At 33.0% G+C, this 144,179-nt stretch overlaps 2 protein-coding genes across 2 annotated transcripts; one reads left to right on the top strand and one right to left on the bottom strand.

The window, feature by feature from the left end:
* Nucleotides 1–67,813: 67,813 nt before the first annotated feature.
* Nucleotides 67,814–72,801, bottom strand: LOC118183045 (soma ferritin-like). Its single transcript, XM_035352454.2, has 4 exons — nt 72,589–72,801; nt 71,731–71,877; nt 69,613–69,738; nt 67,814–68,139 (listed from the first exon to the last, which is right to left on the bottom strand). The coding sequence occupies exons 1-4, from the start codon at nt 72,691–72,693 to the stop codon at nt 67,993–67,995; spliced, it is 525 nt and encodes a 174-aa protein (XP_035208345.1). The 5' UTR covers nt 72,694–72,801; the 3' UTR covers nt 67,814–67,992.
* A 155-nt stretch (nt 72,802–72,956) lies between these two features.
* LOC118183044 (tetratricopeptide repeat protein 17) lies at nt 72,957–136,726 on the top strand. Its single transcript, XM_035352453.2, has 8 exons — nt 72,957–73,451; nt 93,243–93,502; nt 99,744–99,858; nt 105,022–105,138; nt 106,144–106,253; nt 115,494–115,641; nt 128,994–129,133; nt 131,107–136,726. The coding sequence occupies exons 1-8, from the start codon at nt 73,344–73,346 to the stop codon at nt 131,348–131,350; spliced, it is 1,242 nt and encodes a 413-aa protein (XP_035208344.1). The 5' UTR covers nt 72,957–73,343; the 3' UTR covers nt 131,351–136,726.
* Nucleotides 136,727–144,179: the final 7,453 nt, after the last annotated feature.

Below are 144,179 nucleotides of genomic sequence, written 5' to 3'. Positions count from 1 at the left end.
AATAATTTTGAACTCACACGCAAACTTTTGTCCAAATTTTAGAAGCGGAAAAAATTCGTTGAAAATTGTTGGCTGATGCACGAAAATATGCTTTATTTCCTCTTTTATAAACGTCTTTGAGTAGGAGGGGAGAGAAGGGAGAAAACTGGAACATAACGCACAATTTTCACCGAGGACTTTTTTTGTAAGGTATTTACATAAATTTATCTTCATGTTCCAAAAGACCCATACATATATTTCACCCACAGAAAGCTATTACGCAAAATTATTACTTTTAATTTATTTGGGAAGGAGGGCGGGTTGCGACTGGTTACGATTTTCAAGAATATTACAATGTAGTTTTTTAACATAATGTTACGAGCATTGGTATAAAAGTTTTTTTATTATTCCGCCTATGGGAAGGGATGACTTAATGAAGAATTTTTTTAAGGAAGACTAGCTCGTATTATGTAACTTTCCATGCAGCAAGCCTATTCACTGGGATCTGAACGCGGTTACATTTGTTTACTATAAGAGATAACCACGTTTAATTTAACGGTGGCAACTATGACACTGTCTAATAGGTAGTATTGATGCATATAACTTTCATGAAAAAATTGTTTGGAGCGTGTTGTCCTGTTACGAAAAAGATAAAAAAAATTTATAGCTCGTCGTGAGAATGCTGGTATTGTTAAAACTATCAAATTCGCGAGCACAAAAGAGGAAAGGAACGCTTTTAAAAAAATCTGATGACTTCCTTGTACGGAAAATTAAATTATACGCATTTTTTCTTGCATTTCATTTAAACTTATTGTATTGAATTAAATCTACTTCGCCGACAGCGTATAAACCACAACAGAATAAATGCATTCTTTAAAATTCACTTTGTTTACCATAGCGACACTCTGGCGCTAGGTTTACTTAACAGTATTATATTTCGTTTATATTATAACTCAGAATGCACAAAATTGATATCATTCGAAGAATTATCTAATCATTGCCACATATTCTATTCAAATACTATAATAAATAATATAAGTATAAAAGAAATTAAGCAAATAACAACAACAACAAAAAGACACACACACACACACACACACACACACACACACACAAAAAAAAAAAAAAAAGACAAAAGACGTTTTTCACAGACATTTCAGTATTTCTGAGTCAATTAATTCAGTTCTCACTTCGCGACAAGGCAAAAATACATTAAAACTCATGATGTCTGTATTGAAAATTATGAAGTAAATCTTAAAAACTTATTTCCTCGAATAAATTCCAGAATGGATTAAGCATGATTTAATTCGCAATAATAAAAGAAGGCGTTATCATTGTTATTGGAAGCTTACTTTCTCTAGATTGGCAACAAATCTACTAGTCTGCTGTTTCAAATATAAACAAGCAATGGCCGCCATGAAAAAAAAATATTAGGCTTAGCGGCACTTAACAAACTTTTAAATTGTTGATAATTCTAAAAATATTGCATACAGATTTACTACAGGCATAAAACCCTTAACCGGAAGAACAACATAATGCAAATCATTTTTAAAGCAAAAATTATTATTTTTAAGCATTTTTAAAACAATTTACAAACATATAAGAATAAAGAAACTGAAATCACTGAGCCAAGTAACAGAGTGGCCTTTTGGTGCGGCCGATTGCAAGTAAAATAAGAGGTGCACATCTACATTTTATAGCAGTCCTATACACAACATTTCAACGTTCTGAGGCTACTCGTTTTTGAGTTATGCGAGATATATACGTACGTACGTAGGTACACACAGACGCCACGAAAAAGTCTCTACAGAATTCATTTCAAATTAGTCTTACAATTTTTTTGGGGTGAAAAGGGTCTTTTATCCTGTCCTTACGTAAAGATGTCACGCAAAAACAACGTTAAATTGCATTAGATAGCGGTCAAAATGGATATTTTCGTTAAAATATGCTGCCTGAAACTTTTCGCGATTACAATACTTTCTTTTTACTTCGTACAAGGAAGTAAAAATGAAGCAGTGTTTTTAGTTTACCTCACTAGTTTGCCGAGAGGAACTGGATTGAAAATCACGGACCACTGAGTGCTGTGAGTTTTAACCGCGTTCGATTGCAGTCAAACGGGCTGCATAGTAGGTCTTCGAAGTTTGTCCCGTGAGAAACGTGAATACGAGATAGTTCCCTTAGAAAATCTTCAAAGACATACCTTCTGTTAGGCAGTGTGCTGTGCCACCTGCTTTTTTTTCGGGGTGGGGGCATATTTAAAATAACCTAACTTTACCTATTTGCGTATAGTTGAAAATTACTGTTGCTATATGGAAATACCCATTCAGAAAAAAAAAAAAAAAAAAAAAAAAAAAAAATATATATATATAAATAAAAATAATAATAAAAAAAAAGGTTTCAGATTTTAAATTACGTCCAATGGGGCGTTTTTTTTTAACGTTTTGTGTGTTACCTTTATTTATTAAATATCATGCTCTTTGCACTTAAACCATAAAATTCAGTTCAATAGCAATGTCGCAATGGTCTTCCATATGCCCATATTCGTAGAAGGATTACGTCATTCAAAATTCGATGGCTCTAGGTACCGTTGTTGTATCACAATGCGAGAAATAAACATACATTTATGCAGATTTTTCATTCTTTAATTTCTTCAAACATAATGCAGGATTCTAACATTGGGTGGCAACAGTTTGAAAAGTGAAACGGACATTTATAGTGAACCAACGCAAAATCGCAAAACGAAAACAGTAGTCTTTCAGAGAGAAAGCCCCATTTGGACTAAAAAGGAAAAAATTCAATAATTTGAAAGAAAAATTCAGAGAAAATGTGATAAAGTATGGACTAAGAGAAAAATGGAATAATTTCTGTTTTTAATAGTATCTTTTTGGCTTTCATGATTGAATTTTATACCAATTTCTCTTACCTTCAGACTGCTTTAGTATTAAAGTGCAGCTACATGAAAGGAATGCACTCGATTCAAAAGAGCATGTGCGAAGTTCGTCGACCTATTGATTTGAAGAACGCAGTCTTGCAGTGGTCCATACGTCAGACTTGTAGAGTTGACTGCTCGTTAGACTGTCAACAACTGCCAACAACGATTTACTCTGTAGCACGTCATTTACTTTTGTAACATGGTTACACGCAGTTTTTCAAATGCAGCATAATTAGTTAAATCGGGATGCAGCATTAAAACAGGAACTAAATTATTAAAATAAGTTTAGTTGTTAACAGGAATATAATGTATTAGAATGTACTGGATTATCTGAGTTTAGGAAAAGCACATGAGAATTATTTACCTAAAGGAAGGGAAGCCTTCGTGGAGAACTTATAAGGTATTTCTCCCACTTCTCTAGCGTGCTTTCGTGGTGTAACGGTAGCACGCTGGGCCGGTATTCCAGAGGTCCGTGGTTCGATTCCCGGCGAAGGCGGTTGCATATTTTTCATCTTGTCTGCTTCCAATTAACCTAATGACTCTAGAAACTTTCTAGGAGGAACTGTATTGTGTCCACGTTACACATGGGGAAAATCACGGAAATGTCCATGAAGACAACCCGGTTGTCTTGGAATTTGAATCCGAGTCGAACTACCAGTGTTCGGTGACTTTACAACTCGGCCGCCGATGGGCTTGAAATGTTTCAACTACTATGCAGTTTGAAATATGCTTTTTTTTGGCCTTGCTGGTATGTGCATGTAAGAAAAGGTATAGATAAAATAAAATTCTACTAATTTTAATTTGCAGAAACCCCTTAGGTCCCTTTTTTAATTTGGTTACTTCCTATTCTAACTTAAAATAAATCTTTCTGAACGGGGTCATTAAAAAATCAATCACTGGGTTACCAGATGTCCGGGATTTAAAAAATGTGCTGGATTTTTAAAAGATATTGACTGTTCATCTAATCCAGGGGCTTTCGTCGGGCTCCGTACAGAAGCCTTGGGGGTTGACTATATTATAAAGGGGGTCTTTGGAACTGTACTTTGAAATACTGGTGAATAAATTGAAATACTGGTGAATAATTTTCATCAACCACTCCAAATCCACGAACCCGTTGTACGTATCTTATGACTTGCTTCCGCAGTATGATGTCACCCTATTTCGCATTTGTTTCTTTCGGAAACTTATTACTTTAACTAGATTTGATCTGATATCTAAATTTACTTGAAATAAGAAAATGATCAGTTTAACAAAGATCTTCAATATCTTGACTGAAATATTGACGACGAGCATTTTAGCCTGTTTCCAATCAATGTTACTCAGAATAGCGACAAAACATCCGTTCTTATCATTGCGATACTGATTAAAATATTATGAAAATTTGACTATCATACCGAGAGTCCTGCGTTCGAGTCCCGCAAAAGGCATGGATGTAATTTGTTGCAACAGATAGAATCACCATTGCCTCTTCATAGGAGGGTGTATTGTGAATACGGCAAAGCACACTAGGGATATCTGCCTAAGGGGAGGGGTGCATTCGTGGAGGACTTTCTAAGGGAAACTGGCTCTTATACACGTTACACATGGGGAAAACCACAAAAAATGCCCATGCAGTCAGCCCGTTCGCGGGATTCGAACCTCAGACCGAACTACCAGTGATCAGCGATTTTACCACTCGGCCCTGGTGGGCGCTCTTCATAGGAGGAAATGGAAGCAATTGTGATATACCTAGATGCCTCCATAATAAAGAGACCACTGCTTCGGGCATTAGTAATACCTGTAAGTGGCTGCAGCCCGCCATTGGTAAAAATAAATAAATAAATAAATAAAACTTTGCGCATTCATGCGTTCATAATTTTATTAATAAAACGCCTCGCATAATGCAGTTTTAATAACATATCGAAACAACAATGAAGATAAAAAATATTTGCCATAAATACACCATTTACTGTAAAAATGGCAACACAATCAAAATGTATCTGATGGAATTGAATTTTACATATCGAGGTCACGGCGAAAGGAGGAAACAGTTACAAGTGCAGTGGATTTCTTATTTTCTTGTTCGGTTCATGGTCATTCAGCGGCAATTTCACTAAAGCGTTTCGAAGAACCGTTAGCAATCGCTTTTTGTGCTGGGCTGTTTAATCCAACAAACGATATTAATTAATTATTATTCTCTGTAAATGAAGGTTTTGATTTTAAGAGGGGGAGGAAGCTTAAAAAAATAAGAACGAATAACTGAGTGAAGCGAGAGTTCATTTTCCTTTTGCGAAATCAGTGCTTTTAAACTGGAAGCCCGCAGACCGCGTCTGATTTGCACAACTTGCGAATACATTTCCCATAAATTAATTAGCATTATTGATAAGAATTTGAAGAAAAGTTTCAAGATTTTCATTATATGGAGTCCAATTTTACAGTATTACTTCCTCGTACGAAGTAAAAAGGAAGTATATTGTAATCGCGAAAAGTTTCAGGCAGCATATTTCAACGAAAATATCCATTTTGACCGCTAACGAATGCCATTTAACGATGCTTTTACACGAACGGGCTGGCTGCATGGGTCGTTTCGTGGTTTTCCCCATGTGTAACGTGTATACGAGTCAGTTTCCCTTAGAAAGTCCTCCACGAAGGTATCCCTCCCCTTAGGCAGATAGCCCTAGTGTGCTTTGCCATAATTAAATACACCTTGAAAATAGATAAAAGATAAGACAATACGGACAAATTTAAAAAAAAGGAAACGTTTCGACGCATTCTTTTTATAATATAAACTTTCACTTTCTTTGCTTTGGACGTGACGCTGTCATTTCGTCTGTAACTTATTTAAAATTTTCACACTGGTCTATGCCTTAAAATTAGAAATTAAAGTTAATGATCTAAAATTACAATAGTATATTCCAGTACAAATGAAAAAATTGACAGTTTCACACGCGTTTGGCGGGTTTGCGCAATACTTATGTGATCCCACAAAATTTTGTAAATATTATGGGGTCCTGGGGGGGGGGGTTGCGAAAAAATCTCAATTACAAAAGGGGGTCGCGACTGAAAAAAAGTTTAAGAAACTCTGAGCTAAAAGATCTGAGCCGTCAGCTGCATTTAGATCGTGCATACAGGCAATTTGAGCTTGAGACCATTGAGTTAAAAATGCTTACAGAAAGCATGCGAGACAATGATTTTGATCTTTATTGCCGTGAGAGTGGACCAAAATTTCGCTACGGAAGGGAAAAATGGGTATTGGTGTCGCTTACAGATTTCCTAAGCATAATGTTAGTTACTCTAGCGATGCTTCACGCGTGGGTGGTTCGCAAAATATCACCTCCATGTTGCGGAAGTATGAAATAAAGTTCAGGAGCTAATGGTCAAGGACTTTCACTCTTCAAGCGGCACGCGTTACTTCGTCTCGTTCGTGCGTTCAGTGACATAAATAATGAAGAGATTAATGTGATCGCTTGATGTTCGAGGTGATGAATACAGCTTCACTTGCCGTTTAACGGTTGGTTGCAGTTTTTCGGGCCATGACGGATGCAGTTATTCAAAGCGTTTATGATCCTTAGGTTGCAGAGGAACGTAACATAATGTTACAAAGTGGGATATGATTGACTTAAATTCTTGTTTCCACATTAGATAGCCAACAGCTTATCGAGATGGCTTTCGAACGCCTATTTCCTTCACATAAAACCTTGGGATTACTTTGTATCAAGATACTTCAGGATTTAAAGCAGAGATAAATGCGTTGAATTTCCGAATACCCAATAAGTACTTCTTTGTTTGATCAACAGAAGTTATTTATAAAGAACTTATAATGTTCCTCGCTACTTAGTCTATCTAGAATGTTGAGAACCTGTTGAAATGTGTAGCGACTTATCGCTGAGTTCACGGATGTAACGACAAAGTCCAGACAAGGGTTAAAATACCCTTTCATTCACCCCAAGAAATAATATAGTCGGCAGCTTCTTGGGCTTCAAACTAAGATAAGAAAAATAAGAAACTAATTTGTTACCAAACTAAGCCGAAGCTAAACACAATTTCCTAACGTAGTTGGCCCTTATCTTATCACTAGAGGAATTATGGATTGCGATAATTCCCCTAGTGATAAGGAGGATTATTAATTATCACTAGGAGCGTACAATAGGGCCAAGTGGTAGTAGGTTTAAGAACGAAGTGACCTGACGGTAAACATGCACCACTAAGGACGCCTAGCTCTCCCATTGATACTTTGATCCTTGGTAGGTATACTGGCTGCAGCAAGTGATAGTGTTCCTACTCTTGCCAGTTATTGAGAGAGTCCCATTAGGGCCTGACCTGTAATGCAACCAACCGTATAAAGAGTATTTATTCTCCATAAGAGATAAGTACCTGACGGGGAGAAAACAGATTGAAGCGCTTTGCTTCTAAATTAAAGACCGGGGAGGTCTGGAGCCTGGTCGGTAGCCTCCCGACCAGTCTCGAGTTATGTATCCAGTTTAAGTAATCTGAACCTTTAAGTAATCTGAACCAGTTAAGTAACTCTCCAGTTCCAGTAACTCTTCCAGTAAGTCTCCAATAACCCTCCAGTTGAAGTAAGCTGAACCTTCCTTAAGTACACTTCACTTACATTCAAAGCGATTATAAAACTCATTCTGGTAAAGAGCTGTAAGTAGGAAACAAGAAATTAAAAGAAAGGGTTTCAAAATTAAAAATAACTGTTATAAAATTAAAATACACATTGCAAACTGTCAGGCCACAAGAGACAGTTCGTGTCACATTCTAACCATACGAAGAAAGTTTTAAAACAACAATAGCAGATAATCTCGAACCTCTTTTTTTTCTTTCTATGCCATGTCGTGTAAACTGGCTACTGATGCTAGTACTCTGATTTAATCGATTAAACCTTGAGCTCAGGCGTAGAATAGCTCATTTTGAATGAAAAGTAGTTGGTGTAGAATCACCACGATCATCTTCATTCGTTAAAACCGACTCGGCTGAGTTATGTTTTATGGCAAGAAAAAATATTCTTCATAAGAGTAACAAAAACATAAATTTATTTACAGAAAATGCAAGTTTGTTACTAGTTACGGTTTCACATACTTTACAAGAGAAGAAGACAGAATGCTGCTATTCCTCTGCAGCTAAGTATTATCATCAAAGGGTGTGGCTCTTCAATAACCAACAGTAGTAACTGCATCCATTTCTTACAAGAAATGTAGCTGACAGTTATATTTAAAATCGATATCAAGCTGAGCTTGACTTTTACCTAATTTTAAAATTCAAAACGTGCACTCTTAATTTTGTTACAGTTTCAGTACCTTTATCAGGACTTGTATTCCTTTTAATTTGTTTTGGAAACATGACGTGTCCTGACTGGACAGGGAGTTTTACTACAAACTATGTCTTAAGGAGTATTGAAGAGATAACAAGACGAGAAGGGTTTAGTTATCCTTTATTTTCCATAGTAATACGGCGCTCCCACACTTCGGGATACAAAGACCAACCATTTGTGGTTTGAACGTAAAAATATAAAAACTACTAATTAACTAAAACTAAGACCTAACTTTGAACTAGTTTAACACAATGGCCTAACGCTAAGACTGGCCTTTTAAATTATTACGTATGTAGTACGCAAACTGCCGAAACTACAATACGTTTTAAATAACGAGAGGGCTAAACCTCTGGCCTTAAAGACAGACAGCAGCTGATTGAAAACTCGTGCGGAATGCAGTGGCAAAGGTGGCTGGCCCACTTTCCCTCTCTGACTCTTGGCAAAAAGCCACAACTTAAATACTTGGGGCGTTAGCAAGTACAATTTGCTTAAACAAGTTAACGCTTTTAATTCTGGCCGGAAGTGGAAAATAGAGAGGATAGTAAAGTTTTAAAATAAAATAAACGTTAGTACAAAACTACAAATATCTCAAAATTAGTTCAAGAGTATACCGTCATGCCCTAAATGGATTTCTTTGTTATGCAACCATGGCACGATGGGAATAAAGGGAAGAAATATAAAGAACGCAAAACATATTGTAGCCCCTAAGGATGAAAAGTACAATTTTGATTTGATTTTATTAGATTATGGCAAAGCAGACTAGAGCTATTTGCCTTAAAGGGAGCATACCTTCGAGAAAAACCTTTTAAAGGAAACTACCTCATATTCACGTTACAAATGGGCAAATCATGCAAAGCCTATGCAGCCAAACCATTCATTGAGATTTGAACCAGAGCCAAAACAACAATATTCAGCAGTGTTTTCCTCTTGGTCGCTGGTGGTCTCAAACCCAGGTTGATAATTCAATTTTGTTATAACAAGATCTGAAAGAAATTATGTACGCATGTACTTGGTTTTATGTTACTATTTTCTGGCTGGTTTCTTAATTAAAGTTTATTCTCTGTTTTAAAAAAATGAAAGAAAGATAAGTTACAGTTTCCTTCAACAAACAGTTAGGCCTATCAAACACTCAGCCTGTAAGTTTGGTTGTGTCCCATTTCAGGCTTTCCCAGGTGAGGCCGTTTTTAAAAATCGTCTAATTTCAGGCTTTCTGTTCGAGGTTAATGCTACATGCAAAAAAATGTGACCAATAGTCGTATGACTGTGAAATATGTATGAAATGACTACTCAGTGACGTTCTGCCTTTTAAAATTTTACATTAATGTTTTATTTAAGAATTTATACAATGTTTAGATAAAATACACTGGTGTGCAAAAATTAAGGACGAAGTAGAAAAATTAGCATATCAGCTGAACGAAGAGGCAGAGCGGACAGAAAGACCAATCAGGAGATTAAATAAGGTGATGTATGGTAGCACATGTGCAGATATGCAGGTAGACGTAATGGGGGAGTGTCTGAGTAGTATAAAGCATGTTGTCGGTGTAAGATCAGTATTTCTGGCAAAGAGATTGCACGCCGTATAGCAGTTAAAATCCCACCGAGTTGCTGCCTCAGCGAGAAATGGCGAATAATCAATCTGTTAGACGACATCTGGATGCTTTTACCCGAGGTCGAATCGTTGGGAAGTTGGAGGAAGGCCGCAGTGTGACAAGTGTGGCTGCAGAGTTCGGAATTGCTCACAGCATCGTTTCACGACTTTGGAGACAATTTCAAACTACAGGAACAGCTATCCGGGGGTTTAGTAGTGGTCGTCCACGAGGAACCACACCCGCAGATGGCCAGTATATTGCCTTACAGGCCAGAAGAAACAGGCGGCAGACAGCGGGAGAATCGCTAGACACACGACACAGACGACTGGACGACCGATATCGCGTTTTACCGTGGCCAGAAGACTGCACGGTGGTGGTCTGTTTGCACGACGCCCTGTACGGTGTGTACCTCTAACGCCTGCCCATCGGAGAAGGCGTTCTCTGTGGTGCCGGGAACACCGGAATTGGAGAGACAATGAATGGGGACGAGTACTCTTTACAGATAAGAGCAGATTCACTCTGAGTAGCGATTCTCATCGCATACTCATCTGGAGAGAGCGGGGAAGCCCTAATCTTCCCTCGAACATCATTGAAAGGGACAGGTATGGAGGTGGCGGTGTTCTCGTTTGGGGAGGCATCATGCTTGGTAGTCGTACAGACCTTCACATCTTCGACGCAGGTTCAGTCAACGGGACCCGTTATTGTAACCTTTGGCCTTTTCCCTTTTGGTACCCCTCTCGCTTTTCCTTTCTCCGTTTTCTCATCTGAGATGTTTTCCATTTCCTGAATTCATTATGTCATGTGGCCTTGGGCTTAATTTAAGGAACCGGCAACGTTGCACCTGCAATAGCTTGGTAATATAGAACTGTCTAAGTCTAAAGTTCCATCGCATGTACATGAAAAACAGTTTCATTTTTGCATTTAGTGCCGAAAAGAATTGAGCTACCATGAGCAAATTCATCTTGAATTATTGTATGCATGTAAACGTTTTAACCGTTTCAGGATTCCATTTAATTATGTGCATAATAACATGTGTGTTTGCATGTTTTATGATATTTTAGACTTGTCACGTTGAAAACCAGTAAATATTTAAGCAATTTTTTTTATAATAAAAGAAATTATAATACGTCCTTAAATTTGTGTGAAAGGTATGATACACCCGATAAACAGAAAATCATATATTCCTCTAACTATATGATTTTATCTAAATATATGCATCTAAATATATGTTTCTCTAAATGTCTGAACTATTCTAGGCAACCCGCTGCCTAGAAATTAGAAGATCATATAATTGACATAATTAAATTATAAATGGTTCACTATAATCAAATCTGAAAAATGAGTGACAAAATATAAAGCAATATTGTTCAACATTCTTTCCTAGGCAGATACCTGCAGTTAAACAACAACAAAAAAATATGGTTTACATTCTACAGAAAATAAAAAATAGTTTATAAATTGATGCCTTAAAAATAATTTCTTTAAGTTATAATTTCTCCTTCCCTTCTGCATGCCTTCGTTGTGTAAGCGGTAGCAAACTCGGACGTATTCGAGAGGTCCAGGTTCGAGTTCCGGCGGGGACATTGGTCATTTTTTTATGTACACTTGCTTCAAAATAATCTAATGACTCAAAATAATCTTAGTAAAATACTCAAAATACTCTAAGTAAATAATAAGATATACTCGGATCACGCGGGTTATGTATAGCTATTGTAAACAAAAAAGGTAGATGAAATCAGAGATCACGTGATTTATATATAGCTAATGTAAACAAAGAAGGCCATTCTTCCTCTTCTCTTGGGAAGTGTTAGTTCATTGCTTACTACATTTCATAATACTATTTTATTTGAAAAAAAAAAAAAAAAAAAAAACATGTCTGATACAATTTTCTGTTTTTTAATTTCAATGAAAGCAATTTGAAAAATGAAGAAAATATTACAGAAGATGAAATAACCATCGTTTGTCCGCGGGGGGGGGGAGGGAATTGATCGCCAGGTAAACTGTCATACTTCGTGAAAATTTCATGGTACTTATCCTAATAATTCGCGAATTTTTGTGGCTTGAAATTTTATATTAATAATTTAAAAAAAATTCACGCCTTATGTTTTATATTGATAAATTTGTGATTCGCTTCTTGACCCTTACAATTTTACAAAAATTTTGTGACCTGCGTTTTATACTTCGAAATTTTGCAATTGAAGTGTCACCTTAATTAATTAATATTGCAGACTTGTATTTTGCACATGAAAGCCTTTTGATCACCTGAATATCTTCATGTAATGAAATTCATGATTTACTTTAAGATAATAGCTAACAAAATTCGTGATATTACAGACTTTTGTTCGTTTGAAACGTTTTGATGTTGAACTGCCTTGATCTATTTCATAAACTCTTTTTATTCACGGGATTCACTTTTAAAGATCAATAATATATCTAGAAGCTCTTTTCCATAAGAATTTTTATTTCACTAAGTTTGATAATTTAACTAAAAATTACTCCTAACAGCCCGCTTGTTAACAGCCTTCAATAAATATGGAACGGAAATAATAATAAGTCGGACATAAATTTTTCGGCTAAACGAAATAGGCCTAGAATTTTGAGAAATACGAACTAATTGAAAATTTTGATTTGTATTTTGGAATAGAAATAGTCTACACTACCTTTCTCACCTAAATATTTACGAAAGTGTTCTCACATTGGTGAAAAATAATCAGAGGTTACAATAGCAGTAATTAAAAAGCAATAAAAAATTTGAAATTCATTAATTTATTTAATTACACGAAAGAAAATTTGGTATTCGCAGAATTACAAAAATTTCCTTAAAATTTGAGTCGCGATAAAATTATTACCCTGGTCGTATATTACGTGATAATAAATTCATAATAATACACATTACGTATAAAGAAAGTTACTGTATAAAAGAATTTCAGGTGATAATTTATCTATTGATGAAAGCATTGGAACCACGGCTAAAGTACTAGCACCTTTGTGCAAGATTAAGATCTTCACGTAGGTGTCCCGGCACCCTTGACAAGAGTTGCTTTCTTCACGATAATGAGCTTCAAAGGTGACGGTAAGTTTGTTTCATTATGTTCAGGTGCCTTTGTGTCTTAGCGAGCGATGGTCAACTTGAAAAGGTGCCGGAACTTTTGAATACGCTGGCTTCTGTTCACCAAGTTTAAGACTTAATGTAAATAAAACGTGTAACAAATAAAACAGTATTATGAAATGTAAGTAAGTAATCAGATAACCGGATTATTTACACGAGCGACCTTTACGTGTGTGTCCCAGCACCTTTGACGAGAGTTGCTTTCTTCACTATAACGAAATTTAAGGGTGACGGCAAGTTTGTTTCTTTGAGTTAAGGAACCCTTGTATCTTGGAGGGCGATGTTTAACTTGAAAAGGTGTCGAAATGTTTGCGCACGTTGGCGACTGTTCAAGTTTAAAACTTTTTTTACAGCAGAGATTTCCACGTGGGTGTCCCGGCACACCTGAGAAGCGCTACTTTCCTCACGAAACAAACTTGCTATAACATTTGTCACTTTTCTGGGCCTCTGAGCTGTGGTGAAAGACGAGTAACTTGGAAAAGCTGCTGGCACCTTTTTTTCAAGTTGCCCGTGCCCATTACCCCATCCATCCCTGATGGAACCAGAATTGTGATTAATGATGCTATCTGACAAATTACTTAAATATAAAATATAATTCCAAAAAATTCTCAAATTTCCTTTCACATTCAACCTGTTTCACGTTGCATTGCTGTCGTTTCATTTCAAAATGCAGGGCTGTTTCCTATTTTTATACGCTGCATGCGGAATTTCCAGCTTTTCCTCACTTCCGTATATTAAACTCTCAGTTTCATTTATGATACTTCTTACAACAGATAATGGATCATTCTGTTAATTGATAACACGTGCCTTCATATCGCGCAAAAGACTGATTAAACACTGGCATGGAGTTTTATCACTTTCCATACACCACGCAGCGGATTAGCATTTCCGCCAGCTGAATCACTTCCTAACAGGGAAGAAGTTTCGTCTTGATATAAATGTTTAATTCGTGTGGCTGTCTTTTTAAGCAATATTATATACAAAATAATTCACCGTTAAGATGCATTGCCTACTTTCGTTTAAATCGGAAGGAAGCTTGATAGCTGAAGCGCGTGGCTACGAAAATAAACCACTTGGATTAGATAAGTTTCCGTGCAGACATGACTATAATTTTCGAAGCCAGGAAACGGTGAAAACAAACTGTGTCTTTGTAGGGTTTGTTGTTACTGCTAATACTCACTTGTCTGACCTATAGTCAGCCCAAGCTTATGTTACTCCTGGTGGCAAGGAGCGCAAGTTTACGCCTATCGTTGGCATCTATCTGCCTTGAGCTCCGTACAAGTGACAGTGCGATATAGCTCAGTTCCGCCCACAATTTTAATGCAGAGCACACCGGGGTGGACAGGTCCAAGGGTCTCCCACCCCCTTTCCCTTACCATTAACCTTCCGAGAGGACTTTCGGCTCGCCGCATAGTTAGAGTGCCGCAAGGACACTATACATTTAGAAACATCTATGCCTTCTCCGGGATTTAAACCCGAGCCCTTTGGCATGGCAGTCAGCAACGCTAACCGAACTATACCGGTTGGGCGGCCCTTGTAGGGTTTAGTAGTCGTTAACAATTATTTTATTATTTCTCTGTACTTTCACTTCCACTTTCGTCGGCTTCCACCAGAATGCAAATTAGTTAATATACGTAAGGCGCAGAACTCTTGAGTTCAGAAGAGAGCCTTTGGTAGCTGTCACTGACCATTGCTCTATTGCTACTGCTTGCAATTGAATACCTGTAATTACAGACAGATTGAGGACAGTGCCGTGCTGGGACAGATTGAGGCAAGTGCCGTACCTAGGGTTTTAGCCACCAGGTGACGTATAAGTTTGAAGCCTCTATCGATACACAATCAAAAAGCTAAAAAATGTCAAAATGACGTTTAAAAGGTAAGTTATTTAAATCTCCACGCTAATTTTTGAAGTAAAACATAAATTCCAATATATGTTTTTAAATTTAGTGGCGGGCCTTTGCCTATTCGACGATCGCCACTCCTAAGACCAGAAGTGATGGCTATTTTATTGTGGAGGCACCTAACAAGCGGCCTTAATTCCAATACAGTAAGACCCCGCTTAACGCGGGGATACGTTCCATCAAAGTAGAGCGTAATGCGAAACAGCGCTAAACGAGGCTATCTTTACATGTAAATATTGGGGTTAGGGGAAGATGGCTAGGAAATTGGTTAGGTATTAAATTTAAAAAGTATGTTTTTTTAATAAAAATAAAACCAAACATTTATTTCTTAAAGCCCAAATTAATACCACATTATTATTTCTTGCAAAAATAAAAACAAAATATAAATAACAAAACGAATATTCTTAAAAAAACAAATAAAATTCTCAGTCATATTTAGTTAGCCTTCCGCGTTTTCAGTGTTCTGCCTTTTTGTGACAAAAGCATCTAATGTTGTTTGCCTTTTTCTTTTGCGTTGTTCTCTTAAAAGTTCTTCATAAACGGATAGAGCATCTCTAACACCACGCCTTACTTTTGAGCTCCTGTCAAAATTCGGATCATTTTCAATGAATTGATCCATTATTTCAGTTATGTTAGACAAACTCCTTTTTACAAACGCCATCGAAAGTTCTTTTTGCTCTTCTTCTGAATCACTGCTGTCAACATTTTTGTTTTCTTCTTGTTCAGTTAATTCCTTGAGCTCATCATTAGAAAGACTAGCCGCTGCTTCTTGAATTATTTCTTCGACATCTTCCACATTTACCCCTTCAAAATATGTCTGTACAATACCGCACCAAACAAGAAATACAAGTACACTCTTTCGGATATGTATTTGAAACCTATCGCTGCATAATATTTCGGGGAATCCCCGTATGCTGCGAGCGATTTCGTGGAATCCCCGGGTTGAAATAAAAGAGCGCTAAACCGAAACAGCGCTAAACGAAACAGCGTTAAGCGGGATCTTACTGTATTTTAAAACTGTATTTTGCTTGTTTTTATGTTTTCAAAACCGTCAATGACACTGTATACTTCATTAATCCATCTGCTGTTCTGTCGAAACAAGAGACATTTCTTAAATGCTTAAATGCATTAATTTCTTAAATGCTTTAATCTTAAATGCTTAAATGCATTTCTTTCTGTAGGTCTATTAAGTACTCATTAAATAATTTTTCGCAGCAGTGTTAACATGTTTTAAACTTTGTTCCGAAAACTGGATTTTAAAATAACTTCAAAAGTTCACAAAAAACGCCGTTCCACTTCATTTCGGCTTCCCTGGCATTAACGGAATAAAAAAAAAATTATGAAATATTTGTCTCTAAAGTAAAGAAGATTAAACAAGAATATGTAACTGTGTAAACCTCGTAAAGATTTCTTTGAATACTCTACATAGTGTAAAAACCATTTCCCTTTAATTCTATATGCCAATTCAAAGTCTCGTTATTCAACTTCCTTAAAAATCCACATAACTATCTAAATGCAATGTCTGTAATCAGCCTGACTTTGAATTATGCTCTTTTGCTTATAATTCAAAGACTTTTTGAATCTCATCATCCTACCAGTCATAGCCAATTCTACCTGCATCTTCCTGTCATTTTGCTCGGACATTTACCATCTTTTAGTCGATTATTTTTCATTAGAATAATCTCTTCTAACTTCCTTGTACTGCGCATACTTTCATTTACCACCACTGGCCCTAGAACCCATGTGAAGTGCAGATTAAATCTCTAGGAGATTACAATGCCTGAAGCATTATCACCCTCTATGGTCTATGAGAGGTTAGTAGTTTGATAATGAATTTGTCATATTTCAAAAAAGATTTGACATCTTTACCTTAAAATATATATACTTTATTAGAAGAGCTAACGCAACAAGAATCAGCGTGATATTCATAAATTTGTAGGACTAGTTTTTAAATATAGAAACTTTGACATTCACAAAATCTTTCAGGTCTAGTTAATGATCCCAATTCCAGCTCGTCTTTACCCTCAGCTTCTATGGAAATTATTTCATAATCGGTTTCATTTTCCACCAACAGATGGCGCTAGTAGCTTGACTTCCTTTTTCTCATTGTTATCGCCTGAGCATAGGCTTCACCTTCGTCATTTGCACTTTTGTAGCTGAAGAAGAGAGTCTAAATTTAAACCTTCGAAATTAGTCCTGCAAGTTTATAAATATCATGCTGATTCTTGTTGCTTTAGCATCACCGACGTGTTGCTTTAACTCAGACATAAATACTTCTATGTCTTTTCACGTTAACCCCCTTCTTGGTCGGGGTCGCATCTCACACGTTCGGCGTTTTTGTGCCCGTAAGATCGGCATCGCATGCCATGCGACGAAGTGAAAAATTCCATTGTTGAAACTGAATTCCTCGCTACCCATACGTTGGTTTAAATTCCGCGATTACTGAATATTGCTAAGAGATAGCGCGATTAGTCCTAGTTTCTTCACAATTTTCGCAGTGAGATTTGCCTTCTTTAATGTCTGTTATTGAATATCCGAGTGATATCTGTTAGAATTTCAACTAAAAAAAAAAAAAAAAAAATCTTTTTTTGAATAAATAAATGATTTTGGTTTTTTGATAAATGTGATTTTTATGCTCTGATGTCCAAGGCAGATTGTAAAGCTGTTTTAACAGTAAGGTTGGAAAACCATGTTCTAAAGAGCCCACCAGCGGCCGAGCGGTAAAGTCGCTGAACACTGGTAGTTAGGTTCGAATCCCGCAAACGGGCTGGCTGTATGGGTGTTTTCGTGGTTTTCCCCATGTGTAACGTGTATACAAGCCAGTTTTCCTGGTCAGAAATTCAGTAAAAAAATTCCGACCAAGAAGGGGTTAAAGAATATTTCACAAATGACTTTCCTGTTTTACGACCAATATGATTGTTGAAAATTCTACCGAAAACTAAACGTTTGCAGAGAGTCCAGAATATTTTTCGAAAGATTTCATTTTTATTAACAGGAATTGAAATGAATATATGCACTCAAATTGTAAGTTATTTATCATGAAAGTAAAGATTTGTGAATATAAATATTCGGCATGGTCATCATGTAAAAAGAATATTGACCAGTATAAAACACCATGTCGGAAGAAATTACCAATGCCATGGTAGCGCCCTTTTTGGCAGAACACCTTGACCCAAAAACTGTGACGTCGGGAGAAATCGTTTCACTCCAGTGACCCTCTGTAGCAACAGCTGTCAAAGTGGGATGAGCGCATCCATTAGGGTCGAGATATTAAATTTCTAAGCACAAGGAATAGCTTACATCATTGAATGGAGAGTACTAAGTCATCATACATCTAGATGAAAGAGAGGAAATTCAGCAGGGCTGCGAACACTAATCATATAGTGTAGTTTAAACGCTGTGGGGCATCGAAAAGTTAAGTATTACTAGTCTCCAGTCTAGTACACTGTAGAAACACTAGACTATTTGGAAGAAGAAGAGATAAAAAATGAGCAATGCCCTCACCGGGACTCGAATTACAGACCTCTCAAATACGCGCCGAGCGTGCTGACCACCTCACCACGAAGGCATGCTAAGAAGGCGAGAGAAATACCCTATAAGGTTTAGGTTTAATTCGTTATGGCAAAGCATACTGGGGCTATCTGCCTAAGGGAAGGGATGCCTTCGTAGAGGAAGTTCTTAGGGAAATTGGCTTGTATACATGTTACGATGGGGAAAACCTCGACTCGAACCCAGGTCTGAACTACCAGTGTTAGCGATTTTACCGCTTGGCCGCTGTTGAGCCTCATTTCCATGAAAAGCGAACATGAATGGAGCACAAGAAAATATGTAAACGAAGCTAATTAATTTACAGTTTGATACAAATCACATTCAGAGATTTGAAGAAAGAGATAACTTTTATTACATTTATCAAAAAAAAAAAAAAAAAAAAAAAAAAAGTAAAATAAAATAAAATAAGCTCAGTTTACGAATTTTTTCACTAAAATTAGTTGTTTTGTTTGGGAATACATTTATAGGTAAAATAAGAAAAGAACCTAATTGACCAATGAGCATCTCTAATCCACGATGAAGATAATTTCTAGTAATTTCTCTCCAACGCCACAAAGCTGATGAGAATCCAAACGCCATCAAGTGTCGATCTATAGTAAGAAATAAAGAAATATTATTTACATGCCATATATATGTATTTTTCAAATAAGCGTCATTATTTATTCTCAAGCTTTCCCCACTTGTGAAATTTTCTGTGAAAGCTTAAAAAGTTTTCATGATTCATTTAAATTAAAGTATTCATTTAATGATTACTTATACATGTTAGAAATATTTTAAATAAATATCAGTCGAAAAATTTAATATTTAGTTGTCAATGTATTTAAATAAAGTTTTCATGATTCATTTAAATTAAAGTATTCATTCACTTATACATGTTAGAAATATTTTAAATAAATATCAATCTAAAAATTTAATATTTAGTTGTCAATGTATTTAAATTACAAAGTGTAAGCAACAAAATGCCATGCAGGTACGATACTTTACATTTGAGATAGAAAATAAACATAAATTTGAATTTTTACTTCCTTGTACAAAAAGGAAGTATTATAATCACGAAAAATTTAGGGTTTCATATTTCAACAAAAATATCCATTTTGACCGCTATCGAATGCAATTTAACGATATTTTTGCGTGACACCTATACCTAAGGACAGAATAAATAATTCTTTTTCTTTAAACGAATTATTAAACTGATTAAGAATAGATTCAGAAGAGACTTTTTAGTCGCGTCTGTACGTACGTATTTATGTATGCATCTCGCATAACTCAGAAACGAGTAGCCTCAAAACGTTGAAATTTGATATATAAGAATGCTATAACATGCATTTGTGGACCTCCCTTTTTGGATGCAATCGACCGCACCAAACGTATACATATATATATATATATCCAGTGATCCCTCGTTTTGCGTGGTTAATGGGGTCCAGAACCTTCCGCAAAAGCTGAAAAACCGCAAAGTAGGATTTGCCCCTAGGAAGTTTCGTGTATGCGGGTACAAGAATGTTTTAAATATGTAAACAATATTTATACTTTACACATTTAAGACAAAAATTACAGCGGTATACGTATTTACTTAAACGTGTCAGTGCTAATTAATAAGGTTAATTACAAAACCTTATACAGTAATAAACATCAATCAACATTGCTTTCTGAGAGAGGCGAAGAGCCTTGTTTGTGGCTGGTTAGCGGAGGAGAAGCTCCCACTTGACTCGTAGAAGCTTTAGGCTCACTCTGAGACTCTTCTGCTGGAGGCGCTGACGGTAGAGCCGGGGGCTTTACCTTGGAGAGCAATATGGTGATAAGTAGTAGTTGTCTTTGTTTTTTCTTTTTCTTCAAAATTCCCCTGTATACAAGGGGACCCGTCAACACGATTGCTGAACTCGACAGCTCGAACCATATTGTCTTCAATGTCTTGTGCAAATTATTGCATCGCTCTTGCCATGTTGCACAATTGTTGCATATTCTCCAGGGTAAGGCCACGCTTTTCAGTTTCCTCTTCGTTTTCTTCCTCATTTGCAGACTTTGTCATCTCAAGGAGGTCTTCATCTGCCACTGGGTCGAGTGGCAATCGATAAGGGCTCTGATGTCTTCTTTTGTCATGTCGACAAATCCTTCATCCCTTATGATGTGAGCCAGCCTCACCGCCTTCTCCACCGCTTAGTGATGAACTTCTTCAGGAGTGAAGCCTGAATAGTCGTGCACCACGTTCGGCCATAATTTCTTCCAGCTAGAATTTATGGTCCCACTCTTCATGTCCTTTAATGCTTGCTGAATATTAGACAAACATGAGGCAATGTCGTAACTGCGCCAGTATGCTTTCAAGGTGAATTCTTCATTGGCAACGTCAACTATGCGAGACAGTACAGCACGAATGACACCTTGATACATCGGTTGAATTAGAGACGTAATGTTCGGGGACAGAAACTCTATCTGCACACCATCATATTGCAGGTCCGTTACATGGCTTCCTGCACAGCCCATCAGGAGGACCTTAAAGGGGAGGCCCTTTTCAACCAACTACAGCTTCACCTGGGGAATGAAGCAATGGAGGAAACATTCAAGGGTCAGAGCTTTCGTTATCCAGGCCTTGGAGTTATGCATCCAGAACACGGGCAACAGAGCCGTATTTTTGTTTTTTAATGCCCGTGGACTTTTGGCTTTATAAATAGCCTGGTTTAAGCATAAAACCTGCAGCATTGCCAGCCATGATGACAGTCACACGGTCTTTGTGAGACTTGAAGCCTGGCCTCTTCACTTCGTCCTTGAAGAGGAATGTACGCGAAGGCATCCTCTTCCAAAAAAGGCATGTTTCATTCATGTTGAAAACTTGTTTAGGGAGGTAGCCTCCTTTACTGATGAGGTTAGGAAACTCTTCCTCCACGTAACAACAAGCGGCATCGTTGCCAGCAGAGGAAGCCTCACCATACAGAAGCAAGTTTCTGAGGCCGTATCTTTTTTGAAATTTTTCGAACCAGCCTTTGCTGGCTGAAAACCCTCGTCCTCGAGGAGCCGAATCACTCCTGGCAGCGCTAGTACTGGCTTGAAGTTCTTCAGCATCTTCTTCAGCCTATTCATTGTCGTCATCGGGCAAGATTTGGTCGTAGAGAGCTTTGGCCTGACCATATTAGTGTTCAAGCTCACTGCTTTTTTCCTGCAATCAGCAATCCACAATGCCAATGCAGCTTCTATTTTTACAATTCTGTTATTACGTGGAGTTACCACAACGTTTCGCTTCTTTATTGAAGCAGTTTTGCGGATGTTTGCTTCTTCTTTCTTGATGTACCGCACTGTAGAATAATTCACCCCGTAATGGCGTGCCACAGATGCATAACTTCTGCCCTCTTTGAACATATCTAAACGTTTTACTTTTGCGCTGATGGTCATTATCTTCTTCCTCTTGGACGCCCTGGAGGAAGCTTTCGCAGGGGCACAGTGTTTAGGCGGCATTTTATTTAATAAAATAAGTTAACGCCAACACAACACTAAAATACAGTATGCGAGACAATCAACAACATGGACAAAACTGGCGAGATACAACAAGAGAATATGCTGGGTGAGGCTGTGATGATACGCAGACAATCAACTCACAGGGATAAATCCACTTGTACTCTCATTGGTCGATGTCGCACCGGAAACCAATCACGCACCTTTATGAGAACCCGTGGTATGTACTCTGAGCTAATTCATCTCTCTGTTTGGTTGTATTTTTTCATTTTTATTTTTTGATGAATATTTTGGAAAATATGAAGCGCAAATATGAAGCGCGAAGTGGAGAGAGAACACTGTATATATATATATATTGAATGATCTGAAATTTACTGAGTTCGAAAATAAGTTTTTCTAATACTTGCGCGATAGCTGCAAAGTAAGATAATAATAATTTATTTGCTAAAGATATATTACCTCCTAATATAAATTTAGTAGAATGTATCAAAAAGCTCAGTTTTTTTATTCTTATATGTTGGTAAATTGTGCCTTTTTTGCTTTAAAAATGATTGAATTATGTTATTCTTATCTTCCGGTTAAAGTTTTTATGCCTTTAGTTCATCTGCATGCAATAGTGTAGTTTAAAAGTTCAACAGTTTAAAAGCTGTTTAAGTGCGGCTAAGCCTAATTTTTGTTTACCATAGCAGCCATATTTGTTTACATTTGAAACTTAGCAGAATAGTGAATTCAGTTTTTGCACCTTTAATGTCTTTTTGCCGAATGGTACCAAAAGAAAATTTTCAGTTTTGTGCACCGAAAAATCTACCTTCTTGCCCGCTGGCCGAATTGCTTGTTTTTGCGTAGAAACTGTAATGTTAATTGTAATTCATTTTAACTGTATTTGCTGTTTTATATTTTTCTACATCTTTCAATTTTAGAGAAGATATTTTGAGTTTTTATGCATTTTTGCCTTGTCGCAAAGTGAGAACAGAATTAATTGAATGAGAAATGTATCTCTAATGAAATTCGAAGAAATAAGTTGAAATGATATGGAGGAAAATATGCGTATAATTTAATATTGCTTACAAGGAAATCATGCGGTGTACATATCAGATTTTTACCTTTGCGATACTGCTTTTATACCGAAAATAAATGCAGAGAGAACGGTTGTTAAGGTCTTCAGTGCAACTCCTGTTTGTGGAAGATCAAGACCTAAGAAAAGATGGAGGGATTGGCTAGATGAGGATTTTGCCATTCTTAAAATTTAAGAAGTGGAGGTCAATTGCTGAAAGGAGGATGGAATGGGAAAGGCTTCTGAAGAAGGCCAGGACTCACGAAGAGCTTCATGCCAATGTAACTGAATGGTGAATATTGTTTTATTTTTAACACATATTTTAATAAAATTTAGTAAGCGAAATTTGAAATTTATTTAAAAAACTTTTTATTTCGTCTATAAAAGATTTCCCTTTTGTTAAAAAAGATGAAGGGGGAAAAAAAAAAAAAAGAGAGAAACTGGCCCGCCAGTTGTTTTCAGATTGCGCATTCGTCCAACATGCAATCTGAGTTTGAGACTACTATCTTTGTAATTCAGTTTTTGTCTACGGGAGATAGTTGCACCAAGAGGATTCAGTGTAATCTATTCATTTAATTCTACAGATCATTTATTTTTTTAAAAGCAACGAGTGTTTTCATTTGAAGTTAATGAAAATAAAGTGAAAAGCTGAATTTTGCCTTGTAGTTCAAAAAGGCTCTCTTATGGATGAAATGTGATTTCACCTTAAAGTCTTGTTTATAGTGTCTTTTGAAGAAAAGGATTTTCCTTCAGCTTTCTCTTGAAATATCTTCATTCTTCTATCTAACGTTTAAACTTCCATTTCCATTTTTTTTCTTTTCTTGGCGGGAAAACAATACCTCTTACATATAGACGATAAATGGTGGCTAGAGCGCGAAGGGGAGAAATCTCGCCATCTGGATTTATTTTTAACTTTCCTACTGGGAGAAATAGAAGAAAGCACCCCAGAAAAGTTCTTAAAAATCAGCATCTGTTTCTACTTTATTCTCATCCTAAGCAATATCTCATATGTACACTGGTGTGCAAAAATTAAGGACGAGACGGTTTTTTCAATATAACTTTGTACAAAAGCTTTCCAAATGAACATATTTAATACCGTAAAATCCCCAATACGTAAGGACATGAGTAATATAAGCAACACTTACTAAAAGAGAAATCAGAGGGATAAAAAGAAGCTTTATTGAAAAAGTAGCATGGAGCGCAATGCGACTTAAGACCGAAACATCCCTGTGATGGGTGTCCAGCAAGAAACATCGGGTCTTTAATAGGGGATATGATCTCCCCTGACTGCTAGGCAGGTTTCACAGCGTCTGCCCATGCTGAGAATGAGGGTGTCAATGAGTTGTTGAGGCATTGCTGCCCATTCGTCTTGCAGCGCCAATCGAAGCTCCGGAATCGGTACTGGTGGTAAGGTACGAGCTGCCAAGCGTCTGCCTAGAAAATCCCATACATGCTCGATGGGATTGAGATCCGGAGATCGTGCCGGCCAATCCATACGTTCAATATCCTCACTCTCTAAGAGCTGTTCGGCAGCTACTGTGCGATGACATGGTGCATTGTCGTCCATGAAAAGGAACTGCGGACCCATAGCGCCTCTAAAAAGATGCACATATGGAAGAAGAATCTCGTTACAATAACGGGTCCCGTTGACTGAACCTGCGTCGAAGATGTGAAGGTCTGTACGACTACCAAGCATGATGCCTCCCCAAACGAGAACACCGCCACCTCCATACCTGTCCCTTTCAATAATGTTCGAGGGATGATTGCGGCTTCCCCGCTCTCTCCAGATGAGTATGCGATGAGAATCGCTACTCAGAGTGAATCTGCTCTTATCTGCAAAGTGTACTCGTCCCCATTCATTGTCTCTCCAATTCCGGTGTTCCCGGCACCACAGAGAACGCCTTCTCCGATGGGCAGGCTTTAGAGGTACACACCGTACAGGGCGTCGTGCAAACAGACCACCACCGTGCAGTCTTCTGGCCACGGTAAAACGCGATATCGGTCGTCCAGTCGTCTGTGTCGTGTGTCTAGCGATTCTCCCGCTGTCTGCCGCCTGTTTCTTCTGGCCTGTAAGGCAATATACTGGCCATCTGCGGGTGTGGTTCCTCGTGGACGACCACTACTAAACCCCCGGATAGCTGTTCCTGTAGTTTGAAATTGTCTCCAAAGTCGTGAAACGATGCTGTGAGCAATTCCGAACTCTGCAGCCACACTTGTCACACTGCGGCCTTCCTCCAACTTCCCAACGATTCGACCTCGGGTAAAAGCATCCAGATGTCGTCTAACAGATTGATTATTCGCCATTTCTCGCTGAGGCAGCAACTCGGTGGGATTTTAACTGCTATATGGCGTGCAATCTCTTTGCCAGAAATACTGATCTTACACCGACAACATGCTTTATACTACTCAGACACTCCCTCATTACGTCTACCTGCATATCTGCGCATGTGCTACCGTACATCACCTTACTTAATCTCCTGATTGGTCTTTCTGTCCGCTCTGCCTCTTTGTTCAGCTGATATGCTAATTTTTCGACTTCGTCCTTAATTTTTGCACACCAGTGTATATTAGCATGTAAATATTTTTCATAGTTCATTTGTTCTTCAGTTTCATATATGTTTTAATTAATTATACGTAATGATAATATTAAATTTACGTAAAAATAAACTTTACATAATTTTATGTAGTAAAAAGTATAATGCTTACGAAATGAGCATTTATAAATATTTACGTCTGCCAGTCCGTATGTGGTTCTTTCCATCGGATTTTTAGTACAAAAAATCTTCTCTGAGACGAATATTTACAATTCTAAAATATACTGGTCTTCTGTAGAAGTTGTCGCATTAGACCGATGACTTTCAGCATTAGTGTTTGTTAATATGTCCATAAGTATGTCATAACGTAAGTTCGTTATATTTCTAATTTAAGACAACGTATTAATATGCAGAAATACAATAAAGTACTCAGTTTCGTTTCCTGCTGCTCGTATTTTTTTACTGGATATTGCTAGAAAGGAATGCTAATGCAGTAATCCTTGTCTAAGATTATCATGTACGGTTCCTGACAGCTTTGCTTTTCTGTAGAGATGGTCACATAACAGAAATCATGTTTAGTACCAGTGTTTTTTTTTTTCCCAATGGCGGGCACTTGTCTATAACGGCACTAGCCACTACTAAGGCCAGAAGTGGTGGTCATTTTATAGTGGAGGCACCTAACCAAAGAATATGTATTGTTAAGAAGGAAAACTTCGCAGTAGCAGGAGTGGCTTCTTTCGAATGCAAAGGGAAAGAGCTGCGCATGCGTGAAATATCTGTCGCCAAGAAAGCGCCAAAGCTCGAAGCTGATGTCGAAGTTCGAACAGGTTTGACGGTCACGTTTATCAAGAATTTAAAGCTGTGTGACTCCATTTTTTTCCTTACCATATTGACGGATATAAAATCAGACATCAGACTGCGATACGGATAATGCAAGTTCAACAGCTAGTGAAAGTGAAACTCCACCTAATTTCTTTATTCATCTTAACCCATATTCCTCAATTCACGTCGCGGTGGAAGAAAATCTCGGCCAGGTCCGGTACACCACAAAGGGAAAATTTCTCGCCAACAGGTTTCGTCGCCAAATCCGTTGGCAAATTTTCCCTCTGTTTTTCTAGCGGCGTAGAAGACAAACTGGTTTACATTATGTCTATGGAGCCTTTCCTTCTTTACACAGACATTCTTTGACCTAACCTCCTATGAAAGGACAGACAATTTTACATCCATGCCCTCTCCGGGATTCGAACCCGGGCTCTTCGATATCGCAGTCAGGCTCCCCTAAGCACTATACTGTCTGGGTGGCCTACCAGTTGTTTGAAATATTCAGAGGTAGTTGCCACGAGAGAGTTTACTCTACTTTTTCTCCTAAACCTAATTATCGGTGTCTGTTCGCAAATTGTATCTCCCTTTTCTTTTTAAAAGTTTGAATTATGAATATTGTTACGAATCTTGTACATAGGCAGATGATTTTTGCTCAGTTATATGAGATATTGTTGCATTTTTCTGTTAATGCAACATGAAAATCTAGAGAGACGAGTTATGCCGGAGAAGTAAAAATACAGGGGCAAGTCTATTAAACATTGAGTAAAAGGGTATCTCGGTAATTTGGCGAGGTATCGTCAAGTTAGCGACGGTTCTGGCTTTTAATTTTGGTCGCCAAATTTGGCGAGAAACCGCTAAACTTGGTGAGCGTTTGGCGACACGCCAAATGTTCGGGCTCACAAAAGCGTTCGGGCACTTACGAGTTTCAGTAAAATACTGCTTTATTCATTAAAAATTAATATTTTAGAATGAAATTTTTTTAATAACATCTATAAATTTCTCTTAGCAAAACTACATTAATTATTTTATGAACATATTAAAACAAAATCAATAATAAAAAAGTAACAGAATATTTACTTCACAAAAGTCTTCGTACGCTTTAAAGAAACCTGCATATATTTAGTAAATATCCTAGTACGAGGGCATTTCGAAAAGTAAAGATAACCGTACGAAAACCGTACGAACCGTAACGAAACCGTACGAACCGTAATGAAAAGATATACCGTACGCCAGAGGAAAAGAAAAGTTTTGGTGAGCAAGTTGGCAACACGGGTGTTAACCTTGAACCGTTAGCTTTCTCCTCGCTGTCGTTCGGCATTTCAACGTTGATTCTGGTTGGAGTACGTCGTGTTTAAAATGGCTGCGCCGATTCAGAATCCCGCCAAATGCGAAGTGCGCTCCGGCATACGTTTTCTTCATGCAAAAGGTCAGCGACCAGCGGATATTCGCAAAGAAATTGTTTCTGTTTATAAACATTATGAATCGACAAAATGTAACGAAATGGTGTCGTCATTTCTCTGAAGGTAGGACCGATGTTCATGACGAACAAAGAACAGGTCGGCCATCTGTGATCTCTGATGCCCTTCTTCAGAGAACAGAGGAAGCAATTCGTGCGAATAGACGTCTCAAATTGAAAGAATTGCATCAGATCATACCGAAAATGTCAATGACAACCCTTTATGAAGTTACGACTGTCAAGTTAGGGTACAGGAAATTGTGTGCGCGCTGGGTTCCAACAGGCGGCAACCTTCTATGATTGTGGGATACAAAAGCTTGTGCACCGACTTAACAAATGTTTGGATAACGGGGGTGATTATGTCGAAAAATAATAAATAATCCAGTTAATAAGATGTAACTAACGTTTTCTAAATAAATGTTTTTTTTTTTTAAGGAATGCGAGCCATTGTATCTTTACTTTTCGAAATTCCCTCGTATTTCTGTCAGCTAGTATTTTGTAGTGTATCCTGAGGCTGAGATATTTATGACATCTTTCAAACGTCTGGGAATAGAGTTAACCATTTTTTTTGTAATATCTGCATCAATATTCTTCCATTCTTTCAACATTACTGTTTTTAGTTCGGTTTTTGTTCTAATGTTGTGTCTTCGTACTCTAATTCTGTCCTGTTGGATTTAAATCTGGTTACTGAGGCGGTGGTTTCAGAACTTACGAACAATTATAGACACCCAAAAGGCGAACATTGAGGGGCGTGTGCTGAGGACTGTTACCCAGACAAAAAATAAAATTATTTCCAATATCCAAATTTTGGGCGAATAATTTTAAATTATCTTTTAAAATATTTAAATAAAGAGGATAGTTCATTATACCATCAGTATATACTAAATTATTTAATCCTGATGCTGACATGAACCTTCACCGCCATGCTTTTACAGTTCCAACCAAGCTCCTGGGATTAAGCTCCTCATTTATTTCTCCATACAATTACGCACCCATAGGAATAAAAAATGTTGAATTTGCTTTAATCTGGAAATAAAACATGTTTCGAGCTTATTTACCATTGATTTTGAGCAGAAAAACCTAAGCTTTCTATTTTTGGCTTTTCCAAAAAGCTTCTTTTGAGTAGAGCTTCCACGTAATCCAGCTGACCTGAGCGCTCATTGAACAGTTTTAAGTGAAATTGAAATAGAAAAATTTTCAGTAAATTCTGTAGAAATCTTCACAACTCTCAAACGTGAATTTTTCACAGATTTTCTAATTATGTAAATATGTTGAATCCTCTTTGCCAGACAACCTTTTCTTACTTTATTTTGGATCCGTTTTTTTTTCTTTAGAGCAGGGATGTCAAACTCATAGGTACACTTGGGCCAAACAAACAAGGTTTAACTTTAGGCGGGCCGAAAAAAAAAAAAAAAAAAAAAAAAAAAAAAAACTATATTCATAGAAACGTAGATTTATTTCGAATAATACAATAATAAACATATATATATATATATATATATATATATATATATATATATATTTATATAGAAAAGAACAAGACAAATTTAATGTTTACTTCCTGATACTTGACATCTCTTCTCTGCTATTATCTTTCCTATTTCGGGAGAAATTTTGTTTGCAGTAATAACTTTCAACGCTGACCCAAGGTGAGCATCATTAATACGGTTTCTAATAGGAGACTTATTACCTTTCATGACTGAAAATAACTGCTCGCACCGATAAGTGCTACCGAATATGGAAATAATTTCATATGCGAATTTTCGAGTATTTTCAAACCTGGCTGGTAAATATTTGTAAAATTCAGGCACGCCCACTTCAATGAATTTTGCTTTCAAATTTGAGTTGCATTGAATCTCGATCACCTCCATTTGCATATGGCTAGGTACTGAGTCAATATTTATTGAGAAAATCGAAGAAAACAAAAAAAAAATTTGTCTTCGAGGGAACTAAAATCATTAAACCTCGTTTCAAATTCAGTTGTTAAATTTGCAATTTTTTCTGCGTATTTTTGATACGAACAAGTATCATCTAAACTTGATTTGTTCATGCTGCACGTCGGGAAGTGCGTCAAATCTTCATTTTTAAGTTGTTTTTCCCAAAGAACTAGTTGACATTTGAATGCTTTAATTATGTCAAACATGTTCGTAATGATAGTTCGGCCACATTCGGCTATCGGGAGATGCGTACAAGTTCTGAGTGTACGTGTCCCCCAAAAGCCGAAGGTAGCTGAACGCAAGCTACTCACACGCATTTGTAATTTAAGTAGTGTGTGTGTCAGCTGGCTGTGAGTAATCTAACAACACTGAATAAATTATCGTTAATTACTTAGCAGTAAACATTTCATTTTTTTCTTCGTCGATATGTTATTTTATTATTATAAATTATTATTTGCCGATATATTGACCGGGACGCAAAAATATTTGTTGTGGGTTGCATGCGGCCCGCAGCCCGCGAGTTTGACGTCCTTGCTTTAGAGCATATTATCACATACTGCACCGTAGAATGGATTAAAGTTACTAATTTATCGATATCCCGAATCGAATTTCCATCTTTATGATAAAAAAACAATCCATTTTTGAAAGCTGTTCGTTACTTCCTACGAGCCGATTTTAATCATTAATATAACGAAGTAAGCAACCAAAAAATAAAGCCAAACATTTTTTTAAACCTCACCAAAATGCAAAAAAATAAAAAAAAAAAAAGTGTTTGACGCTAATTTTATTCATGAAATTTTACGAAACCTTTTTGTGTACGATCACTTTTGTGGCGTGTTTTATCTATGCTTCCTCAGATTTTCAATTTTAGAACAAGAAAATAAGTCTATTAAAAATAAAAAGTTTGGTTTCATTCAAAGTAACTTGGAGATGAGATGAAAAATATATCGGGTTTTATATTCGAATTAAATTTCGGGTAGCGCTTTTTCTGCAAATTCTTAAAGTGACCCAACACTTTTGTGAGACACTGTATTTCTTTTCTACATATCGAAATACTGTTATTATCTTTTGACCTCTTTTAACAGATAAAGAACAAAGCTTTACTGTCAGATTTACAACCAGATAAAGAACAAAATTTAAAAATTTTACTGTAGCATGAGCGATAACAGTTTTACTGCCTTCCTCACAATAAAAAAGTCGTTTACAAGAGAAAGACATAATTCTGTAATTCTTAACGTAGAAAAGAATTTCGCCATTTTGTGCCAAAAAAGCAAAGTCACTGAAGACGAAAATCCACAGTTTCGTGGTTCTAAACGGTCAATAAAATCGCTAACTTGCTCACAGAGAAAAGGTTAAAATTACTCAGTTCCAAACTTAAAACCATTTTAGTCTGCAAACAAACCAGACTGAACTCTGAACTAACGGCTGTTGTTTCTAAACCAAACAGAGAAGAACCATTAAAACTGATGACGTTCTCTGATTGTAAACCAAACAGAGAGCATCGTCAGTTTTAATTTCTTTAGTTTGTCACAATATCAGTTTCCTCAAGCTCGAAGAACCGACTGACCAATGAGCATCCACAGTTCGTGATAAAGATATTTTCTAGCAATTTCTTTCCAAGGCTGCAAATGTTATTATAATCGAAACTACATCAAGTGTCAAGCTGGAGTAAGAAATAAAGAAGTATATAATTATTTACGTACGGGGGGCGGAAGACGTATATTTTTATTTATCATCGAAGAAGAATTTAATAAATAAGAGAAAGAGACTGGCTTGTTATTACTTATTATAAAGTTTTTCCCCCCTTTGGAAAGTTTTCACTGAAAACTTAGTTCTCAAAATTTGTTTATTTTCACTTCCTTGAGCGAAGTAAAAAGGAAGTATTGTAATCGCGAAAAATTTCAGGCAGCGTATTTCAACGAAATTATCCATTTTGACCGAATGCAATTTAACGATGTTTTTGCGTGATATCTGTACGTAAGGACACAGTAAAAGACTCTTTTCATCTAACAAAATTATAAAACTGCCTTAAAATGAATTCTAAAGAGAATTTTTCGCGGCGTCTGTACGAACGTATGTACGTACGTATGTACGTATATCGCATAACTCAAAAACGAGTAGCCTCAGAACGTTGAAAGTTTGTATATAGGACTGCTATAACATGTAGATGTTCACATCGTATTTTGGTTGCAATCGGCCGCACCAAACGTATATTTATATATATATCCAGTCTGTTACCCGGCTCAGTGATCTCAGTTTCTTTACTCTTACATGTTTTTAAATTGTACATTTTTTGCTTTAAAAATGATTGAATTATGTTGTTCTTATCTTCCGGTTAAGGTGTGTATGCCTTTAGTAAATCTGTATGCAATAATTTTAGAACTATCAACAATTTTAAAGCTATTTAAGTGCCCTAAGCCTAATAATTTTTTTGATGGCGGACATTGCTTGCTTACATTTGAAACAGCAGACTAGTGGATTTGTTGCCAATCTAGAGAAACTTAGCTTCGCAACAACAAAGGTAACGCCTTCATTTATTATTGCGTATTAAATCATGCTTATTCCTTTCTGGAATTTTTTCGAGGAAATAAGTGTTTAAGATTTACTTCGTAATTTTTAATACAGATATTTTGAGGTTTTATATATTTTTGCCTTGTCGCGAAGTGAGAACTGAATTAATTGAATAAAAAGTACTCAATCGTCTGTGAAAACTGTTTCTTTTTTGTTTTGTTTGCTTAATTCCTTTTATACATCGTTCTAGCTTTATTATAGTATTTGAATAGAACATGTGGCAACGATTAGATAACTCTTTAAATGATATAAATTTTGTGCATTCTGATTTATAATATGAACGAAATATAATAGCTGTTAAGTGAATCTAGCGCTAGAGTGTCGCTATGGTAAACAAATAGAGTGAATTTTAAAGAATGCATTTATTCTATTGTGGTTCATGCGCTGTCGGCGAAGTAGATTTAATTCAATCCAATAAGTGTAAATGAAATGCAAGAAAAAAATACGTATAATTTAATATTCCATACAAGGAAGTCATGTGGTGTACACATCGGATTTTTTAGTTTAATTTAAAATACTTAATGACCAGTTAAACATATTAGATTTATTTGAATATATGTCAGCCTGAAATATTAACATACATACCTGTCAATATGTTTGAATTACAACGTGTTGCCAACAAAAAATGTCTTGTAGATACCCAATGTTAAATTTCGGACAGAAAAGAACTATATATTTAAATTTTTTTTTCATTGATATATTATTATTATTATTGTTTATGGATGTTATCATATCTATTTTGTAAGTGAAACTTAAAATTTATTTAAAATCTCTTTTATTTTCTTAAAAATATTTTGGTCCGTCAGCTGTTTTCAGATCCTGCATTTGGCCCATATGCAATCCGAAGTTGAATCTACTGGCTTGATATATGTAGTGAGTAGTTTTATGTCTGATGTGGGAATTTGCAGCAGTTTTTTACAGCAGGTGTTTCGAGAGACATCGACAACAAATTTTTAGCTTACAAAGGTAAAAAATGCTGCAAACATGAAACAAATTAGAATAATCCTGAGATCATTTAATAATAACGATGACGCCGTATTTTTTCCAGATTAACTTGCGACGTAAATAGAAAAGTCGAAGAGGAAGGAGATTAAGAAGTGAACAGACGCGACACACCTGTTCTGCCAGTTACACAGTAAACTGTTCACAGTTACGACAGGGGTATCAAACTGCCGGCACGCATAGCAATTTTATGCGGCCCACGAAGACTTCAATTATGCTGTTGTAGTAAGGTTTCAAGATTTTTATTTGAAGCCCAAGTTTACATTATTTTCATTTGCATTAAAAAGAAACAGGAACAACGCAGCAGAAAATCTACAAATGGGGCTAATTAATTTACTATGTGATAAAAATTTTGTTCAAAGACCTATGAAGGTACATAATTTATTAACTTTTATTCTTACTTGTCAAAAAATAAATAAGCTCAATTATGGATTTTTTTTGCAGCAGGAATGCAATGCAAAACATCAATAACTGACATCCATAATTCTTTATTTGGGAATACATTTGCATGCGAACAAGTTTTATTTATTTATTTATTTATTTTTTTGTCCAAAGCGATTTGGATTCTCCGAAGGACTATTACTTTCGTTTTGGCATTTTGCGTTGGACTCCTATAAATGTCGGTTCACTTTTTAAACTGTTGCCACAAAATGTTAGAGTCCTGCATTATATTTGAAGAATTTAAATAATGAAAAATCTGCATAAATGTATTCTATTTCTCGAATTGTGATAAAACAACGGTATCTAGAGCCATCCAATTTTGAATGACGTAATCCTATGCGAATATGGGCATCTTAAATCCCAAATTTGAAATTTGGAATTTGTTTTATAACCGATTTCATATTTTGTAAAACTTTAACGAATTTTTGAGTAATAAACTCAACGATTTAAAAGCTAGCGATGGCAACACTCTATGGGGAACCAAAAAAAAAAAAAAAAAAAAAAATCTGAAATGTTTCAGATTTTAAATTACGTCCAAAGGGGCGTTTTTTTTAACGTTTTGAGTGTTACCTTTATTTATTAAATATCATGTTCTTTGCACTTAAACCATAAAATTCAGTTCAAGAGCAATATCGCAAAATAATGTTAAATTAAGCATATCTTTAGAATTTCCGATCTACACAGTCTCGCGAGCTGGAGATAAAAGTATTTTTTTTCTATATAACGTTGCCATTTCTCGCTTTTAAAGCATTGAGTTTGTAAATCAAAAATTCGTTAAAGTTTTACAAAATATAAAATCTATAATAAAACAAATTCCAAATTTGGGATTTCAGATGCCCATATTCGCAGTAGGATTTCGTCATTCAAAATTCGATGGCTCTATGTACCATTGTTTTATCACAATGCGAGAAATAGACAATCATTTATGCAGATTTTTCATTATTTATTTTCTTCAAATATAATGCAGGACTCTAACATTTTGTGGCAACAGTTTGAAAAGTGAACCGACGTTTATGAGTCCGACGCAAAATCGCAAAACGAAAACAATAAGGGACAAAGCCCCTTTGGACTAAAAAAAAAATTATCTCCAGCGCGTCGAACTGCGTATCGGAAATTCTAAAGATATGATCATTTTAAAATTATTTTGCGACATTGCTATTGAACTAAATTTTATGGTTTAAGTGCAAAAAACATGATATATAATAAATAAAGATAACACACAACAAAACTTTAAAAAAAAACGCCCGTTTGGACGTAATTTAAAATCTGAAACATTTCAGATTTTTTTCCCCCCACGTTTTAAACTGAATCGCAAAAGAAACTTATTGGCCGAAAAGCATCTACAATCCACGACGAACATAATTTCCATTAATATCTTTCCAAGGCTACAAACTTTATCGTAATGTGTATGTTCGTATGTAAATAATTATAAAAATCTTTATTTCTTAATACATCTGGACAATTGATAGCGTTTTGATTCTGATAAAGGTTGTAAGCTTTGGAGAGAAATTACTAGAAACTAACTTCATCATGAATTGGAAAAGCTCATCTGTCAATCGGATTCTTTTCTTATTAATTTTTAATTGTGAAAAATACTGTTCACATATAAATGTATTCCCAAACAAAGCTATTATTCTTAGAAAAAAAATTGTAACTGAGCTTATTTATTTTTTTGACAAGTTCAAGACACATTAATAAATTTGTATCTTTAAATCTTTGTATAAGATTTGTATTACGATGTAAATTAAATAGCTCAAGTAATAGATTTCCTGGTACGCTTGTTCATTTTTAATGGAAATGAAGATAATATAAGCTTGGATTTCAAATAACTAAAATCCCGAAAACAACAATAACATAATTGAAATGTCTTCTCGGGCCGCATAAAATTTCTGCAGGGGGACCAAGGAGACCCTCGGCCTGCCAGTTCGAAACCAGTGACTTTCTGGAAAATTTTCAAGAGCTCTGATTCATTGCTGTGGCCAATCCGGATCGTTTTGCAGTATTGCTAAATGTAAATTTTCCGATTTTAAGTATTCTTGTGATAACTATATAAAATGATAAAGGGTTCCAAAGACAGACGGTTGTTGTTTTGATAGATAACACATCACGTATTTTCAAGAGTCGATTCCTAAAGTTCAAGCATACTGATAACTAGTGTTTACCTAGGGTTTCGAAACAGAATGATGAAGGAGAAAATTTGTTTGCAATGTCTGGATTTTGAAAGCGTTCATATTTTAGAATTATTTATTTATTTTTACTTCCTTGTACGAAGTAAAAAGGAAGTATTGTAATCGCGAAAAGCTTCAGGCACCGTATTTCAACGAAAATATCCACTTTGACCGCTTTCGAATGCAATTTAACGATGTTTTTGCGGGATATCTGTACGTAAGGACAGAATAAAAGACTCTTTTCCTACAAAAAAACTAAAAAACTGCTTTAAAATGAATTCTGAAGAGAATTTTTCGTGGCGTCTGTACGAACGTATCTACGTACGTGCGTACGTACGTATCTCGCATAACTCAAAAACGAGTAGCCTCAGACCGTTCAAATTTTGTATATAAGACTACTATAACATGTAGATGTGCACCTCGTATTTTGGTTTCAATCGGCCGCGCCAAACGTATATAAATATATTTATAAATATATCCACTTTGTTACCTGGCTCAGTGATCTCAGTTTCTTTACTCTTATATGTTTGTAAATTGTACATTTTTTGCTTTAAAAATGATTGAATTATGCTGTTTTTATCTTCCGGTTAAGGGTTTTATGCCTTTAGTAAATCTGTATGCAATATTTTTAGAATTATCAACAATTTTAAAATTGTCTAAGTGCCGCTAAGCCTAATTTGATGGCGGCCATTGCTCTTGTTTACATTTGAAACAGCTGAGTAGAGGATTTGTTGCCAATCTAGAGAAACTTAGCTTCGCAACAACAAAGATAACGCCTTAATTTATTATTTAAATCATGCTTAATCCTTTCTGGAATTTTTTCGAGGAAATAAGCGTTTAAGATTTACTACGTAATTTTTAATACGGATATTTTGAGTTTTATGTATTTTTGCCTTGTCGCGAGGTGAAAACTAAATTAATTGAATGAGAAATACTCAATCGTCTGTGAAAAACTGTTTCTTTTTTGTTTTGTTTGCTTAATTTCTCTTATACATAGTTCTAGCTTTATTATAATATTTGAATAGAACATGTGGCAACGATTAGATAATTCTTTAAATGATATAAATTTTGTGGTGCATTCTAAGTTATAATATGAACGAAATATAATACTGTTAAGTAAACCTAGCGCCAGAGTGTCGCTATGGTAAACGAAGTGAATTTTAAAGAATGCATTTATTCTATTGTGGTTTATGCGCTGTCGGCGAAGTAGGTTTAATTCAATCTAATAAGTTTAAATAAAATGCAAGAAAAAATGAGTATAATTTAATATTTCGTACAAGGAAGTCATGTGTAGACATCAGATTTTTTATTTTCTTATTTTAGAACAATAATTTTGTTTTTATAACTGTAAAAAAGTCCTAAAGTCAGCAGTTTACGGAAGCCAGGAACTAATTATGTCATTCCTAGATACATATGCTTTGGAAAGAAACTAGTATTTAAAGAAGTTTTTATCAATTTTTCTTAAATTAAATGATATGATTTTTTAATTTTATGATAATTTAGTTTCATGATAATTAAATGAAGTTTTTATCAATTCTTCTTAAATGTTTTTATCAAGAAATGATTATTGATGTGAAGAAAAGAATTTTAATTCTTCTATCTTCAGAAAACTTGTTCTATCTGTTTAATCGAGAGATCCTCAACTTCTCTCGCACCGAGCCTTTTGAAAGGATGGTCTTCATCAACCTCCTTAAATTTTTCTTTATGATAGAGAGCATATAGTGTAATCATAATACAAATAATTACAGATTTATAACTTAAAGATAACAATCAGACTAAAATTACGAACAAAAATTTTGAAAAAATGTTTTCTTAGATTGTTTGCTTTATTGTTTTTGTATTACTATTATTATTTTTAATCTTATAAATCTAAACAGGTTTGTATGGATTCATTTAGTTTCACTAAACAGTTAAAGGGATTTGAATCCCGAAGGACTATTAGTTTCGTTTTGGCATTTTGCGTCGGACTCATAAATGTCGGTTCACTTTTCAAACTGTTGCCATAAAATGTTAGAGTCCTGCATTATATTTGAAGAAATTAAGTAATGAAAATCTGCGTAAATGTATGTATATTTCTCACATTGTCATAAAATAACGGTACATAGAGTCATCGAATTTTGAATAACGTAATCCTCCAACGAATATGAGCATGTGGAAGACCAAATTTGAAATTTGAAATTTGTTTTATGATCGATTTCCTATTCTTTAAAACTTTGACGAATTTTTGATTTACTTACTCAAGGATATCAAAGCGAGCAATGGCAACGTTGTGCAGAAAAAACATTTTTATCTCCAGCGCGTGAGTCTCTGTATCGGAAATTCTAAAGATATGCTCGTTTTAAAACTATTTTGCGATATTGCTGTTGCACTGGATCTTATGGTTTAAGTGCGAGGAACATGATATTTAATAAAGAAAGGTAACACACAAAATGTTAAAAAACGCCCCTTTGGACGTAATTTAAAATCTGAAACATTTCAGATTTTTTTTTTTTTTTTTTTTTTTTTTTTTTTTTTTTATGTTAACTTGCTTTTTTGTCTTGCTTGTTTCCCATTTTCCGGACAAAATGTAAATTTCTGACGCGCGTTTTTTCAAATGAGGTAGAAAGAGATGGTATTTAAAGGAAGGTTTCAGAGAGTAGAATCAGAGCGTGTTCTACTTGCTGACGGCCACGTTTGCTATTTCATTCTCTTGAGAGCTGTATTATGCGGCGTTGCGTTATTCTCGCCATTACGCTTGTCACGCCTACTTTAGGTCAAAGCCAACTTGCGAGTTTCTCTGCTTGTATAGCCATTGGGTTAGCTCATGTTTACTTCGTTGAGTCGAATTCATTACTTTTGCTTTAAGCCATAAATGCAGGCTGTTCTGTTTTTAGATAGCGCGCGTGTATTCAAATTGAGGGAGTTATTTAGCAAAGGTTTCGGAAGGTGGTTTTAGAGCTTGTTTGCTTGCTTGAAGGCAACTTTATTACTTTAAATTACCAGCGATCTGAATCTGTGGCGTTGAGTGTTTCTAGCGATAATGCGTGTTTCCGCCGGCTTCTACGTGTCAGAGCCTTCCTGCGTTAGTTTAATTGCATTTCATTTTAAGTTCAACGTTACCTGTTTAAGCCATAAGTGTTGGCTTTATGTAAACCCAAGTGATGCCAACCATACAATTTTATTGGATCGAATAAAGTGTCCTTTACATCCCTTTTCTGACTTTTCTGTTGTGTTAAGACCAGAGGATAATTTCTCATACAGTTTTTTTACAACTTGTTAGTTTAGGCTCCCAAAGAGAAAGAGACTGTATAAAATATATTGTGGTTCAGCGGTTCTAAGAGCCATGTTCGGACATTCAAATTTTCAGTGTCTTAGAGGCGAATATTAAAATATGCTTTAAATTTTACAAGCGGATTGTGTATAACAAATTGTGCTTTCTTATAGTCCTCCACTCCAATATGGGCATCTGGAAGACCAAATTTGGAATTTGTTTTATAACTGATTTCATATTTTGTAAAACTTTAACGAATTTTTGATTCACAAACTCAACGATTTCAAAGCGAGACATGGCAACACTGTATTTTGCGCATTGAGCTTCAAAATTAGAAAACAAGGTAAAAAAGAAATTCTTCATGCTATTGCTTTAAAGCAAATGTGATACTGTGGCTCCCTTGAATAATTTTTAACACTAAGTTAAAATTAATTGCAATTACTAAAAGTTTAAATACAAGAAAAATGAAATTATAACAAGAAAAACTGTCAAATAAAAAGTGATTGTAAAACTCAAATCAAATTGGAATGTTAAGAAACGTTGATTAAAGTTTAAACAATCCTAAACCATTTTAACATAAACGCAAAAGTTATTTAAGACACAAAATTACAAAGAAGCGGTAAATGGTAAATTAGCGTAATTCGAATCTCACTACGGACTGTTCAAGGGAAATGCATAATGAGCTTCGAATCCAGCTAATTCCATATCGCGTTTCTTCAAAACAGAAGAAATGAGACTGAACACGAAATAACTTTTTGACTATTAAACCTACAAAATAACCTATTAAAACTTAAGTCTCAATTTCTCTGCTTCATTTCCCGACGCGTCCGCTGGTTAAAAGTAAATGAGAAACACATTAATGGTGCAAGAGAAAAACTATACAGACTAGCCTGGTTAGACACATGTACAGAATAAAATAAATAGCGAATTGCTTTTAGTCAACTTACACATTATTTTTAGGGAGGATTAAATTGGGTCTTGCTATGACCAAAATTAAAACAAGGGAAAGAAAAAATCTTAAACAAACCTTTATCTGTCATTTCTTTGGATATACACCCATTCTGTTACTCGTCTCAGTGAGCTCAGTTTTTGTTATTCTTATATGTGGGTAAATTGTGCATTTTTTTCTTTTAAAAATGATTGAACTATGTTGTTCTTATATCCCAATTAAGATTTTTATGCCTATAGCTAATCTGCATGCAATAGTTGTAGATTTATCAACAATTTAAAAGTTGTTTGAGTGACGCCAAGCCTAACTTTTTTTACTGTAGTAGCTACATTTATTGCATTTGAAACTTAGCAGAATAGTGAATTAAGTCATTCTGTACCTTCATTGTCTTTTTGTCAATTAGGACTTGGCGCAACGAAAAATCTGCCTTTTTACCTGCTGCATTTACTACGTAGCAACTACTACTGTTTACTTCGTAAATACTGAAGTATTATATTAAATGCATTTATTCCTGACCGAGAAGGAAAAAAATATATCCACGAAAAAGAATGAGAAGTTTTCAGAAATGCCCTCCATCGAAGATTAGTAAGTCTTCCACGATGGTAGGTGCTGCTAAAGCAATCTTGCATAGTACACAGTGCACCTGGAAGCTTAACGGCAGCTGTAATCATTTTCGGAAGCTCTCAAAAAGAGTCTATAAGATAACAATGTTTTTCAAAGAAAGGAAAATTCATACTTTCCATATGTTTATTAAAGTTTTTTCCGCTTTTCAGTTCGATAAAGCTTGATTTTTATCAGCGACATAAGATGGATGGCGAAAACAAGAAAGAAAATGGTTACATAAAGACTTTTTCCTTATCAATAAAGTAAGAACACTTCACTTTCAAGCACATAACATGCCTCCCTTTTCAGTTGCATTACAAAGGATTTCATTAGTATTATCAAATGAGATTAAAAACTGCGATAAAGTCTCTTAACATGAAGTACATTTCAAGAAGACGCAGGAGTTGGAGTTTCAGAATTTAATGCAACAGCAAATTATCTTGAAGTGTTTAAAGCACACTACAGCATTCATAAAATGCCCTATACCATTTATTCTAAAATGAGATTTATAATTAAATATGCGAGTTTGAATCATTGCTCTTATTTTTATTTCCAATGCCAAAAGAAAATGGCAAATATTTTATAAGAATATAAAAAGCACAAAGTAAGAAAATACCAAAGTATCAGTTACGTCATCAAATTTTCAGTGTTTTACTGTCTTACCACCTCAGAGATCCAAGTACATCAGTCATATCACGCGACTTCGAGTATCTTAAAAAATGTGGGTCTTGTTCATTTTTTTCTTTTCGATAGAATGAGTAGTTCGGAATGAAAATGGCAATACGTTGTGGATGACTTACTTGATAGACCATCATGTCCATCTACAAGCCTGAGTTCTGCAACTGCTCTTGCGCAGAGTTTATTTGCTATTTTTACATTCAAAATGTCGCCGCCCGGACTGTGTAGTGGTTAGGGGAGCCGAATGCAATACCAAAGGGCCTGGGTTCGATCCTTGGAGAAGGCATGGGTGTATTTGTTCGTCCTATCATTGGAGGCCCACCTGTTATGTGCCTCCATAATAAAGTGACCACCGCTTCTGGCTTTTAGTAGTGCCCAACGTCTGTGGACGGTTTGGGTTTCCCTCCCCCCAAAAAAACATTCAGAATGTTTTTCCAGCTCTTAACAACTCGCAAAAGCAGGAACCCTCGTCCCGGTTGACCTTCGGGTCTGCCATATCGGGGTATGATTATCCAAGCTTCAGAGACCCCCTCAACGGCAGCGCAGACCCCACAGTCCCTGCACGGCTTTATACATAGTCTTGGACAAGGTAGAAGAACGCTTAGTACATGTGATTTGAAAGCTAGAACATCGTTGCCTCCAGGCACTACTCCATCAGCAGCGTACGAACAACTTGGTGCCTTGTCCGCTTTGTCAGTCCCCGACACTGGGACTCTGAGGGCCAAACTCCGATCGAAAAGGCCAGAACACTACCATCTAGCTCTACAACAGCCGACGGAACAGACACGACGGTACCAGTACGGTCCCTGCCAAGCATGAACCTCCCTTAGAACCTCCCGTAGTTGAGATTGCGTAAGTACAGATCCTAGCCATTACTCCCAGGAATTCTCCTGAGTCAACCCTCGGGGGGATCCAGCTCTTAACAGATACGAATAAATAATTGTTCATTCCATCTGGATTCCATTACTTTTCCCGGCATTGACAATACAAATATTTATAGAATAGTAACAGCTTTCTATGTTCAACCGATCACTTGTTCTTGTGTCTCTCTTTGCTAGCATATGGGCCTTCTCACTTCCAAAAACATTACATTGAGCAGGAATTTTGCTGAAAACAAATGGTTTTCACTATGACTCCAGTTGCTTAAGAAGAAATTGGCATTCCTGAATCTCTTCAGAGGCCACAATTACACTTGATCCGATAGCTTGTAAATAGCCTTAGAATTTAATAATACGGCAATCTAGAACCATGAAACACTGTGTAGCGAAAATGTATTCAACCTGCCAGTTATAGAAGCTGCCCAATTTTCTATGTTCCGCAAAATGTTACAAAACCGCAAAATGTTTCGCAAAATGTTACAGAAGTTCGTTCCGCAAAACGTTACAGAACTATAGCGGATTGAGGCATGTCCGGGTAGTTAGGTCTGCTTAAGATAGGGGCGGGACTCTGGGTTTTCTCGTTTCTTGGAGTCCTTACCAAAAGCATTTCTATCAAGAATAACAACAATATTGCCAAAATATCGACTCTTTACCCGTCGGGATCTCTGGGGATGTACCTACATGTTAAGAAAACACTGCATTTAGACCTTTCTAAGGACCAAAAAATATCACTGTCACTTACTGAAACCCAAAAGTTGCTGTTAGCTCTTAAAACAATCATAAAAAAATGTAGTCAAATGTTCAGATGTGATTAATGCAATAAATATATATATATAAAAAAAAAAAAAAAACCCCGGCGACATTTCAATGCCATTCACTTCCTTTAAACATGGCAGCTCTAACACACTCTTGTACAAAACGATTCAAATAATTTTTTTGACTAAACAATAAAGTTTCCATTAACTGAAGGCAGAATAATCGTTTTTTTTTTTTGGGTGGCAAATTTGTTTATTGTGGACCAATAGAAAATTTATTACGGTGAGACCTCTCCTATCCGGCACCCAGTTTATAGTAATATCAAAAGAACGGCACTTTTGAAGGCCTAAGCTAATTTGCCAATTTTAAGCTTTTGAGATCAAAAAGGTGAACAATTTAAATGTGGAAAATATTTATACTACGTTTCTGTCGGCCAAAATAACAACTATTATTCAACAAATGGAGCCAGGGGATTGATTTTATTTGGTTTTATGAGATTACGACAAAGCCTCGAAGGCTATCTGCCTAAGGGAAGGATGACTTCGTGGAAAACTTTCTAAGGGAAACTGGCTCGTATAGACGTTACACTTGGGGAAAAAACACGAAAACGCGCATGCAGTCAGCCCGTTCGCGGGTAAGAACCTAGCACCGAACTGCCAGTGTTCAGCGACTTTAACGCTTTCTCGCTGGTGGGTCTCGGACCCAGGGAATTATACAGATTTTAGAATATAAAGATGAATTCGCATCGCTATGTGAACTTCGTCGATATGGAAGTAGTATCCATGATTTGATAGTGTCCTCCGGGAAGTGATGACCACGACAGGACTCACTTACTGCACATATATGGTATTGATAAATTAAAATATAACATTAGGCGAGAATTATATAATATTTTAAGTAATCTGTTATAATGAAAAGAGACTTAAAGTTACATAAATAATCATTACAGAAATTTCAAAAATAAAAGAGAACAACAAAATAAAAGGAGTTGGAACAAAAAAGAAAAGTCAGAAGAAAATACATGAATCAGGTTCTTTAGACATACGGAGAAAGAAAAAAAGTTAAGATTTCGCATTTTCATGCGACGTTAACTATCTTTTTTTTGTAAGAAAGAACTAGACTGAAATAATGACTCAAAAAAAATCTGAGTACATTTCGAAATTAGGAATATCATTATAACGGTGGAAAGAATAAACAGCTGAAGACTTGTTTTTCTGAGAACTGATATATTATTCATTTCCTCGTTCCTATGCAGTTGGTATATGCGTAACAAAGCACTTTCGTAAGCTACAAATACGCATTTGTATGTTTCACGGCCGAGCTGCTTGATAGGAAATAATAAGGATTATGAAAGTCTTTGTTGTTGTTCTTGTTGTAAGTGATTTCATTGGGGAGTTGTTAATTCCCGTACAAGAATATTAGTATTTCAATACATGAATTTTGTAATAAAGAAGCAATTTATATGGGTATAAAATCAACAGGGAAGAAAATCTCAAACATAAGACTTTAAAGGCGATAAAATTTTTGATAAGGATTATGAAAGTCTTTGTTGTTGTTCTTGTTGTAAGTGATTTCATTGGGGAGTTGTTAATTCCCGTACAAGAATATTAGTATTTCAATTCATGAATTTTGTAATAAAGAAGCAATGTATATGGGTATAAAATCAGCAGGGAAGAAAATCTCAAACGTAAGACTTTAAAGGCGATAAAATTTTTGATAAGGATTATGAAAGTCTTTGTTGTTGTTGTTCTTGTTGTAAGTGATTTCATTGGGGAGTTGCTAATGCCCGTATAAGAATATTAGTATTTTAATTCATGAATTTTGTAATAAAGAAGCAATTTAAATGGGTATAAAATCAACAGGGAAGAAAATCTCAAACGTAAGACTTTAAAGGCAATAAAAGTTTTGATTTGTGGATATATCCAAGGTGTTTCAGCTCAGCGGTTACAGAACTTTCAGGCGAGATAGAGTGCACTTAGACGATGGAAAATCATACAGCAATGCATCGTCGGAAACGCTTTCCTGGCGCAGTAGTGACAACACAAAACACAAGAAAGGAAAGACATGAATAAGGGTGAGAAAACATGTTTATTATGCTTAGCACAGCAGAAACCAGGAAATAATAACATAAACAGACAGCGATCGTTGTCAAGAAAGTGTTCGAAATTTTGCATTCGAATTTTGGACCGTGATGCAGACTTCACATGTCCGACGCTCGAAGATTTGATGTTCTGGAAAATACCCGGCGTGTCTCGGACCTCCCCAGCAGCTACTATGGTGAGTGCAATAAGTTCTTCAGCACTGTAAGCGGGGGTTTGGTACACCAGTGTCTTACGTTGACACAGAGGAAACAGTCAATGCAATTGACGTCTGGCGATCTTGCTGGTCAATGCACCGGACCACCCCTGCCAATCCAATGTTGAGGATACACTGCTTCAGGTTATAGGGTATTTCTACCACTTTCCTAGCGTGCCTTCGTGGTGTAGTGGTTCTGCACGCTGGACCGGTATTCCAGAGGTCTGTGGTTCGATTCCTGGAGAAGGCGGTTGCTATTTTTCATCTTGCCTGCTTCCAAAAAATATATCTAATGTCTCTCTCTACAAGTGGCGCCCGAACTAAAAGGGTTGTGAATGATGATTCTCCGTACCCAGGATTTGGCGACTAGGTCCCTTAAAACCCTAGTCGCCCTTTAAAAAGGGGAGTATATAAGGTATTTCCTCCACTTCCCTAGCGTGCCTTCGTGGTGTAGTGGTTCTGCACGCTGGGCAGGTATTCCAGAGGTCCGTGGTTCGATTCCCGGCGAAGGCGGTTGCATATTTTTCATCTTTTCTGCTTCCAATTAACCTAATGACTCTACAAGGTGAAAACGCACATCAAAGCTGTAATATCCCTACAAAGCCTCCGAATATTTTAGCTGTACTGAACATAAAGTCCCTATCACATATGCTTCCTCTACAAGGGACTGGACGTCGAAAGGGACATTTCTCAGAACTCGCACATTTCCACGAAACCTACGTATCTAGGTTATAAAGTATCTAGGTTATTTTATCTTAAATAGCCATTTGCGGCTATAGCCGCAAATGGCTATTTAAGATAAAATAAAACTGAAAGTTTAATTTCAAGTAACGTAATATGTGACTACACAGAAAGTACTCTGGTTAAGCTGGGTCAGAGAATTTAACAGCGGGCTTTTGGCTAGTAAGATGGCTGAAGCCAGAAATTTGGCAGAGTTGGTGATAGTTCCTAACTGTAAGCGAAGCCGCCAGAAGAGCTTACTCTAAAACATTCAAACTCTCGGCTTAACTACTCAACAACTCATTTGCATTCTAATAAGGACTGTGGAAAAAACAAGTTATAGTAAAAATTCAAATCAAAATAACTGCTTCTTACATCTCTACGATTAAAACTTTGCCATAAATGTTTTAAACTATTTCCTGATAATGTAACGGATAATGAAATTTTAACTTGTACTGTTTATGAAAACGAATTTGGCACATGTATTACTTAGGGATGCCAATGGAGGGAGCTGAACTGCTTTTTCAAAACTTTTATTTAATTTTTTTTCTAAATAATGTCAAAACTCATGTGAACCCCCGCCAAAAAAAATATCTAATGAACAAAAGCAAACTAAAAATCTCAAAATTTTACTGTTTGCACCATTGGATAGAATGGGGGGTAAAAAAATTTTTTTTATGAAATTTTAATAAGATTTGTAACTTAATTTCTGATTTTGAGGGGCATTGATAAAATCATTATACTTTTCTACTATTTGAAATCCATTGCTTTAAAATTTAAACACCTAAAAATGCATCTACTACAAAATTCTGAAATTTCCTCTGATTTTGAAAACAAATTCTTTTCTCACTTTTAAAACAAGAATGATAAAAAGATATTAAATGGACAACTTTTCAATATTTTTCAAAACTATTCTGCAGATTTAAAGCAGAATGTGAAGATGAGGTTTTCTGTCGCATCACGTGATTCGCTTGGCATTTCCAAGTTATAGCAATTTACCTGAATGTTAAATAAGCTTGCCCCTGTAATTTTATTTTTCCCGTTTAACTTCTTTCAAGCATTTCATGATAGGTTATACAAAATATACTACAGTTTCACATATAATTTGACTAAAATTATTTACATATTGTTACGGATTTGGTATTTAAATAGCTAATGTTAGTTGAATTATAAATTAAATTGTTTTATTTCCCATGCAGTGTAGCGCGTGATGAATATTAAAGGAAAGCTAAGCCGGAAAATTAAAAATACAAGAGCACGTGCATTTAACGTTTAATAAATAAATAAATATATCTTTTAATATCGAGAAAGTTCCAGAAATTTCTCGCGTACGATTTAAAATCTTATAAAAAGGAGGAAAACCTCTCAATTCAGTTACTTTAGTTTTAGTTTCGTTAGTTTATTGTTGTTTTAAGAGTTTATTTAGAAAATTGCTCTAGTTGACTGTAGCGAATTCGCGGATTAGCTTTCTTTAGCTGTTTTGAATTAAGTTCTGTTGAACGTTTAAGATAACTACTGTGAGATATTGTAATACTGTACGAATATCTGAGAAAATTTAAAGTATTTTGTTTTATTTATTTGTGATAATAATAAGTCTTATTCATTCTTCATCGGATTTGTGCATTCAATTCCTAAGGAACCCGTCCGCACGCAACAATCTATGCCTATTCGTAACAATATGATGGAATGTTTCTTAACGAAACAATATCGTTAAATTTCCTGCAGTTAATGTTATTCCTTTTAAGAGGTTCCTTATTACGCAAAGACATCTTGTTCTTAAACTTTTTAAAGCTGTGAATCTACTTGCTGCATGAGGAAAATATATTTGCCAACCCGCTTAAAAATATGATTATAACAGCAGCATATTTAAGAATTTTGCGGTTTTGCAGCTGAAGATGATGGTTCGGTAAAACCATCGAAACTAGTCCTGTGAAAATTTTGTGAATTAACGCTGATTTTTGTTGTTTGACTTCTGAATCAGCAGCATATTTACTTATTTAAAATGTCTTTATTTTATTTCTAAGCTCAGATGCAGTAACTTTCTATTATAAAGTGTAAAGTCTTGATTAACATACTACGATTATTTGTATGATCGTTTTTATGAATATTTGATCGAACTTCATGGATTCCATGAACCCAAGGTTTAAGAAATTATATTTTAAATGCAACTGCATTTTATTTTTAGTTCTTTACTTCACTGTCATGTAAATAGGTTTCAGATTAATTGTTGTAATTAATTCGATTATTATTATTTAAAATTGAAATAAATGTAGTTAATTATAAATGTGGGACAAACCATTAATGAACACCGGTTACCCCATTCATCGTCAACTGAAAGAAATAATATGGAAAAATAATTCGATCATTAGAAGTGAAATACCAAAACAGTACTCAATGATCTGAAAATGAATTTTCACTTTAGGATGTTAAAACTCGATGTTTTTCTGTGTTGAGAGGTTTTAATCAGTTACAAAGTTATTTATGGGAAACGGGAAACTTCCTTTAATTTGAAGAGAAAAATAAACTAAATTATACAGGCGAGTAACTGAAATACAGTGAACTCTTTGGTAACGATCATCTTATTAGGTATTTTCTCCTTCCTTTCTACATGCCTTTGTGGTGTAACAGTAGCACACTCGGCGTACATTCAAGAGGTCCAGGTTCAAAGCTCGGCGAGGACATTGCACATTTTTCTCATTTCCTGCAACAAAATAACCTAATGACTCTGCAGTGATGCCCGAACTATTTAAAAACATAAAGATAATGAAAATTAATTCGTTACCACCAGAATTTAAAAGGGATTTTCTTCTCTTCTTCCAGCATGCCTTCATGGTGTAACGGTTGCACACTCTGCGCGTTTTCAAGAGGTCCAATTTCCAGTTCCGGCGAGGGTATTGTTCATTTTTCATGTCTCCTGTTTCAAAATATCCTAATATCTCTACAATCTTCCGAAAATAACAAACTCTTAAAAATTTTCAGCATATTTAAGAACATAAACAAATATTGGTATTCGACATGACATTCTTTGATACGATTATTTCCATAGAAGACCAAAGTCTTCTTGCTATGTAGAGAGGATCCATCGTATTTTGGGACAATGAAAAATTGATGTATAAAATAAAGTGATGTCTTGGCTAAATAATGGCCTACAGAAATTGATTTCTATTACTAACAATAGCGTAAACTTAGGGCCGACAAGAAAGTATGTAATGGTCCAGAGAAAAGTAAAGTTAGTAGTCTTTGTAAGCATCATACACACACTGGCCAATGAATTAGAAACCTTTGAGATTTTCATCTGAATGTGTGCTATGGATGGAGTGTGCGAATTTGTTTTATAACGTGGGCTACACGTGGTTACAATGCTAGTATAAGTCAGGTAGGTATAAGAGTGCTTTTCACGATGAATGCAGTAAAATGGGAAGAACTACTGATCTTTCGCCATTTTAAAATGAGCTTATTGTTGGTGCCCGTTTAGCAGGGGCCTCGATTTCAAAGACAGCAAATCTCACTGGATTTTCAAAAGCAATCATATCAAAGGCTTTCAAAAGTTGGAATCCTTCTCTAGAAGACGTAACTGCGGTTAGAGCACATTTTTTTCCAAGAGAGTGATCGGCGTCTTCTCCGACGATTGTGCGGCAGAACAGGGACTCTGCTATTCTTCAACTGACACAGATCATCAACCAAGACTCTTCCCAACAGATTTCAACTCGAACCATGCGCAAAGAATTGCAAAGAATAGGAATGCATAATCGGGTTGCCTGTGAGAAAAGCCAGTCATTTTTGCCCAACATGCAAGTGTTGGTTTGCAGTGGTGTCGGGGAAGAAGACACTGGACATCTGACGATTGGAAACCGGTAATGTGGTTGGATGAATCACGCTACTCCTTATTTTGCACTGATGGGAAACGTCAAATTTGGCTAGAACCTCATGAAGCCATGAATCCATCTTGCCTTACTCACACTGTACAAGGGTCTGGTGGGAGTATCACGATATGAGTCATGTTCTGCTGGTATGGGAGTGGTGCCCTGGTGTTCCTCGAGGGTAAAGAAACAACCATGTGATACCTATATTATACGGGCAGATCAAGTGCAGTCTGCAATATTGTATTTTTACCCTGCTGTCGACGGATAATTCATGGACGATAATGCAACTATACATCGTGCCAGAAGTGTTCAAAATTGGTTCGCTGAACGTCAATCTGACTTCCAGCATCTTCCTTGGCCACAGCATAGCCCCATAGAAAATGTGTGGGATATGGTGGAAAGACGCATCCCACACTACTCTCCTCTTCCATCTAATTTACAAGATCTAAAAAGTTGCATGGTATTCTCTGGACGTAAATGCACTCCAGAAGCATGTAGACGCGATGATTAAACAAATCCGAGCAGTTATCCGTGCAAAAGTTTGTCCAATAAAATTTTGAGTTTCTAATTCATTGGTCAGTATGTATACATAGTACGATGAAACTTCTCGTTCCTACCATTTCCTGAAGAAACCCCATTTCTGGAAGAAACCACTAGGTTGAAAATAGTAAATCCTAAAGAGGGTTCACTGTGTATAGAATGTAATCTCTTTAAAACAACATGTTCGATTCCAAAAAATTTTGATCTCTGAGGTGGTCACTTTAGAGACGCAACTATTGATGATGTTCACTACTATTTTACTTTATTCTATCAGATATGCTCAACACTTTCAGAAGCGATCTTTTTAGGGAAATAAATGTCATGAAAGATTTTACTGTATAGTTATTTACAATTCTCAAATAATATTTATTTAATATTCAGTTAAATAATATTTAGATAGATGTTTTAAAACTCGATAGCTTGAATAATTTTTCTTATTGTTTGCAATTAAGAAATGTACCTTCGTATACTCATGCTCTTAAACAGTCGCCTTAGGGTGAAACCGGTTCTGCTTGTACTAAATTATACTGTGGGGTATTTGCAAAGGAAATTTTTGTTATTATTGCCGATATTTATTTTGTTTTTTAGAGTTACCTTTAATCGAGTATGAATTTTGGAACCAGCAACACCTTCAGAACGGCGTCTGAAGATAGCAAAAAATAAACCATGTTCAAAATTTTATTTCGTTTCTGTAAAAAAAAAAAAAAAAAAAAAAAAAAAAACCTTGATGTTAACACTGAACTAGTTTTAAGTATGTGACTAATATATGTTTCAGACTTCATATTTTTTTTCACCCAATCTATTCGTCTAGTTGGAAGTCATGCTGAGCCTATACTTGATTGATCATGATCACGGTCTAATTCACAGACGTCTATATGAAAAGTAAAACAATCAGTACAATTGGTTCTCCTAAGCCGGTCAGATTTTCTTTTAATGTTCCACTTACTAAAGTTAATACATAAATTTAAGATTCAAAGAAAGCTGCTTCCATAACGGATATTCTTAAAGTTCTTCAATATACATCTCTTTCATGGGTTGAGTTGATTAACATATAGTTCGACAGCCATTTGACATATTTAAAAATACATTAAGGAAGATAATACGAACAGCAGAAACACAAAACACACGGTAAACTATAAAAAAAAATTTGTTATGTCATTATTAAACTTTAATATTTTTTGTTGTTGTTGGGACTAATCTCACTTGTTCGACATCAAACCAAGCCCAAGAAATTCATCGCGGCAAGGAGTACAAGATGGCCTTCACTTGCCACTTAGCACTGGCAACAGCCTTGGACACTATACAGGTGACAGTATGATTTTGCTCAGTAAACTTCAGTATATGAACTTGTGGAGACATTAGTTTAGTTTGAAGCAGGAGAGATGTGAAAAATGTGTAATCCCTTTGCCAGGACCCGAACCTAGATCTTTCGAATACGCGCCGAGTGTGCTACCGTTACACCCCGAAGGCATACAGAAAGAATGGACAAATACCTTATATACTCCCCCCTTTTAAAGGGCGATTGGGGATTAGGGGATCCAATCGCCAAATCCTGGTGGTGAAGAATCATCATCCACCACCTTTTAGTTCGGGCACCACTGTAGTGTCATTACGTTTTCTGAAGGTGGAGACGTGAAAAATAAGCAATGCCCTCGCCGGGATGCGAACCTGGACCTCTCGAATACGCGTCATGTGTGCTACCTTTACACCACGAAAGGAGGTAGAAAATACCTCATAAACTGTTTTATTTCTCGAAGCATATCTAACGAACATTCTGTTTCAGTCTATGTGCGCATTAAAACTGATTACGAAACAGCCACAGTTATCCAATATATTTGTATTTTGAGTTCTGCAATGTTTGCCACATGTAACATGCACAGTCAATTTTCTACGTAACTTCCACAAGAATTACTAAGCTGTGTATTGCCAGGACAGCGGAACTGCCTGCAAGTTGGATCCACCTGTTGGGAAATTGTTATTTGTTACATTCCGTATAAACTTTAGGCGAATGAGGAAATGCCCAATAAAACTACTAAATGATATTTGAACAGAAGTGTATAAGGGAGGCTAACGCGAGGGTCGTACCGAAAGTAATACAAAAGTTGACGTAACTTTTTTTGTTAAAGGATATAAATCGTTCGAATTCCACTATTACTATAGGGGCTCTTCTCTATACAAGCATCGTGTTCACTCGCATTCAAAATTAAGTGAATAAACTTTCTTAGCCAAAAAGATTTAAAAAGAATTTGCCTCGAAATGGATTTGGTGGAGTATTACTTTGAATTCTGAATCAGTTTTTAAATTGTTGCTACGAAATGTTATCGGTTTGTATTAGTTTTAAAGAAATTAAATAATGAAGAATCTGCATGGATGGATGTGTTTTTTGTATTGTGAAAAACAAAAACGATAGTACCTAGTACCATCAAATTTTGAATAATGTAATCCTCAACCAGAGCATGTGAACGTGGAAGTCCGATTTTTGAATTTGTTTCATTATCTGTTTACAATTTTATAAATCTTTAACGAATTTTTAATTAGCAAACTCAACGATTGTGTTTTTTTGACATACAGTGACAACACTGTAAGCTAAAAACACTTTTATCCCTAGCTAGCGAAACTGTCTATCGGAAATTCTAAAGATAAGCTGTTTTCAAATAGTTTTAGCCCAAAGGAACATTAGTGCAAATGCTCTCGAAACATGTATGTGTATGTAAATGGGGGGGAAGGGGGACACCCTTTGCGGGTAATATAAAATCTAAAAGCTTTCACTCCCCCCCCCCCTGTTGTTGACTATTTTAGATTTCGAAAACTTACTTTCTGACTTCATTAGACAGTAACAGGGTAGTATATATATATTGCATAGTAAAAAGCATTATTATGAAAGACACAAGTTATTTGCAAGTGGTCTGCAAGAAATAAAAAATAGTTGTACAAAAGAACCGTCAAGGACCTTTTGGTCAAGTATCATGTTGGACACAGAGCAGTAGAAACCATACTGAAGAATATGTGGCATAATATGGCAGTAATACCTTAATAGAATTGACATGTAAATATTTATTTCTTACGCTTCTGTAATGGTCGAAGGTAGCCTTGAAGGCCAGCTAAGATGAGGAAGACCCCAGAACTAAAGAACAGTAATGTGTTGAATTCCACTGCCATTGACGACAAGATTGCCAAGAGGAAACTGTCTAAGTTTGGATTTTCAAATTTACATACTGTTACGAAATGTACAGGCGCGGTAAGATGGCTTCCCCGCAAAGCAGTTTTAGGGTTGCCATAAAATAGCAAAGAGGGTAGGATTGCCACATTTGGCGAGAAATCGCCCATTTGGCGATATACCTTGGACATATGGAGAACTTTCTGGAACGAATTCTTACCGGTTTAGTCCAGAATGTTCTCGAAAGCCAAAAGCTATATAAACCTTGCTGGCACGCAGTCAGTTAGTGTGTCTCAGTGTGTGTTTCTCGTCTAGCGAGCTGATAGTCAGTCACTGAGCGAGTGTCTCGAAGTCTAGCGCCGAGGTGGTCGTCGAGTGCATCGAGAGGGTCTTTTAGTGCATCGCAAATTAGTGCATCGTCGAGTTTTGTCTTAGACTATGCTGAGTCGAGAGCAATACTCTTGTGTACCGTCGAGTGCATCGTGTGGAGAGTCTCTAGAGTACGTGGAGTTCCGAGAACAACCAAGCAGAGTTGGGAGCTGTACTCGGGTGCTTTGCAGTGAAGCTGTCTCCACCGTTATTGCCTGACAGTGTGAAGGCTGTGTCACTGATTGTTCCAACGTGTTTATAGTAGATCTCCGACGACTGTAAAAAGTGTTATTAGAGCTGTCCTGATTAAAATTGGCTAAATAAAGTGTGTTTCGATACTTCATCAAGTGTGGTCGTCATTCACTCCAAATCCCCAAATCCCGCACGAACGTGAACGAAGAAAATAACGCAACAACTGGTGTCCGAAAAGGAAAAACGTAACAATACCATACAACTGCCGAACAAATGATGATTGCAAAATGAAATAAAATAAAATAGCTTTTCAAATGCTTATTAGATTCTTAACAAAAGTGATGTAGTATGAAATATGTGTATACTTGATCTCTGGCATTATTCATAAAAACCTTTGCAATAAAAATGTTGACCACGATAATTGAGATTTAAAAAAAAATCTGAAACTTGTTAATTTATGCATCTGAGGGGAATACCACAATCATGGCTCCAAAGGAAAAAAAAAAAAAAAACTTAATTCTAAAATTCCAGATTATTTATTTAATATATAACTTTTTTTGCAAAAAAGTAACTACTTCATTCAGAGCTTAAATTGCGTCGGAGCCTACCGGAGCCCAGCTCCGGTACTTTTCGGTTTTCCAGATAAATTATAATTTCAGCCGGAGCCCTAAATGAAAGGGCTCCGGCACTTCTTTTATGTAAGGGTGTCAGGACTTGTGTTTCTCTTGATTTGCTTTGGAAACATGAATGATCCTGAATAAGAACAGGGAGCTTACTCAAGCTATGTTCAAGAATATGTGAAGTAGACAACACAAGCAGGAAGGGTATACGAAACCCTTTACTTTCAATACTTTACAGGTACTTCCGAACTTCGGAATACAGAGACCAACCACTTGTGGTCTGAACGTAAGAATATAAAACTACTAACTAAAAGCTAACTTTGAATTAGTATACAAATGCCTAGCACTAAGACTGGCCTTTATTTAAAAGGGGGTATGTATGTAGTACGCCGAGCTGCTGAAACTACCATACGTTTGCAAATATCAAGAGGGCTAAACCTCTGACCTTAAAGGCAACCAGCAACCGAATGAAAACTCGTGAAACTGCAGTGGCAAGCGGCTTGCTTCCTAAAACTCCTTCTCTCTCCCGCTTGGCAAAAAGCCACAACTTAAGTACTTGAACGTTAGCAAGACAATTTGCATAAACAAGTTAAAGCATTTAATTCTGGCCGGAACTAGAAAATAAGAAGTGATAGTACAGTTTTAAAATAAAAGAAAAGTTAGTAAAACTTAGGATCCTTAAAAGGGAACCACAATTTTAGCATATAAAATTTGGTTTTAATAGTCAAAATGCCTTAAAAATCAATTCTAACTTCTAAATGCACGTCTGTCTTTCCCTCGCACTCAAGCCTTGCACAGAGGTTGATACTTTTAAGGAAAGAAAAGCCCCCCCCCCCACAGTCATATCTCAAAGGCTTATTCTCCAGGATATTCAATGAATTTATGAGAGGGGGTAAATTTTGTATTCCTCCTTCGAAGGACTAAAAGTGATACCCTGGTTGTGAACGTTCCACGCTAGTAACTTCCTAGAGCTCATGTAGACTCTCTGAATGATGTAACCAAACGGAGGGACCGTTGCTGTCGCTGTACAGAGAAGTTTGACATATTCAGGAAAATTGCTTCAGGGAAACTTTCTCCTTGACGGCTAGAATTATATCGACAGGGCATCGCGATCAGAAAGTCTTCAACTCTTCCCTCTTTATTTTCAAAGTTATACTTTTCCGTTAAATTTCTTTCCATATCCTCATACTGTTTTTAGAATTCTCACTATTCTCCTTAGTGGAGCTTTAATCGTTTCATCTTTTTTCTTTGTGTGCTTCAAAAAACGGTCATCCCTTGAAATAGTACATTATGCGTACAATCAGGGCTTAAACTCAGATGGAGATCGGCTGAGCTGCTTCTTAGCATCTAAGGTGAATTGTAGTTCCAGCCGATGCCCCAAATAAGACGAGGTCATAAAAGGACGAATACTTTTTTTTCTATTTAACTATTTAAAATTAATTTAATAATTCATTAGATTTCTCTTTATCTCTTTACACTTTTCTTAATTATAATTAATTATGATTAATTAATTAATATTAATCTGAATTTAAATTTATTGTTTAATTATTTTAATTTTTAGCTATTTAATTTTTTCTCCTTCCTCACAGTCTTGCGTAGGTTCTAAGTTTAGAAATAAGCCCTGACTTCATTTGAAGTTAACAAACAGGCGTGGAGGAAGAGAAGGTATGTTGCAACATTTAGAAAATTACCGCAATTTTATTAACTGAGAATATTCGATTCTTGGGTACTTAGTATTAACGCAAGTACCTTAGTTCAAAATTAAAAACGTTTAAATTTACTTATCGAGTGCAAGTTGGTGGTTTTCACAACTTTTTTTTTTAAAAAAAAAAGATTCTCATACTATCGATATTTATTGTAAGTTGGCAAATATTATCAATAGTTGAAAAGGAAATATAGTAGTTTTAAATATAAATTTTAATTATTAAATAAGTATTACTTTAGTAATAAAACAAATTTCTATGTAATTCTTGTGTGCATTTCTTCTCCCCAAGTGTATAGAGATCTTAAAACCAGAGAATTGCAGAAACAAGGCATTGCGACAACTTCGGTAACATCGGCTACCTACCAAACACTTCTCGTTATTTACAGATTTTGCGTCAAAATGCTGTGTTCTCTAAAGAAATTTTACCGCAGTTTCTTCTATCGCTGGCAAACTGCAAAAGCGCATATTTAAAAATCAAAGCATAAAATATCAAAATTTGTTTATAAATTTCGTTAGAATGCAACAAAATGAACGCATGCGAAAAGTGATTTTGCTTGACTGAAGTATTGTTATGAGTATGTTGCCAGAGTCTGACACATTCTGAAAATTTAGCGATTTCTATCAAGTAGGTTACAATAACACTTAAAAGGTGACTCTTGTTTGATTTTAGCTTATTAATTAGGAATAATTCATGTGGATGACTCCTGTTTGATTGGCGACTAGTAAATTTGTAACGAGTCTATATGCACTGCCAACTAATAGACATGATAAAGATTCCGTTGATTAACCCGTTCAGGACCAGCGTCACGTATACGCGACACAAAAATTCCACTCCTACCAGCCCAGCGTCCCGTATACGCGACGCAACGATTCTGCTCCTACGAGACCAGCGTCGTGTATACGTCACATTAAAACGGAACGATTTATTTGAATTTTTAAAAGCCAGTAAATGGAGCTAAGTGGTAATTGTTTTCACATGGCTTGATTCATACGACATTTGACCTTCAGGTACTGGCATTAGTTTCTGTTTTGTGCCTCTGGTTTTGAAAGATTTATTGAAATAAACAAACTGGAAATTATGGCTCTTTATAAGTGCGCCTGCGAATTAAAGAGGCACAGGCGTTTTTGTTTATTTTGTTAGGATTTTCCTTTTTTGTATTTATTTTGAAAATTGACAAGCTTTCTTCGTTAATTAAAAAGTAAAATTACAACATTATTACAGAAGGAGAAAGACTATCAGCTTTCTCGACGCTTAATGAGTCTTGCTCGCATTTCTAAGGAAACAGCCTTTGGTTTTCTCACTCGATTTAATAGGTTATTATATATAATGCCTTGAATGGTCATTATATATCATGACACAGGCATTATATTTTAGTATACAATACCTTTACTTTACATATCACTACATAGTATAAAACAAAGTCGCTTTCTCTGTACCTATATCCCTATGTATGCTTAAATCTTTAAAACTACGCAACGGATTTTGATGCGGTTTTTTTTAATAGATAGAGTGATTGAAGAAGAAGGTTTATATGTATAATAACATCCATTAAATAGTGGAGAAATACTGTTATTTTTGAGGTTTCTAATGTGATGTCGTAAATAATTACATTTTTTCCGTTTGCAATGCAAACGCAGGCTGAACCCTACGAGATTTATCAAAATAATGTACTAAGTACAGGGGTTGGACAAAAATATGGAAACACCTTTAAAAAAACATGTTTCTTTGCTTAATATGGTGTAGGAACCCGTCGGCATCCAAAACAGCTTGCAGACTTCTCGGAATGGATAAATACAGTTCCTGTATGTTTGCCGAGGGAATATTATACCATTCTTCCTGCAAAATGGTGGCAAGTTCAGATAACGATGTTGGCGGTGGATAACGAGAACGCACTTTCCGTTCCAATGTAGACCACAAAGGTTCGATAATATTCAGGTCTGGTGGCCAGGGGAGATGGGACAACTCATCCTCGTGCTCAGAAAACCAGTCCTGGACAATGTGAGCTGTGTGAACAGGGGCTTTGTCGTCTTGGAAGACACCATCACCATCGGGGAACAAAGTTTGTACCATGGGATGAACTTGATCGGCCAAAATGTTCACATAAGTCTTGGCAGTCATGTGCCCTGACACAGTTATCATGGGGCTAGCAGAGAACCACGATATAGCTGCCCAAACCATAACAGAACCCCCGCCATGTTTCACTCTTGGCAACAAGCAGTCTGTATTATAGGTTTGAGATGGCGTTCTCCAGACGTAAACTCGGCCAGAAGTGGGAAACAATGTGAAAGAAGACTCGTCAGACCATATTACTCGCTTCCACTGATCTATAGTCCAGGCTTTATGACTTAAACACCACCTTTTCCTGTTACGGGCATTAGCATCACCGATGAGTGGCTTATCAATTGCAGCACGGCCAGCAATTCCCTGCTTATGAGCTCCCTTCTAATTGTTTTGGTATTCACAGGATTCGGTAACAGAACATTCATTTCAGCAGTAACTTTTGCAGCTGTGGTCTTCTTATTTTTCGTCACAATTGCCCTTAATGATCGTCTGTCGCGATCACTCAGGACGCACTTTCGTCCGCGCTGTGATTTAGCAGATGATGTTTTTCCGCTTTTCAAATATGCGGAATAAATCTTCGATACAGTACCTCTTGAAACACTAAACACCTCGGCTACCTTGCTTACGGAAGCACCTACCATACGTGCTCCAACAATTTGCCCACGTTCGAAGTCTGTTAACTCATAGAGACATAATGCAATGACAACCTCACATAACAGTACTCCGACAACAACTGAACTGTTTAGCACATTTACGAAGTTGTACAGGTGGCGTCAGTAGTAGTCAAAAACGCCGGCGCCACCTACATATTTCATTTTTGTCCATCCGCTGTATTGTACATGTTGAAAAGGTCTACAGATTTAAAAATTGCGGGACGTAGCGTTTGCGGCGGTACCGGCCGGCCGGGGCGGCGGGAGCGTGCCTATAAATAGCGCGTCGGAGGCCGCGGTTCTCCCTATAGCACTTTGCATTTAGCAGCGATCGGACGCATTTATTATCGGAGCTCTCTAGCGAGGAAAATAACAATATTCTTAATAAAAACGTGCTTTTCAGCGCGACAACGTATCAGTTAGGCAATCACTGTACTACGCATTCACTAATGACAAGAAAGCTGTGAACGTTGTATATAAAGACATTCTGTAATATATTAATTGTTGTAAAAATAAAATAAATAGGTAAAAATGTAAAAAGTAAATAAACAAAAATGTAGTGTATGAATTTAGATATTCCAAAGATAGCAGGAAATCTTCATGGTATAGGGAAAGGGGAATTGTTTTACTCCAAATTTAACGCGTGCGGGCCACGGGCAGTAATGAATAAATCAAAACTACTGGATCGATTTTAATCATTTTTTTCAGTGAGTGACATAGGCTATATATTTTACACCCGTTCGAAGCCGGAGCGGGTCGCTAGTAATGTATATATTGACGTGATCAGTAATGGCTATCCCGCCAGTGGGGGTCTTTCTTTGATCACTTTTCGGTCATCGTGGACGCTGTTTTCGATTTAGAAAAACAGGAAGTTTTCGAATATAAACCTGATGTCACACAGGGTTTGAGGATGAAATATTTCTGAGTATCTTTTGAAGAAGTTTTGGCACATGTGATGGGGTTATATTGTGATGGGGTTATATATCAGTTTCATTCCGTTAGCCATGACTAAGAGACCTTACTTAAAAATTTGTCCAAAATCACCTGACACTCCACCTTTCGGTCTAACTGGAAGACAGTTTCCGAAAATTAACGTTGACGGAAAAGGTAATAAAGGTAGGAGAAGATGCGTTGTGTGTGCTAAAACCAAAGAAAGCAAAAGCAAACAATGTATTTTGAGGGCGAAATATGCAATGTAGGACTGTATGTCGTCGATCCTTGTTTTGAATTATTTCACACAGCAGAATTTTGAAATTAGAATTTAATTACCTACAGGTAATTCTTGTTTATTTTTTTTTTTAAATTTCATATTTGTAAATTTTTTTCGTGTTTAACCCTTTCAGGGGCGGTGGTTTCGCCTTGAAACCGCATTTTCAACATTTTTTTTTTAATTTAGAATTTTTTTTTTTTTTTTCTCAAAACCGCTGCTAAAATTAAATTACTTCTTAAAGCTGATAACAGATGACAGCAGCAAACCTTTCTGGGCATCCATTAATTGATACGAATCATTCAAAAATAGCCTCTTTTGCACACTACTCTTTTTGACCCATTTTAAATGCAAAAAACCCCACAATATATTTTATAAGCAGGCATTAATGAGTAATGAAATGTCCTTAGTTCACAAAAAAAAAAAAAAAAAAAAAAAAAAAGTAATGGAACCTTTTTAAATTTGAATCTTTTCATTGCGGTTGCAGTATGAAACCACGTCCCCTCTGGGACATCGAAGAAATGATTTTTTGCGCAGTTGCGAGATTTTTTGCAGTTGTGTTTATTGCTTTCGGATCACTGCTGTAAACAGTTGCACAATATCTTCATTTGAGTGGCTTCAAAGATGAGGATTTATGGAGTTTTTGAGAGAGGGAAAACATTTCTTAATTTTTACAGAGACACAGAGCACACTGAAAAACACTCGTAGTTGCGTTTTTATTATGCTTCTCTTAGCGGTCGCTTTTCTCATGCTTCTAGTTCATAGTAAAATAATTGTATGCATCTTAATTTATTTTATTTTACATATAACTTTCTTAGTTTTAAACATAATTTTTAAAAATATTTCATAGTTTTATGCAAGTAATTTAGTGCATTATTAGTTACTTTTTGTCTCATACTTTTTTTGTTTCCTGTTTTAAATTTTTTATTTATAATTAAAAATGCGTGTTTATGCAAATATTACTTACTTCATTAGTTGGTCAGTAATTTACTAGTATAATCTGCAATTTGGGTTACGTTTAGATACTTTTCAGCAAAGTAAAGATAAATAAGCAAATGTTCAGTCTTAAGTGCTCTAGACGGGCGCTGTTTTCAACGCGAAACCGGTCCCCTTTCCATAAAGGGGGACGAAAAAAATTTTTTTAAACTCATTTATGTTGTCTATAGTACCACTGCATGTCATTATGCTTACTTTTTCATAACTTTTAAAAAATCATAACATTGCGGCCCTGAAAGAGTTATAGTAGTTATTTCTGTGTGTATAGTTATGATTTTAGTATTTTGCCTGTTTATTTCTATCAATGTGATATTCTTTAAAGTAATACACATTAAAAACAAGTACATTAGGTTGATCTTTACAATATGGTAACTGGTAGTTCGGCGACATTTTGGGGGCGATAAAGGTTACTACCTGGCACTTTGGTAATAATGTGAGCAGTACTCAGTTCCGATTACGCATTATTTTGTGTGAGGGAAATGAGAGATCATGGGATATGTCATGTGATATTAATGGACGAATTACGGTTCTTTAATCGGAAAAGGGGGGAAATCGGGAAAAAATCTGGAAATTTTGTATTTGGCTTTATTCTGTGTTGTGTGAAACAGTGTTCGTGAATTTTTGGATCCCATGGCCCTAACTAAAGTGAATTCGAAATGGGTATTTAGTATTTATGTATGTATTAATTTAATGTATGTGCTCATTTATATTTTAAGTAGTGTTTTTGAATTTAATTATATTTTAATTAAATGATAGTTATTTTGTGAATTTTATGTTTGTAGGAAATTGGTATACGTTTTAGTTGAAGTAAACGTGCATGGAAATAATATAAATATCTGACATATATGTTCTTTTTACCGGGTTTAAAGATTGAGAAAATTGTCATGTATTTTCGTGAAATTTTTCTAATTGAGAAAAAAGCAGTGTACATGGATATAATGAAGAGTGTGCGCAATGCCATTTTTGTGCAATTCTGGGATGTTTTTTTAAGTAAAAATAAGTCGGTGTGTACATGGTTTAGTGATATTTTAATTAAATGATAGTTATTTTGTGAATTTTATGTTTGTAGGAATTTGGTATACGTTTAAGTTGAAGTAAACGTGCATGGAAATAATTTAAATATTTGATACTAAGTATTTGTAATGCTTGCGGTATGAATTCGTTGGTGACGTGTATAATGTAATAGATGATTTAGAGGTAAAAGTTTTTGGATATTTTATTTATTTTATATGTGAAATGTTCATATTTGGAAAGGGTAAATACTTTTTCGCAATCAGGTAATTTCATATATGTTCTTTTTACCGGGTTTAAAGATTGAGAAAATTGTCATGTATTTTCGTGAAATTTTTCTAATTTATGAGAAAAAAAGCAGTGTACATGGATATAGTGAAGAGTGTGCGCAATGCCATTTTTGTGCAATTCTGGGATTTTTTTTTAAGTAAAAATAAGTCGGCGTGTACATGGTTTATGTGTATGTGTTATTTTTAAAAACGCGTAAGGAGTATGGTATTGTGCACTTTTCCCAATTTTGCAGTGAATATTTGTCATGATTAAGCAGTTTTGTTAGATAAAATTTCGAGCATAAGCGTAATTCGGCTAGTAGATAAAAAGGAAAAGAAACATGTCTTTACTTCGTGAAAACAAAATGGCGGCGGGAAAAAAAAAAGAGGGTTGCTGTAGGAGAGTTGGGCGCCAAATTTTCGCCATAAAAACTCCAAGTTACCATAATGTAAAGATCAACCGTACATTAAATACGTAACCCGAAAAATTGAAGTGATAACATCAAAATGCTGATTTTATACGATTTTTTTTTTTTTTTTTTTTTGTAAAATTAGGCTTAACTGCTGAAAATGCGCGGGCCAGTGGCAATGATCCATTTCAGCGGGTCCGGTCTCGTGACTGCGCTTCGTTCTCTCGGCGCTGGTCCTTGGGGTTAAATAAAGTTATTGGCATTTTTTTAAATATAAAGCTATATCATATAATAAGGAAGAAATCATACCATAAAGGGAAAATGCATATTAAATTTATAATGCCTGGAGAGATAGATGATCGCATTGAAGAAAGATGTTCAAAGTACATGTCTTATTCAAAATGAAGTGTCATGGATATGGAAATCTCATAGGTATACTAAATTTTGGAATTTGTGCCTAATATAAAAGTTGTAGCGATATACCAAGAACAGCCATCATAATTAAAATAAAATTTTCGTAGTTAGAATCTGTGATTTTGTTTCCGAAAACTTTATATTTGTAAAATTAAAAATGAAATAAGACAAAAAATATAAATCTAATAACTACGTGGTCTCCGCTTCGAAGTCCATACAGTGTAGACGCCAGATCATCTGTAGATGACTTACAAGACCGCAACATGTGGCTGGACTGGCTATAATGCTTACAAAAAAAAAAAAAAAAAAAAAAACTGCAAGCAGGTGGAGTCTCCTGAGCATAAACTTTGATTATGAGATCACAAACTCTTATTAGCTTTACAAACACAAATTCAAAAGGACTTACTTCAAAAGATAACTTTCAATATTTCCGATAATTCTAACTATCATAGTGTTATAGTTTATACAAAAAAGTATTCTTCTTGGAACCACTTCTTACCCACCACTGGAAAAATATGAATTCAATAAAACAGCTTAACAGGAAATTATTCTGGATGATTCAGTATGTGCTTTGCCATTGAACTTCTTTTTTTAATACAGTGATTTGATTTGCTCAATAGCTACACAACTGTTCCTATTCCCAGTATGTGAATTGCAAAAACATGCTCAGTTAACAACTTGGATCAAATTTAAGACCATTTCATAGGCTGTTTTTTGGAAACCTCTTTTTTTGCCACTGAAAAATTCAAAACAGACAAGATGCAGTTTAGAAGTTTTAAAAGTGTATTGAGTTGAATCTGGTGTTTTAAGACTAATGATTTTAAAGAAATTCATTCAAATGAATACAGCAAGTCACAATTGAATAATTTCTCAACAGGAGGGATTATTTTCAGGAATGAATTCAGAATCAAATTACAAAATATAAAAAAGTACAAAAACACCCATGTAGTTAACAAGCTGCGCAAAACCTGAAATCAGTAGATATAACTACTATTCAACAACAATCTTATCGCTTAGCCATTTACAGGTTCCTGGGAAGTGAAACATTGATGATGAAGTATGACATTGCATGCTATAGCTTCTTTACAGGAAAAGTAGAAGAAACTTCAGACAGTGTTATTAGGTTCATGAGCTGTAACATATTGTCGTTAAATCACTAATGAGTTATCTTTCTTCGACGCAGTAATTATGAGTATGCCATACAAGAAGTTTCTATTCTAAAAAAATTGATTAACAACCTGTGACCAAGGCTGTGGAGTCTGAATCGGAGCTGGAGTCGCTAAAAACAGGTCGACTCTGACTCCAGTTTTTGTTGGACAGTTTGAATTTGATATGAAATTAGAATGAATTAAAAACAAATTAATGACAAGCCAAGTTATTTTTATTTATGGATTACATACAAAAATAATTATTTTCTATTTTATTGACATATTAATAAATATAAGGGAGGAGGATGTAATATTTGCAATTAGTGATTAAACAGATTCATTTAGTTAAAAATCTCACTGGTAAATTTAGATAAGCAGCATATTACGTATTTCCAGCGTCATTCTGACTAGAGGGCGCTGCGTTCGTCCTAATAGTCAGTGGCAGGCAGGATACTAAAGGTGTAAGATGTGGAAGGCAGAGATGCCTAATAATATATCTCTAATTGATTGAAATTTTCGTATATTTTCTTGTAAATAAGTGTTGTTATTGTTTGCAAAACCTCTTATTATCTCTTGGATGCACCATTAGTCTCACAGAACCATTAGATGCAAAACAGCACTAGCAGCAAGAACTCCCAAAATTGATGCCATTCTTAGGAAGCGAGCAGGAAAATGAGCAATTATTGATCAAGCAACGCGATAAGAAAGTACATGTTTGATGATAAAGAGGATGTTAGAATTAAGAACTTTTTTTGAAGATGTAGATAACCCTAATGTTTCACTAACATAACGACTGTGGAATGATCTTGAAAAACTGGAAACTCTTCTTTCTACACCATATATAGCCACAAAAAAGCTGCAATCTGAAGAATCAACAGGAGATGATAATGGAAGAACGTGATGTTTGTTCTTTCTGAAATGGAGGGTTTATTGTAGAAGGAATCATTTCTTCAATGAAGAAAAGAGAAACTAGTTTGCTTGACAATGAGATCTTGCTGGGTTCAATATATGTAGATTCGAAACATCTAATTTCCTTGGATGACGAACAAATTAAGAAGGCAAAGTAAGCCATCTATGAACTTTCATTAAGAATGAAATTATTCTCAGAACAATTGGAGAATTCGAATCAGGACAGCAAACTATGTAGACATTGCATTTGAGTCTCTATCATCCTCTTCCAGTGACGAATTAGATTTTGAGAAATATTTTTAGATAATATTGAAAAGGCTAAGGCCAAGCGAATGAAAATAAAGAACCAAGAGCCTTTAGACATAAAAATGAAAAAATACAAACAAGATTTCTACACGGCATTTGAACTAAAGCAATACGATTGCGCTTGCAAAATACCTCTTTTAGAACATGTAAAAATCTATCATGAAAACTTAAAAGAAGTAGCCCTAGCAGTAATAGCTCTTCGTCCTACTCAAGTTAGGGTGGAAAGAGTCTTCTCAGCTCTGACATTTATCAAATCAGATCTACGGCCCTCCAACAAAGAAGATATTGCCGAAGCTATACCATCTGCTTAGAAATAACTAATGACAGTTTTTTCATTTCGTGATAAATAATTTGCTATACCATCAGTGTTTTTCTGTAACATCTATTACTTCTTTTATATTAAAAAAATAAACTGTAACCCATGTGTATATAATAAATGAGGGAGTCGGAACCCTGCCTGCGACATTCTAAAATAAATATCTTTGCAGGTTCTATAAACTCCGAAAAGTTGATAAAATTGTTCACTTTTATATCTTCTGTACTTGTCCTGTATGTGCAACATAAGAATCGGACAATTTCACTTAGAGCTCTTTTTCTTTACAGAGATAACCCTGCATTTTTGTCATCATTTAATAACCCAATTAACTTGCTTGCATACAGTAAGGATATTTGTAATACCTCTTCCATAAAAATGGAAGTCAACAAACTTATTGTTTAGCACAACCTTGTTAACCATGAAACAATGAAAAATTAGTTACCAAGTTTCTACCAATTATTAACAGCCACTTATAATTAATACAACATATTATTAGCAGATTAAAGAGAAAGCACTTTATAAGTTTTTAATGCAAGAACAGTTTACTGAAAGTGATGGCAACTATCAATGCTTTGATAATAATGTTACTTTGCAGTTCATTTATATAAAAATGACAGTTTTGTATTAAGCCTTTAGTAATACTATACCTAAGGTCTGCAAAAGATTAATTTATTTGAAGTAAAATTAGACAAAGCTTACTAGAATTAGCAGAAATATTAAAAAAAGAATTTGAAAAATATGTACAGTACAAAGTCTTTAATCCGGACTTCGACGATCAATTTAAGATGGCATGCAGAAATTATAAAATTAAAAATATGAAATAAAGAGCAATTATGATCTAAAGGGTATCAAAATTTACAAAAAATAAAGCTTAATATTTGTTTACTTTTTTAAACATTTCTTTCAATGTAAGTTGTTTTAAGTTGCTTCGTTTTATGTGAATTCTATAAACAGACATAATTTTTTGTTCAGTTACAAAGTTCCGCTGTTCAAGTCGCTGTGCCGAGAATACAGACTAACTTGTCAATCGAAATTTTTTTTTTTTCACTAACCTCTCTGTCACTTTCTTCAGCCTAGGCGGATCCCATTAGAAGAGATTAAGGAATGACGCAATCTGCAACATTAACTGAAACAGATAATTAGATAATTTTATCCTAGCTTATACCATTCGTTATACATTAAACGCGCATGCGCAGAAAGTTTGTAGCTTTGAGGTCCGGATTATAGATCATTCCGGATTAAAGACTTTGCACTATACTTCCGTGTTGATAACCATGATAATCCTCATTTATGACTTCAAAAACACTAAATCTGATCATAATTTTTCCACATTTCTTTTTACTGTATCTGTTGGCAAACTAAGAAATAAAAATCGAGGATAGCCATGATGACAGTCATTATTCAAGTGAAACTTTCACAATCAGCTCTTTTTACCACACTCTCTCACACATGCAGGTTACCCATACACAGACTGCCCATAATGATAATTTACAGGAGACATCTGTAAAAATTAAGTGCCTAGTTTCTTGATTTTTTAAATAGGTTATCTACAAATGTCTTGAAAGAAATGATAAACTGAGTTTAAATGCTATACCGCTTCATTCCAAATATTGTTTCAATTACATGGATCCCAATTATTGTTACAGAATATCATTGCTCATTCGCCCCTTTTATTCAGATAAGTATTGTACTTTAATGCATATCAACTATTTCAAATACAGTACTTTTAATGTTATATAATAAGTATACTACTCAATAGCTGTTCACTTTCTTTATTGACTTTTAAGTTACTACATAGTTTTCACATCCCTACAGATACAAGTAATTTTTTTCACAACTGTAAATCTAATTTTATGATTTAACAATTTTAGGATCATAGTAGAAACTTTTAATGAAACTATTTCACTGTGTTGTGCGTGGAAATTAAAAGGGCATTTAATCTTCGCCATGCAAAGTTTCCTTGTCGAACATATACTCTCCAAGGCCGGTTCCAACACGTTGCAAATTGGTCACGTAGTCAGATATTTCCTTGATAGCCTCAACTTGCTCCTTCAAATACTCAGATTCCAAGAAGTCACACATCTGAAAATATACAATAAGAAATTAAATAGCCAATCCACATATGACAACTACCTCAGCAAATAACCAGCAATTCTGAAAACAAACATTGACTAGCCTCTCTAAAAGGATCATGTCTGCAGAAGATAAAAAGTTCTTCAGAACCACAGATAGTCATTTTAAAAGAGGATTTAGCATGCATTTTTATCTTAATATCACTACAATTTCTTCACAGACTATTTCGTAATTTTCAAGGGACACAAAATTAATATAAATTTTCCTAAAATTTTAATAGTATTAAAATAATCTGCATCCAGAGACATTTGTAAATTTAAAAACTAAACATTCTATCTGTGCCATAACATAGACAAAATGAAACAATCCAAAATATGTACGATGCTCAGAAATAATATCAAGTCAATTAAAAAATCATTTATTATAACAGAACTATGTTGGAAGACTACCATTTCCAATTAGTTATATACTACATTACATCAAGCATCTTCAGAGAGAAATTAATAGCTTTATGGATTCATTTCCTGTAATAACAGGCTAAAAAAAAAACACTAATTTAAAGGAACAAGCATCCTTTAACTAGCCAATTATTGCAATTCTAACAAAAAATTAAAGCTTTATTTACAGTACCTGATAAAGAAGGTACGTTTTCCCCCACAAATAACTGGTAATCAACTATGGAAAAGTAACTGTTAAAAAAAATCATAGAAATTCATTTTTATTATTTGATAAAGTAAGGATTTACACTGAAGAATTTTTACAACTATCACATCTGTCTTACTTTAGACCTATTTCTATCTTTTACTCTGCAAACCTTGATGATAAAAATTTTATTTGCGAATGCATTTATCCATTTGCTATGGCAGGAAATTCTGAAGGACTGCAATTTCAAACAAGACTTTATTAACTATTTAAAGAAACAGAAATAAATACATTATCTTTATATTATAGCACAGGAAAACAGGCAGTTTTCCTTTCTTGTCTAGAATATTAAATATACCTCTATTTTTGCTGAAAATAATACCTGTTTCAGTTATGTAATACTCAATAATAACTGGCTTATTTGAAACATAGTATATGATATGAACATCTAATCTTCCAATTTAGGAGCTAGCCTAAACATTTAACAAGATTATCATTCACAGTATTTCATCTTCCAAGGGTAAAAAATTCTTTTGTGTCACAATGATGAAGATGCTTAAGAATTTTTAAATGTGTAAGAACTACTACTAAAAGCTGAAATATTTTAAACATTATGTTTATTCAATTTAAAGATATTAAAAATCTTAATTCAAAATATAATTAAGGATATATATATTTAAATCAAATGGTAATTTGACACAATAAGACTCCCTCTTGTAGAAAACATCCAATTTAAATTATATTTAATATATTCTTTTAATTATTTTTTTAATCAAATCCATTCAAACAATTATTTTCATTAAATGAGCTAAAGATTTACTACTGTAGAAATTTACATACTTGAGCATCATTATGGGCAGTAGCAACAGCATGAAGATCAAGCAAGGACTGATTTACAGTCTTCTCCAATTCCAGAGCAGCTTTCATGGCATGTAGACCACTTACCCAATCTTCAACTGCTGGTTTCTAAACAGAATTGATGCTACATGAAAATTTAAGAATATACTGCAATTTTAAGAATAAAAAAAGATCTTGTTTACAGGAAATTCAGAAAAATATATGTAGCACTGGCTGTCAAAATTATCTTAAATTTCTATCAATTTTTTTGGGGTTAAAATACTACTAATAGTTTCTATACAACTTTTAACTTTTATGGGACACATACAAGAAGTAAAACATACCAGGGTATTTACAAGTCATCTCAATAGTAATTAAATTAGTAAAAGTAAAATTAAATGTGCCAAACTCTGGCAACCATGTGCAAAACCATTCATCCAGCAACTATATTCATAACAACCCTTCAAATCAGGCAATGTTTCCATTTTTGTATGCATTCTTTTTCGTTATCTTTCAATTCCCAATTTTTTATATAAAAAATTCATGCTTTCATTTTAGTACACATTATCCACAGGACTTGGCAATGTTATAATGAGCAGTAAACGTGATATTTATAGTGAACAGTAAAACAAGTCATTTTGGTTAACAATAGTTTTCAAAATCGCACCAAGGTCGTACCGTATATTAGGATTTTATTTATGATAGTTTTTGCCTTAAAACTTAGTTTTAAAATATGATATTTTATATGTGTAAATATATAGCATTTTAAAATATGAGAATTAGCCAGCAATGGATGAAACTATAGGTAAAGTGCAGAATTGCCTACTTATTTGTTTGGAGTTTTTCACAAGAGTAAGAAGAATTGGATTTTTGTCAATTTCCTTTTACTTTTTAAGTGAAAATAGGTCGATGCATACATAGATAAAGTCAAGGGAGTGCACAATGCCATTTTTGTGCAATTTTGGGATTTTTTTAAGTGAAAATAAGTTGATGTGTGTACCGAGTACGTGCAATTCTTAAAAATGTGCCAAGCAGTGGGTGATTCTGCATTTTTCCCGAAACTATTTCTACAGAAATACAGGATTTTGCTGAAATTTTTCTAAAGGAAACAGTGAGGAAAAAATGAGTTTCCTAGACAGTAACTGCTGCAGAGGTTAGCACAAAACCAAGTTTCTGCAATTCTCTCTCTCTCTCTTTTTTTTTTTTTTTTTTTTTAAACAAAAAGCAGAAAGTGCAAAAAAATTTAGAAGATATTTTAAACTTTCCAAAATTCTTTAGGATATTATTTGTAACTATAACAAATGCCTAACTCGGTAACATTACTTAAGCTTTAAGTCAGAATCCTTAAACAGCTTCCAGAAAGTCATGGACTTATGCAAGGACTATACTACCTTGCAAGAAGCTAAATTAACTGAACTTCAAGGCAAATAAATGCATGCATAAAATACCAATTTAGTTAATTTAATCTTCATTTCATTAGGTACATAATTATAAATTTTTCTTACCAAAAATGCTTAGTTATAACTGATGGGTATAAATCAATTCTTTTGCTTCTTTTATATGCTAAAATTTTACTTTTACTAACAAAAATAAAATCTGAAACACATTTACACATACAGATTTTTTAAATGTTCAACTATATGTCATTAAATTTTAAATTTACACATATAAGCACCAAACATTAAGATATAAATGAATGGACATTTTAATATCAACTGGCATTTACAAAGAGTGAAAAAGAGGTTCTGAAATAATAATAAACACATGTAGAAGTCCTGAATAATTCACATACTTTCCAAATTTACTATAATTGTGATTATGACTTAACAATTTACTATAATTGTGATTATGACTTAATCTTATTAATGAAGATTATGATCAAAACTTATACTTTAATTTAGTACACATGTATCAAATTACAATCGAGCTATTTTGTCATTCAATGATTTTTTAATCTTAATTTTAAGAAACATAAGAAATCTTATTAAATCTATTAGTTAAAATAAGATTACGATGCAAATATTAACTTAACATTTTAGATGGCTACATACAAGGATTTAAGTATAGAAAATGACAATCTGAACATAACAAAGCAAGCAAGTAAACGTTTGAGAAACAAACCTCTATGGCTTTAAGTACAATTCTACCTCCTCGCATGTTTTGATACTTCATCAGTTTTTCAGCATGTTCACGTTCTTCATCACTGCTTTTTTTGAAATATTTACGGAATCCAGGTAAAGCTACATCATCTCGATCAAAGTAGTAACTCTGAAAATATATTAGGGATATTACAAAATAAATTTATTAAAATCACATCTTTTGACACATATCCAATAAAAATATGTGATACACGGCTCTGGAAGAAAATACTACATTTATTTAAATCACGTTATCGCCTTTATGTAATTCACTCGCTCTCTCCGAATGTGCTAAAGTAAGAGGGTAACAATCTTCAGTCTGAAGAGAGAAGCAACTATATAAACTAAAAAAAATTGGTATTTTAATTTTATTAATTACTTCACAATTCTACACAAGTACTTCTTGTTTAGCATCTTTAATAGAATAACGGAATGATGCACCACAAGGAAAGCCGCAGAAGGTGATAAAATTTAAGACTGCAAAAGCAGCCACAACGGGTGATGAAAGTGAAGGATCGCATGTCCACACCATTTTGTATCACAGCTGCGTAGTTGCGCATTTTCTTCATGGCGCCATGCGGCAAAATGACCATTTAGAATGCAACATTATCTGAATATATAGCAAGTTTCAATTATAATTTCTTTTACACTGTTACTGAAACTAAAAACGATAAAACTTCAATACCTTTGAACGTATAAAGAACATACATCAGGAACATTCACCTCTTAATTTTAGTTCAATTATAAATTTATTTCCGTTAATACTAAGAGAAAAAGATCAATATATTTTTCAATTGCTAAGTCAATAAACATATGCTAAATATACATAAATAAAATTTACCATGGAGAGATACACGTAACTTGCATAGAGTTCCATATTAATTTGCTTGTTGATTCCTGCCTCACATTCTTCGTGGAAATTTTGTCTAACCTGACTTACTGCCATGATTCTAAATGAATTTTAACTGAAGATGAAACAAAATTTAATTTATGTAAAAAAAATTTCGTTAGTTAAGAGATGCCCGTTCAAACACTGTTGAAGCAAAGCACCATAATATGACGTAAATATCCGGATAATGGGTTTTTATAGGATTCGGTTTGGTTGCTTCATCCTCCAGTTTCACCCCCTGGTGCAAATAAGGCGTACTATCTGCAACAATTTAGATGCTTAAAAACTTTTTTTCTGGTGTGAATAATATTGCTAAACGGATGAAAATTTTCAATAATATGAAATTTTAGTTATTATGGTGTTTTATTTTGAGTAACAAAATACAACAGTTAGTTTTTTCATGAAATTTTGACACAATACTTTTATAATGTTCAGTTAAGAAAATCAATGAAAATTTTAGGTTTCTAAATTAAATCGATGTATTTTATAGATAACCTAAGCCAAAGATAAAAGTCTTGATCTCATACTCATTGCCTGACCGCTTCTGAGTCACGAGATGAGAATTAGCATATTTGAGATGGCCACTGTTACTGTGTAATTTTGATTTATTGTATTTACCGGAAGAGTTGAATGTTTATCGTATGAAAACTTGATACTAAATTTTAATTTATATACTCTGATGCTGAAGCCTACATTTGCGTATTGTAATGTCTTTAATAATGAGCAGATGGCTTATTTGCCTTTTAATTATATTCCACGAATGCATAGCTTCAACTCATTGGATCGTCACAGAAGACGGTCGGATACAAGCTCAGGTATAAACATATGCGCATAAAAGCAAACTGTTAACGATTTCCAGTTATTTTAATTTTGAGTACATGCTGTAGACTAAACGAAATAATTATTATTCTTTATTTTAAAATTTTAAAACTAGCTTATATGTGCGTTTTTATTTATTTATTTTTTTTTCCTGATTTTCTCATTTACCTATTTATACACTTGTAATGCCATTCACGATATTTCAGTGCGTTAGCACTATTAAATTCACCAAGAAGAGAATACTGACATTAATTATATATTTTATTGGTTAGAATATTTATTTCAGAAATTTAACGCACAGGCATGGAGCCTATCAATACTGTGTCACCTCTAAACAGGCCCGGTTGTAGCATTTTGGGCGCCCTGGCCAATTTTTGTGATTCAGTTTTTCTGTAAATTTGACTGAAGTTTTGTCAAACAGAACTACTTGTATTGCTCTTGCTGTGCCGTAACCATTATGAACAATTTATGTACAAAATAAAAATTAAAATGATTTTGAGTTAGCGAGTTTGCATGTTCATTATCTTCTTTAGATGCAGAAATTAATAAAATTTAGGGTTTAGACTATTTACTTCATTTAATAATATAGTTGTATTTAGATTTCCCCTTTAATGTAATCATATTAACATATAAAATAATTATAGTCTTGGAAAAATCAGTGAAATATTTGGCAACATTTATAAATTTTAAAATTAATGTGTGTAAAGGTTTCTGTTTGTTTTTGTATAATTGAAAAGGTGAAAAACAAAAAAAAAGGAGAGTTTGTTTTTTCCATAATTATCTTAATTATGTATGATCTTTTCCGATCTGTATGGCAATTAAACAATTGAACCCCTCTGTTTTAAGGTCGGAAAAGTTTTATGATGTCATTTTCACATCAACATTATCAAAGGTTTGGAGAGCAAAGGTGTTTTGTAATGATTACAAAAGATAATAATCCATATTTTACAAGGTCTAGAAAATATGCTGTATAGCAGGGGTGGGCAACTTCTGCATGTATATGATTGACTTAAAAAAAAAAAAAAATGGATTGTGATCTACCTCCAAAATCTTGGCATTTGCTTCATTCAATCTTGTGTTTCATGTAATAATTAGTGATAGAGGGAAAAGGGCTGTGAAATTGTTATATTTTATTAATAATATTTAATTAAAAGTAGCCACAGGAATGATTACATCATCATTAAAGGGAAGTACACATGAGCATGTCTATAACCTAGCATGCGTAATTTGATGTATATCCTAACAAAGATGATGATAATGAATCTTATAATGGGAATATATGTGTATGGAATTCTTTGTTACCTCAAAATATGGAAAAGCTGATCTACCTAAGCATCTAGATCTGAAGATCCAAAACAAGAGAGTTATATTTTACTGCATTTAATAATACTGGAATGCTTTTCTTGATTGAAGCATTTCCAAAGCTCTTCCTCAAGTTTTTGGGGTTGTTAAGTTAGATCAGTAGTTTTTGACACAATGCGCTTTACATTAAAATCTTTTTTTAAAAGGGAATAATGAGGTAAAAATATATGGTAAAAGTATACTTTCGGGTACCCCTTGGCGATTTTTGGCGGAACATGGATACCGAGTTGTCGCAATGCTTGTTATTTTGGCCTGTGTAGTGGCGATTTTTGGCACAAAAATTGGTGCTACGCATGCCAAAATAACAAGTCAAAGAATTGTACAAACTCAGTATCCATGTACACATCGACCTGTTTTCACTTAAAAAAAAAAAAAAAATCCCCGAATTGCACAAACTATGCTTTGCGAACTCCCTTGAGTTTGTCCATTTAGACATCGATATATTTTCACTTAAAAAGTCAAAGGCGCACCCAATTCTTAAGTATCGGCAAACAAAAAACACATAATCTCAATAAACTACATTTTAAACCAAACAATAAAATAACACAAAAAAAGAAAAAACCTGTTATATATTTTAGCACTATACAAAGCAAAAATGCCCTTACCTTATTTAGAAATTCGTTCGTCTTCAGTCTGTGGCACACAAAATTCCTTAACAGCATTAAAAAACTTTCTAAAATTATCTGAACTACAATCCGTATATCGGGGTTGCCACAGAAATTCACAAAAATAACGAATCGAAAATATACTACGTAGTTTCGGACTATGGCTACTAAGTACACCTTCATTTACACAATTAATTAACTCGATTAATGCACTTTCCCCTTTCGTTCCAAAACACAAAATGTACAGAAACTTCAAATTAATCCTACTACATTCAGCCATTTTACCATCTAAACAATGAAACAAGCAATGTACTTCCTAAGCAACACACACCATAAAAGCCTTTACAAAACATCCCATGATTCGAAATTTCCCAGAATAATGTGAACGATTATGTCATAATAAAGTTTCCATAACATTCAACTACTCAGGTTACCATAAATGAAACAACAACTTCACGATAATACAAGGGCTACCTTAAAGTCAATTTTAGCCAACTATTTTATGGGTGCCCCTTGCTGATTTTTGGTGGTACATAGTCACTGAGTTTGTATAATTCTTTGACTTGTTATTTTGGCTTTTGTGTGTGCCGCTAACCAAACACTTGAACAAACTCAGTATCCATATACACATAAACTTATTTTCACTTAAAAAAACATCAGAGAATTGCACAAACTTGGCATTGTGCACTTCCTTGACTTTGTCCAGGTACACATCAATCTGTTTTCACTTAAAAAGTCAAATGACCAGCCAGTTCTACACTAGAGCGAAACAAAAAGTGTATAATCTCAATAAACTACATTTTAAATCAAACTATGAAATAACACAAAAAAGGAAATTCTTTATATCATCTAAGCACTACATAAAGGAAATATCCACTTAGCTTATTTAGAAATTTCCTTGTCTTCAGTCAAACAAAATTTCTTAACAGTGTCCAAAAACTTACTAAAATTATCTGAACTAGAATCTGTGTACTGGCATCACCACGTAAATTCATGGTTAGAGTGTATTTAAGGGTGTCTCTTGGATTATTGCTAAGTTGTTTCATTTATGGTAATCTGAGTAGTTGAATGTTATGGAAACCCTATTATGATATAATTGGTTGTGAGATTGAGGTGAATTTGAATGATGAGAAAATATTTGTAAGTGTGTTTGTGTGTTAGATGTTGATTAGGAATGTTTATTTTGTGGTTTACAGGATAAAGTGGTTGAATGTGGTAAGATTAATCTGAATTTCTGTATGATTTGGAATGAAAGGCGGAAAAAAACATTAATTGACTGGTGTGTAAATAAAGGTTTACTTAGTAGCCATTATAAGTGTTGCGTTTGTACGAAAGAAATGTATATGGTCGAATGTCAAAGGATACTGGCGCTAATCTTTGGATTATGGTAACTTGGCGAAAATTTGGCGACCAACCCTGCTACAGCAACCTGCTAGTTTTGTTTTGGACGCTATTTTGTTTTCACGAAGTAAAGGCATTTTTTTTTTTACTCAACATTTTTTTTTCCAACAATCTGCTAGCCGAATTACGCTTATGCTAGAACTTTTATGGGTACTATTCGATTTTGAGGGCCATAAAAAATCGCCAAACTATCGTTGATGCCAATTCTGCTAAAAATAATTGCTGCAAGAAAGGAAGTATAATAGTAAATAACTATTTAAGATTGATGTTTTAATTTAGATGAAAACATCAATTAATTAATTAATATAATATAATACTTTTACATTAATTAATTAATTAATTAATATAATATTAATCAATTAATTAATATAATATAATACTTAATTTCATATAATACTTTTTTATTATTATAATTTATATGAAAAAGGCTAAACATGACTGAATGGAAGCATAAAAGTAAATAACTATTTCAGATGATTATTATAATTTATATAAAAATTGCTAAACATAACTGAATGGATGCCTACATCGCTATTTCACTACCGACTTATCGCTAAAGCATAATTTCGTCTCGTTGGTTGTTCAAACGTAATTTTCTATAATGAATGATGCCTTTTCTTTGAAAATATTCTCGGTAAAGTGCAGAATCACTCACTTATTTGTTTGCTGCTTTTTACAAAGGTAAAAACAATTGGATTTTTGTCAATTTTCTTTTACTTTTTAAGTGAAAATAGATCGATGTGTACATAAAGTCAAGGGTGTGCGCAGGGCCATTTTTGTGCAATTCTAGGATTTTTTTTAAAGTGAAAATAGGTCGATGTGCACATGGATACCGAGTGTGTGCAATTCTTAAAAACCCGTCAAGCAGTGGGTGATTCTGCACTTTACCCCAAATTCTATTGCCGAGTTTTCGTCATGGCCAATTCCCAAATTGTTAAATCCATAGGATATCAAAAAGGATTTAAAATCAAAAATGGATTAAAAAATTAAAGTAGTATTTCAATGGCGTCTTAAGAAATATAGTATAATAGTAGAAATATAGTAGTCTTAAGAAATATAAACTTACGCAATCTGAAATCAGCGCATACGCTAGATTTTGCGCGCTATTAAATGGGCACGTCTGCTAGATTTGGCGCTTTTGCGCGTACATTTTCGCTGCAATTTTTTTACCGCCCTCGAAACCGAATAGTACCCTTTTATGGAACAAAAGTGCTTAATCAAGACGAAGATTAGGAGCGAAATTGGGAGACAGTGCAGAATCACCCACTGCTTGCCGCGTTTTTAAGAATTGCACATACACTGTATCCATGTACACGTCGATCAATTTTCACTTAAAAAAACATCCTCGAATTGCACAAAAATGGCATTGCGCACACTCTTCACTTTATCCATGTACACTGCTAAAGTCCTAGCTAGTAACCTTTATCGCCTTACCAAAATGTCGCCAAACTACCTGTTACCATATTCCAAAGATTAGCTGATACTGGCGCTATGGAGGATATTTTTTACTGTTATTTTTGTGAATTTATATGGTGACGCCAGTGTGCACATCCTAGTTCAAATAATTTTAGGAAGTTTTTGGATGCTCTTAAGGAATTTTGTTTGACTGAAGACACTGAAATTTCTAAATAAGGTAAGTGGATATTTCCTTTGTGTAGTGCTAAGATTAATTTCCTTTTTTATGTTATTTCATTGTTTGATTTAAAATATAGATAACTGAGAATATTTTTTGTTTGGCTCTAGTGTATAATTGGCTGCCGCTACACTAAGCCAAAATAACTAGAAGCGCACAAACTCGGTGTCGATGTACTGCCAGAAATCACCAATTTTCGCCATGAGGCACCCGTAAATGTATTTTTACCAAATACACAAAAATAAGAGTAAAAAACATCATCTGTAGTACCGGTATCCTGCGATGTTCGACCATACACATTTCCTTTGTACAAACGGGACACTTATAATGGCTACTAAGTAAACCTTCATTTACACACCAGTCAATTAATGCTTTTTTCCCAAATCATACAAAAACTTCAAATTAATCTTACCACATTCAGCCATTTTACCATGTAAACCACAAAAGAAGCAACGTACTTCCAACCAACATCCAACTCACAAAGAAGTCCTTACAAATCTTTTCCCATCAAACAAATTCACAGCACTCGTGCAACCAATTATGTCGTAATAAGATTTCCATAACATTAACTACTCAGGTTACCATAAATGAAACAACTGAGCAATAATCCACAGGCACCCTTAAATATACTCTTAACTACAATGATGGATATTCTGCAATAATGACTTTTTTAAATCATGAAATCTAACCTCAAAGCCTTCAATTGCATTTTTTATTTCTGCAATAAGTTTTTCAGTGTTATAATAAAGTTTTGATGACTTTGTAAGAGATTGAACATATTTTGAAATTGATTCTAATTGTTTGTTGAATATCCTCTATTAGGATAATAAATTTTGTTCTCTATGCTTTAATGCTACTGACTATTTTATTTATTGTCTTGTTTTTTCCCTGCAATGCAAAACTTAAAATTACTTAATTTTGATATAAAATTTTATAAGAAACCTTAAATCTGAGAGCCAAATTTCTTTTTAAATTTGCACATTTTTGATGTTGCTTTTTTAGAATTAAATCACAATCAATGCAGAAATGTACTTAGTTACCTTACCAATATATAATAATAATAATAATAATAATAATTCTGGCTGTCCTTTGAAAGTTGCAACTTGAAAAGGTTGCTGTTTGATGGAACTTTCTCAATAGAATTAATAATTTTGAAAGCTATGCACATTATTTCTGTGTATTTAATTTGTTTTCTGTGTAACACTTCTTGGTAAATTAAGCAGTGGTGGGTAAAAAAAAAATTGGGAATTCATCATAATTTTATGTTTAATATTTTTTTCCAATTTTTCTTTTCTTCTCTTTTCTAATCTTTCAGAATTTTGTATTTAATTTTTTTTTCTAATTTGTTGTATTTAATTTTTTTTCTAATTTCATCATAATCGTGTATTTAATTTTTTCTTGTGTATTTAATTTCTTTTGTATTTTAATTTTTTCTCTGGCTAACACTTGTTGGCAAATTATGCAGTGGTAGGTAAAAAAAATTGGGAATTCATCATAATTTTAGCATATCGTTATAAATCCATTTATGTAGCCTATTATTGCTTCTACTCCATCTGTTGTAATCAAAACTAATTTTAAAAATGGTAGTTTAAAATTGATGAGAAAGTTTATAAAATAATTGAATATATCAATTCCTCTAGTTCTTTCTTTCAAAAAAAGCACACCCAGAATAGAATACTGGTAGACAGTACTTCAGATGCATAATCTTTAAAAACCATATGAATATAAATAAGCAATTTTTCTTTTTTGATTACATTTGTCAATTTATCAAACAGAAGGGAGAACAGAACACTATTATACAATTCTTTTTATATTTTCTGATTTTCCCAAGTGTCTGCATTAGAATATTTCAAAACAATTGTAGATTTTTAATTGCAGCACTAAGCTATTAACTAAACAACTGTAGATTTTTAATTGCAGCACTAAGCAATTAACTAAGCTAAACACTTGCTATCAACAATCATTACTGTATATAGTGTTACGAATTTGGTACTTAAAAAGCTAATATTAGTTCAATTATAAATTAAATGGTTTTATTTCTCGCACAGTGCAGCACATGACGAATATTAAAAGAAAGCTAAGCCGGAAAATTGAAAATACAAGAGCGTGTGCATTAAATAAATAAATATCTCTTTTTAATTTCGAGAAAGTACTAGAAAATTTTAGCGCATGATTTTAAAATCTTATAAAAGGAGGAAAACATCTCAGTTCGTAGTAGTTGCTTAGTTTGTTGTTGTTTAGAAAACTGCTGTTGTTGATTGTAGCAAATTCGCGGATTAGCTTTCTTTAGCTGTTTTGAATTACGTTCTATTGGGCATTTAAATAGTTAAAAGATAACTACTGTGAGATATTGTAATACTGCATGATAATTTGAGAAAATTTAAGCATTTTTGTTGTGATAATAATAAATTTTTCTTCATTTTTCATCAGACTTGTGCATTCATTTCATAACGAACCAGTATGCACGCAGCAATATTAAATAAGTTGTTGAATTATGTTATTATTTTAAATAAACTGCTGACAGAATTGTGTTAAGTACGATAATAAATGCAAATTTTTATTAAATTCTTACTATGATTTATCATTAACCTAGTGAATTTCATTTTTATGGATGTTCACAACATTCGGGAACAAAGTGCAGTTTTTTAAGCTTAAATACCACCAATATCATTTTCTCTTGCCAAGGCTGCTACCAAAGACAAGTACCCTGGTTTCTTTCAAACCATTTTGCAGTTTTTATTCTAATACTTTGTTGGTTGTTTTTTACATCATATTTCCATTATAAATATTCTGTTATGTAGTTTCATTAAATAAGAAACTAGTGGAAGTGCCCGATGCCAGTTAAGTTAGATTGAGAGTAATGCATCTAGCAACAGAGAGAATGATACCGCTATAATCCTTCTCTAATAATGATGCAAAAAATATGATTCCTAGTCATACATTTATCAGTCTGATGCAATATGGAAACCACATAAAAAATTCCGTAGAAAAATAAGCTAATTCTCTCTCATTATATCAGCAAAAATGGCATGCAGTTTTTAATTATTTTCCTCTTTCTAATCAAATGGTCATAAAGGCTCAAGTTTCATGAAATATTTCACCTATATACAATTTTAGTCAATTAAATGTGGCAAAAAATTTATCATAATTGATCACAAATCAATAACACGAACAAACGCACATTCTTCTTTATATGTATAGAATTTGTAAAATTTACAAATTTTTTATTAACAAACTCTACAATTTGAAAGTGAGCAGTAGCAATACTTTTCGAAATAAAGCATTTTTATCTCATACGTACGAGACTGTTGCCACTCGCAAAAATGAGTGCGAAAATCAGTGCTTTCAGAGTTTTCAAGTATGATGAGTAGGCTGATTAAAGACGCGTGAAGATGGAAATAGTTGAAATGGCTTCCCACGAATATTTGAAATTGGGAGTAATGTATTTAATGTTTGACAATGCAGTTTTTACTTCATCGTAAAACTTCGAAATTTTTTATTAACAAACTCTAGGATTTGAAAGTGAGCAGTGGCAACAACTTTCGAAACAAAGCAAATTTTCATCAACAGCTTGTGAGACTGTTGCCACACAGAAAAATGAGTGCGAGAATTATAATTTTTTCCAAGTTTTTTATTAATATATCTGATTTTAGCCTTTTTTTTTTTTTTTTTCAAAAAATGTGGACATCAATCTTTTTCAGGACCCAGAAAAGAATTGTAGAAAGTTTGGTGGTGGTTGTGGGGGGGTGAATGTCGTGGTGCGCAATGAACTGTAAGTTGATCTCTCAGCACTATCCTCATCTTCAGGGCAGATGTTTTTATTTTATTTGGCTTATAATTCCTTACTAAATGTAGTATTTCATCTGGATGTACTCCGTCTTTGATATGATTTAAATCAAATTCCTCATCATTATAAATATCATGAATACACATCAAATAGTTTTCTGGTTGCAATTTTCTAATTTCGACTATGCGTAATGTATGCTTTACGCATGCGCGCGTTGAAAGAAATGTTTAATAAAGTAAACAAATAAATATCAAGGTTTTTTTTGTAAATTTTGATACCCTTTAGATTGTAATTGCTCTTTATTTCATAAATTATGGTTTCATATTTTTAATTTTATAATTTCTGCATTCCATCTTACCAGATTTAAATTGATGATCTATAATTCGGAAAACCGCCTAATCCGGATTCGCCGAAGTCCCAACAAGTCTGGATTAAAGACTTTGTACTGTAGTATAACATGAATAAAATGGCATGGAATTTAAACTAGCTGGTATGAACACGTTATCAAAATTGGAAAGAAGTACCTCTTATTTGTAATAACAGCAACTGGGATAAGCAATGTTATTTGAAAACAGCACCAGGTGTTTGGTGTGATGCAATATGTTTTGCTGTGTGTGGCTTCATTGTCCTTATAATGTACCAAAGTTTAAATATTTATTTTGTTTATATGGCAGAAACTTTGTTTTATCCAGTTTTCTTTTATTGCCTTTTTATTTGCTTGTATGAAGTTAAAGGAAGTATTGTAATCCCGAAAATTTTTAGGTATCGTATTTCAATGAGAATATCCATTTTGATTGGAATAGAATACAATATAACTATGTTTTTACATGGCATCTGCACATAAGGACAGAATGAAGGACTCTTTTTCCCAAAATGGGTTGCAAAAAAGATTTAGAATTTTTTTTGTGATGCTTCTGCGTATGTATGTATCTCGCATAACTCAAAAACAAGTAGCCTTAGAACATTGAAATTTTCTATATAGGACTCTATAACATGTAGTTGTGAACCTTCCTTTTGGTTGCAATCGGTCACACCAAAAGTATATATATATATATATATACACTTTTGGTATACAAACAATTACTCGGCTCCAGGAGCTCATTTTTTATTCTCATTTTTCATGTTTTTAAATTATTCATTTTTTGCTTTAAAAATGATTGAATTATGTTGTTCTTATCTTCTGGGTAAGGTTTCTATGTCTTTAGTTAATTTGCATGTAATCGTTGTAAAATTATCAACAATTTAAAAATTAAGTGTGGCTAAACCTAATTTAGTACTTTTCCGTTTCGCAGGCGCAAATCTCGCCAAGCAGACTTTATTAGCGACAACATACAGTATACACATAAAAAATATTTAAAAAAATGTTAGTTCTAAGAATTCTTTTTTTGAAGGCATAAACATTTTAATATCACTTAAAATTTTATAAAAAGCCAATAAATAAAGACAATAAATTTGTAAAAAGACATTAACTTAAGAATTTAATTTGCTTTCATGGTTCAACATCCTGATTCGCCGGTTCATATCATGTGACCCCAAGCTATCTCATCTCACGTAAACTACTTTACAAAAATCTAATGCTCTCAGTAATTATCTACATTAATTCAAGTTAAATCTTGATTTGGAACACAAGTTTAAATGCAAGAAATATTTCAATTCGTACGAATAGCTTACTCAGAAATTATGTAAAACTGCAGTGCTTTACTTCGCTAATGCATTCTCATTAGGATTGATGAATTTAACCCTTGACTTTACCTTTTCTATATTTTCGGCTTCGGGTAAGCGCTGTGATTGCATCCTAACTGACTTAATTACCGAAAATGGCCTTAGACATAAAACTGAACTATCTGGTAAAAACTGTATGTAATTATATGCCAGTATCGAAAGAAAAAATCAATCTGATAAGAAAAAGCTGCGACTTGTTTTGAAAATGAGGCGTAAAAGGTTACCAGCAAGAATATTCCATTTGGCATCGGTTGTACCATTACTGGCGACTTTATCGCTTGCGCCGGCAAAACAGAAAAGTACCCCTAATTTTTTTAATTATAGCAGCCACATTTGTTTGTATTTCAAACAGCAGAATAGTAAATTAAGTCAGTTTTTGCCCAGTGGAAATTACAGCAAACTTTCAGTTTTGTGCACCGAGAAATCTGCCAAATTGCCTGCTGGACGAATTGCTTATTTTTACATAGAAACTGTAATTTTAATTGTAAAAATTGTTTTAACTTTATTTGGTGTTATACGTTTTTCTGTATTTTTCAATTTTTAATGAAGATATTTTGAAGTTTTATGTATTTTTGCCTTGCTGCGAAGTGAGAACGGAATTAATTGAATGACAAATGTATCTGTAATGAGTTTAACTGAAGTAAGTTTAAATGAAATGCATGTAATTTAAGATTTCGTACAAAGAAGTCATGTGGTTTTTCACATCACAACAGATTTTTTTATCACATCAGATTTTTTAAAAACATCACAATCACATCAGATTTTTTTAAAAATTGTAAAATTCTGTGGATCCACATTTAATAATGTTTTTACTTGTTTTGCAAACTTCTTTCTATTACAAGTCATAAACAGCGTCTCGGTGTTTTAGTGATATCTGAATCTAAGCTTATTGACATCTTAGTCTGATCACTTGAGGTTTATAAAATTTAAACTAAAAAACTTGTATACCTTCAATGAACTGTCTACTTCAAAATAAACACAACCATTCACATGAATACCTCAAAAAGAAATGAACTTTTGTATTGTCACTTGAATATTGATTTATTTTATATTATCACTCACTGGAAATGAAATAGGACAACTGAAATTTGAAGTTACACCACCATCTTGAAAAAGGGGCTTGGGCAAAAAATTAAAAAATATTTACAAACATAAAATTGATTCTGTATTAGAAATACCTTTTATGAATTGCTACAAAGCTGCAAATGTTTGTAAAGATTCATATGTTAATTAATGAGTTATTATGATTTTTGATCTTCTAATTTCATTCTGTGTTCCTCGCCAGAATGCAAATTAGCTTCAAGTGCATTTAAACTGAGGGTTTTGGGATCTAAGAGGATGAGAGCTCCTGTCACTCGCATAACTCTATTAGGTTTTCCCAGCTCCGTCTATATGTAAATCCTATTACATTCTCTCTGAGCTGATTGCTTTAAACTTATGTGTTGGTAAAAGTTACTTGAGCCAGCTTATTTGTTTAACTGTGCAGTCTTAGACTACTTTTATCAGCATTTAAATTTAAGTACTTCGTATTGATTAAATTACATCACCACAACTAGTTTTTTATTTGTAGCACAAGTTAGGCCATTTATGTAATCAGTTTGATAAAAGAGTTTAGTTACGCTTTTCGCAAGTCTATCATATTAATTTTAGAGGTAGCGATAACTGATAACTCGCTAGTTGTCGAGCAACATTGTAGGATTCAGATTCAAGTATTAGCTAATTTACAACCATACATATTCATAAAATTATTAGTTTGATGTATTGTGCATTAAATGCATTTTGATTTACATTAATCCTCCGAGAGGTGCAGGATTTTAGATCTGTCAAGAAGTCTGGTATTTAAAACAGCATCTGTTAGCTAAATTTGTATAATTACTCATTTTAGTCTCTATTTTCATAAACTTACATTCGTTGAGATGATATTTACATTATTAAGAAAGTAAAATATCTTAAATTATAAGCTAATATATGGCAAGTGACGAAAAATATGATGACTGTATAAAGCCAGTCATGTTGCTCAGAGGGTTAATTAAATACATTATTTAAAAGTAAGATTGAAATTACTGTCAATGCTGGTTGTAACGACTGCTGATTACAACACTAGTTAAATTTCAATGACTGCTGCAAAAAAGTCCCCTAGCTTATGAGAGTATAATTAATCTGGTTTCAATATTATGACCTTTGGTTATAATGTCCATTTTCTATAGGGCATTCAGGTTATGATAATGAATGTTGACTGTATTAAGAAGTATGTTTTTCTTAAGTCAGTGTGTGTTAATTACACACTAATTAAACTTGAAGGTATTTTTCTTATCTTAGTGACCACTTCATAAACATTTGATAGATATGAGAATGAAATAAGTCATATGTTACAAATTTTGGCACTTATGTATCATGTTTGCACATTTTGGCTATTTTTTACAGATGAAAAGGTTAAAGTTACTTATTGGGTACAAGTTGGTGGTTTTCACGACATTTTTTTTGTTGTGTTATTTATCGGATGCAAGTTGGTGGTTTTCATGACATTATTTTCTTGAAAGATTTTCAAACTATCGATATTTGTAAGTTGGCAAACATTATCAGCATGTGAAAATGAAGCATACTTTATTAATTTAAAATATAAATTTTAATCCTTAAATAAATATTATGTAGATTTTTTGTGCTATTCATCTCCCAAAATCAGCAGTCTGAAACAACAATCTGTTTTCACTTAAAAAATCGGAGAATTATGAAGACTTAGCTTTATGGAGACCTTGGCAACTACTGCTATCTAGGAAATGCATTTCCTTGCTGCTCCATTTAGAAAATGTTCAGCAAAAATCTGTATTACTGTGGAAAATTTACTGCAGTTTCTTCATTCACTGGCAGATTCACTCCACAAGCACATATTAAGTTAAGGCATAAAATACCACAATTTGTTTATAAAAGCCCCTAGAAAAAAAAGGGGCCAACACTGAAATGGCATTATTGCTTGCCTAAAGGGATGTTATAAGCATGGTTGCCTGAAGAATTGTTATGTGCATGTTTGCTAGCATTTGTCACATTTTGTCTGAAAATTTGTTGACTTCTAAGTTGGTTGCAATAATTCATAGGTATCCATATTTCATGATTAAATTTGTCAGTTTTGTTAGCTATTTATGATTTTATTAAGGAAGTATTAATTTGGAAGATATATTAAAGAGTTAATGCTTTGCCAAATGGCAGCATTCTTAGAATCTGGGGGCAAGGTAATGTGAATGATAAAGATATTTTATTTTTCTCATTACAACATTTAACCAAGATACTAAATGAAAACAGTATACATCCTTCAAGGTATAAAAACTGATATAAATAATTTATACTTTTCCATTATGACTACATTTTAGCGGGTTTTTTTCATTGTAAGCAATCTAGTTATGAAAGCAGTTTATAGGTACATGCACACATAATGCTAGCTCAGTTGGCTTTAGTTGTCATTTGGACTTGGTGTGTGCTTGTCTTCATTTCCACAGGTACCAAAATACATGCTAGATACATAATGAAAAGGTATGAAATAATTTAAGATTGTGATTAATGAACTAACAAATTTAGTTCATTCATACTTGCATATTATCCCGCTGATTGTGAAAATTGGCTAGCATTGAATCATAAGTTGCCAGAGATCCCACCAATATGGTTCCGATCGTTTCTGTAGAATTATGAAGGAAACGGACACCTGTTTTTTTGATAAACAGTCCCACATCACTATTTATTTATATTACTGACAGCTATAAATTGCAAATTCAGCATAGAAAAATTCCTATATGAATATTAATTCAAGCTTCTAGATCAGAGGTTGGCAACCTTGTAGCTGTGGAGTGCCAAACCAATCTTCCAATATAATTCAGGGTGTCGCACAGTGGGACATACAAGGTCTGTCTCGGAAATAATGCACCCATTTTTTTTAGAGAAATTTGTGAACCGATTCGTATAATATTATTCAATATTCTTCGAAATACGTCCCTCCTGCTTTAACACCCTTGTTCCAACACAATTTCCATGCTTTATATGTGTCCTGGAACTCTGTAACAGAGATGTCCTTTAGTAATCTTGTCTTAGCCTCCTTGATGTTCAGCGTCCCCAAATGTTATCCTTTGAAGGATTTTTTAATCTTCAATGATCAAATCTCAATCAAATCTTTTTTTTAATCTCCCATCAAAAGTCTCCAAAGCCGGTTTCTCAAGTTTGAAATAAAACTTTTCGTGTATTGCTGCATGAGAGTTTTTTCCATCTTGATTTTGACCAAGCACTCGCACAAGGGTTCACTGAAACAGGCACTGTGACTCTTCACAAGCTCGGAGCCTGTTTCCCAAGACTCCACCCACCCTTTTGTGCAAGCGGCAACACTGTGTGACGGATAGCCGTGGCAGAAGAAAATATGCCACATTACTTTCAAGACAGATCTTGTATTTGAAACAATTCTATTCCCGCAGCTATGCATGTGGAGTTAGAGAATAGAGGTCAAGAATACAGATATAGGATTTTATTATATATATTAATTATACATCATCGACATACAGTTATTTATTATCATAAAAATAAACAATATAAATTTAAGCTATTCCATTGAAATAAAAAAAAATAATTGTATATATATTATGTAGCTTTTAAACATATTTTTTAAAACCAAAAATAAACAACATACAATTACAGCATAATAATAAAACAAGATGCACAACATTATTCACTGTAGTAATTTCATCAAGAGCAGCTCTAACTGCAATACTAGTTTCTTGTAATTCAGAATTCTGTTTTGTTATTGCATTTTCTCTGCCATTTAAGTTATTTGTCTTTCAATAGTTCGCACAGAAGCCAGTATTTCTTGGATTCTGGTTAATATTGTTTGTAGATTTGCTAAATTGCTGAGCAATATTTCAATGCTTTTTAAAAATGTGTCCTTTATATATTTGGCATATGTGAAAGATTTGCCTTTGGCAGCTACACAATAAGTAATTATGAAACTACATTCGGTCGCTTAGAGTTTCGTTCCAATTGTTTGACAAAAAATGTGACTTCTTTCTTATATCAGGTAACAGCTCTTTTTATAACTTCAAATTTCTCATCGGAATTTTGAAATGGGGACTGATGTTTAGTTTGAAAAATGTCTTTGCATCCCTGATGTATGGCATATGATGCTTTCACGACATAACACACATGCAACACGATTCTTTTTTGTACGAATAGTATCTCATTTATCCAAGAGTCTTGAAAGCCACATATCTTGAAAGCCTAAAGGATATCAAAATTTACAAAAAAAAGCTTAATATTTACTTGTTTACTTTATTAAATATTTCTTTCAATGTAAGTTGTTTCATTTTTTGTGCTAATACTTTCTCTTTAATTCTATAAACAGAAATAATTTCTTGTTCAGTTCCACTGTTCAAGTCCTGTAATTGCTGTGTTGAGAATACCGACTAACTTATCAATCGAAATTTTTTCGTTTTCAGTAACCTCTCTGTCACTTTCTTCACTATCGGAAGCGGTTATTTTCTGGATCTAGAACCATACTACAGATTTTGCTGTCCATTAATTGATTGATGATTGAGGCCTTGTCGTCACAATAAAAAACTTCTGTTATATCATCTTCATTTATTACAGCTTCTCCACATTTCTGTGCAAAATTCAATAGCTGGAGAATTTCGCCTTTAATTTGAGATGTCCGAAAACCTTCAAATTCACAACTATCATCTTCATTGTCCTCACCATGGTAGCTGGCCATAAATTATGCCAAATGGTAGCTGGCCATAAATTATATATGGTAGCTGGCCATAAATTATGCCAAGCATCCAATGTCATAGTCCTCGCATAATTTTGAGACGGATATGCCTTTATCCATTTTTTGCAGCAATTCCACTTTTTGTTTGATGGACATCGAAACATGCTTTTGCTTTGTAGATCCTTTGGCAGCTCCAGAATTGGAAACTCTTTTTGGCATAATCGAAAGTTCAAGCTTAATTTTTATAAAATTGCTCTAACAGTCTGCAAAAAATAATAAGCTGGATTTAATTAGAAGATTAAGGAACGGCGCAATCTGCAACATTAACTGAAATGCCTTAGAATCAGTAAAAATAATTTCAGCCTAGCTTATACCGTCCGTTATACATTAAAAGTGCATGCGTAAAGCATATAAAAAAAAAGTTTGTGGCTTTGAGGTCCGGATTATAGATCATTCCAGATAATGGACGTCCGGATTATGGACTTTTTACTGAACTGGTATATCGGCGTGACGAACCGAACAAAAGGAGAGAAAATGTGGGGGTGGGTCAGTGCAGAAAGCAGAGAGAGGGCGATATTTCTTTATGTGATTTGTAGAGTGGTGTAGAATGCCATTGAGAAATATACTGCTTACCACAGGTTGCCGATGCCTGTTGTAGATTAACTAACAAGGTGGTGAACAGTACATGCGCTGCCTAATTTAAAGAGGGTGAAATGATAATCAAATATATTTTTTAAAAAGGGGGAGCCTATTTTAATTTGCACGTGGGTGGCTGAGAGTCTAGGGTCGGTACTGTATGCACAGTAGATATTTTTTCATTATAAAGCATGTGAAAGGTCCTAATTATTAATTTCAGTTTATCACTAAATAAAACATCTCCATATTGAAGGAACACAATAATTTATTAATTTTTAAATTTATATGATTAATAATTTGTTGGTTGTTTAGCTGCCTTTTGGTTTGGCATACATCTCAAACCAAAAGATTCCACCAAAGTTCATAGCTAATTTTATGGCTTCTGAATAATTTTCATCCATGATACCCAACCTGATAATCATTTATTATTATTTGCTTTCATCACCCCCCCTGACTATCATCTTTTGGCAACTTGAGGAGTCACCTTGTCTCAATATTCTTCGACATTGAGAAAGCTTATGATAAGGCATGGAGATACGGTATACTCCGGGATCTTCACGAGAATGGCTTGCGTGGCAACCTACCAATTTTCATACAGAATTTCTTGATCGCTAGAACTTTTCAAGTAAGGATTGGCTTTGTTTTTTCAGATGTTTTTGAACAGGAAGAGGGTGTGCCTCAAGGCTGTGTGCTTAGTGTAACACTGTTCAGTTTAAAAATAAATTTTGTATTAAAAGAACTTCCTCCCACCATCTTAGGATCACTATATGTAGATGATTTACAAATTAGCTGTCGAGGGGCAGACATGAGATACATACAGAGGCAATTGCAGATGGCTCTGAATAAGATCCAGGAATGGTCAAACAAACAGGCTTTTACTTTTTCTAAACAAAAAACTGTGTGCGTGCACTTTTGTAGGAAGCGAGGTCTCCATCCTGAACCTGAGTTATATCTGAATGGTACAATTATTCCAGTTGCGCCCGAAGTAAAATTTTTAGGAGTGACGTTCGACCAGAAATTGACTTTCCTTCCTCATGTTTTAAACCTGAGAAAGAAGTGTTTAAAAACACTAAATATTTTAAAAGTGTTGGCGAACACCTCCTGGGGTGCAGAACGTTCCTCTATGCTTTGCATTTACAGAGCCCTTGTTCGCTCTAGACTGGACTATGGCTCAGTTGTTTATGGATCCGCTCGGTCAACAGTTTTGTTAAAACTAGATTCTGTTCACCATCAAGCTCTGCGGATTTGTTCAGGAGCTTTCAGGACTTCTCCTGTCCAGAGCCTGTATGTTGACTCTAACGAACCATCACTTTATCTGAGGCGTGAGCAATTGTCCCTTTTGCAATATTTTAATATTCTATCACAACCTGAACATCCCAATAAGCTGTACTTACTTGATAATATATGTAACACTTTATTTGAAACACGTCCATCCTGTGTTCCTACCTTTCCTTTAAGAGTTTGTCCTATCATTGAGGAACATTCCCTCTCAGATATGCTCCCCCACGCAGTACAGAACTTTGAAATCCCACCTTGGGAAAATTCACGGATTCAGCTTCTTGATGTTTTCAAACATCACGTGAAGGCAAGCACTAACGAGATCGTATACAGACTACTCTTCGCTGAGCACAGGCACAAATATAGCAGTTATCTTCCAGTCTATACAGATGTCAAAAGATCATGTTGGGATGGCATTTGTAATTGAAGATCACGTGAAGGACAGATGCTTGAACCATGCTTTCTCCGTCTTAACATCTGAACTAACTGCGATATATTATAGTCTTTTGTACATCTCAAGGCTCTGCCACAAAAAGTTTATAGTTTATACAGACTCGCATAGTGCGCTTAAATCATTGGAAGCTTTTTCTAACACTCAAAATCCAGTAATAGTGGATGTTCTTAAGTTACATATAAACTTAACAGGTCGTGGATATGAAATCCTGTACTGCTGGGTTCCCGGGCATGTGGGAATAAAAGGGAATGAGCTGGCAGATATCACAGCAGAATGAGCTGGCAGATATCACAGCAAAATGTGCTGTTGAACTGTCCGGTCGTCTCATCCCTTTTGGAGACATCTGTTGTGTTCTGAAAGAGAAGATCCGAAAAAAATGGCAGCAACTTTGGGATGTTCAGCTTTAAAATAAATTAAGACATGTAAAGCCTAAAATTGAGCATTGGGAATTAACCAAAAATCATAAGGAGGAAGTTCTTTTGACTCGCCTCAGAATTGGTCATACTAGAGTGACACATAACTACCTTTTAAAAGCTGAAAATGAGCCTGTATGTTCAAATTGTAATGTTTGTCTATCTGTCTGTCATATTTTAATTGAGTGTCCATGTTTTTACAGTCTTCGTCAGAAATATTTTAATAGCTGTGACTTACCTCTCGACCGTTTAATCAGAAGAGAGGTCTATTGTAATTTATTTTATTATTTAAAAGAGACTGGTTTTTATCACCTAATGTAATTTGTTTTGAAGATTGTGTCTTGAATTTTAAATGTGTGGTTTTAACTTGTTTTTATATGACTTCATCCTCTGGATTTGATACATTAGTCTACTTGTTTTTATTTATTGTATTTTAATTTCATTGATTGTACATACCCCATCTCATGTTTGGCACACTATAATCATCTTTGGTTTTGCGCCATAATCTCTCACTCACTCACTCACTGGAATGACACACGCGGTGATGTCTAAAACATTTTTTTTTTTCTAAATTTTGAAGTAATAATTTTTCATATGTTTGTATCAAACATTACTTCCTTGCTTTCTTTTTCTTGTACACAATTGTATTTTTGCAGCTTATATTATAAAATTTAAATAAAATTTTCTTTTATGTTATGTAGTTTTAACAATTGGACCTTTTTGTTTTGCACTGTGCTGATCTGTAACTTTACTACTTTTCAGATGGATTCAGTTTTTTCATTAAAGCGTCCTTATGATCTTGTGGCCTTAATGCAGCAAGAGAAGCGTGCTATCCTTATTGAAGAATTAAAACAGCAGCTTATGATGCAGAAGGAAGAAATCGATCGACGTGAAGACAAGGAAACAAATTTAGAAGGAAAAATTTATTCCACTGATGAAGATTGTACTGCTGCTGAAAAGCCACTCACGGATTTTGACCTGTATGCTAGTACTGTTGTTCCATTTGGTTTCAAAGAATTTGAGTAAGTGTATCTATCTAATCGTTACTGTAGTTTTAATGGTTAAATATATTTTACTGTAGGAGTGCGATCTGTTCTAGATATATAATGTATTTTGGCTATTTAAATGGCCTGAATTTCAGTGCTTCGCAGTTGTCTTTATTTATATATATAGTATTGTGAAATATATATACTACAATTCTATATTTATGTATATGTAACGGTGAGACACCGAAATTAAAGAATGTTGACTTTCACCAGTGAATGTCAACATTCACATAGTCTCTTGGTGTATGTCCGAAATATTTTCCAAATAGTCTTATTTCTGACTTACACCGGTCATTGTCAACATTTACCATGTACTAATGGTGAATGTTGAACATATAACAATATTATATTTTCTCCGAATAAACGCACTTGAGACTTGAAATAAGAACTTAAGAACATGAGAACCTAAAACACACAATACATTCAAAATGAGAAAGGAAAATAATAGAGGTTAAAAACTTACTTAATTATACAGTACGTTCTAAATGAGAAAATAAAATAACAGTAATAAAAAACTTACTAAATTATGTGGTTCAAATCTTATTTATTGCAACAACTTAAACTATTATGGCACTTTATGACCTCTCTTTTCCACTTTCACCAGATCATATCTGTGATTGTCGACATACTACACCGGTGAGGGTTCGAATATACAAGAATGTAGTGCAATATTCGATCTTTCACCGACGTACTTGGTGAATGTTGATATTCTCCGGTGAAAGTCGACATTCTCCAATTTCGGTCTTTCACAGTAACATATACACACTTCCGATGTTGAAATAACAAGGAGTGGCTAGAAAGTGGTGAAACTTGACATAAAGAGAGAGACAGCAATGAACATTGACCTTTATTTCAAAATGATATGCATAATACAGAGAGGACCACCTTGGACAGCAATACACAAAGCAGCACATCGAGGTACAGAGTCAATGAGACTAGAAATGTCCATTTCCTGTCAACCATTTGCCACAGTTTGTCTTCTGAACATGGCAATGGCAGGGTCTGCAAATGTCGTCCAGGCACATCCCAAATGTGTTCGATTGGTGAGAAATCAGTGATCTTCTAATCTTCAATCCGCTCGCGACTGCAAAAATAATAACTTCCCTAATCAAGCACTCATCTCTCATCAGTTTACTTCAAGAACTAAATTGTATCATTACATACATACATACATATATATATATATATATGTGTGATGATATGATTTAGTTCCTTACAGTAATTTGACAAGAGATGAATAGTTGACTAGGGGAGACATTATTTTGCAGTTTTGAGTGGATTGAGATTAGATCATCACTGAAAATATCAATTACATAGTAGAAGATGCAGAGAACTTTTGAAGAATCACAAAAATCACTGGATAATCTAAATATCTCTTTATTATTTGTTAATCGCCCTGTGTGATCACACATCACAAATGAGGCCAGTCTTCACCCCACAATTTTGATGATGGTGCATTATATTTTTAACAGAAGCAGCCCAGTAAGAGACAATCTTTTAGTAGAGAAAGAACTGTTTATAGTAAAATTTTCCGATAATCTGATTGGCTAAAACTTAAAGGCAATGCAGAAGATGACATAATGCAAAATTAGTTTTCAGATGTGACACAGTTTTGAGAAAGTTATTACTAGAGAGGAAGTACCCAAATTAAATATGAGCAGTTAAGATGCTTTTTAAATTATAATTTTGATTTACATATATATATATGTAAGATAAAAATATATGAATCAAAATTATAGATTAAACTATAAACATTAATTCTTCCTCTCTATTCTAAAATCGTAATAACTTCTTTGCATTGCGTCATTTCTAGATCACTCTATGATCGGCGCAGCTCTGATGACGTAATCATTGGGAACTGAAACTGGCCTTGTAAACCAAAACTTTTCTCTTCGCGTGCCTCCATCTTGCATAACTACGCACTTCAGCTTTTGCCCTCTACTCTGCTAAGATGTAATTTCGCTGGCTTGCTTTCTATCTTAATAATATCAAAAATGTAAATCTTCTGTGGAAAGGCACAACTAGAGTGCCAAGTGATTGTGGCCACAAATATCAATTGGAAATAAAAATGGAATTAAAATCGCTTCTACTGCCAAGTTTTATTTACGAAGTCAACACATTAGCTTACGACGCAATCAGATTACTTCTTCTTCGATATGGATCTAAGCACACATCGACACTGCTCCGGTATTTCCTGTGCTTTTATTATGACAATTAAGTCGACAGGATAGTTTCCTGCAGCCTGAAACCTCAATGGAAAATTTAATTCAGCTCTTCAAATCATCGTTTTGTGATAAATCCAAGATAATGTGAAATAAGTGAATCATCAAGTTTGTTTTTTCAGTGTTTAAAAAATAACAGATCATTCTTCTGCTGTGGTGTTTTGCAAGTGCTTCAAAAAATAATCTCGTGTAGTGTTTACAGATTGAAAGTAATGTCTCGATAAATTGAGAAGTTCGAATGATAGTAAAAAGGAATATTGAATTTGCTTCGCCGATCTCTACAATATTTAGAAAAAAAAGTGCTTTAAATCATCAGTTTAGGAATTAAGCATTACAGCGGGTTCAAGGTCGATCCGAGAAAGTGTTTGCAAGTATGTGCGACAGAAAATTATTTGCACTTCCGCTTTTTCAACAGCTCAAAAATTATTCTATTCGTGTGAATCTAGCTCAGGAACTAAATTATTTAATGTGCTGCGGATTCTATAGTTTTCATTTCAACTGTGGTTAAAATTTCTGCAATTTGTTTGGGAAAATCTGAAATTCTTGTTCATTGATTTTTCTAATTTTTCATAATTATGTGTGAGCAAATTAAGTAACGAATTTTAAGCTATTTAAATTATTCATAGGGAAGGATATTAAGATAAGTTTTTATGTTTTTGAAATTTTGTTGAGAATTTTGAATACGAATTTTATAATTATTCTAAAAATAAAGATGTTAAAAATAAGTGAAATTAGTACAGATAAGTAATATGAAATTATGGTAAATGCATGTTAAAATTTATGGGTTATTGTGTGTTAAGTATAGTATGATGAGGGTGTACTGGTGCCTTCAACAGAGACCTGTAATTACCTCTGTACAGTTGTTCCTTTTACCCTCTTCATGCAAGATAATGTTGGAGGCTCTCATTTTATGAATGCATGTAAATTTTTTATATTATTATTATATTTTTTTATTATGGAATGTATTAGTGCAGTTCTCAAAGGCCAGTTATCTTAACGCAAGGAACGGAGGCCTTTTCATGTAACTGTCTCGGCACCCTGGGCCACCAGTGCAGAGAACACACTGGTTAGCTCAAGAGGACAGCCCTATTGATGGATATGTTTGTTTAGAAGTATTGCGAGGCTTCCAGTTTGGTAAACTCAGGAATTGTAAATGAAAGATGATAACGGTGAAACCATAAATTCTGAAAATCTTAATCCTATTATTTATGATGTTAAATTATAATTTATCAATATGAAAATTAATATCATAAATATTTATGTGCATTTAATTATAAGTAATGATTATGTAAAAGTTTTTGTGATATTCTGCGATAACAAGAACCTTCCCTGAAGAATTATGATTATGTGAACTCTCAAACAAAAAGACTTTTGGACTGAAATGCTGAAAAATTCAATAGGACTCTAAAAATTAAAAAATTATGTTAAAAAAATTGATATTTATAAATAATACTTTACAGGATTAAAATTTTATTATTTATTTATATTTTTTTTAATTTGCTTGTGCTTTAACTCTTCTCTGTCGCTACGCCTTTTTCTTTTTGAAGGGGGGAATATGTAAGATAAAAATATATGAATCAAAATTATAGATTAAACTATAAACATTAATTCTTCCCCTCTATTCTAAAATCGTAATAACTTCTTTGCATTGCGTCATTTCTAGATCACTCTATGATCGGCGCAGCTCTGATGACGTAATCATTGGGAACTGAAACTGGCCTTGTAAACCAAAACTTTTCTCTTCGCGTGCCTCCATCTTGCATAACTACGCACTTCAGCTTTTGCCCTTTACTCTGCTAAGATGTAATTTCACTGGCTTGCTTTCTATCTCAATAATATCAAAAATGTAAATCTTCTGTGGAAAGGCACGACTAGAGTGCCAAGTGATTGTGGCCACAAATATCAATTGGAAATAAAAATGGAATTAAAATCGCTTCTACTGCCAAGTTTTATTTACGAAGTCAACACATTAGCTTACGACACAATCAGATTACTTCTTCTTCAATATGGATCTAAGCACGCATCGACACTGCTCCGGTATTTCCTGTGCTTTTATTATGGCATATATATATATATATATGTAATATGATTTGTCAGTATTTTACATGATTATTCTGAAATGTGATAGCATACACAAATGTTTTTATGAACTTTGCTAGGTTTCAAACCTCTTTTCTTATTAATATGAATTTTTAAATATCAGCAGCTATGAGCGCTATTTTTGACCTACTAGGTCACTCGATGTTTAAATTTTTAATACCTTTTTCTACTTTTTATTCTCTCTATATGTAATAATTCCAAATGTGTAGATAAAGACACTGGAACTGCTTACGATACTGCGTAGATGGCTGAGAAGACCGTAGTGGCTTGAAGGTGGCTGAGTGGAAAAGCATGATGATGCATTTAGTACAACGGATCTTGAAAAACCACAATCTTTATTTTTCATGTATATCAAACCATCCTTTTGCAGACATGATGTTTCCCAATTATATTTGAATGCAGTTAAGTTCCATTTCGAAGTACGATGTCATCTTAAGCAAGTAAGTGGCAGCAACATGGATGAAATGTGTCTTGCCAACAGGAGAGCTTATATGAAAAAGGGGAGAGTATCATAGTACTTCAGAGAAAGAAGGGAGTGGGAAAAGTTCCTGTTCCGAGTTTTGGTTTGTAATTAATTTAATTGGACAAGAGGTATCTGCATTGCAACATTACGTAAAATAGAAAAACCCCTGGGAGAAAAGATGAACCCAGGGGGAGATCACCAAATTCAGAATGTTAATGTTGAGGTCGCCAATTATTTTTTTAAAACAGCTATCATATTTTGTTGTATCTTTCACACACACATGTATATAAGCATTTATAGTTACTCGCATGTATGCATAAATAAATAAATTGATGATATTCACATACTACAATACAAAGTCTAAGATCTGGACGTCCAATATCCGGAATGTCCTAAAACCTAGACCTCAAAGTCATCACCAACTTAATTTTTTTTGTATGCTTTTCGCATGTGCATGTGATTTCCCCGCTTTGCACATAATAAAACGTGGAGACTCCCAATTTGTAATTTCACTTCGGCACTAAATAAAATACCTCATTATTGAAGAAACAATCATTTTAGCATAAATTTGTATGATCAGTAATTTGGCTCCGTTGCTGCATATCTGCTTAGTATACATCTCAAACCAAAACATTCTACATAGATACATCGTTGATTTCCATCTACTAACGGCCAAATCTACTAACTACCACAACAACGGCAGCCACATTGAACCTCATTTGAATGCAAAATAAAAGGTAATTTCCGTATTGATTTGTATTTGTTAACACTCTATTTTCTATTACACAGCGCCAAATATTCCTTTAGTGGTGACTTTTGGAACTAATTTTTTTTTCCCGCAGAATCCTTCGTCTCCCGCCTTGTTTAATCTTTCTACAAAATGTGGCGTCATTCTCGCAAATAGATTGCTCTACAGAACACTGTGAGCACTGTCAGTTTAATTATGGCCACCCGGTATTAGCACAAAAAACGAAGCAATTTAAACAGCTTGAAAGGAATGTTTGTTAAAGTAGACAACTAAATAATAAGCTTTTTTCCTCTAAATTTTGATACTCTTTAATAACAAATACCTCATTATTTCATAAATTACGATTTCAGATTTTTAATTTCATTATATCTTCATGCCATCTTACTAGATTTAAACTGATAATCTAATATCCAGAAAAATCCCAAATCCAGGATCGCACAAGTCCCGACGAGTCCAGATCTCAGACTTTGTACTGTATATATGTTGTTATAAACGTTTCAAAAATATCCTTTTGGATATTTTAATATTAAAACATATTTTCAGTTTTTATTTTACTTGTTTAAGTACAGTCAATTGTAAATCTGATCTTCATTTGATATTGATGCTGTGTGTAAATAAACTTTTTGTATAATAAAAATCTCATAAATAGTGTAAATTTGTTCAAGTAGATTGTTTTTTTAATAGTGAAGAGTTCATTGAAAATGCTCCGAAAATAGGCCCAGAGGTTGAATTGCAGAAACCCAATTGCACTGAGGCTATCAGTCTTGATTTCAGTATGCATGCTTTTGAGCATCTTACCGTACGTATATTATGAATTTTCTTGTCTATTTGCTTTTCTTTATTTTAATAATAATTAAATGCATTTTTCATTTTTGTGCTATTGTATTTTATGTTATTTGAAATATCGTATATACCCGCGTATAAGTCGACCCCCCTCACTTCGGCATAAAAAATTCGTAGAAAATAAGAAACCCATGTATAAGTCGACCCCCCCCCCCACTTCCGAAATCGATCGAGAAACTTCGGAAAAAATTTTTTAAGTATTACATTTATTCAAAATCATCTGAGAAATAAAAGTAAATATACGATAAAAAATATCTTGGTAAATAAACAAAATCAAATCCTTCACCGTCCGATTCATAGTCAGATTTGCCAAACATTTCATAGAACTCTTCTGTCGTCATTGGCTCGTCATCGTACATATTTTCAGTCTCAAACTCTGTATTGTTACAATCACTACTAGAGCCTTCGTCGTTATTTTCACTTTCAAAAACAGCATCATCTTCCGTGCAGTCTAGTTCGTTGCTAATACAACATTTTAAAAATGATTTTATAATCATTTTGGAGGGTATTTCGTTCCAAGCATCTTTAACCCACTGAGCAATTAATGTAATATCGGGCTTTTTAATGTTGCCTCCCTTTGTAAATGTTGGTCGACTGGAACTAATCCACTCTGCCCAATATTTTCTAACATTTACTTTGAAGGGCTTATTGAGGCAGACATCTAGTAGTTGAATGACGGACGTCAATCCTCCCGGAATTACGGCCACAGTCGTCGGGAGGAAAACAACTGCATTATATAAAGAAATTTTTTAACTTCCGATTCTTTTAATTTTTTAAGGCCCCGCGTATAAGTCGACCCCCCCCCACTTTGAAGTCTTTTTTTTCCTCCAAGATATCTCGACTTATACGCGGGTATATATGGTATATATTTTTGAACATGCAAATTTTTCTCTCTTTCTCTGTGTATATAATAATAAATAAAATGCAAATAAAGAAGATCGTAAACCAATACCCAGTGATTCATTCTAAGCTGCAATAATTGTTGGTAATACATTGAAAAACTAGCTGGTACTCATCATGTATTGCTGTGCTGCTTAAAGGAAAGAAAGTATTTGTGTTTTAATAAAATGTGCTGTACTCCTTCATTGCTATTGTTGAAGCATTCCAGTTGATATTGGTCAATTTCATTAATAGATTCAGCTGGTTCGGGTGGTAAATTTAATTCTGGAAATTACACTTTTCCACCTGCAGAACACATAACTTGTTTTTCATTCTTTTTGAGGGCTCTGCAATACATTCATAATTTATCCATCTTTCTAATAACCACACTTGGATGAAGACTGTAATCATAATTACCATCGTAATGGAATGCATCAAGATTTAAATCAGCGTGCAGTGTTCGTCTGGATTAAGTACTTGAACATTTTCCAGTCTTGTTTCTTGTTGCTTGTCTGTTTCAGATAAACAGATTTGGGCAGTGGGTACTCGAATGTTTCCCAGTCTTGTTTCCTGTCGCTTGTTTGTTTCCTACAAACAGGTTTGAGCAATGTATTCTCTAGTCTTATTTCTCATTGTTCATTTGTTTCTGAAGCTTGTGATACCTTTTTACTGCCTTGTACGAAGTAAAAAGGAAATATTGTAATCGCGAAAAGTTTCAGGCAGCATATTTCAACGAAAATATCCATTTTGACCGCTATCGAATGCAATTTAACAATGTTTTCGTGTGATATCCGTACGTAAGGATAGAATAAAATACTCTTTTCCTTCAAAAAAATTATAAAACTGCTTTAAAATTAATTCTGAACAGAATTTTTCGTGGCGTCTGTACGAACGTACATACGTATCTCGCATAACTCAAAAACGAGTAGCCTCAGAATGTTGAAATTTTGTATATAGGACTGCTATAACATGTAGATATGCACCTCGTATTTTGGTTGCAATCGGCCGCACCAAACGTATATAAATATATTTATATATATATCCACTCTATTACCCGACTCTGTGATCTCAGTTTCTTTACTCTTATATGTTTGTAAATTGTACATTTTGTGCTTTAAAAATGATTGAATTATGTTGTTTTTATCTTCCGGTTAAGGATTTTATGCCTTTAGTAAATCTGTGTGCAATATTTTTACAATTATCAGCAATTTTAAAGTTGTTTAATTATCGCTAAGCCTGTTTTTAATGGCGGCCATTGATGTTTACATTTGAAACAGAAGACCAGTGGATTTGTTGCCAATCTAGAGAAACTTAGCTTCGCAACAACAAAGATAACGCATTCATTTATTATTGCCATTTAAATCATGCTTAATTTTTTCGAGGAAATAAGCGTTTGAGATTTACTTTGTAATTTTTAATATAGATATTTTGAGTTTTTATGCATTTTTGCCTTCTTGCGAAGTGAGAACTGAATTAATTAAATGAGAAATACTCAATCATCTGTGAAAAACTGTTTCTGTTTTGTTTGCTTAATTTCTTTTATCTGTAGTTCTAGCTTTATTATAGTGTTTGAATAGAACATGTGGCAACGATTAGATAATTCTTTAAATGATATACATTTTGTGCATTTTGAGTTATAATATGAAGGAAATATAATACTGTTAAGTAAACCTAGCGCCAGAGTGTCGCTATGGTAAACAAAGTGAATTTTAAAGAATGCATTTATTCTATTTGGTTTATGCGCTGTCGGCGAAGTAGGTTTAATTCAATCTAATAAGTTTAAATAAAATGCAAGAAAAATGTTTATAATTTAATATTCCGTACAAGGAAGTCATGTGGTGTACACATCAGATTTTTTTCTTTAGTGATTGAGGTGTAGATCATAGGGCTATGCAGTCAGTAGGGAAAATGACTGACTCCAACTCCTGGAATTTTAAAGACTCTGACTCCGAATCCCTCATATATATATATATGTAAACGTATACACATGGGTTACAGCTTATTTTTTTAATATAAAAAGTAATAGATGCTACAGGAAAAAAAAATGATGGCATAGCAAATTATTTATATTAATTAGCATTTATTATGAAATGGAAAAACTGGCATTAGTTATTGAAGGGCCATAGATCCGATTTGATGAACTTCAGAGCTGCGAAGAGTCTTTCCACGCTAACTTGAGTAGGAGGAAAAGCTGTTACTATTGGGGACTTTTCAGGATAGATTTTTTATAAGTTCTAAAAGAGGTGTTCTGGAAGCACAATCATATTTCTCTATTTTTTCATTTTTATATCTAAATGCTCCTGGTTCTTTATTTTCATTGGCTTTGCCTTAGCCTTTTCAATATTATCCAAACATATTTCTCAAAATCTAATTTATCTTTGGAAGAGGATGATAGAGACGCAATTGCAATGTCTGCAGTTTGACTGTCCCGATTTAAATTCTCCAATTGTTCTGAGAATAGATGGCTTTCTTTGCCTTTTTAATTTGTTCCTCATCCAAGAAAATTTGGTGTTTCGGATCTACATATATTGAACCCAGCAAGATCTTCATTGTATAGCAAACTAGTTTCTCTTTTCTTCATTGATGAAATGATTCCTTCGGCAATAAACCCTTCATTTCAGAAAGAACAAACATGACATTCTTCCATTCTGCCCCCTGTCAGTTCTTCAGATTGCAGCTTTTTGTGGCTACATACGGTGTAGAAAGAAGAGTTTACAATTCTACAAGATCATTCCACAGTCTTTCTGTTAGTGAAACATTAGAGTTATCTACATCTTCTAAAAAAGTTTGTAATTCTAACAACCTCTTTATCATCTGTACTTTCTTATCACATTGCTTGATCAATAATTGCTCCTTTTCCTGCTCGCTTCCTAAGAATGGCATCAGTTTTGGGAGTTCTTGCTGCTAGTGCTGTTTACCTAAATTTACCAGTGAGATTTGTAACTAAATGAATCAGTTTAACCACTAATGGCAACTATCACATCCATCCTCCTCCCTTATGTTTATTTATTAATACATCAATAAAATAGAAAATAACTATTTACGAATGCATATAGTCCATAAATAAAAATAATAACTCAGCTTGTCATTAATTTTTTTTCAATTCATTTTAATTTCATTTCAAATTCAAACTGTCCAACAAAAATTCGAGTCGGGAGTCAACCTGTTTTTAGCGACTCCAGCTCTGACTGCTTTTACCCTAAAATCTGCCTGACTCTGATTTTGACTCCACAGCCCTGATAGATCGAGCATTCGATTTTCGTTTTGGTGGCATAATTGTTTTCACAGGAAAAGTAATGCTTTATAATGACTGTTACAAATTCACTTTCAAAAACAAAGAAAATGCATGTGATACAGTAAAATGCATGTTAATGCATGAAAAATTAAATATTTGATTCTTTGCTGTGCTTCAGCCAGTAAATGAGTCTGTTTCATGCTGGCACATCTGCATGGCAGTCAACATGAAAAGTTTAAAGAAGACTTTAATAATAGTAATTTTAGTTTATGCACAAATAAAGTAATTAAAGGTACTTAACGTATTATTCTGTCGATTATCAAAACTGGCTACCATCAAACCATAAAAGTTGGCAGAGATCCTACCAAAGTTGCATCATTCGATCTTGTGGAATGCTGAAAGAACTGATGTCACTTTATTTAATAAACAGTCAATATTTGACCCACTTTGTAAAAAGGTGATTTCTACTATTTTGTTAGATCTTTCAATTTTATTGGAAATTTTATTGAAAGAAGCTGTCTACTCACAGGTAATTACTGTTTCTATTACTGTTTGTCAGCCATATTCTGTTAGTGGTTTGCCAGCCATAGTCAGCTGACCATACAGTGTTCATTCATAGATACTTTTCTGATGCTTAGATTCCATAACTTTGAAAATAATCCATTGCTTGCTGTTCTGTGGAATGCAGCCCCTAAACTTTAATAATTTATTTCTAAATGCAAGAAAAAGTTCAATCATGGCTCATAAAAATAAAAGATTGTGTATCAAGAATCAATTTGAGGTTACATCGGACGAAAGCACAGATGTTACGAGTGTGTTGCTATGCTGTGCTTTTCCACGATTGGCTCTAAATCATGCTATTTGGTGAGTTTCTTGGTCAGTGGGATAATATGTAAGTACTTAATTAAATTATTTACTTAATGAAATTGGTTTTGGACCTATATATATAAATACTGATATTTTCCTCAGAATTATTTAAACTACTATTTAATTTTTTTTTCACAGGGTGTTAGAGATCGTCATAATCTTTCATTATCACCAGAGGAAGGTCTTTATCATGCTATTAATGCTGCAGAAAATGTTGATGTGTATGGACATCTGGTGTATGAAGCAATGCAAAAGGTGGTTTTTTTAATATATATATTATATTATTTTATATATGATTATTATTTTTAATATATTATATTATTTTATATGTGATTATTTTTTTCTTTTCATTTCAAAATTCTACTTCTTTGTAAAAATGGTTATATGATGAGAATATTCTTAAATACTTCACCCTCATAAAATAGAATTTAAAAAATGTAATTCTGATCATTTATAAAGTAATAGAAAGTATTTTGACTAATTTAAAATATTATATGAGTATAAACTTTAGGAAAGTGGAACAGGTATTCTAGATAGAAAGTAGAGTACTTGTTTTCTTTTTCTTTTGTTATCAATTATTGTATTTGTAAAACCAAACTGATTCAAAATTCAAAGGATATTTAACTTCAGATTATCAAGAACATCCTGAGTGGTGGTATGTTGGTTAAGAGAGATTGACAGTATATACTGTTGAACTCAAATAGAAATCTTACATATTACATGGATGTTTATTACTGTGCTATCCTTGTAAAAAAGGAGTATTTGAAGTCTTTTGATACAAAAGTGTCTTTGAAAGGTTGATGGTAGGAAAGAAAAGCATGAGACAATCTCAGTTTTGATTGTTGATAAAAGTACGTTTTCTCTTTGAAAGTTGGCACATATTTCTGTAGAGAAACTTGTATGGCACATGTTGTCATAATAGTGAGAAAGATTTAAAAAAAAAAAAAGAAAAGTTTTAAAATTAGGATTGAATCAAAATGAAATTCTTTGAAGTGTCGAAGAGTGTCACACACTGTGCTAGCATAGGAATGTTCATATTTTTTTATTTTAAAATAACTCCATTTCATTCATATTTAAAATTAGGAATATATCATTTGTGCTGAAGTAATTCAAGTGTTGATAAATGTTTATGTTTATTGTGTATATCTTCATATATGTATGGAATTCATCTGTTCGTTAATGAGTATTAAAATTTCAGCTACTCATTGATATGAATTTCACTGTTTTGTGTTAATGTGTAATAATTAATATATATTTTAGAACAAAACATCGTGGATATTATTCAATATGGCAGCATATTATTGGAGAGTTCGAGGAAATGCAAGCAATGCAATTGAATGCATTAGAAGAGCTCTGCATTATTCACCTCGGTAAGACCATTACTGATCTAGGTTTCTGTTTTATTTTTAAAATTGTGGCAAATATTAAAAAATTATTTATATCAATTTACTATTATAAAATTACCACCCAGATGGAATTGTGATTAGGGGAGTTGACTGCGATACCAAAGGGCCCGGGTTCAAATCCCAGAGAAGGCATGGTTGTAACTGTCCGTCTCTTTATAGGAGGTAATGGTGGCTGCCTATTATGTGCCTCCACAATAAAATGGCCACCACTTCTTCCGGCCGTAGGAGTAGCCATTGTAGAAAAAAGCAAGTGCTCGCCTTTCGGAGGAAAAAAAAAAATCTGTTATAAAATTTTTTATCTCTTTTTTGTTACATTCTCTTTGTGTTGTATATAAAAATTAAAATATTTATTTAATACATATATTTTGAGCACATTAAGTATAGTTATTTACTGAGAAATGAAAAACAACTTTTTGTTTTATTTGAAAATTAACTAAATAATAAATAATATTAAACTGTTTGCAATATTTGTAACAAAAACTTTTATGCACAAATAAAAGTACTCGTGTAAACCGATAATTTTTTCATATTTAAAATATTGCCTTGTATAAAAAGTATTTTTGGCTTTATTTTCAGATACTGAACTATACAAATATATAATGAATTCTATTTTTTTTTTTTTTTTTTTTTTTTAAATTAGAATCCTGAAAGGTTCTCTGTCTTTTAACTTTTCAATCCTTCATATAAGAATGATAACTAGAAGAAAAAAGGAAAAGCTTTTATTTGAATATGAAAAAGTATAAGAATATGAACTTAAATATGAAAAGTTTCTAATTAAGGGAAATTTTTAAATCTGTGTTTAATGCAAACCAAATTTAAAAGCAGAGGGTTTAAAAATATATGTATTATGAAGATACAGAGGAAATTTAAAAATGAAGTCCCTTATTAAAATTTTGATATTATAAAGTATATGTATTATGAAGATACAGAGGAAATTTAAAAATGAAGTCCCTTATTAAAATTTTGATATTATAAAGTTCATTTTCTCAGCTTAATTTGGCAAAATATATTCCCCTAAGGGCTGAAATATTTTACATTTTTCCAGGTTTTTTTTTTTTTTTTTTTTTTTTTATAAACTCAAATCAAGAGGTGGTGGCAGCATATTATATCAAGGATTAGCATGTACAAGTACTGAACGTGGAATACTCAATTCTTTCCATAAAATTAAGAGTGTGATGTTAAAAGCAGGAAAGATGATCATTTCAAATTTATCAATGGATGAAAGTTGGCTAACATGATCAAATCAGAATTCAAAATCAACTAAAATTTCAGCAATCACATTCTTTTTTTAATGAATGTTTTTTTTTATGTCACTAAAACTGACCTTTTCAATGTTATGAGTTAAAATATGTAATGGGTTGTTTTAGGTTAGGATCAAAAGATCTAAAAGAAAAAAAAAGTGTGAAGATTAAAGTTTTTTATCTTTTTAAAAAAAATATTGAGGATCTCTCATATAGTGCCAAATATGTTTTAAAATCTAGATTAATAGTAAAAGAAATGATTATAGCAAGTATAATAAGCACATAGATAGTATAAATAGAGACAGCAGATATATGATGCAGTTTAAACTAAAATAAGAAAATAGTGAGCACACTGGAAAGCCTTAAAATGAGGGCTTTTCAGTGGCTGAGCTGTGAAGTTGCTGAACGCTGTTAGCTGGTCTGGGGTTTCAATACCGGTAAACGGGAGGGCTACATGCCCATTTTCGTGTCCCCCCGAATATAATGGGCATATGAGCCAGTTTCCCTTAAAAAGTCCTCCACAAAGGAATCTCTCCCCTTATGCAGTCGAGTGCTTTGCCATAATTAAATAAACTAACCTAAATTTGGTGACCTTGGTGATCCTGCATTAAGTTATTCGAATATGACAAAGCACATGGGGCTAGCTGCATAAGGGGAGTGATACCTTTGGGAAAGACTTTCTGAAGGAAACTGGTTTGTAATTCCATTATACACGGAGAAAATCTTCAAAAGCAAACTTCACCCATGGACCTTATAAGAAACGAAATAACCCACTGGGTGGAGCGTGCATCAACCACATGTCCACAAGAAGTAGGGACGATCTGGTTTACTTTAACACTGAAATCTATGGCATTTGTATCACATAATTGTTTTTAATTGTTAAATGTGATATATGTTTCATAAGTGATGAGATTATGAAAATCACAGTTTTTGCAAATAAAGATTTAATATATCTCATTAAAGCACTTTTTACTGCATTTTGCACATTTTTTTTTCACACCTAATTCTTGTATAAGCATATTTACTTTGGTAAGAAATTAAAACTCTAAAACACAAAATTTATGAACTTTGTGTTTTTGTGTACAAATAAAGTAAAATTAAATAAGATTGATAGTATATGATGCTTTGAAACAAATAAGGTAAAATTAAATTAGCTCTGATAATATTTTAAAATTCTATGTGCATTTTCGGGCAGTGGTTTTTAAAATTAATTATAACATTACAAGATGATCATTTTATTTGATTATATGATCTTTAATTATTAACATTACAAGATGATTATTAATTTAATAATTAATAAAATTTGGAGCATTAATTTTTCTGAGTGTAATGAAAAAAGAAATAAAAGATAAAATAAAATCTGGAAGCACCTTGATTTTATACTATGCCCAAAGGAGCGTTTTTTTTTAATGTTATTACCTTTATTTATAAAATATCACGTTCTTTGCATGTAAAATTCAGTGCAACAGCAATATCGCAAAATATTTTAAAATAGCATATCTGTTATCCTTGCTGGAGATAAAAATGTTATTTTCCGTACGGTGTTGCCATTCTTCGCTTTGAACTCGTTAAGTTTGTTAGTCAAACATTCGTTAAAGTTTTACAAAATATGAAGTGGATTTAAACAAATTCGAAATTAGACTGTGTATGTGCCAATTTTCAGGTGGAATATTGTGTTATTCAAAATTTGATGGCTCTAGATAATACATTTCTTTAAATATAATACAGGGCAATAATATTTGGTGGCAACAATTTGCAAAGTGAAACGAACATTTATAGTGAAACAACGTAAAATGTCATTTCGAAACTAATAGCCTTTCTGGGCTACCACCCCTTTGGGATAATAAAATAAATCACAGTAAATAGAGAAACCATATGCAGAACTAGGAATTTTAAAATATAATCATTATAAAATATGAGCAAAGTAATTATTGCAGTTAAATACAATTTTTAACATTAGAATAAATATATAAAAATGTTTAAAGTGTTAAAAGTGTGATGTCCGTGTCACTATGAAAAGTGTTACTGTGATGTATTATGAAATACAATTGAAATAAAACTCCTTTGCAGAATATTATGCTATAATATTCACCTATAATTAAAAAAAAAAAAAAAAAAAAAAAAAAAAGCAGCACTATTCAGCATTTTAAACAAAAACTTTCCAAAAAAATTTTTAATGCATTTTAATGTTTGTTACATATTTACATCAATAAAAAGCATAAAAATTCTAAGACAAAATTGTTTGTTTGATTTTTTCTATTAGTTCAGATTTAAAATATTATTTTTTAAAACAAGTAGTTACACATTTCCTGACAGCATGGAAAAAGCTAAAAAAATATCAAGTCCTGAAAGTATGCAACAGCTGTATAATTATTTGGAACATTGATTATGCATGATAAACATGCTAAATTTTTAAAAAATAATCTCAGTTTCTAAAATGAAAATGTGTAAGAATTCTTATTTGTGAAATGAGGTGCTATCATCATCTTTTTCATGACAATTATACATGCTGCAATAGCCAACTGCTGTTTAAGTTTCTGCAAGTCGTTCCTACTCCTCAGGATGGAGTAAAGGGGACAGCTGGAAATGCATTAGACGAGGGAGAAAATCTATTTCGGTTAATCTATTTCTTATAAGGTTCATGCCTTCACCTAGTTTGCATGAGCTCAAATCTAGGTCGAACCAGCAGTCTTAATCATTCACTTGCTGGTGGGTTGATCATAACATTGAGCTGTCAAAGATTCAGTAATGAGAGATATATGGTGAAGGGTGTGGGAGAAAGAGGGTGAAGATAATCTGTTATTTCATCATCATTTTTGTTTTTTTTATCAAATAACAATGTCTACAGGCTCAGTACCTTCCTGGCTTAATTTTGAAAAACGAAATTGACTGTACTGTGGCTAATGGAAAAGGCTTGAAGCTGTTTTTTGTAAGAACTTCACTAAACCGGCATGCTATAACACAATTAAAAAGGATTTTCTCCCTTTTCATTATGTGCTTTCACTGTGTAAATCATAGCACAGTACATCTGGCTAGTAATCAGGAAGTTGAGAGTTCAAATCTCCATGAGGACATAGCTGATTTATTTGCTGTTTACCCCTTAAAGTATTTAAAAGACAAAAGTAAAAATATAGTGGACAATATTAAAGTTAAAATATAGTGTAGTAAAAATATAGTGGACAATAATTTGGCTATTTGGTCTGCTCCTTCTAGTCACCCATGGAGTAGGGAAAAGTGTAAGAAATTTTTACCATCCCCACTGCATGCCTTCATAGTTTAAGTTGAAGCACATCCATTTAGCCATAGGAGATCTAGAATTTGAATCTCAGAGAGTACATAGTCTGCTTTTCATATATCTTCAATAAAGCTAATTTTTTTTGTATTTCTTTTTTTCACTAACCTCCCCCCACCCCCCAAAATATATTAATTTAGGTCTGTTATGAGAGTGAAGTTTCATTGAGGAAAATTGAGATATTAATACACAAAGTGTATATGAAACAGATACATGCCAGTGCAAAATATAAATTTAGGGTGAAATATAAATTTAGTTTTACCAAAGCTGTAAAATTGTATAAGTGTTTTGTGAAAATTATCTTTATTGATAGTGACTGGCTTAAGGGGATCTTCTTATCTGTGGCTGCAAAAATATTCAACACTCTTATCTATTTGGCTCTTCACTGCAGCAGTGTAAATGAAGCAAAGAGTCAAATGAATAAGAAAGAGCAAATGAAAAAGTGAGGTCAAAGATGACATTAACGCAACACTCGCTGTATATTTAGAAAATTAGGAATCAGAAGGAAAAGTCAAAGCTGAGACATTAGAATTTTGAAAGCTTTGGTAAAACTGAATTTGAATTTCTGTTGTATGATTCATAATTTCTGTTGTATGATTGATTGATTGAAGTAGATAGAATTCTGTGATCATGGAAGAGCTTCAAGGAAATCTAGCTCAAAGAATTTTATGGCTAATTTTAAAGAAGCTAAAGTCAGAACTATGGTTAAGGCATTAACTATAATTAGCTGCTGAAGGTTTATTTCTTTTTCTAATTCTATATTTATGTTTTTTAATGTGGAATTATAATGCCCTTTTAACATATAGGACAATATATGTTAAAGCCATTACTTGCCAAGAAATATTATAAATTTCTTAATAATTAAAATCTGGTATGGGATCTTAAAAAAATAAATGGTAAATTTTATTGAGAGAGAAAATAACTTAAGAATTGAACTTGTGAAAACATTTGAGCATTTTTATAATTAACAGAAGTAAATAAAAGGATGACAACAGGACATGTGTGGTTATTTTTAATAGAAAAATGTGTTTTATGGTGGCAAGAAGAGATTTTGATGTCTTTGGGAGGAAAGCCTGCATGGACTATGGATTTCAAGCAATTAAGTTGATCTGCAAGACTGTGAAGAACAAGCCTTAAGAATGTATAAACGGGGGGGGGGCATTTTTTACTTCCTTGTATGAAGTAAAGGAAGTATTGTAATCACGAAAAATTCCGGGTATCATATTTCAACAAAATTATCTATTTTGACCGCTATCGAATGCAATTTGATGATGTTTTTGCATGCCATTTGTATGTAAGGACAGAATAAAGGACTTCCCCCCCAGACACATTGTAAAATTGATTTAAAATGGATTCAGAAGATATTTCTTTTGTGATATCTGTACATACATATATCTCACATAACTCAAAAATAAGTAGTCTCAGAATGCTGAAATTTTGTATATAGGATTGCTATAATGTGTAGTTGTGCATCTCCCTTTTTGGGTTGCAATCGGCCACACCAAACATACATATATATATTATAATTACAAAAAAATTTTTTAAAAACGAAGTATGAACATTTCCTAGTATTTTTGTACATTAAGCTGCTGAAAAGTTATAAGTAAGAAATTTAGAACTAATTTTTCCACAGAGACCAAAAATTGAAATTCATAATTAATAAATTTCAAATATTCCTATAAATGCAAAAAAGAATTAAAAAAATGTTAAAAACCAAAACTTTTAAAACAAGCAATACCCCAATTCAAAAGAATTAAAGAAATTTAAAGAAAAACGAACATAGTAGAAGAGGAATTCAGTCAACTTCATTGCCACTGCAGGAGGAACATTAAAATCGATTGAAATCTCTTTTCCACAAAAATCCTTCCTTTTCTGTATCCAGAATTAGCCGATGAATCATTTCAGTGTATTTTAATTATAATAGTTCACCCAAACCCTGGCCTCTTCCCAAAAGCCAGGGTTAAAAGTAAACTCTAGAAAACATAAGTGAAATAATAAAATACTTCAGTGAAAAATTCAAATCAAAATTTTACCTTTAAACAAATAGTGTATAAGCATATAATCCAAAGAATTTAAAACGTAAGTGAAATGATCAAATTTTAGTGAAAACAATTAAAACTCACAAGAAGCAATTAAAAACTTCGAGCACTTTCATCAGAACACAATCGAAACATCAGAACACAATTGAAGATCGTTACATCAGTGACATGGTTTGCCATTTTTGCTTCGAGAAAGTAATCACTCAAAAGGCTGAAAATTGGAACAAAAGATGGAATTTTGAAACCAAAAGAAAAACTTTTAAATACTTCTATAAAAATGTTAATATGACAAGAAGATTACTTATTAAAATTAAATTTAAGTAAATTCTGACTCTTTAAAACAAAAATGGTAATAACAAATATTATTGTGTAAAACTTTAATGAAATTTTAAAATAAATTATTTTTTAAAAATAGTAGACTCAAAAAGTTTTTAATAACTGTTTTGTAGATATGAGTAGAAAAATCCATAAAGATGAATTATATATTTTTTAATTTTGTTACAACTATTTTTAGAACTACTGCATTTTTTGCTTTAATTGAATTATGTCATTCCTATCTTCTGGTTAAGGTGTCTTCTTTTAGTTAATCTGCATGCAGTAGTTATAGAATTATCAACAATTTAAAAGTTGTTTAAGTGCAGTTAAGCCTAATTTTTGTGTACCATATTAGCCAATTTGTTTACATTTGAAACTTAGCAGAATAGTGAATTAAGTCGGTTTCTGCATGTTCAATGGTTTTTTTGGCCGACTCAGACCAAAAGTAAACTTTCAGTTTTGGGCAACAAAAAATCTGCCTTGTTGCCTTCTGACCAAATTGTTGTTTTTGCATAAAACTCTAATTTTGATTGTTTTAACTGTATTTGGTGTTTCATTTTTTCTATATTTTTCAATATTTTTATATTCAGTGAGAACTGAATTAATTGAATGAAGAATTAAATTTAAATGAAATGCAGCAAAAAATGCATAATTTAATATTCCATACAATGAAGTCATGGTGTCTGCATTAGATTTTTTGTTTAAGTTTTTTTGATTTGCCATGTGAGTAGAGATGGTTTATGATAAGTAATGGTGATGAAATCTTATTTATGTATCTTATTTATTTGAATTTTAAATGGGAATTAAATTGCTAGATCAGTCAAGTTCACAGCAGATAAAATATTTGTTTAATTCTGTTTATTATCATCAAAAAGTGTGAAAATATCAACATACGTTTTGCGTATTTTGATGATAATAAAGATGATTTGATTTGATGATTGTCATTGATTAAATATGAACTTGATTATCTGTCCATTCAGTTATCAATGTGGTGATCAGTGAATCAGAGAAAACAAGAATATTTATATCTATAGCATCTTTGAAGAATATAAATATTTAAAGGCCCTTAGATTTCATCATTCTAAGATGTTCCTTTATCAAAAATAGGACAGAAACATGAAATAAATCTCACCAATGATGAAGTTCTTTGACCAGTGATTGGAAGGATGTCCTCGCCTGTGGCTTGTTGCTAATGCTGGGACTTGAGTTCAGGAGGAGGGAAAAAATAACTAAGTGATCCTGCCTATATTAGTAGATGAAATATGCATTAATAAAGGGAAGATGATCTGGTAGTGGTTGAATGAATAAAGTACTGGATAACTGTTAATTTTATATGGAGTTTGAATTGGTTATGTAGTGTTATATGAGCATATGTACGGCAGTTATAACGATTTTTCTCATCAGTCTTCTTATGCAGATTTTGTCTGCGAGACTTCGCATTCCAAATTTTTTTAAACTTCAATTTTTTGCATTTGTTCTCATGACTTTTCCTTTGTGACATGTAGAATAGAACTAATTTTCCTTTGCAAGTTCTTCCATTAAGGGATTCTTCTCAAGGTAGAGAGCTATAATATGCTTTGCCACGATTTTTACCATATTTAATGAAGAGATTATAGTTATTTCGTGAGAGAGGATACCCATAGCATCACTCAGTAAGTTAAGTTTGAATTATACCAAAGTTGAAATTTACCAGAATTAGTTAGTAGCTCTAGATCATTTGTTTAGAAGAAGCCATTTCTGCTTAGAGGAGATTCTAAGCGGAAAGGGTCAGATCCCCAGTTAAAATGAAATCCTTGAAATGGGGGGGGGGAGATCCTTTCAGCCTTGTTACATATTGTTGAGGCACATTATACTTGAAATAGAAATAATGGGGCTATGATAGATACACCCTGCCATAACATAGTAAGGCAAAATTAAAATATACAAATTTCATGATTAATTAGAAATTTACAGAACTGGGTAATGGTTACAGATAATTTAATGTACATACTCATAAGAGCATCTGTTTCTTTTAGGAGGTTTCTTGTTGAATCTCCTATCAAAAGAGCTATTTACATATAGAATTAAGTTATTAAATACTTATTTTATTAAAATAAATCTAAACAATGTGTTTGTCCTATAAATTCTTTGATTGAAAACGTTTTTGAATTCTTTCTTAGTGTGAGGATTTAAAATTTTATTACATTCATCCTGATTATATATGTTATTTAGCTTTCTTTATTTTTAACTTTTGAACCCTTAGAGTAAATTTTTAAAATGTTATCATAATATTTGCATAAGTGATAATTCATAAGCAAAAAAATTTTTTTTCCCCCAGAGAATATAAATATGTTGCATTGCTGAGCCTTGGTAATATCTTGCATCATACTCATCTTTCGGAGGAGGCTGCTATTGTTGTTCATGCTGCTGTTGATATAGCTCCTGATATTGCCGTATCCCATTTTACCCTTGGGAATATATATGCAGTAAGTGTAATGTATTGTTTTTTCTGGAAGGTAACTGTTATTTTGTAAGTTTTTAATGAAGTTTGAAATTTTTTTAAATTTACATTTTCAATTTACTTTGAAACATTTAAATTTTTGATATTATAATTCCTACTTGAATGAGAATTAAATTTATTAGTACAAATTCCTGGTGAAATGTGAAATTTCCTAGTTCTCATAACATGAATTAGGTGTATAATTATTTAATTACACAAGCATTTCTTTAAAGAATGTGTTTTTAAAAGAGTTTTGTTTACATCCGAGAAAGTTTAGTTATAATATATTTTTGCACCAAAAGGATTGAAGGAAAGATAAAAGGAGAAATAACAGAATGGTAGAGATTCTGATAGAAATTTAGCTTGTAACTCAAAAGTTAATTAAAATTTGAATATAATTATAAAATTTATTTTATTTTATTAATATATTTTACTATATATTGGAGTAACCTATATTTGATAATGTTACTAATTCTATGAAATCAGTCATAAATTGAAATTTTTTCTTGTTAAATGTAAAACACGCATTCTTATATGTGACAAAATATAAAGAGAAATGAATATTTTCATATGTTCAAAATGAAAAGTTCTGAAAAATCAGAATTCCAGGAATTTTGCTATAACTTTATGATTTATTATTTTTCTGTAAATTTATTAAGTACTGAACAATAAAATATTTGGAATCAGAGCTGGTTTTCTACTGGTAGAAAATGGCATTTTTTGCTGGTTTTTGTAGAAACAGGTTGTAATCAACTGAAACTAGCAGAAATTGGAAATAACAGGCAGGAATTAAAACACTTAAAAGTTTGTTAATGATTTCTTAGCTAATTACTTATTTATTATATAATTTTAATAAACATTATATCTATTTCAAGAAATGGCATGTCAGTAGACTCAATTTGTAATCTTTATGTACAGAAAGAAATTAAAAAAAAAAAAAAAAAAAAACTTATACCCCACCTTACTTTCTTAATGTGTTAAAAGAAAAGATCATTAAGTGAATCAAATGTAAAATGGGGTGATTAATTTTTTATAGTGTTATGTGAAATATGTTTTAAATAAGAAAAAATACAAATGCAATGAGGACTTTTGTGATTCAAGAGCATGTTTTTTGTCTCTTGAAGTGCATGTATATGATAGTGTCCTTTTCCAAAGTAAACCAGTGTCATCTACATTGAACACATCTTGTGATGAAATATTTCCATTGGTAATAATTAAAAAAAAAATTGTGGAAATTTTTTCACAGCTTTGTCAGTATTAGCTGCCTTGCCAGTAATCCCCAAACTGTGATGTTGCTCGTTTTTTTTTTTAATTGATCAAACAATCCTCAATTAGGCACACAAGAGTTGATTGTATTACCCATTTCTTTTCATATAAAATTAAAAATGCTTTTTCCTTTTGCCATAATTATGGCTTGACCTAAGAGAATCTTATGTTGTGTTTCGTGATCGATTCAAATGCTGAGCTGTTTTTCCATCTGTTCAAAAGCTGAGTTTCTTTATTTCATCACTTCTTTTTTAACATACTTGATAATGTTATAGCAAAATATTTAATTTTTTTTTTCTGTATTGCAAAATTTTTTAGATAGTTGAAGGGGATAACTTTAAGGAACTTGCGATGTCAACTTCTCATTGCCCATCTGTAAATCGATGTTTCACTTATAGTTTTACTTTCAATGAAGCAGCTTTTCTGTTTTTAGAAGAATCCATCTCAGTTAGTGTAATGAATATTGCGAAACTATGAAGACATAAAAAAAGTCTATAAATCACCAAAATAACTAATTATGTACGAAAAAGACGCATGTTAAAGTGTAAGAAAAGCAATATCACATAATATAATGAGTGGAGAGGGAGAGACTGTGATGGAAATTATCATGCATCCACACCATGTCATTATCAGCATAGATCATGGCTTTATCAAAGGCTGAAAAGAGAAGGGATAGTTAATACAGCTTTTCCTCCTGAAACAGGAAATGAGGAGTGATTATGTAATCATGTGACATTGACTGCAAAGATGCAGTTCATAGTAATGAAATCAGCATTTAAAATTTGAAGAACCAGCCTATGCATGAAAAATGTCTATAATTTGGAAGAGACGATGCTACTTCTGTATGCATTTCACATTAAATGTTTTAAAAAATTCTGATTTAATATACATTTCTAATATACATTCGGGTTTAATATATTTATTATTTACAATTTATTTATTTATTCTGATATAGATACTACTCTTTAATGCTACTCTTTTAACATAAAGTTTCATTTTCCTGAAAGTTGCAGTTTTTCCCCTTTCTTAGTTTAATTATAGTTTTTTTTTTCATCTACAAACTAACTAAGAGAATTCCGTTACTACAGTAGAATTCTAGAAATCAGCAAAGCTTGGGACCAGAGGTTGTGCGGATTTTAGGATTTTGCGGATTTCAGGACAAAAAAGATAAAGCATAATATTCGGACTAAAAGTACAAAATGAATAAGGCGTATTAGATACATTTAATTAAATTATTATATACATTATCACAATAATTTATTATATGCATTAAATTATTATTACGTATATTGATTATATTATTCATTGTATCATATGTATACAGCATATGATACAAGGTTTGCCGATTTCGCCTCATGCAAAGATTTCCGGTTTTGGATTCCGGTGTTAGAATCACTGTTGCTGTAAAATTTCAACAGCTTTTCTTAATTTTTCTGTATATTATACACAATCGTGTCGCAATTCCATACCATTCTGCTATAAATCGAGGAGTAGCATCTGCTTCCATCTTTTGCAGAATTTACACTTTTTGCGTTACAATCAATACGTGTTTACGTTTTTCAACGTTGCAAGGAGTAAAATCACGAGTGCATTTCTTATCTGTCATTGTATTAAAAAGGGCTGAAATTAAAAATATTCTTAATTTATCCACAAAATATCCGGATAAAAAAAAGGCAGCACTAAACAGTCTCATGAAATGAAATAACAAAGCTCAGAAAATACAACAGGAATCGTGAACTTGAACAAAGAGTTGAGTGAATCATCTGCTTTCTTACCTCGATGCAGATTAGAGGAAAAGAAACTTATCTTATTTAATTTATCTTATTTTTAAAAATTTTTTTTATATTAATAATTTGGTATTCCTGTTTTGACTCCTTATTATTCGGTAATTATGACGTCATTTTTTGGTAAGTACTTTTTTCTTCGATATTTCGTACTCAATGTTGCGGTTTCCGGAACCTATAAACTGAATGTTTATATTCTGAGAGGCAACGCGGATTTCAGGAGTTGGCGGATTTCGGATCGGTGGATTTTCGAGTCAAATACCGAATTTTTCACCTTTTTAAAGTTGAGTGAAAAAGCAACTTTAGATTGGCATAGTTTTGAACATGTATGGCAATTCTTTTTTCATTCTGCTAAAAAAGAGAAACTTATGTGTGATTGCCCTTAAAATTGAAAACTTTATTCAAAATTTAAAATCTAATGTGAGATTGTTTTTGGCCTAATTATAAATTTTACACTACCATATTTCTCTTCTGATGTGATATGATAACATATATTTTGAAAATAATTTTCTTACATGTACTCACATCTATATACATGTTACGGTGAAACACCGAAATCTGAAGAATGTCGACTTTCACCGGTGAATGTCAACATTCACATAGTCTCTTGGTACACATCCGAAATATTTTCCAAATACTCTTATTTCTGACTTACACCGGTCAATGTCGACATTCACCATGTACTAATGGTGAATGTTGAACATATAACAATATTATATTTTTCCTCCTCCGTAATTCAGCCGCAAATAAATGCACTTGAGACTTGAAATAAGAACTTAAGAACATGAGAACCTAAAATGCACAATACATTCAAAATGAGAAAGGAAAATAATAGAAGTTAAAAACTTACTTAATTATACAGTACGTTCTAAATGAGAAAATAAAATAATAGTCATAAAAAACTTACTAAATTATGTGATTCAAATCTTATTTATTGCAACAACTTAAACTATTATGGCACTTGATGACCTCTCTTTTCGACTTTCACTAGAGCATATCTGTGATTGTCGACATACACCGGTGAGGGTCCGAATATACAAGAATGTAGTGAAATATTCGGTCTTTCACCGACGTATTTGGTGAATGTTGATATTCTCTGGTGAAAGTCGACATTCTCCAATTTCGGTCTTTCACGGAAACATACATACAATAAGTGAAATTAAATACAGTATGCTAGATTGTTGTCTTAAGTTTGAGAAAACAACTTTACTCATTTTATTGATAAAGAATTATTTCATTTTTCAGAAGGGGTTAGGGAAGGTCTCCTTTATGGAAAATTACATTGATGTTTTATGTGACAATAAATTATATAAAATACTGAGCTAGCTTTTTTTTTTTTTTTTTTTAATTTTGCTTTTTGGATTTTAATTTTTGAATTTCTAATACAATTTTTTTTTCTGGATGATGTCTCTTTTTTTTCTGTGCACGCACTAAATATAATCAGTCAGTATCATTTTATTAGAATATTATTTTTTTCTTCAAATTATCAATGTATTCTTGTTTATGTGTACAGTTAATGCATTCAGGGATATTGACTGTGTTAAAATATTCATATTTGATTTATTATTGGCATCATCTTTTTCATATTCGACCCCAAAATGAATGTTTTTTGGACTTGATTCATGTAGTGTTTCAAAAGCACTCTGCATTATTTTTCTTTTGTTAGCATAGGACTGGATTTGAACAGATTCTTTTGCTGCAATCTAAGCAAGAAGTTTTTCATGTCATCATCATAAATACTACATAGAAAATATTTGCTGCTAATTGTACCATTCTTCACATTAATAGAATCATGTTTTTGAAACACATATCCAATTTTTTTTGGGGGGGGCTCAAAACAAATCATTCTGTGGGAAAATATGAAATGCAATATCCTTTCTTTTCTTATCACCATAAGTGTTAAGGCTTTTGCTACAGTGCAAGATGATATAATATGTAAACGATACTTAATATCATAGTATTTAAAAGGAAAATTATCTAAAACTATCGGTACAAAAGTTTCTAAATTTTTATATTACTAAAAAACAAATATATATTATTAAAATTAATTTGGGTTGTCCACATCATTTAGAGTACCATTTCATAGCAGAATGGAATTAGAATTTTAAACATTCACTGATGCAGTATGGTGATGTCCGACTACTTCCTTTTAACTCCCCCCAAAGGGATTGCATAGGCAAGGGAGTCACTCCAAGAAATGAACTAGCCCTTTTCTTTAACTCTGCCTTTCCCTTACAATGCCTTTCATTTACTCATTGCTTATATAACACTTACAGCCAATTAATGTGCAATTCAATTCTGCTAATGATGTTTTTTTATTGTTATTCTCATTGAATCAAATTCTTTCTGATACAAAAATATAAAATTTTGAAGGAACTTTTCTTGTACATGCCCTCAGTTGGCGACTTGGCGAGAAACTCCACGGCGCCATATTACTATCTAAATTTTTTGTCTACATTTCGAACATTATGACTAAAATGTTTGCAAAAACCGCATTTTTAACACACAATTCACGCCAAAATTCCGAAACAAAAACAAAAAATTTAGGTAGCAAAAACGTAAAGTTTCTAACCAAAAATATTTGACAAGAATCCATGTACACAGTAATCTGTTTTAACTTAAAAAACATTGGCAGAGTTGCCAACTCTCCCGATTTAGGAGACTCCCGATTTTTGATCGCTCTCCCGCCAACCCGATTTACAATATATTTCTCCCGACTTTTTCTTATTCTTAAAATTTCTCACGATTTTTATTGAACTTGGCGTAATACTTCATTATATGAACAAAAAAAAAAAAAAAAAAAAAAAAAAAAAAAGTGATTTTGGACGTCTGAAAGCAATTGAATTTTCTCTAGATTATATCTAAAACAAAACCTTGCGAATCAGATGAGAATTTCTGCTTTGTAAGTGAGAACATACGTATCCAGAAACGTCATTCTCCAATGAGCATCGAGCTCCACTGCATGTCATCTGGCATATATTAGCCAATGAGCACAAAACAAGCTTAAGGCTGTTATTTGGATGTTCTTTAGTTATTTCGTTCATCTTGTTCTGAGTTGTGTGAGTACACGTGCCTTCGGGAAATAGTTTTAAAAATTATCATCTTTTGCTATGTCTGCGAGAAAGGTGAAATACTCCTGTACATTTCAAAAATAGTACACAGTTGATTTTCCTTCCATTATTGCCTCAAGGAAATGTAATAAATTTGCGATGTGTACCGTCTGTCGTTGCGATTTTTCGATTTCGCACGGTGGAAGGGCGGATGTTCTCAATCATGTGTGTACACAAAAACACAAGGACAACGTGAGTTGTTTTGGGGGGGGGAAGGGAAAAAAAATTCTTCTGAAACAAAGGACTAAAAAGTTATTAATACAGAATGTCTGTTCTCTGCCTTTTTACTGGAGCACAACTTGACACTGAATGCATAGGATCACGCTGCAGCTTTATTTAGAAAAATATTTCCCAATAGTGAAATCACTAAGAAATACTCAATTGCAAGGACCAAAACAAATGCAATTGTTAAAGAAATGGGTTTGAAAAATAAATCTTCAGTTATTGATTGCATTAAAACACCTCCGTTCTGCCTCTCTACGGATGGAAGCAATAATACCGATTCAAAACTATCAAATTGTTGTTTCTTTTTTTAATCCAGAGTCTTCAGAAATTGAGAGCAGTTTACTTTCTGTCCCCACTTTAGAAGGACATTCGACAGGCTTTAATATAGCACAGCTAATTATTAAAACTTTAAAAGAAAATGCAGTCCCTCTAGATAATTGCTTAGCACTTGGTGCCGATACCGCACCAGTAATGGTAGGCTTGAAGACTGGTGTTGCAGGCATCTTAAGAAAGTAAAATTCAGATTTGCAGATTATGAGGTGCACCTGTCACCTCTTAAATTTAGCAACTGAAAAAGGGGCAGCTTCTTTACCAATAAATGTGGATGAACACATTGTTGATATTTATTATTATCTTGAAAGGAGTTCTAAAAGGAAGGAAAAATTGAAACAGTTCCAACAGCTGCATAATACAGAAATGAGAAAAATTTTGAAATATGTGTGTACACGCTGGCTGTCTTTAAAGAAATGCTTATCTAGAATCCTCAATCAATGGAACCTTTTTGCATTTTTTAAAGAAGAATTAAATGCTTCGAGAGTTAAGATAAAAGGCTCTACTGAAAGTTATAAAATACCTAAAGTAAATGGAGGTCTAGTTACTACTTACATTGTTAAAATAGGTTTGAGAAAAATAAAGTATTTTCTGCACTATTCAGCAATTCAACTGGCAGTTCTCAAAATAATACTGCAAAATATAAGCGTAAAGCTGATACAGATTTCTCACAAAATAAAAAAATTGCTTAAAAGATGAAACATTTTCCGATCACTGTAAGTTTAGCTAAGCACGAATCTGCCACTGTTCGTAACATTCTGAATACTAAAGCAAAATCTGCCACTGTTCATAAGATTTGTACAAAAACTAATTAAAGTGTCTTTTTTTTTTTTTTTTTTTTGGGTTTTGTTTTCTTAAACGATGCAAGTAATAAAAATGCTTTTTATGTGTAAGGCATTTTGTGTTGCTTGCATTTAAGAATTAATAACTATTTAAAGTTAATTCATTATTAAAAACTATATTTTTATCATTTTGTGAAAAATCTCCTGATTTTTGAGTGTCAGAGGTTGGCAAGTATGCATTAGAAAATTGCACAATCTATGCAGCATATGAATCTAGGAATTACTTTGCTAAAATAAACTTACATAACAACAATAAATTTCAAACAATACCATGTGCACAGTATTCTGTTTGTGAATTGCACAATCTAGGCATTGTGCATAAATCAACAAAATAAACTAACATTACTACAATTACAAACAATTCAAAAAACAACAATAACGACAGAAATTCATAGCAAAAAACAATGAACATGACATTCTACAAAATAAGAACAACAATAAAATGAAATGCACTTACCATTGTGAATGTTTCTTCAACTAGCAGAAATATCAATTTCAACCATCAGCAAAACTCGTCAATTTCTGCCACTTTATCCTTTCTCCCTATCTTTTGAAACACAAAGCATACAAAGTTCAGCATACATTCGTGAATAAAATCTGCATAAACACGTCCATGATCCATGAACGAAAGGCTTGTTAACAACTCCAACATCGTACCTTTTAATACTAAATTTGCTTTGCACACAATCCAAAATATGTGACTGAAATTTTGCTACCACGTCTTTCATTGCAACATAAGTCATTTCAAAGTGCCCACCAAACCAACCAACCACTCCAGTTTAAATAAAGTTTCAACATCACAAGGGTTGCCATACAAATAACATCGTGCAAAAAACCAATGCAGAACACACAATTGTGCCAAAAACCAGCACAAAACACATATTGCCACATTTGGCAACGCCATACATCTGAGGGCATATATAATAGTACCACCATTTTGAATTTTCCTAAATTGATTTTTAGAAGAGTGTTATAGCGAATCGGTGTAAAATGTGACAATGTAAACCGGGGTATTAGTGTATAGTAGAATTTATCAGCTTCGAGGTAGTTGTCAGTTTTATATTTCACAAAACAAAAGTGCACCAGGAAAAGTGAAGTGTTGATATCCTGAAGAATCAGTACCCTTCCTTCTGATATAGAACTTCTGAAGCACTAAGATAGTTAATCTCCACATGTAAATGGGGAAGAAGGGGAAAAAAAAAGACAAATAACTACATGAAAGATAAATAATTTCTTTTAGAATTTGTAATATTCCATTTTCTGCCAGTAATTATTAATCTTTATTTATTGATCATGTATAATCTTTCTGTAAAAATGGCAGAAATTTATATTTTCATACTCATCTCATAGAAAGAGTCAGTGAAGAACATAAGCTTCATAGTCATATTAGCTGAACAGCAAGAACTTTAATACTGTTATCCATCATTGTGCAATACCTGAGGTATCATTAATAAAATTTTGTAGACTGTATACAAATAGTGGTGAATACAGCTGTACGTTTTCCTGATGGAAATTTTAAAAGATGCTTTGTATGTTAGAAAATAATCATATAGAAACATGGGCTTCAATTTTTTATTAGTAGAGAAAATTTATATGGAAGCTGGAGTTTTAAGTTCCCATTATGTAGAAATGTTATTTGCAATTTTTTGTTTTTGTTTATGTGTTTAACATAATTCCGTTTTCATGCAGCCTCTGAAATGAAGTTCATTTGTCTTTCTGTGTATTGTAATGCGTTTTATTGTTTTTTTCCATGCATAATGTGAATACTTTTTTCTCAAAGTCTACCGCTAGGACATCCCTCTTCCTAGGCAGATAGCCCTCATGGCTTTGCCATATTCAAGTAACCTAACATATCTATATCTGATAAAATGAGTAAATTTCGTTTCAGGGGACACATATAAAAATTTTCAGCTTCTTACATTTGGACTAAAGCAGGGTGGGCAAATTTTTACAGGGTATGGGCTACTTCTAAATTTTTTCAAGGTGTTGCAATCCATGCAGCGACGTAATCGTGGCGAGCTAAAAAAAAGGTCTACAGTATTTATTATAACTTGATAATAAATACGGAATATGAATTCACCTACCTAACCCTACTTAAAAAATACTCACTGTTTTAAAACCACATTTAAAGCGAAACGCAAGATATTAACATAATAATAATAGCCAAAAATTTTATAATTTCAAATGATTTATTTCTTATCAAAGAATTCAAAATACATTAAAAATTAAATCATTTTCATCTAAAGTTAGTTCTTGTAGTTATAGTTAACAGAAGTTCTTAGTCTGCGTACAGTCCGCCAATGTTGAATATCGCGGTATATAATTACTAACTACTAATCTTGTGCTGGATTGTAAGTGGTCGTCTGTGAGATGGGAACAATATGTTGTCTTAATTATATTTATTGGTAAAAATGCAGATTCACACTGGTAGGTAGAGCCAAAGAACGATGTTAAATGAAATGCAACTTTTTTTTTTTTTTTTTTTTTTAATTAGGCTACTTGTCTTCGTCCATTAGATTCGAAAAGTTTTTCTTAGGTTCTGAACTACATGCTTTTAAAATTATGCCACTTTGAAAAAGAAAAACTGAATTTTCCTCAAGAGATAAACAGAATATATTCAGTTGTTTCTTCCACATGAATATTGCCAAATGGGTAACACATGAATGTAACAATTGGTTCTAGTCTCCTAAATTCTTGAAAACGTCTCTCAAATTTGGAGTGAAGTTTTATTATTTCATCATAATATTTCTCTTTGTTTAATGTACCTCCATTTTTTTAAACAACTCATCAGAAATATTAATTTTTTTTTTAGTTTATTCTTCGTCAACTAGGAAGATATTAGCTTTAACCTGTTTTTGAAAGTATTAACAAATCCAATAAATTTTACTATTATTTGATTTTTTTCCTTGCAGTTGTAAGTTATGTCAACAACAAAAGCTAAATCCATCAACCAAACATCATCACTATACTCGGCGTATGCTTTATCATTTGATTCCAAAAAGTCTTTTATGTGTTGTGGTAGGTCCCTGAATCTTTTTAAAAATATACTCTAACTTAACCAATGGACATCTGCATGATATAACAATTTCCCATAATCAGATTCGTTTTCTTCTGGTTGGGCTCATAATGTTCTACTGTGAAGACTTCTTCCTCAAACTGAGTTCACAATTTTCATACAAATTCTCATAACATGACGCATATTTAAAACTTTACAATAGAGGACATGTTGGTGAATAATGCAATGGTAAGAAAAGAAATGCAGTATGTCATTATCTGTGATACACATAACCAAAAATCCATTGACTGTGCCAGTCATTGATGAGGCCCCACCAGTTGTCATACAACTTTATAAAATATATTTTTTTTCTCCTCTATGTAATTTTTGAAGGTGCAGTTAACATCTTCACCTTGTGTTTTCTTCATTAGAGGTAATATTGTTAATAATTCTTCTTTTACGCTCATATTCTTAAAAACTGTTCTTATAAAAATACAAAGTTGAAAAATATTACCCATGTCCATAGATTCGTCAAACTGCAAGCAAAAGCAAATATAGTTTGTAATATCTTTGGTCAACTGATCAGCCAGATCAGAATTCGTAATTTCTATATGGCACGTGACGTTCTACGCGAAAGTTGTACGTCTTTAATTGCGGAAATAGTTTTGTTTTTGTTATTGAATGAATCAAATAAAGAATCGCTTTTTGTTTATCATTTCTCCATCTGTGAAATGTTTATCATGCTTTGCTAACACATGAATCACACGAAAAGATACTTTTGTTTATGCAATTCGCTTTTTAATGCAAATCTGTTTCAAAACTTTCCTGCATGCTTTTGAAATGCCTTTCAACGTTTCCTTTTTTTGGAAGTGCCACACTTTAATGGCACATATATAGCACACACATTTTGTATTCACCATTGTAAAGAAAAACTGTTCTTCCCATTCTGTATTAAAAATGCATGTTTCTCTTTTCTTAATTACTTGTTTTTGACATTAGTTCATGGATGTATTCAATGGAGTGAGCAGCAAACATGTGAACCGATGAAACTGTAACCGACGCAAGTATTTAAGCGTCATTGTGCGCTTCCAGTGAAGGGACGTGTGTTGTTTATATAGTCATCAAACCATTTGCTTAAGTAAACACAGTCGCATCAATTGTGAAAAGCTGATTCTCCAGTCTAACTGGCATCGGTGTTCCATAAATGTTCCGTAAATACGTTTCTTTTAGTATGTGCATCTTAGGTCTTTGTAAAGGCAGTTACCCCAAAATGTCATGGCGGTTCACCGGTCGATCGCGATCAACTTATTGCCCATCCCTGGACTAAGGTGTCACATGACTAAATTGTAATCTTTTGGAAGCCTTTCTATTATTAAATAAAGTTCTGTTATTGAACTGTAACAATGAGTTTATGATTAATCATGTAAGAAATATTTAGTTATGCAGCTTTTTGAAGCACCTGTGTAAATTACACCTGTATTGTAACATTACAAAGTATTATACCAAAACATAATATTTCATAATATACATTGATATTAAGAATAGAAATTAATATGCTGTAAAACGTGTAATAAAAATGAATATGCAATTAAAGAGATATAATTGTAAATATATTAATCTTTTGACATTTCATGTAGTTAAGATAATGAAATAATTGATAATTCTTCCATTTTTATATGTACAGTCAAAAGTCGTTAATTCGGACACCCATAATTCGGAATGATCTATAATCCGGACATAAAAACTAAAAACTTACCGCGCATGCGCCGCGTTGACACATGCGCAGAGGCGTTCACGCGTGCACGTAAGACCTTTTACGACTGCGCATATGAGTGTGCACAAGTGCAGAATACGTTTTCGCGTGCGCATTTTATGTATAATGGACGTATAAGCTAAAATTATCTAATTATCTATTTCAGTTAATGTTGATGATTGCGTTGTTCCTTAATTTTCGAATTGCATCCGGCTTATTATTTTTTGCAGACTGTAAGAGCAATTTTATAAAAGTAAGCTTAAACTTTCGATTATATCAAATAGAATTTCCAATATATATTTGTTAATATGTAAAGGATCTAAAGCGAAAGTGTGTTTTGAAATCCGAAATCTGTTTATCAATTTCACGCTGCTCGGAGGCGGGCGCGTAATGAATTGGAAGTTGATTTGTCAGCACTATCCTTATCTTCAGCGCAGATGTTTTTATTTTATTTGGCTTATAATTCCTTACCAAATGTAGTATTTCATCTCGGATATGATTTAAAACAAGTTCCTCGTCATTATAATTCGCTTCCGATAGCGAAGAAAAGTGACAGAGGTTATTGAAAACAAAAAAATTTCGATTGACAAATTAGCCGGTGTTCTTGACACAGCAATTATAGGACTTGAACGGCAGAACTTTGTAATTGAACAAGAAATTATGTCTGTTTAATAGAATTAAAGAGAAAGTATTATCACATGAAATGAAGCAAAACTTAAACAACTTACATTGAAAGAAATGTTTAATAAAGTAAACAAATAAATATTAAGCTTTTTCTTTTTGCAAATTTTGATACCCTTTAGATCATAATTGTTCTTTATTTCATAAATTACGGTTTCATATTTTTAATTTTAGAATTTCTGCATGCCATCTTACGAGATTTAAACTGATGATCTATAATCCGGAATCGCCGAAGTCCCGACGAGTCCGGATTAACGACTTTTGACTGTATTTTGAATAGAAAATGTTGTTCTTTTACTGAAATGTATATAGTAATAATTATTATTGAAAATCGAACTATGTATTTTTATAGGTTTTAGCAGATTATAACAAATCAGCCATCTGTTTTGAAAACACTCTGAAAGTGCAACCTGATTTTAAAAATGCAGAGCAGAGGTATCATGCTGTCATGTGCCATAGCAAACTTGAGAAAGCTCTTGAAGCCCAGCACATGTAAGAATATTAAATAGTCATTTTATTTTGTAATGCTTTAAAATTAATATTTATTGTTCTTTTTATGCATTTATGCACATAAAAAATATTTATTGGGATACAAAGTTTGAAAATTTTGTGAATGATGAGGATTCGTAAATTATTTATTGACAAATTTATGAATTAGTTTAAATTTTCAGTGGCTGTATATAATTTTTTGTTATACGGAAGTCACTCTAAAATTTTTGAGATACATATATAGACGATAAGGGGCAGAAAAACATTAACAGTTAGATTTGAAAATATGAACTGTTTCAGCCGACAGAAGATTTTTCGTTGGCCAGTTGCAAGTAGTTAAGCATAGAATAAATTTTAGGCAGAAAAAAAATGGAGTTTATGTGAGAACATTATCGCACTATGATTTTCTATGATTTTAAAATGAGATTGAATCAAGAAGAATGCGTTCAATGTCTACAATTAGCATTTGGAAATGAAGGTTCATCTTGTGCTACTGTATTCAGATGGTTTGCAGAATTTCACAGAGGTCACAATTCTCTTCAGGATGAAGAACGCACTTGAAGGCTGTTTTCAGCAGTAATGTTAGTCATTGATAAACGCTACACCTACTACCACATGATACAGTACATTGGATCAGTCTCCATTCATAAATTTATTCAGGAAGAATTGCATATGAAAAAACTAGTTTGCGGTTGGGTTCCGCATAATTAACTGAGCACCAAAAGGAGGAATGTGTCAGAATCAATAAAAAACACTTAAATTATTGAAAGATGGTGGCCATCATATTGTTTCTAAGAGGATAACTAGTGGTGAAATGAACATATCATTTTTTGATGTTTCAATATGTCAATTAAGTAAATACGGGTCTTTGAAAATGATCCCACGGCCACAATGGTGAAAAGACAACGTGTAATAAAAAAGTAATGTATGTCGTTTTCTTCAGAAAGGCAGGACTGGTCAAAGTATTTAAGAGATTCAAAGGGTTTGGGATCTTTTAAAATTGTGATCTAAATTTAAAAAAAAAAAAAAAAAAAAAGAAAAAAAAAAAAAAGAAAAAATAAGATTGTCTTGCCTGTAACTTAAAAGGTAAAAAAGCTAGACAACTTTAATCAATTAAAAGTTGTGTGCTAATAAATGAAGTACATAAAGTAAAATATGTGGAATTTTACTTATAAAATATTTTACTTTATGTAGTCGAACATTTAGTAAATAAAGTTAATGTAGCGCAGGGTTTCTTAAACTGTGGGTCACGGCTCCGAATGGGGTCGCGAAAATTCAGTTCGATAGTTGAATTTAAGGAAACTGTATTCATAAGACTTTTAAAGAAATTACATTAATTGACATTAATGAGATTAGACTTTTAAAGACATTACATTAATTGATATTAATACAATTAATTACCTGTTATATAAAGTACAAAAGGAATCAGTAAAGGTATCTAGCGATTCAAACTTAAAATTTGAGTTTTCACAAAAATCCTTGATAAATTCTGAATTGGAGTTAGAACTAGATTTCTCACTATTTTTGAAATGACATTGAATTTTCATCTCTCATTCAATGCTGCATATTTTTATGAAACTACTTTTTCAGCTTTAATGCTAATTAAAACCAAATCAACATTGAAACATGTTGGAGATGTTTTATGTCCAGCAGTGTCAAATATCGCATTAACATTTAATTTGTTATGCAGCAGTAAACAAACACATCTGCCTTTTTAGAATTTTCTTTAATTTTTGCTTGCTTAAAATAAACCCTAACGTTACTTCTTTTTAAATGTTTATTGTTTACCAAAGAAGTAAATTATTTACGGGAGGATATTGATTTTTGTATTTAATATCTGGGGTTGTAAAAAAATTCTGAGTGATAAAAAGGGGTCGTGTCTGAAAAAAGTTTAAGAAGTCCTGTTGTAGAATATATATACTAACAAAGTAAAAAATAGATATACACACAAATATATTGAATTTTATGTTTTATAGATCTCTACAGAGAACTCTGACCGAACTTCGAGAATACCAGAAACAACACGAGTATTGGTTACGTCAACATGAAAAATTATTGAATGAGCAGGCACCTCCAGAAGTTAAGTTAGAACAGAGGCTTGAATATGAAGAACAAAAAATTCGTGAAAGTTTGGATGGCAGAGGTATGGAAACATGCGGTCATTCAAAACAGTGCTGGGGGGGTTTACCCATTTTGTTCACGGTTATGCCGCCCTCCTGACATATGTGGTACTCAGATAAATTATATTTATCCATTAAAGCTTTATCAACTTTATATGAAACAAATTATAGGTTTTATAACAATTCGAAGCTTGATTTTTTGTAAACATTTTGTTGTTTTAAATATGTTGCTTTGTTAAAAAAAAAAGAACAGATTTTGTGAGTTATGTGCTTGCTGAGGTTTTTTTTTTTTTCACTCTGTTATTCGTTCAAAATTATTTTTTCTGCATTAGCTTGAGTGTGACAGTTTTATATGCAATGTGAAACTTGATTTACAAATCAGTTAAAAGTATTTGGTGTTAATTCAAAAAGTCTCCTCATTAAAGAACTGATGCAGAAAATTGAATCTCAATAAAGACAGTATGACAGATGTGAATAACATTTATTCAAATGTTTGTACTTAATCCATGTGTTTGTAAGAAAATATGCTTTCGTGTATTTGATAAATAATGGGCAATTTTGAAAATGAACATAGCATTTACAGTATGGAATAGCCTATAAGCATAAAGTCAGACTTATTCTCATAGGCTATTTCATGCTGTAAAGGATACCATAGCATACTGTAAATGCTATGGTCTTAAACTTTGGTTTATAGGAAATTAAATTATATTTCTTTGTGTTGAGTCTGTGTGATAAATTTAATGAGTTTCTTTATCATATATAAAGTGCTGACAGGTTTTAGCAATTGAAAGTATTTTATTAATTTATTGATGAAAAAATAAGCTGAAATGTGAATTCAGCAAAATTAATTGTGACAAACTAAAAGCAGTAGAATGATTTAAGTGCAGTAGAATGTCTTTTATTGGATATCTTTTCTATTTCAAACATCTCTGTCTTTTTCATTTATGAAGCAAATCATTAAATCAATTATCATTAAATCATTAATCAATAAAGCTGCATTTTTATATTAATATTTTATATATGAGACATTAATTTATTCTTAGCAGTGGGCATGTTTCAGCATAGTTCAAAGCAAAATTTCTCAATCCTTTTATTCACAGGTAATGTGATAATTCTACTCTCCTGATTACAACTGATAAGATTTTGTGTAAATTTTTAATGAGATGGTATTTCACATTTTCAGTGCCACTTTAAAACCCCAACCTATTAAAAAAATTCTGCAGGAAAAAATTTAGGAACACTCTTAAAAATATTCATCAGCTGTTTCATTTCAGAACAGCTGATGAATGACTTTTGAATTCACATTCTTGTTTGAATTTAAAATAGTAACTTCTACCATATATCATCTGGAAACATGGTATCATTTGAAAGAATAATTCAGAAGTGCAGATACAGATGTTTTTTGAACAGAATTGATTAAGTTATAATTTTAGTGTCAAAGAATATCAAACTCAGGTCAGTGCAAATGTAGTCTTTGTAATTCCTGTTGCTTGGATCCATGTAAAAGGTATGAGTTTACAGAAAGTTTAGTAAAAATTGTCACCAAATATTAGAAGTGTTTTTCTTATTTTTTCAGAAGACATGTAGCATATGAGAAATAGTTAATGCTAAATTATGTATTAGAAAATGGTTGAAAATTCTTTTTGTGGTAACAATACAGTAAGTTAGAAAAATAAGTTGCTGAATGCCAAGTTATCCAAATAGTTTGCTTTCTAGCATGTTTTCGGTTATTAAATACATCTGCACCTATAAATTTGTTTAAAATTTTTCATAATATGTTATAAAGTCCAATAATCTGACATATGAATAAGTCCAATAATCTGACACATTTGATAATCCAAAATTATCAGTCTAGAACAGAGGTCTTCAACCTTTTTGTCCCTAAGAACACATTCTAGAACATCTGTTGGAAGGCAGGCACCATTTACTTTTTCAAGGTGAATTTATAGTTAATAATACATGCACATAAAAAAGAGATTGATCGCAATACTGTTTTTGTTGGTATCTGTGTTAGGTGCAATTTCTATTTTATTAAAAATGAGAAAACTTTCACATAGAATTCTACTGAAAACAAACATTTTTAATTGTGATCACACAGCAGCGGGCTTACGTTAAACAATCGGCGGGTGCTATGGTGCCTGCTGGTATAGGGTTGGGAACCCTGGTCTAGAACATGCAGGATTATAGTGTAATAGTTCAGTTTACTTGATAATTCAGAATTTTCTTTCAGTCTCAAACATGCTAGATTATTGTACTTTTATAGTACAAATTTCTAAAACTGAAAACAAATTTTTATGGTGCTTTATGAATTCTTTTTGTTGTTTATATTATTGTATTCATTATTAACTATATCCAGCTGTAAAAACGCTTTGTGAAAGTATATGTTGTTCACTGCACCTTCGGTAGTTTGATATCATACTAAAAGATTTGGAATTGCTCTGTTAAGTGCATTTCGGATGAAATATAAGATAATCAGAGTCACTTTGTGCTACTTAAAAATTGAATGCATTTTTAGTTTATCAATTATAAGTATTTTTTAAACAGTAAAGGGTAGAAAATTCAATTTTAGTGCTATAAAATTTCTCTTAACAGCTTGCAACATGTACAACTTCAGCAACTAAATTTCCAAACATTGTCCTGAAGTTGCTACTTTGATACCATACAATTGATTCTTTAGATAAAATTCCTCAGGGTGTGGGAACAACAACTTTAGAACAAATGTAGCTTTCATTTTGGAAACTGATGATTCAGTGAATTACTTTATTGTAAATTTTTACTATAAAGGTTTTTCAAGTAAATTTACAGAAATTTAATTTAAAAACGTAAAATATAGAACAGTACTACCTTGTTAGCCATTTAGAGAGAAATGTGTGGGTTACGCTGCAAATGTACTTTTGTCTGCGAATTGTGACCATTTTTTGATATTATTAAATTTCAGGTGATAAGTAATGTTACATAAATTTTTTTGCTCAAAACAATTCACCATATGGATTTAGTTTACATCCAGAACATCAGTTTATATATATATATATATATATGAAAAGGTTTTATAACTTCTTTCAAATGGCAATCATTGCAAAAGTATTTGAAGAAGCTATGTATATAAATTTATTTTAAAGCGTACTGTTTATTTTGTATGCTATGCCATGTAATAAAACTTGGAAAAGTGAAATGTATTATGATATGCAGTATCAAATTTACTGCTTTGATCAATGGTGCTACTTGCTTTGACTAATTACTGCTTTGACTTTGATCACTGCTTTGACTGTATCAAATTTACCGCTTTGACTAAATTTGATTGCAGTATCAAATTTACTGCTTTGACTAATTGACTTTACTTAAAACTTGACTTTTCATTTCGGTTTTATTATGTAAGAATGCTGCGCAATTGAATGAAACAAATGGACAGCCATAGTTGTAGAATACATGTAAAAATTGATGTATTGTATGTAATTATTGTCAGGATGAATTTTAAGATTTTAATTGTTCGTTCTTCATCTGCTGATAATAAATCATTGGGATTTAGAATTCATGGAAAGCACTATGATGGAAGTGGCTCATTTGAGAAAGTTCTTTTAAGTACTGAACTGCAAATTTTGTATTAAGGGACGGGGGACTCAAAAGCTAAACAAAAAAACAACACAAAAGTTAAGTATTTGTAAATTCCCTGCAGTTTAATGATTTATTGCAAGGAAAAATAAGATGATTAGCAAATTCCTGTAATTATGTGTCCTTCCAGTGAATTCAGAAAGGCATCTTAATGTGAGTATTGAAGTCGCAGAATTGCCACAAGCATTTGGAATGAAGTAATTTTTTTTTTTTCTTATGACAAGTTCACAGTTTAATAATTAATTGTGGGAAAGAATAAAATTAGTAGAAAATTTATCTTAATTATGTGGCAACGAGTACTTAGATTGAGAAAGAGATCTTTATGTCAGCATTTGTAGGCCACAGGGTTGCCACAAGCATTTGGAATGAATTTTTTTTTAAAGCAAGTTCATTAATTTTTAGGTCTTCTCAATGATATCAAGGTTGGTAGCATCCTTGATATCATTGAGACATCAATGTAACATCAATAAGAATTTTAAGAGGTGTTTCACCTCTGAATTATATTTTAATTACATTAGTTGTTAAGAGTTTTTTTTTAACATTTGGAAAAGTGAGTTAAAGATTACAATGACTTGAACATGAGAACTGTTATGTATGTTCTTGCACAGCTTTTGAAAATTCAGAATGTTTATACATTGTTATAAAAAAAGAGAAGAAAAAAAAACAGCAATTATGATAATTGGGTGATGCCCATTGCTTTTTTTTTTTTTTTTAAACGGATTGAAAAAATTCCTTTTATGAGCACATTTGTATCATTTATGGGTTATTATTATTTTGTGAAGGAAGTTGTATTCTGTCTATGCTGTTTCTTTGATAATTATTAATTGCTGGAATTATGAAACTGAATGTGCATGTTTGACATCATAGAAATGTAAACATCACTGTGCAATTTTTGTTTTTGTTTTTTGATATTCTGAGATAGTATAATCTGAACAGCAAGGCAGGATTCGTGTAATGTAAACATGCTACCAATAGGTGACTTCTATATTTATACAGTGCTATCATTGTATATGTGAGTTCATTTTGCACCATAATTGAACCTACACCAGCAAGGAAATATTGAAAGAGACTATCAAAATGTATCATTAAAGTTGAACTTGCATTATGAGATTGATAGCCTATTTCTGATTCCATGTGAGTAGGAGAAGTGATTATGATATATTAATAGCTGATATAAAACAGCATAATCTATTTGACAGGAGGAAGAAAAGTGCAGTTGCAATGCATTGTACTATTATTATATATAAGAATGCTGATATTTAATGTAATTGGGTTTACAAATAGTAAAAGCTATGAAAGGGAATAACAATGGGAGAAAGGGAAAAAAAGATGGTGAAACTTCTTTTGAAGTTGGTAAACTGTGAAAGTATATATTTGGTGAGGGGTAATTAATTGTTATACCTAAAATTATTGTTATTATTTACTGTTATGAAAATGCTGTAAAGTTAAACTTTTAAGTATTGCATAAAAGTGTTGTTTTTATTATTTTTCATATTATTAAGTTCATAAATATTACTATTGCTGTAATTAATATTGTTTTATATATAATTGCTATCAATATTATTATTAACTGTAAATTTTATAATTATTATGCATCATATATTCATGTGTAATGTATAACTATTGATGTTGAATAATTTTCTAATTTTGAGGGAGGGAAGGGAAATACAGAAAACCTCCCTAAGAGGATCATGTGTGACTATTAATGATATTCAGTGTTAATATTGATCTACGCTGTCAGAAGAACTGATAATTTTAAGAGTTAAACTTGTTAGGAAAATGGTTCTTTCAGTAGTTTCACTGTGTTTTATTCTGTATGTGTATGTTTTACTTTCATTAAATTAAAAAAAAAAAAAAAAAAAAAAAATCCCTCTTGTTATCCATATGTAGTGAAGGGATTCAGACTAATTGTTGTTAATATAACAAAGAATGTATTTAACTGAAAGTCCAAAAACATTTTAAATTTTGCTAACTGTTATTACTTTGTAAGGATTATTTCCTTAAAATTCTGATGTAATCTTTTGCCTCATTTAAAAGAATAGGAAAATTAATATATGTTTATTGAATCTCAATTTTGGGGGGGGTAGAGGGAGGCGTAGAAATACTGGTTTTAGCAGAATGATTTATTTAAACTTGCCTATGCATTATTCATTCTTTTTTTTATCTTTCAATGAACAAATTTATGTCATATGATCAGCAAATTTTAAGGACAGAATTGGTGATTTGTATATGTTATTATTTTGCTCAAGAATTAAGTGTGCTCAAAGATTTGAGTTGACATTATACTTTTCTAAGAAATTTTCGGTGTAAGTGAGAGCATATACTTTTCAAAAATTGAGCTAAATAGTTTCAGTTATATAAATGATTAACGAAAAACCATTGCTACTGAAGTTTTTTTTTTTTAATTTTATTTTTTTTTCTGTGCTAACTTATTTTATCTGGATATTTATTATTGGTCAAGATCATTTAGAATTCTGACAAGAAATTTCTCTTTTGACGTATTTGTGTTCTGAAATCTTAGTTTTTGGTTGATTTATTTAAAACTGGATTGAGTTTTTAAATCTAACTCTGGCTTACTACTGAATTTATTTAAAACCGAAAATGCGTTTCTTCTAGGCTTTAAATTTATGAATTTTTAGCATTTTGCCTTAGAAGGTATCTTGTAATTTGCATTATTTGGTATATTTTTTTCTGAAAGTAGCTTTGGAATGAGTTCTTTCAGTAAAAATGGATCAAAATTGCGATGGTGAAAAATTTGAAGGTGACCGCTATTCTGAAATGCAGTTACACTCAAATATTTTGTTGTGGCAATTTAGTTCCATTCTTACTTAATATGTATGTATGCCTTGCTTCAGAAGGTGTCTTCTAAATCATTGTTCTGGAATATAGACTTTATCATCTGCTATTTAATTTTCATTTCATATTTGAAAAGTATAATTTATTCGAATCTCTCACATTGTTTATTTTATGAGCTATGATTTTGCCCATGCATTGATATACAATTTACTTATGATTTTATTGTTAATGTGCATGGTAGGAAGTTGTTAGTGTTTTAATTTGTTAATTTTATGAACTCTTATTTTGCTGTAGTTATTTACCTTTATTTTTCTTTGTAAAATGCTTTAATTTATGCTTATTGTTATATTTGAATTTTTGTTAAAAAAGCATATTAAAAATTTTCTACATCCATGCTTTGTGTGTTTCTTTTTTAAATTTCCATTCAGTTTTATTTAAAGTTTGCATTCCCCTTGCACCACTGCATGTTTTAGAAAGTAGAGTATGCAATCTGTGGGTGGAAATATTGTATTAGTTTCAGTTAAATTTTTTGTACATTCAACCATCAAGAGAGGCATTTTGGTACTTATTGACAGGAATTCTTACTTTCGACATAGAGAAATAAATATTGTCCATTAAAACAATATATATTTCATAAAAACTGAAATTTCATATTTATAATATTGTATTACAGCAAGTAATAAGTAAATAAATAAAAGTTTGATTTATAATTTGCAGTATAAATGAACAGAATTTTAATAATTTTAAACAGAAAGTATGATTGAATAGATTGATTAAAATGATTAAAAAGTAAACATAATTAAATAAACATAAAACATAAAATCAGTATATGAGCACATTTTTATCTATACTCTGACAGAAATTGTTTCACTATCATTTCTATAATATAGTTAAGTAAGATTTGATCATAACACTGTCCCTGAATCGGTTGACATTGGGACCATCCATAAATAACTTCACTACTGGTTTAAGTGACAGCACAGCAGTATATGACCTGGCTTTAAATGAAATGTAATTAAAATTACTAGTTAGAAATGTTAAAAAAAAGTTACTGATAAAAAAAAAAAATTCTTGAATTGCTATTATATTGATACCGTATTTGACGGCATATAAGACACGCTTTTTTTCCTAAATTTGGTCTCAAAAAAGTTACCTGCATCTTAGACGTGAAGGACACAGGTTAACTTTCAATACTGAATGCTATTTTTAGCCCAGATAAAGGTCTAGATGCACATAACTTTTTCTACATCTACATGTGTGTGGCCTTCTAAATAAGGGTGCGTCTTATATGCCGCCAAATATGGTAATACTGATGTGGACACAGTGAATAAATAACATATATGGAGATTTTGGAATGATGAAAATTAAACTTAGGTAAGCTTTTAAAGAACTAATTAAACATGGCGGAAATTTTAAGACTTTTAGAATGCCTTTTGATAAAATATATTTATTTATTTTGTACTCTACCTGTAATAGCTTGGCTTTGTATAAGTTAACATTTACTAAATGATTTTAAAATTTAAACAGTATTCAATTTAAATGGATTAATAACCTTGAATATAATCTTGTTAGAAAAGCAAATAAAATATTACAATACACCAGCAAAGTGTTCAAAAGAAATCTGGAAAAGTTTAATGGGTTTTGAGTCATATATAAAATGTCTTTCAACTCATATTATGCAATTTTTCTGGAAGAAAGTATGAATGATTCTGAAAATATGTACGTAAAGATAAAAAATTAGCAACTCAATCATTGTAGATAGGGAATTAAAAATTGTAACAAATAACATTTGATATTTTCGAAGATTTCAGAATGCTCTTATGCTAAGTCCTCAAATGATTAATTTTTTAAACAAAAGTATGAACCACTCTGGATGTATTAAAAGCTAAAGTTGTATATTATTATTATTTGTGAAAGATAGTAAGAAATGTTAAACAGAAGTGAAAGGGCTTAATCTCTGAAAATATGTTGTTGTAATGCAAGTTATTCTAAAAAATAGTAAGGTGCCTCATTTTGTGCAGTCATGTATCATGTAAAATACAAGTGACGTGCAGTTCATATGACAGTCATTGCTTTGATTATGAATTGAGTGCCTAGCACAGATGGATGGCAAAACATTGAACCGATTCATAATTCTGCTTTTTTATAAAATGCTGTTACCTTAAAGCAAGTTAGCCATATTGGCCCAATCTGGGTGGGTTGGAATAAGTCCTGTGTGAGACTGTGGGCATCAGGCATCCCACATAGTACTGGCAGGGTTCATATGGTCCTTAAGAGTCCTTAAAAGTCCTTAAATTTTTTGGAATTGATTTTTGGTCCTTAAAAGTCCTTAATTTTGGCCAAAATCAGCAGAAGGTCCTTAATTTTAATCATCTGAAATTTCTGTATGTTTTTATCACTGCCATTTTCAGTGTGAATTAGCATTTTGGAGGAATATTTTTGGCGATTCACTGACTTATATGGTTATCTTTTGAATGGGTTCATGGGTTATAATTTGTTTCTATTTCTAATATAAATGATGGGTTACTCGAGTTTCTAAGCAAGAAGTGAAGTATAAGCATTTTGAAATTCATTTTTTCTAATAAAGAACTCTTAAACAACATTTCGCTTTTGGGGATGTGAATTCTTTTATTAAACGGCTCTAAATTTGGCGATTTGTCAACATTTTCACAATTTTAGGATCAGTTTCTATAGAAAATTTTTAATTCTGAGATCTGAGAATTTTTCGACCAATTTTTTTTTAAACATCATATGATAAATTTCATTGAAATTATGTATAAAAATAACATTAAAATAAAATATTCTATTTTTCTCTGTCATATTATAAAGTTTCATTTTGGCAACTTATTATACAATACTATGAATCTGATAAATAAGGCATATTGCTATAAAGCATAATTTACGAAACAGCTCTTAGCAAGAGCCAAATTAGCTATGTAATTAATTAAAATTGTCTTGTTTTTAATTTTTTCATAGTAAGCATTTTTCCTATGCAATTGTCTCGGAATATTCAAAATTCTCAGAATATGCACCAGTTTTCTCTATAAAATTAATATTACACTTTTTCTCTTTCTTTTTTTCCAAAATATTGCTGGCTTTTTGCTGTTACAGAATTGGTAGGGATAAGGGTTTGAAGGTAAGATTTATAGACCTATGATTCTAGAAGATTCGAGAAATATGTGACAAAATGAAAAATGTCTCCATGGTATGTATTTTACAGCAAGTTTGCGATGAATTTCTTACCTTTTGGAGAACGTCTGGAAGAACAATGAAAACATATTTATTTGAATGTTATACTCCTGATACTAGAATCTTTTTCTTAACATGTTTATCTTCTCTTTATTTTCTCTACCTTTCACTAGACAAAAAGCATCAAAAATGCTTCTAATCTTATCAGTGGGCAGGCATTATAGAAAGGGATTTTTTTATTAATAAAGAAATTGAAAACTTACAATTTAAAAGATTCACCTAATATGTCTTAATGCATCATACACAGAGCTGCCACTAGGCATTTTCCCACCTGATGCAATCTATGTGGTTCCTAAATTCTAAAAGTTTTGCTATTTTTAGATTTTATTTTCCGGTGTGTCGCTAAATTCTAAAAATTCTGCCACACCAGCTTTGTTACCGGGCTATACCATATGAATTTCACATTTCTTTTGAATGTTCATATTACTAAAGAAATAAAATTAGCCACTTTTTCTATACATTCTAAATGCATTTAATGCATTTTCTATGCATTCTAAATGCATTTTAGTGTTTTTTAGAATAACAGAAATCCTTAATTAGATCCAAAAATTCTAAAATGAAAAGGAAACTTGTTGAAGAAAGAAACTGAATACATAAAGAAAATTACTCCTCAAAGATATGTGCAGTTATTATTATGTAACTTACCCAATTGTTTATGATTTCAGCCTTTCAGTTTATGATTCAGTCTGGGGTTTGGGGCTATTTAACTTTTACCAGATCAAGAAAACCCTCATAAGGTACCTTGTGGAGAGGTTGACAAGTTAGGAGGTAAGCTTGCAGAAACTAGCGAGAGCATTGGTTTGCATATTGAGACAAATCTCTAATTGTTAGAAAAGATGCTTAAAAAGAAGGAAATCGATATAAATCAGCCGAAATGTGTGGAAAGGCTTCAAATTAAAATTAAGGATAAATATTTTGTTGAGTGTTTAGCTTTTAATGTATATCCTAATTCATTTAAGAATCAATGTCATAAATTATATGTATTTTAAACTGTGAAATTTTATTAGATTTTGATTTTAATAGGTTTTTTAACAAATATTGTTAAAAAATAAAATTTAATAGTGACCATGTAAATCCGTAATGACTAAGGCAGAGTTGCCAACTCTCCCGATTTAGGCGGGAGACTCCCGATTTTCGACCGCTCTCCCGCCAACCCGATTTACAATAAATTTCTCCCGACTTTTTCTTATTCTTAAAATTTCTCACGATTTTTATGGAACTTGGCTTAATACTTTGTTATATAAACAAAACAAAAAAAAAAAAAAGTGATTTTGGCAGTCTGAAAGCAATTGAATTTTCTCTAGGTTATATCTAAAACAAAACCTTGCGAATTAGATAACTTCTGCTTTGTGAGTGAGAGCAGAGGATATACGTATCCAGAAGCGTCGTTCTCCAGTTCTCCAATGGGGGCATCGTGCTCCACTACGTGTCATCTGGCATATATTAATTAGCCAATGAGGACAAAGCAAGCTGTTATTTGGATGTTCTTTAGTTATTTCGGTCATTTTGTCCTGAGTTGTTTGTGTATACGTGCCTTAGGGAAATAGTTTTAGAAATTATCATCTTTTGTTATGTCTGCCAGAAAGGTGAAATACTCGTGTACGTTTCAAAAATCGTACACAATTGACTTTCTTTCCATTATTTCCTCAAGGAAATGTAATAAATTTGTGATGTGTACCGCCTGTCGTTGCGATTTTTCGATTTCGCATGGTGGAAGGGCGGATGTTCTCAAACATGTGCGTACACAAAAACACAAGGACAACATGAGTTGTGTTGAAAAAAACGAAAAATAAAATTTTTCTTCGGAAACAGAGGACCAAAAAGTTGCTAATGCAGAATGTCTGCTGATGGAATTTTAAAATATAGTGAGCTGTCTAGAATTATGTTGGCCATCTTGACAGTTCCCCATAATAATGCAGAGTGTGAGAGAATTTTCAGTATTGTTGCGAAAACGAGGACTAAATTTAGATCTAATATTAGTGATGACGCATTAGAAAAGCTTTTATTAGCGAAAGCAGGCCTACAAGCAATTACTACGAACAAAATTATGAAGTTTCTTTCTTAAAGAAAGCAAAATCTGCCACTGTTTCTAACATTTGTACGAAAATTAATTAAAGTGGTTTTCTTTTTTCTTAATCGATGCAAGTAATAAAAATGTTTTTTATGTGTAAGGTATTTTTGTGTTGCTTGCATTTAAGAATTAGTTACTATTTAAAGTTAACTCATTATTAAAAACTATATTTTCATCATTTAAAAAGTCTTTTTAACATTGTGAAAAATCTCCCGATTTCTTAAAAAAATCTCCTGATTTTTGAGTGTCATAGGTTGGCAAGTATGCTAGGGTATCTAATTACCTAATTTAATTATTTATAACTAACTGCTTACCCTTAAAAATTATCTCTACATATTAAAGCAAGTTATTGCTTTTCATTAATACTCACTCTGGTCACAAGATAAAACACAAAAATGTAGAAATTCAAGTAAAACTTATTCTTTTTATCTAGTGAAACTTAAAAATAATACAAAACAACTTATCATCTCTGGTACTTTAATCACTTATTGGAACATTAAAGTATATTAACTGGGCTACAATCCCTTGGAACTCTACACAAAGCTATGACACTAACTGCATCAAACAGAGCCTGACTAAGTTTCAACACTTGCCAACTGTGTCTACATCAGGCCTTTCAGGTTTATTCTAATGAGCAGGTTTCTTTCTAGGCAAGCAACAGCGGTGAAAACATTCAGTCTTTTGTTATGAATCATGCTGATTATGATCTTACTTCTCATTTTAACCTATGCCGTTTGACATAAAATCTACCTGCTATTTACTAAACCTCTAGACCAGTGCTCCGCAACCGGTGTGCCATGAGTAGGATATAGGTGTGCCGCAATCAAATACATGTATTTGACATTTTGCAATTTTTTATCATGTATTTAATACGCAATGACAATTTTTTTTCCTTAATAATGTCTATTTTAAATGTTTTTATATATTTCACTGTTGTTTCACTAATTATATTACAACCGAAAAGAAACAATCAATTCTGGATCTGGGCCAACAACATTTAAGTATGCTTCAGCTGAAATTTGATCAATATTTTTATTCCATTAATACGGAACAATACGATTGGATTCGAAATCCTTTTGCAAACAATGTAATAAATTCTACGGCAGCGCTGCCTCTAAAAATTCGAGAGGAATTTACACATTTTCTACGACATATTTATGTGAGCAAAGTTTTTCAACTCTATTATTAATTAAAAATCATAAGC

This window comes from Stegodyphus dumicola, chromosome 8 (assembly GCF_044657685.1).
Source record: "Stegodyphus dumicola isolate Sdum_Otavi_A_Nest chromosome 8, ASM4465768v1".
Lineage (NCBI taxonomy): Eukaryota > Metazoa > Arthropoda > Arachnida > Araneae > Eresidae > Stegodyphus > Stegodyphus dumicola.
This window is presented reverse-complemented; position numbering and strand designations above follow the sequence as displayed.

Bases quoted from the DNA above. Each gene is read 5' to 3' on its own strand.
- LOC118183045 (XM_035352454.2), bottom strand. From the start codon at position 72,693: ATGGCAGTAAGTCAGGTTAGACAAAATTTCCACGAAGAATGTGAGGCA. The intron at 69,739-71,730 runs GTTTGTTTCTCA...AATTCTGTTTAG, and splicing joins TTGTACTTAAAGCCATAGAG to AAACCAGCAGTTGAAGATTG. The intron at 68,140-69,612 runs GTATGTAAATTT...GTATATTTTCAG, and splicing joins CTGCCCATAATGATGCTCAA to ATGTGTGACTTCTTGGAATC.
- LOC118183044 (XM_035352453.2), top strand. From the start codon at position 73,344: ATGTCTTTAATAATGAGCAGATGGCTTATTTGCCTTTTAATTATATTC. The intron at 73,452-93,242 runs GTATAAACATAT...ACTACTTTTCAG, and splicing joins ACGGTCGGATACAAGCTCAG to ATGGATTCAGTTTTTTCATT. The intron at 99,859-105,021 runs GTACGTATATTA...TTTTTTTCACAG, and splicing joins ATGCTTTTGAGCATCTTACC to GGTGTTAGAGATCGTCATAA.